Source organism: Leucopleurus acutus (genome assembly GCF_964270905.1).
Source record: "Leucopleurus acutus genome assembly, chromosome: 2".
In the NCBI taxonomy this organism is placed as follows: domain Eukaryota; kingdom Metazoa; phylum Chordata; class Mammalia; order Artiodactyla; family Delphinidae; genus Leucopleurus; species Leucopleurus acutus.
The window spans coordinates 144,015,005-144,159,183 of record NC_139143.1 but is presented as its reverse complement, the minus strand read 5'-3'; the positions used below and the strand labels follow the sequence as shown (position 1 = coordinate 144,159,183).

The 144,179-nt window shown below is 40.3% G+C and overlaps 2 protein-coding genes across 6 annotated transcripts; both read right to left on the bottom strand.

Annotated features, from left to right (window-relative positions):
* Positions 1-40,835: 40,835 nt before the first annotated feature.
* OMA1 (OMA1 zinc metallopeptidase) lies at positions 40,836-114,311 on the bottom strand. Of its 5 annotated transcripts, none has more exons than XM_082862029.1 (9): positions 114,282-114,311; positions 107,419-107,937; positions 104,750-104,978; positions 102,007-102,180; positions 101,800-101,907; positions 98,915-99,043; positions 94,845-94,919; positions 67,622-67,771; positions 40,836-41,196 (listed from the first exon to the last, which is right to left on the bottom strand). In XM_082862029.1, the coding sequence occupies exons 2-9, from the start codon at positions 107,916-107,918 to the stop codon at positions 40,987-40,989; spliced, it is 1,575 nt and encodes a 524-aa protein (XP_082718155.1). In that variant the 5' UTR covers positions 107,919-107,937; positions 114,282-114,311; the 3' UTR covers positions 40,836-40,986. The 5 variants fall into 5 exon arrangements, with proteins under 5 accessions (XP_082718155.1, XP_082718154.1, XP_082718156.1 ...); XM_082862028.1 differs by having other exon boundaries at positions 114,273-114,300; XM_082862030.1 differs by lacking the exon at positions 114,282-114,311 and adding an exon at positions 114,240-114,273.
* Positions 114,312-129,240: 14,929 nt separating this feature from the next.
* TACSTD2 (tumor associated calcium signal transducer 2) lies at positions 129,241-130,212 on the bottom strand (the record flags this gene model as incomplete). Its single annotated transcript, XM_082833174.1, has 1 exon — positions 129,241-130,212. The coding sequence occupies one exon, from the start codon at positions 130,210-130,212 to the stop codon at positions 129,241-129,243; it is 972 nt and encodes a 323-aa protein (XP_082689300.1).
* Positions 130,213-144,179: the final 13,967 nt, after the last annotated feature.

Below are 144,179 nucleotides of genomic sequence, written 5' to 3'. Positions count from 1 at the left end.
GGTGTCAGATTGGATGATCTCTATGGAAGTTTCCTGTCTGACAGTCTTTGCTCCTTTCATATGGCTTTTTCACCAAAGTGCAGGGTGCCCTCTGGTAAGCCCAGGTCAGTGGGCTTCTCTGGCTTGACCGTCTCTGTCCCTTCAGACGGCAAGCGCCTGATTAACCAGCACTGACGGTAATTTATGTTCTTACAAAATCCTCCTCATTGGGAACAAGAGAAAATTAAATTGCTCACTGGAGTCGGTAACAGATGGTTGGCTCCATCTTCTTCTGACTGGGACACCCCCCCAGAGAGAGTAATTGAGGGCATCCTGTCATATGAAAGGGACTGAGGGGGTGACGGAGGCTGAAGGATGGTCAGGAGTCCTCTCTTTGGCACATAGTAATTCTGATGTCTCCCCATTTCTAAGTGAAGGACAAAATCAAATACAACCCAGAAGGAACTAAAGCAGTTTGTAGATAGGGCACGCTGGGGTGCCTCCAGCTTTTTAATTCCACTTTATTTGTTTGGTTTTGATGTGTGTACGCACGTGCACATGTGTATATACCCCCAAAGGCAAGTTGGAGGTTTCCCAAGCATCTGGCCCAGGAAACTCAACTTGGCCAGTCCCAGGGGAGCCCCTGGATGGATGCAGAGGCTGACTGGGCCCTGCTCATTCATGCCAGTGCTGGCCACCCTCCCAAAACTCCGAAATGCTAGTTTTAACCAAGAGCTGACACAAGATTCCTTATCATTACCCAACTGAGGAAGAAAGGAAGGAGAGGGTGAAATCATTTTCAAGCAATAGTTTCTACCCAGCAACCCACTGATGACATTCACACACACAATCCTACTGTACCTTCTGAAGCTTCTGTCTCCCTTCCTACAGCAACCCTTCAGGCCTTTTACCCAAATGCCTATCAGAGTAGAAGGGTTCTCCTTTGATGCCAAAGTCCAAAGAGGCTTTTTTGAGAGGATGTCAAACAAGTACAATTTGGAGCATAAAAGACCAATAGTGTCCTACAGATCTAGTTCTGACCCTCACTCTGCCACTGACAATCTGTGTGTCCTTGGGCAAGTCACTTAGCCTCCCTGACCTCACTCTTCTGATCTGTAAGGACATCTTATTTTGAGGATTACAGGAAACAGCGTAGGTAAAGCAGCCAACAAAGGACCTGGCACACTAAAGATACTTAATACATTTTTGTTCGAAGAATCACAGAATCTCAAGCTAAAAGAACCCACAAAAAAACCTCTGGAGTCACTCTCCTAGATTTACTAGGCACCGGTAATGGACCCACAAGGTAAAATTTAAATGCATCCAGCATGTAAATTGATACAGCCACTATGGAGAACAGTATGGAGGTTCCTTAAAAAACTACAAATAGAACTACCATACGACCCAGTAATCCCACTACTGGGCATATATCCTGAGAAAACCATAATTCAAAAAGAGTTATGTACCACAATGTTCATTACAGCTCTATTTACAATAGCCAGGACATGGAAGCAACCTAAGTGTCCATCAACAGATGAATGGATAAAGATGTGGCACATATATACAATGGAATATTAATCAGCCATAAAACAAATGAAATTGAGTTATTTGTAGTGAGGTGCGTGGACCTAGAGACTGTCATACAGGGTGAAGTAAGTCAGAAAGAGAAAAACAAATACCGTATGCTAACACATATATATGGAATCTGAAAAAAAAAAAAAAGGTTCTGAAGAGCCTAGGGGCAGGACAGGAATAAAGATGCAGACCTACAGAATGGACTTGAGCACATGGGGAGGCAGAAAGGTAAGCTGGGACTAAATGAGAGAGTGGCATGGACTTATATTTACTACCAAATGTAAAATAGCTAGTGGGAAGCAGCCGCATAGCACAGGGAGATCAGCTTGGTGCTTTGTGACCACCTAGAGGGGTGGGATAGGGAGGGTGGGAGGGAGATGCAAGAGGGAGGAGATATGGGGATATATGTATATGTATAGCTGATTCACTTTGTTATACAGCAGAAACTAACACACCATTGTAAAGCAATTATACTCCAATAAAGATGTTAAATAAATAAATAAATAAATGCATCCAGCCCCTCCATCTTCCTGTCCCCTCCTTGTGACAATGGTGGTGGCTCAGTCGCCCATCACCTGCCTCTCCCACAGCACACACATACATGCTTCTCCTTTACCTCATGGGGCCAGTAGATAATTTAAGGACTTTTCCAATCCATAACCTGGTTTGTGCTCAACAGTGCCAAATGCCCACAGTCCAGGAGCCTTCCTGTAATAACATTTCCCATAAAGTTCATGTAACAAGGGTGTTAAAGTTTGAACACAGAAAAAAAAAAAATCACCTATAATTCTACTGCCCTAATATCAAATCCTGATTCCATTAACAAACAATCATTTCTAAGGCTTTTCTTCACTTAAAATTCAGTAAGCCCTAGATTGGATCCTACAATCGACATATAACTTTCGTGGAAAAACTGATGGAATCTGAAAACAAGTCTGGAGTTTAGTTAATAGTAGTGTACCAATAGTTTTGACAAATGTACCACAGTAAAGTAAGATGTTAAAATTAGGCAAAGCTAGTTGAAGGGTGTGTGGGAACTCTCTGCACTGTCTTCGCAAGCTTTCTTTAAAGTTATTCTGAAATGAAGAATTCATTTTTTAAAAGGCAAGGTATAGAATAGGAGATGTCGTGTGTTACGCTGTGTAAATAAATGAACAAACATGTTTGCTCTCCTACAAAAACCTTAGTAACCAACACTTTTCATTGTTTAAACATAGTAATCATACTTGATTTTTGTTGCTAAATAACAGTTCACCTCAAAATATCTCATTTCTATTTTTTTCTGACTCTTGCCACCACTCTGTAGTTGTGAAACTTTTTTTTCACCTCTCCTGCCTCTATTTCCACAACTGTAAAATCGGGATTATGGTAATTTCCAGATGTTATTATGAAGACTGAATGGGATAATGCAGTGCCTGGCAAATGGTAAGTACTGATTAGTGTTATCATTCCCCCATATTGGCTCTTAATCCAAATCCAGCATTAAAGCCCCATGTGACACTGAACAAACTATTAAATATCTCAGGACTTAGTTTCCTCATCTGTTGCTCAAAACCGTTCTTTTGGAGGCAACATAAATGTCCATTGACAGATGAATGGATAAAGATGTGGGACACATACACACTGGAATATTACTCAGCAATAAAAAAGAATGAAATAATGCCATTTTATATATAGTAGTGCCATTTGCAGCAACATAGATGGAACTAGAGATTGTCATACTAAGTGAAGTAAGCCAGACAGAAAAAGACAAATATCATATGATATCATTTATATGTAGAATCTAAAAAAAAAAAGGCACAAATGAACTTATTTCCAAAACAGATAGAAACTCAGAGACATAGAAAACAAACTTATGGTTACCAGAGGAGAAAGAGGGTGGGGGGGGGGGAAATAAATTAGGAGTTTGGGATTAATATATACACACTACTACATATAAAATAGATAACCAACAAGGACCTACTGTAGAGCACAGGGAACGATACTCAATATTTTGTAATAACCTATAAGGGAAAAGACTCTGAAAAAGAATATATATATATATGTGTGTGTGGGTATACACACACCCACACAAACACACACACACACACACATAACTGAATCACTGAGCTGTACACCTGAAACTAACACAATATTGTAAATCAACTATACCTCAATTTAAAAAAAGCCAAAAGAAAAAAAAGAAGAAATCTAAGTGATGATCACTTAAAATACCATCAGCTAAATACACCAGAGTTATCGTATTAAAAAAAAATCATCTGTGACAGCATTAGCGCCATTGGTATGGGTTGTCATTACTATCCTAGAGGTAGAGTAAAGCAGGAGAAATAAAAATAGCCAACCAGAGAGCTTACCATCTGCCAAACTGTTATAAGAGCCTTACATGTATTACTCCTTTAATCCTCACATCAGCCCTGTGAGGTAGGGAATTTCCCTTTTAAAGATACCAAGACTCAGAGAAGTTAAGTAAGTACCCAGGGTTATTCCTGGTTGAGTTGGGCTTGAACCAGGTCATCTGGCTCTAGATTTGGTCCTCTCAGCCTTGCTGAGCAAGGACAGCTCTGAGCTCTGTCCAACTCTCTCAGCAGCTGGGGGGTGAGTGCACCAGCCAGCCAAAGGGATCTGGGAGAGGCATCTCCAGCATCCACTGTAGGGAAGATGGAGAACTGCACGCAGATTCTCACCTGTTTCTGCCCTGAAGTGACACCTATCAGTTCCAATCACATGCCATTGGTCAAAACAAGTCCTTTGGTCATGCCTAACATCAAAGATTCTGCACCCAGAAGGAAGAAAACTACAAATATTGCTGAGTAGCACAAATGTCTGCTGAGCATTATTAAAATAAAGGGGTTTTCTTAAAAGGCTAGAAGCACTTGGTTTATATTGAAAAGGAAGCTGATTTAATAATGATTATTACTATATATTATTATTATTTAAAAATATAATTATATCAAATTTTTGTTGTTATAATTTTTGTTAACAGTTTAACAAATAATCGTCTTCCTCAAATATTTACAAGCTCACCACTTACGAATTATGTGACCTTCTAACATGACCAACCACTCCAGGCTGTCTGGGACTGAGGGTTTCCAAAAACACGGGACTTTCAGTGCTAAAATCAGAATAGTCCCGGGCAAATCAGGACAGTTGGTCACCCTACCTTTGACAAGTATTTAACCTCTCTAAACCCATTTTTTACATTTGTAACATGAAAGATAATAATAAAATCTACTTTTCTGTGGGGATTAAATGTATATGTAAACACAACACAACTCCATGCGCATGGTAAATTCATTACATTCTGACTATATCGTAAATATCTTTTCCACTTTATAGATGAAAAGCCTGAAACCCCAGCAGGTGATGAGAATCACCCAATGTACACGCGTCCATGTGCAAGGTTGTTCTTTGGGCTATAGAGACCAGGCACTGCCCTCGGCCTGGCCCTGCACAGTGCCACTGGGCTCTGGCCCCTCTCGGGCCCGGGGAAAATTGTTACCCTATAGCATCCAGATGGCTTCCCGCTCCGTGATTTATGCCTCCTGTGGTGAGCTTGCACATGCACTCCTGTCCTTGCATCTGTGGAAAATGTCTCTTGCTGTTGGATTTAGAAACTCAGCTGTATGGTTAGTGACGCTCTCAGAAGATCCTCTCCTGGATGAATGGGGACTTTCCTTCAGGGAGTGATGAATTACAGTTCCCCTGCAGGAATAGTAATTCCTGGCACTTAGGACGCACGTTATACCTGGCAAAGGTCTTCCCCAGCAATCATCCCACTTGCCATTCCAGCAACCTGTGAGAAAGCAGAAGAGCCATCACCCCCTTCATTGCTCAGATAGGGAAAGGCAGGCCCAGGGCGGTGAAGCAGCTCCAGAAGACAGCTCTCCACCCTACCAGAGTTCTCTCTACCACAGTAAGATCCTCAGATAGAACCTCGGAAGTCACGTTCTGCTAAGGTGACCAACCGTCCTGGTTTGCCTGACACGGTCCCAATTTTAGCTGTTAAGGTCACCCATCACAGGACACTCCTAGTCCTGGGGAAACCAGGCTGGTTGGTGCATGGCCTCCCCGATTGCCTTCCAAACCGCCTCCCTTATCCTGTTGTATAAATTTATATGCACCCTACACTGCTCTTCTGTAGCGCCCATCACAGCTGTAATTTAGCAGTCAGTTGTGAATGTGTTATTTAATTTTGTCTCGTCCACTAGACTATAGCTTTCAGCAGGCAATGATCAAATCTGCATCCTTTGCTCCTAGCCCATTACATTATGCAGAGTAGTCTCTCAATAGCTCTTTCTCAACTAAATGAATAATTACGTGAATGAATGAATGAATGAATGAATGAATTGCTCAGTAAATGTTTGTGGTACGAGAATACGTAGCAACCACCTTTGCTCATACTGGCATTTCCCAAAATGTCTTCCTTCCGGGAGTCATTAATACATTAGTTACAAAAATTAAGTGTTTCCTTGGTGAAATAAGCACCAGAGCTCTGTGTTAAACAAAGTCCATCAGGTTTCTTTATTTTTCAGGGAACTTTGTGTTTACTGAGTGAAGTATAACTATGTTTTCCAAACAGTTTCGCCATGAGCTCTTTTAGCAAAGAGCATCTGGGGGACTTATGCTCTGAAAAGCATCTTTTGAGAAATGCTGGGCTGGATAATGTGTGTGCTTGCTGCCAACGCCATTTCCAGTCTCCTCTGAGGCTGTAGTTATTACTGCTGTTATTGATGCCATCATTGTTGCTCCTTGTCTATGGATAAGAGAAAGCTGAGGACGAGCTCTGCCTCTCACAACAAGCCCTGACTCTCCAAACTCCCATACCTCCACCTTCCAAGGCAAACTAACGCTTCATGAAAATAAATCACCATGATATGCCGGCTTGTTTCTCTGAAATATTCCAGAGGGATGACAAGACTGTTTCAGCTCTTCTTCCCAAAGCCCCCATATCCCCCTGCAATCGTGGGCCCCATGGCTATTACTGGAGAGTAAAAGACAGCTCTTTGGACATCTCGTAAGATTGGAGTTGGTGACAAAACTTCCTTCATTTCATTAGCTAAGAGCTGAGGGCTCAATGGTGAGGTAGCTAGACTCCTACATCGCTTAGCAACCTCCCTGGTCATTATTCACGGGTAATGACTGATCAGTCTCCTAGAGCCTGCAGAAGAAGAAAAATCAAAGAAGGGGTTTGCTTAGCTGTCATGAATGCTAAAGAACAGAAGCGAGAGGGGTGTGGGGAGGAATAAATAGCACCTGCTCCTGAGGGGATGAAATAATGGTGCATTTCAAAGTAAATGTAAAACTGTTTTGAAACCTATCAGCCAATGGTGGGGTACAAAGTCATTTGTCAAGATGAAAAATAAGGAGAGAGTTGATCAACTTTTCAGTCTCAGAAAGGGCATGAAGGTAGACTTTCCTGCCAATGCCAGCTCTTTTCTAAATATGTTCATGCATTAATTTATTCTTTCATTCAACAAAGATTTATTGAGGGTCGATGAGCTGTTGGATGGACACTGCTAGTAGCCATGGGAGACACAAAGGTCAGCAAAAGGAACACCACCTTTGCCTTCAAAGAGCCTAGAGGTCAGTGAGAGAGGGTGTAAATAATCAGGGAGGCAAACTGTGACAAGTGCGATGAAAGAAAAGAAGGAAAGTTACATTGTGCTAGTGACTGATGCATGACAGGATGATATGACCTACTATGAGCAATCAGGGGAGGCTTCCTTGAGGAGGTGACATTTGGGCTGAGCTCTAAAGGATGAGCAGAAAGTCTCACTTGAACTTTGTGAGACAGGCATTATAATGCCACATATCAGGATGTTTTTGGCTGTGAGTGGGAGCAAACTCAACTAAAAATGATGGAAGTGAAAGGAAATTTATCTTGCATAACAAAAAGACCAGAGGAAGCACAGCTTCTGGGTTGCTCAATTAAGTGGCTTAACAATGTCATCCAGAACTAGGTTTTTCCATCTTTCTTCCCTTTGTCTTCTTCAGGCTGTGGGCTTGTGCTTTTGGGCTGCACTGTGCAGCCTCATGCAATGGCTGTCGTAACTCCAGGCATCACACAAAGGACGGAATTATGAGGCAGAAGGGTGAATGCTTCCTCCCCTGAGACTTTTTCCATTGAAGAAATCCTTTCCCAAAGCCCCCAGCAGACATCCGCCTCATGCCTCATTGACCAGAATTTCATCCCATGTCCTTTCCTAAACCAATCACTGGTAAGAAGAAAGGAATTACCACCACAATCAGCTTAGCTCAAGACTTCAACTCCCAGCCCCCAGAAGTCTGTGACTGCTTAATAGCCAAACAAAGACAGGGTTTTATTAGCAACGTAGAAGGTAAGAATTTTGCTCACAATCAATTTTACAATTAGAGAATTGATATCAGAGAGTTAAACAACTTATCTCCTGCAACTTTAGATTGCAGCATGGACGAATCTGATACCGATTTCATGTTCTCTTCTTCATCCAAGCATGCAATGAGGAATGGACCAGATCCAGGGAGGCTTCATGCTGTAACTCAAGATCTGGAGCTGGTCCTGCTGTTGAGTCTGCAGGTGAAGGAGCCCCCATTGTGGGAAGAGACAACATGCTAAGAGCAGAGAGGGCCCAACATTTTGTGAGCAGAAGAAACTACTGTGAGCAGAAGAAACTACTGTAACTAGAGATCCCATCAGGGTCTCAGAAATGAGGCAAAAATCACAGCTATTAGAACTGAAGCACTAGCAGCTGGGCTCAGTGATGGAGTAAAACCCTTGTGAGCTCCCCCCATCTCAGCACTGGATTGCACAGCTGCCTCAGCTGGGAGGACAAGAGGGCCAGAGGAGGATGGGGCAGGGAAGACTTCAAGAACAGTTCAAAGGTGAGCCATCCACACTTGTAAAGAAGAGAAAGAAAGGGAGTCCATCAGAAGAGACAGGAAAAAATGGTCAGAGAGGTAGAAAAGAAATGGGAATGGTGTAGAAGGCAGAAGAAGATGTCCACAGAAGGGGAGAGTCAAACAAGGTCTGGCATAGAGTGTGAGTGGAATACACTTGGATGTATATGTGCATGCATGAATGAATTCATGAATGATTGAATACAAAAGCAAATATAGGGAAAATGGCAGATCAGATGCAGGTACTGTATATATCAGGGGATGAATGAGCTCCCAGGGATTGGGATCCAGGACAGAAGTGGAAGATGGAAGGTTATTGAAGATGACTGAGAAATCTCAGGACTTGGCACCTCTTGGATCTGAACATCAGTAGGAGTCAGGTTACACCCCCCCCCCCCCCCACACACACACACGTATTTCCTAGATGCAGCTGCAAAAGCAGGCTCTGTTGCTTCCCTCCTGTTTACGGATGACAGACCGGATGGGCTCCTTGGAGCAATGCGTACATTTTTGCTTTGACAGAATACCAAGTAGATGGAACCCACCAGGATGGGTAGGAATAGGAAAGGAGAGACCACCAAATACCAATTTTCTAAACTCAAGGATTATCTTGGAGGAGTCCTTATGTTCTGCTCTAGGATTATTTTCAGTCACACCCCTGTCCTAGGAATGCCAAGGTCAAAGACAAGAGACATTACTTCTTCAAACACGCCCCCCTGATTTCCCAATCTCATGCTTTATGTTCATGCTGTCCTTTCAAAGTGAAACGCCTTCTTACCGCAAATTTACACGTCTCCAAGAGACAACTTCCAGAAGCTAGGCTGCCTTCTCATGGATCCCTTCATTTAAGGCAGTTGATTGCTCTCACACTATCACAGTTTCATTCCACTATATTTATATTTATCTGATAATTAATCTCCTTTTTCTCTAGCCCAAATTATTTTGAGACAGGAACTGTATCTATTTCATGTCTGTATCTCCAGTGAGTAACATAGCACCTGATCAATAGTAAGGGCTCCAAGCAGGTATACTGATTAAAATACATATGACTTCTGAGCAAATAAGTAATAATAAATAAAAGAATTCACAAATGAAGGATGAATGAGTGAATGTGAGTGAGTGAAAAAATTAGTGAATACAAAGTGAATGAGTGTTTTCTGGTTCTAGTCAGGATGGAGTCAAGACACTCTCCACTCTGTCTCTCTCCCACTGAAAGCAACTAAAAACTCCAGAAAGAAAGCATGGGGCAGCTCTCTGAGGACTCTGAAAAGAAAATGGTAGCAAAAGAAACAGAACTTCAAGTGAAGCCAAACTACTGGTGAGGTTCCCATTGATTTTTTTTCTCTAGTATTTCCCAGCCTGGACTCGAAGGCAGCCTGAAATCTAGACTATGCATTGGATGAGGATGAAGCTCCTTTTAATTCTGGTTCGAGGAGCTACATGGCTCCAATTTTACACATGGCAAAGAAGACATACGGGGTCTCTTTTGTTAGGGCATGAATCTCATTCATGAGTGGAAATGCAAAATGGTACGGCCACTCCGTAAAACAGTCTGCAGTTTCTTATAAAGTTAAACCTACACTTATCACATGATCCAGCAGTCCCACTCCTAGGCATTTACGTGGAGAAACAAAAATATCTTCATACGGAGCCCTGTACAAAAATGTTATAGCAGCTCTATTCATAGTTACCAAAAATAGGAAACCATGTGGATTGGATAAACAAAGTATGATACATCCATACAATGGGATACTACCCAGCAATCAATAACAGCAAATAACAACAGCTATGAATGTCAAAGGCACTATGCTAAGTGAAACAAGATGGTCTCAAAAGGTTACGTACTGGGCTTCCCTCGTGGTGGAGTGGTTGGGAGTCCGCCTGCCGATACAGGGGACACGGGTTCGTGCCCCGGTCCGGGAAGATCCCACATGCCGCGGAGCGGCTGGGCCCGTGAGCCATGGCCGCTGAGCCTGCGCGTCTGGAGCCTGTGCTCCGCAACGGGAGACGCCACAACAGTGAGAGGCCCGTGTAACGCAAAAAAAGAAAAAAAAAAAAAAAAAAGGTTACATACTATATGATTCAATTTATATGACATTCTGGAAAAGGCAAAAGTGCAATGACAGAGAAGTGGTTGCCAGGGGTTGGAGGTGGGAGGACGGTTTGACCACAAAGGGGCACAAGGGTGTTTCTGAGGTGCTGAGCTGTCTGTGTTCTGGTTGTGATGACGATTATATAAATCTCTACGTGTATTAAAACTCCTAGAACTGTACACCCAGAAAAAGAAAGTCAATTTGACTGTATGTAAATTTATGTAATAATAATTAATAATAATAGGGAATGAATATATTCATAGTCCCATGTCTTTGCTCACACCGCCCCCATCCGCAAAGGATTTTTTTCCGTCCGCTCAGCCTATGTGAATCTCTGGCCACCTCCACTAATTACCTGGAATCCCACCTCTCGAGATGCCTCTCCTATTGCATCTCAGGGGTCCCTTGTAGCCCGAGGCATGCTGCCATGAAGACCTGGTGCAATAAGGCACTCTGGGGTCAGCTTCTCTAGTATGCTGGTGGGAGTCCGCCGCACCTCCCTCAGGCTGCCCTCCAGGGCTGCTACATGTTGCAGCAGCAGCTACCCTTGGGTTCTGTTTCCTTTAAGACTCTTGACTGTGTGGAAGAGAAACCCACCTGAGCTAGCCTGGGGGAAAGGCATTAACCGTAGGGCTTCTTAGAGGTCTTGAGAACCTATGAGAGACAATTAAGCAGAGCCAGTCCCAGGGGGTCTGACACCTGGCCTCTCTTTTTTTTGTTTGTTTGTTTTTTGCGGTACGCGGGCCTCTCACCTCTGTGGCCTCTCCCGTTGTGGAGCACAGGCTCCGTCTGCGCAGGCTTAGCGGCCATGGCTCACGGGGCCAGCCGCTCTGCGGCATGTGGGATCTTCCTGGACCGGGGCATGAACCCGTGTGCCCTGCATCGGCAGGCGGACTCTCAACCACTGCGCCACCAGGGAAGCCCCTGGCTTCTCTCTTGCAGGGCCTGCGGCTCTCTGCTTCTCTCCATGGGCCTGCTCCATCCTCTGGACTCGCCCTGCTCTCTTCTGTTCGCACACCAGCTTGTACATGGCCCCCCAGTTCCTCCGGCTCCTGGTCCACGCAACCTTCCTGCCCCAGGGCCCACCACATGCTGGCAGCAGTCTCTTACACTTCCAATTCCAAAGTTTGGGAAAGAAATCAATTGGCTCAGCCCAACTGTTTGTCTGCCACATAATTCCAGGCTTGGGTTATGTGTCCACCTCTGACCCAGTGAGCAGCTGAGTGAAGTACAGGATCAAATGCCCTACAAGCTGCTCCTTCCAGGAGCCGTGACAAGGGCAGGCACTTCTAAAAGTGCTGTGAAAAACCAGAATGGAAAAGAATATGAAAAGGAATGCATATATATGTGCAACTGAATCACTTTGCTGTTCAGCAGAAATTAAAAACATTGTAAATCAACTCTACTTCAATAAAGCAAATTTTTAAAGAAGTGCCGCTCAAATGAATGCACTGGTATGTCAGGCTATAAAAACACAACTCCCCCACCGCACAAAGTCAATGCCACGCGTCCAGCTACAGGGGCGACTGCAGTTTGGGGAGAGCCAATGGAGGAGCCTCAGTGTTAAGACACATTGTCCAGCCGCTGCCTGGTGACCAGAAATTCCTTTCAGACAAGCCAGAGCACGAGGACTCAGAGAGAGTGAGGTCAGAAGGCCGGCTGGCTCAGGAGGCCTGGAGCAGTCGATGACCCAGACTCAAAGTTCACCTTGAGCAGAGGCCACGCAGAACAGCTCTGCCGACAGACGAAGGGGCTGGGAAGGGGAGGGTGCAGGAGGTGGGCCTGTGAAGGGCAGGCAGATGCCAGGGCACTGGGGGACGAGAGGAGAGGCAATGGGCGTCCTAGGGGCACACGCCCTTGTTTTCTGCGTGTCAGCCTCCTCCTTGCCTCTACCTCGGGCCCCTCACTCCTCACCTAGGTCTTGATGGACAGCCTACCGTCTGTCACTTCTGTTCACACCTGTCTGAGACTTCCTCAGCACCGCTTGTTCCCAGACACGATCCTCCAGACCCAGTCGGTGACAGTACGGTGCTGTCCTCCTTTCCTAGGAAAGGAGATATTTTGTCATACACTCTTCCTGCTTTTCAGTATTTATTTATTCTATAAAACTCCAATACCTCTCCTTCCCTACCACCTCAAAAGCAGAGCTGAGGGCTTCCCTGGTGGCGCAATGGTTGAGAGTCCGCCTGCCGATGCAGGGGACACGGGTTCGTGCCCCGGTCCGGGAAGATCCCACATGCCGCGGAGCGGCTGGGCCTGTGAGTCATGGCCACTGAGCCTGCGCGTCCGGAGCCCGTGCTCTGCAACGGGAGAGGCCACGGCAGTGAGAGACCCGCGTACCGCAAAAAAAAAAAAAAAAAAAAGCAGAGCTGACCCGGCCTGCTCTTGGTGCCTCTGGGCCACACCTCAACAGTGACTTGTAGCATCCTGACCTGAGCTGTGTTTGTGTTCCTTCTTCTCCCTCCATGGTTCGTGAGCTCCTCAAAGATAGTGCATCTTTCTTGTGTGTTTCTCCACCGCCTAGCGCAATTCTGAAGAGCGTCTGCATCTGGGTTCCTGCAGAAGCGATTCTGAGATATGGATTTGAGGGCGAGTATCTCATTTGGGAGGGGATCCCAGGAAACATCTGTGGGGCTTGGGAGAGTAATAGAGGGAAGGAAGGGAAGGCAGCCAATCGATGGGTCCATTAAAACTCAGCTACTACTGGGGACAGGTGAGGCTTAATCCTCCTGGGAGAACTCTGGCAGGGAAGCATATGCATCTCAGAGCTACCCCACCAGAGGCGTGAGGCAGCTGGCTGTTATAAACCAACACGTATCAGTCATCAGGCCAGGGCTGCTTCTAGGGGGCCTTAATTCCCTGGGATTACAGCCCACCAAAGCAGGACAGGCAAAGCAGGCTTTGGCAGTCAGAAAAAGCCCTCAGGGCTTCCCTGGTGGCGCAGTGGTTGAGAATCTGCCTGCTAATGCAGGGGACACGGGTTCGAGCCTTGGTCTGGGAGGATCCCACATGCCGCGGAGCAACTAGGCCCGTGAGCCACAACTACTGAGCCTGCGCATCTGAAGCCTGTGCTCCGCAACAAGAGAGGCCGCACTAGTGAGAGGCCCGCGCACCGCGATGAAGAGTGGCCCTCGCTTGCCACAGCTAGAGAAGGCCCTCGCACAGAAATGAAGACCCAACACAGCAAAAATAAATAAATAAGTTAATAAACTCCTACCAAAAAAAAAAAAAGCCCTCATCAGAGACAGGCAGGCACTGGGCAGTGGAACTCGGCACAACTGAAAAGGAAGTCGTAAGGAGGTGGGGATAGGGTGAGGTGTGTGTTAAACATCTACCGCACTATGCTCAATTAAGTTCACTCAGAGCTCTTCGGGAATTAACTTCTGTATTACTACGGAGTGATGTACAGAAGAAGGAATCAATGTTATTATATTTAATTCTTGCCAAGGGATCACAGTATGGTTACTCAAGTATTCTATTTCCTCTTAGCTGTCCTTCTGCTGTACATCTGAAACTAACACAACATTGTACATCAATTATACTTCAATGAAAAAAAATTTTTAAATAAAAAAAGTTTTTTTTAAAAAAGCCACAAATAGGGCTTCCCTGGTGGCGCAGTGGTTGAGAGTCCGCCTGCCGATGCGGAGGACACGGGTTCGTGCCCCGGTCCGGGAGGATCCCACGTGCCGCGGAGTGGCTGGGCCCGTGGGCCATGGCTGCTGAGCCTGCGCGTCCGGAGCCTGTGCTCCTCAGCGGGAGAGGCCACAGCCGGGAGAGGCCCGTGTACCACAAAAAAAAAAAAAAAAAAAAAAAAAGCCACAAATATATCTTCTAATTTGATATATGTCACCCAATGGGCAGTTGTTTCAGAAACTGTGGTTGAGCATCTATGGGTGGGTGTCTCCTTCTTCCCCATCTCCATACCCCCCAGCATCCCTCCCAGAGCTGTGAGGTCAAATCAGATAAACGTCCCCAAAGAGGTGGCCTTTCTCCCATCAGAAACACACAGCACAGACTCTGGAGTCAGACAGGCTTGGGCAGGACCCTGGCTCTGCCTCTACTCACTGCATGATTTTGGTTAAACAACTTTTCTGTGCCTTGTTTTTGTCGTCTAATAAACGAGCATATCTTTCTCGCTTACTTTTGTGGGAATGAAATGACATAGGTATGGAAAATATTCAACACTGTGTCAGTACTTTATTTCTCAATTCTCTTTCATTCCCCTACTACAAGGTAACCCTGTTAGAAGGTCTAATGGCGGGGAGCAACTGATTTCAAAGATTGCGATCTTTGGGATCCTCAGTAAACAGATGAGGTTACTGAGCACAGAGAAGTTAAGAAAAACATTCAAAGTCACACAGCTAATAAATGGCTCAGCTGGGATTAGAGCCCAGACAATCTGGCTCCAGAGTCTATGCTCATATGCTCACGATATTTTACTGATTCATCTGAGAATGAATACTGGAAGCAGAAAGATAATAGGCTACTGAAAGCATCCCAAAGTGCAATAATGCTTGGTGGTCCAGAGCAGAGCAGGGGAAAGGAGGCATGGAGAGGAGCGTCATGGCAATGGAGGAGTACGAGGTCTAGGAAAAGGAGGAACCAATGGGTATATGTATTTTGCAAACCCGGGGCTCCGGGTAACTTGGCTCCGGTAACTTAGGGCTAGAGAGCCAGGTTTCGGAAAAGAGGATGACACAGATGACCTTAAAAAAATCCACCGAGTCACCAAATACTCATTAAGCTTCTGCTAAATATGAAACCCCCCACCAAGCCTTAAACATGACTTAGAAGCACCTGAGAAGTTCATTTTTAAAATCTTAGTGCTTAGACCTCAACACAGACAATTAAGTCAGTATCTCTGAGGCTGAAGCTGTAGGCATCCGTATTTTTAAAAAGTATCCCAGGTGATTCTAATATGCAGCCAGGGCTGAGACCACCGGAATTCATTATCTCATTTAATCCTCACAGCATCCCTATGAAGTTCTATCATTATTGTCTCAGAGAGGTTGAGTCACAGCCAAGAAAGAGCAGAGCCAGGGTTCAAACTTTATGTAATTGCAAAGTCCATACTTCCAGCCACTCTGCAAGTTTAGAGGCTTAACGAGGTCTTAAAGATTGTCGTGTCCAGTCCCATTTCATAGAATAGAAAATGGAGGTCCAGGGAGGGGAAGTGAATTGCCAGAGGTCCCCCACACCAGTTGTGTCAGAGTCCAGACTCCTACCTGGATCCCCAGACCCCCAGCCCAGAACTCACTGCTCCTAGCCATGCCATGTTCTGTTTCAGACTAGAATATTGATGCAGAGAAGGAGTAGCGAGGAAAACCACCCGAATGCTGGGTCAGAGTGTCAGAGGGCGCTCCCTCACTCTCACGTCTGGGAAGGCAGACTCCGTATTACAGGGAGGAAGAGAGAAAGGGAGCCCTAGCACTCTGTCCCCTCCCCACATCTACACAGTAGCTCCTGCTCAGTGACAGCCAGAACCCTTATTAAGCGTCCTGTGCCATCTCATCTCCTGCCCCTGCTGAACTTACACCATGCGTGCGGTAAGGATTAGGGGGAAAAAAATCCCTCCACCCCGAGGCAGAACAATAACAACATGGACGTTGACTGGGAAGGCAGTTCTTCGTGTGGGCTTGAGAAATAACGAAGGTGACATTTAGGGGGTCCGCTCTGGCCTCCCTGTCACCGAGTCTCATCATTAATTTAACCATCTCTGTTATAGACAAACTTTCTAGTCAGCCTTGGAGGGGGCTTCCTGTCCTCTGTGGCCCATTAGAGATGCAGGGGGCTGCTTTTCCTCCTCCCCCAGTCACCTGAAATCCAGCCTCTGTCCAATTCTTGGCTCAAATGACATTTCTGCAGGAGAGCATAATTGGCTGCTGTGGATGAGGGGAGAAAAGGCAAGAAGCGCACAGGCAGGAGGGGTCCGAGAAACATCAATGCTCTGCCGCCTGATAGAAGCTATTTATCGAAGGCCCACAATGGGCCACTCGTTCATGTATATATTCATCCATGCAACAATTAATTACAGGTAGCTCTTTGGTCTCAGGCACTGTGCTAAGTGCTGACTATATGCTGGCGAGCCAAAGGGGCACAGCCCCTGCCTTCCTGGAGCTTCTGGTTTAGTTCTGTGCTATCTAGTATGGTGGCCTCTAGCCACAGGTGGCTACTTAAGTTTAAATTAAATGCAATACAAAGATTCAGTCCCTCCTTTGTACTAGCCATATTTAAGGTACTCAGTAGCCACATGTGGCTAAGTGGCGACCATATTGGATAGACAGGATACATTTCCATCTTCATAAAAAGTTCAGTTGGACAGCACTGGTCTAGTGGGACAGGCAGGCACTTCCTGTGTATTCTTTCAGCTCTCTCTCACAGAATCTTTTTTTTTTTTTTGCGGTACGCAGGCCTCTCACTGTTGTGGCCTCTCCTGTTGTGGAGCACAGGCTCCGGACGCGCAGGCTCAGCGGCCATGGCTCACGGGCCCAGACGCTCCGCGGCATGTGGGATCTTCCCGGACCGGGGCACGATCCCGCGTCCCCTGCATCGGCAGGTGGACTCTCAACCACTGCACCGCCAGGGAAGCCCCCTCACAGAATCTTTGAAGTAAGTACAGTATCCCCTATTTTAGAGAGGAGGGAACAGTGATCACCTGATCAGTTGTGGAGCCAGGGTTTGAACCCAGGTTTCTCCTACACCAAAACTTTTAAGTAAGTGAAAGGAAATAGGATCAAAGCCACAGGTAGAATGGCAAAGTGGCTTAGAGCACGCGGCTTGCAGTATGACCTACTAAATTTTAAGTATCAACTTGAGCCAGGATTTTTTAACCTTTCTGAGCCTCAGTTATTCATCACGTGGGGATAATCATAGGGTCACTTCATATTCTGGTAGAGATGAGTGGTAAGAAAATGTATGTGTGCACATCCCTGGTATGGGATAAATGCTCAGTGTATGGTAGCAATTGTTGGTTTTGATGAGGAAGTTGAGCTCCAAATAACAGAAGTCACAATAGTGATTAAAAACCAGAAATAAAAGGGACACTCAGAAACGATTTGTCTTGGAAAACTCAAGAAAGGAAAAATTAAAATCAGTGAGGAAGGTAAGCCCAGGATTTTGAGCATTATATCATTTGTCTGTATAACAAATTACCCAAACAGTCAATGCCTTAAAACAACAAGCATTCACTATTTCATAGTTTCTGAGGGCCACGCATCTGTAAGCAGTTTGTCTGGGTGGCTCTGGCACAGGGTCTCTTCCGAGGCTGCGGTGAAGCTTCTGGCTGGGGCTGCATCATCTGGAGGCTGGACTGGGGCAGAAGAATCAACTTGCAAGAGGATTTTGTCACAAGGCTGTTGGCAAGGGGTCTGGGTTTCACTCCAGCTCTGTTTGATCACCTTGGATCTTCACCATATGGGCCTCTACACAAGGCCCCGTGAGCATTCTCAAGACGTGGAAGCTGGCTTTCCCCAGAGCAACTGACCCAAGGTGGACAGAGAATCCATAGGCTTTTTACAATGTAATCTCAAAAATAACACACTACCATTTTGCCATATTCTATTCATTAGAAGCAAGTTACTAAATCCAGCCCACATTGGACTGAGAGAGGAATTAAGCTCCACATCTTCTAAGGAGGAGCATCAAAGAATTTGTGGACATGTGTTACAACTACCACAAGCATGAACTGGGCTGAGTGCCCAGGGCTCCCTTTCAGCAGAGTACAGGATAGCAAAAGGCCTTATCAGATGAAGTTGGCATCAGTGGGACATATCAGGAATATATATGCATATATGTGGGGCAGGGAAAGAAGGGCACATCATCTGTGTTATAATAGGATATAAACTTATTATACATAAATCCTTTCTCCTAATTGGGGCATTGTGTTTGCAGAGGGAGGCACCAGAAACACTTCCAAATTTGCATTGTTTTATTTCTGGCCAGAGCATCTTCCCTGAATCCGTCTCCTTTCCTTCACTTGGCCTCAGGCTGAGCAGCAGAGAAGAGGACAGAAGGAATTAATATTTATTGAACACTTACTATGCCATTTTATTTATTTCGCACAACTATCCTATCAGATAGGTGTCAGAGACAGATTATTAAAATATGGTGTCCTCCCACTTGTGTATGTAGCTGTCCATAGTCCTGAATCTCACTGTTCTCTGAGTGGTCTGCAAAATGAGGTTGACCTACCCAGACGGCACGCATAATGATGTATGGGAGCTGTGGAAGAAAACATACTAGCCCTCTATTTATATGCTTAAACTTAAAATAAGTAAAATATTAATGTTTACTAAGATGTAATATACAGATGGGCCCTGATGCCCTTACTAAATCTATTTGTCATCTACTCTCCCTGAGGGCTCCTGAGGAAAGTGTAAGTGTCCCACAATGCAGAAGGGCTACCCACAGAGTCCTCATTCAGTTTTTGGTTTCCAACATTTCATGGTTTACTGTAGTGGACATGTGCACAGTTAAGTGGCTTTACGGATTATATTATCTGAAATACTAGAGTTGGGTGAAGATGATGAAAATCTTCTATACCAAAGAGAGGCTCACTAGTTATCCCAGAGCTGGGTACTTAAAGGGGTTGTCTAGAATAAAGCTGAGATATAAAATTGTTTTTCAAAAAGACAAAGGTTTGCAATTTACTGACATTTTCTGTGATGAAACCAGCTGTTGGCACTCCCTTACAGCTAAGACAATGATTAAATTCAAACTCTCATATAAATTAAACTTTGGGCCAAACTTTTAAATAACTATTTCAGAAAGTATTAAAACAAGGTTTTCAAAATCATAATATTTTAGTGCATTTCTGTCTCATTAATAAATTATTTTAAAATTATTGTTCATTTTAATCTCATGCTTAAAAAAAAGTCCCCATCTTAAAAATCTCCATTTGTGGATATCTTTCACACAAAATATTAGTACATATGTAACTGTACCGTTTGTAAACAAAGAAATGTGCCTACATTTATACTGGATGCTCAAAGTTTCCAATGCCAACAGAGGCTCATGGTCAAAAGGATTGATCTAGAGCCCAGTTATTTGTCTTAATGTGGTTGAGACTCGTACTCATTCTCTTGAAACATTTCTAAATAAGGAAAAGGCAGGATGGACAAGAAAGGAGAGAGCAAAGATGAAGACACACAAGAGGTTGAAGCTTTAGGGAGTCAGAGCTACGCAGGGATTGCCAAGGAGAAAGCAAGATTTGTTCCTTCTGAAGTTGATTTCATATAAGCACAGTAACCAAGGACAAAATCACAACTGACCCCAGCTAAACTACTAAAGAGCTTTAAAAAAAAAAAAAGGTCAAAAGGTGTACATTAATGGATACAGAGGCAGCCAAGCATCGAGATGAACAATGGTAGTCCCGTGGGTGCCCCAACACAGCACCCATGAAGAGAATGAGCTTTCTCTGTGGCTGAGTTATTCCAAAGGGCTTATGATTTTTCTCTGTTTTTATTTACTATCTTGATGAGAAATGTGATGATTTCCACCCTGTCTCAGGACAAATAGAATTTTGACACATAGTTCACAATTTACATAACTTATTTCATGTACTTCTGCTGGCTGTATTGTGTTTCTGACCATTACAACTACTTCTTTCCTTATTCGGTGGTGTTGTGGGTTATCCATGATCACCTTGCTGTGCCTTGATGCTCCAGTTATGGGTGCTATTTTTTCCATCTGACACCACAGGGAAGCAAACTGAGGCTCAGAGAGGCGCGTTACTGGACCAAGGACATATAAGGGGTAAATGGCAAATCCAGGATTTGGACCCAGATCAATAAAGGAGGTACCTTAATTAAATTCTCTTCCACATCTTAAGTGTCTCCAGCCTGAATTTTCTCAATCCCAAGGCATCTCTGTCAGTAGAAATGTTTCAGAGGTTCAGCGTACCCCAAGCTATTCTCAAAACTTCAAAAAGTCTCTTGAAATGGCATAAGACAGGCTATTTCTTAATAAATACAGGGCTTGTACTGGATAAACTCTTTCAAGGGTGGTAGATGTATGAAAATCATATATGTGGTTATTGATGGTCAGAAGAAGGAGAAGTCATTGCTTTAGATTTTTACCCGAAAGACATATCCGGGGACTTCCCTGGTGGTCCAGTGGTTAAGAATCCATCTTGCAATACAGGGAACACCGGTTCGGTCCCTGGTCAGGGAACTAAGATCCCACATGCCATGGGGCAACTAAGCCCATGCATCACTACTACTAAGCCTGTGCACCACAACTAGAGAGAAGCCCGTGCACCCCCAACGAAAGATCCCATGTGCCACAACTAAGACCTGATGCATCCAAAAAAATAATAAATAAAGTAAATATTTAAAAACAAACAAACAGGGCTTCCCTGGTGGCACAGTGGTTGAGAGTCCGCCTGCCGATGCAGGGGACACAGGTTCGTGCCCCGGTCCGGGAAGATCCCACATGCCGCGGGGCGGCTGGGCCCGTGAGCTATGGCCGCTAAGCCTGCGCGTCCGGAGCCTGTGCTCCGCAACGGGAGAGGCCACAGCAGTAAGAGGCCCGCTTACCGCAAAAACAAACAAACAAAAGACAAATACCTTGCGTCAAGTCCCTTCAACTTCATATAGCATCTGGTGAAGCCAGAAAGGTTGCTCATTAAGTAACCTCAGGCTGTGAATAACACTTTATTTTGTTCAGTTTCCTCAACTATAAAGTATGGGTGAAGACAGACCTACCTCTGTGTTGTGGTAGGAATTTTTAAAAATCAAAACATGCAAAGTACTTAGACCAGTGCCTGACATGTAGCTGGAAATGAGTGACAGTTATTGTTGTTTTAGCCTCAGTTTCCCCATCAGTAAAATGAGCGGATTCATATACTACCTACTACCCACAGGCTTATTGTGAGACTCAAATGAAATGGTACAAAAGTGCCTTACAAGCTACAGCATGCTTTGAAGATGAGAAAATATGCTGTACTTTTCACTCTTCTGACTCACACATGAAACAAGTCTAAGAACAGCACATTCCAGCCGGGAAATTAAAAGCTTTGATCCTTTGGAGTAAGAGTATGTCCCTGTACAGATCAATGTTGCTGAAGTGAAAAGAGAGATTTAATTACCTCCAGCCTCCGTTCCTTCCCTGCTGAGAGCAGCAAGCTCCTGGTGGGAGGGGAGTCTACGTGTGGAGGTGACAGGCCGGGTGTGTGCACCTGGGGAATCCCAGACCAGAAGCCCTGGCTCTGTTCCCACGGCCAGACAGCTTGACACAGGCAGAGCTGACCCCAAAGAGGTGTGAACCTGTGTCTTTGAAAAGGTCACGAGCTGCGATGGAATCCTGCAGCCTTAGGAGGTGGCTAAGCTTCTGTCCCTTGCCTCTGCATGTCTGTGCGTGTCTCCATGGAAGGGCACACAGCAGTGAGTTTGCATACACTGCTATCTGCGTACTGAGGGGTGTGAACACCACAGACTCGGTCTCAAATGCATAAGGTCACATGCACACAGGAGAGTGTGTGTGTGCATGTACCTGTGCATCTGGGCACACTTTGCATGTGAAACACGTGTGGGTTTGCATGCGGGCCCTGGGTCTGCCCCCATGGACATAAATGCATGTCTGTGTCTCTGGTTTTGGCCCAGTGGACGTGGATCCGTGTGGCCAGGTGGACCCATATGTGTAAGTTCCTGGCATCACAGGCACATACGAATTTGTACAGCTCTTGCCATGCATCTCAGTAGTGCCTGGGATCTGAGACAGGGCAGGCTGTGGGCTGCTGCCCACAGGATGTCTGTGGAGCTGGGTCTGTGAGACTCTGGGTGAATGCCCCCAAACTAGGAAAAGGCAGGAAGGTGTGGTTGGGAGAAGCTGAGCTCACAGCAAGAGGGGTCAAGGAAGAGTGGATCTAAATGACAGGAGATGTGGAGCCTGGGCTGTGGGGAGGAGAGGACAGGGAAGGACATGGTGCAGAGACGGGGAAGCAGAGCATCTGGCTGACAAATCCACCGCCACAGGCACAGGCAGAAGAGCATCTTATTTTTTAACCAGAGATGTCTTCTTAAATGTGCCACACCAGCTGCCCCGAGTGCACACATAGGAAGTACCAGTTTGAGGGCTGTCATGCATACACGGGGTCTGTATCTACACGGGGCTTCTCTGGGGGTTGACGTATGATGCGACTGCATCTCAAGCATGTTGGCTTTTACTCAGGCAGGATTTAGACAGCACCTATTGTATACATGAGGTGTTTGGGTGGGGCTAGAATGAAGTGGAATCACATCCCCTGAGCCTGAGGCTCTAAACGGAAGAATGAAACACAATGTAGATAAAGATTATAAGCAACCTAAAGAAAGTGCATAGGCATTCTACTTTCTAGATTTGTGTTCAAGTCTGAGCTCCGCCTTTTACTACTAGCTCTGTGGTCTTGGGCAAACTTTTAACCTCTCTGAGTTTCATTTCCCTCATCTATAAAATGAGATAATAATACCAATATGACTAGGTCATTGTGAGCATTAAAGGAAGTAAGATATATGAAGTCACCTAATAAAGTATAAATTATGCAGCATATGTGGTGGATGGGGGCCTGGTCCAGCAGACTCCTGGGAGGAGGAGGAGAGGCTGACCAGGCGAGGGGCTAAGAGGATGTGCGGGATCCAGACCTCCACGTGAGTCAGCGCTTGTCCTCAGACCTTAGCAAGATCCAAACAGCCGGCTCCCTCAAGCCCTTGAACGTCAGGGCAGTGGAGGACCTTCGAGGAACACGAACCCAAGCTCTCATATTACAGAGGCAGAAAGAGACTCAAAAGGATGCATGCAAGACTTTCCAGAAGTTTCTAGAAGGAGGCGCTAACACAGTATGAGGCACCATGCCATGCTTTTGCACACATTCTAAGCCCCACTAATTGGCAGAGCTGCTGTTAGCTGGCAGCACCTTTTCCAAATAAGAAAAGGACCCTCCTCTGGGCAGGTGCAGCCCCGTGGGGCCCAGCTTGGTGATCTGTCACCTAAGGGAGTGAATGCAGATTAGAGCACCGTACCTCCTCCAGGCAGACACATCGCCTCTCAGCACATAGCCTGGAGTCCAGAGCACGGGCGAGAGTGCAGCCCCTGCCCCTCTCGAGCAGATGCCCTGCAAGATGGTATAAAGTGGACCTGTGTCTGAGCCTTGCTAGGGTAGCAACCAGCCAGCATGCCAGGCTCTGAAGGTGCAGCAGTGAGGCAGACACTGTCCCCACCCCTCAGGAACTCTCAGTTTAGTGGACAACAATGACAAAATTGCAACCCATCATTGTGGAAAGTTCCATGGGCGAGGGAGACTGCAGGATCAGAGGAGGACCCCAAACTGAGCCTCCGGGTCAGGAGAAGCTTTGCAAAAGATGGGCAGAGTGGGGCTGGGTGTATCTGTCACATCAGTGGTAGGGCATGGCGTTTTGCATTCGATGCAGCCCTATCAAAGTGATGCTTCGAAACAGCCTCCGAACGAAAATGGCTCCATTAAGGTCATAGTGGATAACATTTACTGAGCACTCGTCATGTGTTTTAATTCATTTAATCCTACAACAGCCCTATGACATAGTGTTAGTATCCATATTTTCAGATGAGAAAACTGGGGTGTTAAGTAGCTTGACTAAAGTACGCAGCTGGTAAGTGTCCGAGCGGGGGGGATGGCCCCAAGCTGTACCCTTGTACTACCTCTGGTCAGACGTGTTTCCCCCATTAGAACTCAGGACTTGAGGCCAAGGGAGAAGCTGGACTTTGGGGATGAACAAACGTAGGGCAGTGTGGTGGCTATAAGAACATGCCTCTCAGGTGTCCAACCTCAGGGAGTGTAACTGACCAGCGGTCCCACCCACTGCGCTCTGGAGTCCAGCACCGCCTTTGTACCACGCTGGTCCCTGGCTGCTCCCAGCCAGTGGCAGAGCCCAGCAGGGACACTCAGGCAGAGCCATTCCTGGAAGACTCGGGTCTCCTCTCCCAGGCAACTTGGGCTCAAGGACTCCCAGACAGCCTTGCCAAACGTAGGGTTCTCTAAGACCCCTCTACCCAACCCTTCTGCCTTGCCTCTGTCCCTTACTCAGGGTCACATCAACTCCACACACTGTAACGTCTCCTGGCTTCCCCTTCATTTTCTCTCCTGTTTCAGATTTCCTGCATGTTTAATCCTGTCTCGGTTTCTGGTTTCTACTTTCTCTAAGGACCTGGACTAATACAAATCAGGTAAGTGTGAGCAGAAGCAATGTGGGTGCCCAGCCGAAGTCCCTGGAGCACTGAATTCTGAACCTGGAAGGCAGAGGAAAGGGAGGACGTCCAAGTGGTATCACATGAAGCCCTGTCACTTTACTCTCCCTTCTTCAGGCATCAGAGAAGCAGTTCCTTCTTGAAGAAACAACCTCCCTCCCCTGCCACACGCCCGCCCCTCTTCCTTTCACCGGCTCCACCGGGGTCTCCTCTGGAGGTCACTTCCTCCAGGCACCCGGGACAACGACACTGGGTGATGTGCCACTTTTTGTGCTGCCACTGCCCATTGACCTTCACCTATCATGGAACTCATCCCACTGCACAGGCACCTGTCTGTGTCTCTGGGTCCCCTGCTAGACGGTCAGTGGGTCTGAGTCTGTGCTATGTGGTCTGGGGCCTGGGACGCAGGAGTGGTAAATGAATAACCGAACACATTATTACCTGGATGACTGGCCTCATAGCAAACACATCACTTGACTTGTGTAAAACAGACACAGGACCCAGGGGCAGAGCCCCACAGTGGACCACTGGGACCAGAAAGCCCTTTGTGTGACCTGGCTCTGCTCATGAGCAGCTGGGTGGCTCCAGCTGTTCTCAAATTTGCTGAGCCTCAGTGTTCTCATCTGTAAAAAGGGGTTGTGATGCCTAACTCTCCAAGTTGTGAAGACTGAAAATAAAACACACGAAGCATTTAACAAAGTGGCTGGCACAGTGCTAGGAACTCAGGCATCAGACCCTCTGACCTGGCTACCCTGGTGCCCCACAGCAGACCTATCACCCACACGCAGCGTTGCTCAGACGAAGGTGCCTTCTCGGCTTTTGGAAAAGCTACCTATGCTCTGCCATCTGCTCTACCTGCTCTCTCTCTTCCCAGTACCTCGTTTTATCACCTCCTGATTATTAAAAACATAATAAACACATATTGCTCCCCTGCTACTGTCATAACCACTGGGGATTCAGAAATAAGGAAATGAGAGTCTTCTTAGAACTCATGGTCCAGTGAGGGTCAGGGAGAGAAAGAGAGAAGAAGCATAAAAATAAGGAATTTCTACTCAGTGCAGGAAAAGCCACAGTAGACTAAGACTCAGTTGCTGGCACGTGACAACATAGATCCAGGATTTTCCGAAGCAGAGCCAATTTCAAATCATTTTAATATATTTTCAAAAGAGGCGAAGCACAGGGAGATCAGCTCGGTGCTTTGTGACCGCCTGGAGCGGGGGGATAGGGAGGGTGGGAGGGAGGGAGACGCAAGAGGGAAGAGATATGGGAACATATGTATATGTATAACTGATTCAGTTTGTTATACAGCAGAAACTAACACACCATTGTAAAGCAACTATACTCCAATAACGATGTAAAAACAAAAAAGAGGCGATTTGTTGGGTGTGAATTAATATATACTAATTTTTTTTCATGACATACTTTAGGCAGATAAAAAGCACAGGTACAATGAGCAACCATGTACCAACCTCCCAGCTTAAAATAGAAAACCTGGCTGCATTCTCCTTTCTTTCTCTCCCCGGTGGCAGCCTCACTCCTGAAGTTGGAGCTTATTACTACCTAGTGTGTTTTTATACTTTGATTACATATGTACATATCTACAAATGATGTACTTCTTTGTTCTGCATGTTTTAAAACTTTATATACATATTACATCCTGCATCTATCACTCGCAACTTTTTTTTTGTTTTTGCTCAATATTGTATTTTTGAGATGTATCCATGTTGAGGCCTTTATCTCTGAGTCATTCATTTTCACTGCTCGATAGCATTCCACTGCATGTCAATATCATCATATTGATCTGTTTTCCTGGTGATAGACATTTGGGTTGGGGAAATAGAATCACTATGTTTGTCTACTAGAGTCTTCCAAGAAGCAGACACCAAGACGGGATTAGATGTGCAAGAGATGTATTGGAGAAATGTAGGTGAATGATGTGTGGAGGGGAGTAGGCAGGGAGAGCCTGCAGACCGTGATGAGGTCTGACGCGTAGGAAGGGAGAGTGGGAAGGAAGGAGGACTGAGTCGGGAGGACTTCTGACTAGTGCCATTGTAAGAAAGTCTCAGCTAGACCAACAGGGAGTCCCCAAGCAAAGGTTGTCTATTACAGGTGCCTCCTGTGAGGCAGGAATGGCCCAGCCCTGAGCTAGCACCCCTGCTGTGCCCAGTCACTGGCTGGGAGCCATCCAGGTGAAACTTACGATCACCAGTAAGCTAAGCTCCCCACAGCAGGTTCTCTTGAAGGGGGTGCTGAGGGGGTCCACACCCTCCGTGGCTGCCATACTGTGCATGAGCAGAGAGGAGGCAGAGTCCTACTCATCCATTCATTCATTCATTCTCTATCTTATGAAAACATGTGAGATGTTTGAGAAGGTCATCACAGAACAGTGCCATGAAAGCTGGCTCCTAGAGGACTGTTTCAGACATCATTGCTGGGGCCAGCAGTCTCAGAAAACCACTTCCAGTTTTGTCTTGGTGACTACATGGAACTCTGCTGCCAGGGATCTACAGTCAAGGTCCTGAGAGGCCCCGTGGTAAGATTTTGCAGTCATACAGACCTGCATTTTATTCTCATCTCTGCCACTTGGTCATTTGTACAAGGCATTTCCCTGCTCTAGGTCTCAAAAATGAGGGTAACCAGACCTATCTCATGGAGTTGTTATGGGGATTAAAACAGATGATGTAAACATAGCGTCTGGCACACATAGTAGGTACTTAAAAAAAACATTAGTTCCTTCCCCTGTCCTTCTAGGCCATTGTTAGGGGTATAGAAGAATTCTGGTTGCAATAATTTTTCTCAAACAGAAATGTTAAAAACTTAGAGTCCTAGTTCTGCAAACTCCAGCTATCTATAGCAATCGGGGTAAATCGAAATGATCTCTACTGACCCTTCTTATTCACACCCATCACTCTTTCTAAAGAAGCATTTGTGATTAATCTCACTCTAGGGCTAAATTGGTCCCAAGCGCTTCCAAGGCACTTGATAAAGAAGCTCTCTGATTTATAGCAAACACCATTATTGAGCGGTGGCAGAGAGAGGCCACTGGGGGAATTGTATTGCTGGAAACTCTGTCTGTTGGAGCCATTTCTTCTATTTTCCTGGATAAGAGCTCAATTTCTTTCAAAATAGATAAATGGGGTCCTTGTTTTATTCCCTTGGTGGGGTGGGAAGGAGAGAAGAGTTGGACAGTTTTTTAAAATAAAGAATAATACTTAACATTTTAAATTTGGGGAACCCTTTACAGCTGACACAGACATCAGGATTCAGCAGAAGGCTAGGCACATAGTAGGTCCTCGATAAATCTTTGTGGACATGTACAATTATCTTATTTAATCCTCACAGTGGCCCTGCGAAGTATACCAAGTGCATTCTTCCCATTTGACAAAGGGGGAAGCTGAGGTTCACAGGTAAGAAATGGAAGAGCTAGAACCCTGATGTAGACTCAGACCTGACCTTTATGGGTCACCACATCATTGCCCTTGGTGGTCCAGAAGCAGAGCCATCATACCTGTTCCTTGAGCACAGATGACTGAGATGCTGTCTCAGACTGAAACCCTGGTTAGCCAGGGCTGCAACTTCTTTTTACCTAGTCTTTGGATCCACTTGGTTCTATTCCAGAACACATTCACAGAACATTTGCCTCTCACTCACAGTCCCACTTCCTCACTTGTCCCTACTCAGAGCCAGACTCTCCTTTCCAACAAACCTTACGGATGGTAGTCTTGTCTTTGCTTGACTATTTCCAGTAACCTAGAGCTCCCTCCCTGTTGAAACTGTCTACTGTTGAGAGTTCTTCTTATTTGGTTGGGCCAGCATAGTGCCCTTGGAATGTAATTCCCCTGGACCTTAGACTTGGCCCCAGGCAGAATAGCAGCAGTGAAAAGTTCAGGCCCAGACAGACCTGGCTTGAAACGTATTTACTCGCTGGGTGACACTGGGAGAGTTAACTAATTTGCAAAATGGAACCAAAAATGTTTTATCAGTAGGACTTCTTTCAGGTGCAAGTAAGAGAATACTTAATTAGCAGTGGCATAAACAATACAGACGTTTAATTATCTCATTTCATAAAAGGTTTCAAGGGAGGCAGTGCCAGCATTGGCTCAGCAATACAGAGATGTTGGCATTCTAGGTTGGTATCTTCATGGTTCTCTTGGCCTGTTCATTAAAAGGCCACAGCAGCAACAGACATCATATCTTAACACAAAACTTGCAAAGCAGGGATAGAAGACACAGGTTTATAAAAAAACCAAAATAGATGAACAACAAGGTCCTACTGTATAGCACAGAGAACTATATTCAATATCCTGAGATAAACCATAATGGAAAAGAATATATATATATGTATGTATGTATAACTGAATCACTTTGCTGTACAGCAGAAATTAACAGAACATTGTAAATCAACTATACTTCAATTAAAAATGTAAAATAAAATAAACAAATAACAACAACCAGCGTTTTCTGTGGCCTCTCTCGTCTTTCTCGGGCGGGGAAAATATTTGCCATCCTGGAAAATATTAGACTTTTCTCTATTTCTCATTGACCAGATCTGGTCACATACCTACTCCTAGACCAATCACTGGCTTAGGGAGACAGCATTGCTATGAGTGACTTAGATGATCATGATTTACCTCCTTGGGCAGGGCACACTGCCATTTAAACAAAATAAAGCTTTGCTGGAAGGGAAGGGGAAGAACAGCTGTTGGCAACAATATTATACTTGAGGGTAAAATGGGATAATATATGCAAGTGCTTAGTAGAATTTCTGACAAGTTTTACTCCTTAAGTGTTAACTATTACTATTGCCTACTGTGATTATAAACATTAATAAAGGCATCCAGGTTCTCTCTGACCATCTCTTCTTCCACCTAGAACTTCAGTTCACCCTTAATTATGTTCTACCTTGATGATCATTCTCCTTGACAGAAAGGATGAAAGCATCATAGGTAGGGCTGCCTTGTTGCATAACTTTACCAGGTGTTGTTCACAGTGTAGTTTGGGTGGATGGCGCCCTTTGGAGGTGTGCAGTGTATAACTTGTGTGACCATTAGCCTCAGTCCTATGAGTAGTAAACCAGCTCTTTCTGTGCTGTCCACCTTCACCATACCATCTTCTCCAGGAAGTGGCCCTCTCCTGTTTGTGACATATTTGGCCCTAAGAAAACTTTAGTTTTAATTTTTGTTTTATTTTGATCATGATTACTTTTCATAAGTCTCATGTAGAAACTTAGCCTAGTTCAACATCTTGAGTAAAAACAGGGAGAGGCAGTCGCCTTTAAGGAAGAGAGTCAGTGACCAGTTGTGGTCATTGAACTTGACCATGGGACCTCTGTCTGCCATTCACATGTCAGCGAGGCTGGGGGTAAGGAAGGCTCTCCAGCTCTGCTGCCACCTTTGAAATAGTTCAAAGAGAGAGAGCTCACTGGCAGAGGGCAGAGAAACCAGGGAAGGTATTGCCTGAATATTACTGAATGTTACCTTGAGAAGAAAACAAAAGACCTCATTGAAAAACCCTCCTTGTATTTGTCTCTTGACATTCTCTGCCTTACAAAAGAATCTCTTAAATCATTTGAGGCCTGGCAAGAAGTGAATCTCCTCTTAGATTTTGGCCCCAAACTTTCCTTTGCAAATCATCTTTGGAAGTAACTGGACTATAAGCCGTAAGTTTGAAAGGGAAAGAGAAACGTCAAGTGGTGATTGGTCACCACGTGCCAGGCACATACATGCATAAATTCACTACCTTCTCATGGCTGCTCTGTGAAGAAGATATCGCTGAATATTTGGTAGGGGTGAAATTAGTCCTGGGAAAGTGAGGGAATTTGTCTAAGGTCTGTCTGATTCAGAAGACACTTCTCCACATCACACTGTATTTTTGTGCATTATAAACAAGCCAAACGGCTAACCCACCCTCATCTAATGGCATCAGATGGCCTTAAATCTGGGGCCCACGAGCTTGGAGGATGGGGACAGTCCACACTGTGACTCTGGGTCACGTCACCCAAGCTCTCTAGGCTCTGATTTCTGCATTCATCTATAAAGTGAGACGGTCACATCCACTTCACAGAATGGTTGCAGGAATCAAAGCAGCTCTCGCACGTCAAGTGCTTTCGGGGCCTGGCCCGTAAGAGGTGATTCATTATTCGTCCACTCACGAATGGTGGCTCTCGTTATTGCTCTGGTTACTGGTCTTATTGTCAGTGACTCAGGACCTTGCTGAGCCCTAGTGGCCGCATTTCCAGAACAATCCAACCTGAACGTCTCCTGCAGAGTAAGTTGGAGCGCTTCTGAGCAGGATTCCCCCAAACTGGTTTGTCTTCCCAGCCTGCGTTTCCTTCACATTTCGACCCCCGACAGATTTCTGCGTTCTGGACAAGGCCTTTGAGTGTTACTCCGCAATCTCTTCCGGCTGTTAAATAAACTTCTCCTGCCCCCAGGCGGGCTGTCGCGTGTGTGTAAAAACCACTTTATGCCTGGACTACGATTTCCAGGTCAAAACTCCCACTGCAGGGGCGGCTATTAGGGTCACTCCACGTCCAGAGTCTGTGAATCACAGGTAACACGTTCAAACTCTGAGGCTGCTCTGGGGACTGATTACGGGGCCTGAATGAGGAATGATTAGCTATTGCACTTGGGCATTAGAGGATCACTTTCCGTGTCACCATCATTAGAACACGTGGCATTATGAAGGGACAATAAACAACTCGTGGCCAATACTACAGTTTATGAAGCCCATTTATACTTGAGAGTTGACTCATTACTTCCTCATAACAACCCTGAGAGGTAAGGATTATTAGAACTATGTGCTGCGTAACCATGGGCCAGTTCCCACCTCTCTGAACCTCAGTTTTGTCATCTGTTAAGTGGGATTGTTATGGGGACTCAATAATCATGTTTGATAGCTAACTTCCCAGTTTGGGTCCCCCCAAAAGCAGGCCCTGAGACAGGCACCAGGGAAAGTAGGTAGGCACCAGGTCGTTTATCTGGCCTTGCTCTCAGGAAGCTCACATAAGGAAGTGGACAAACAGAGTGGGGAGGGAGAAAGCCAATGCAGGATGCGTTAATGAGCGGGTGAAAGCTGTGGGCGACTGGGACTCAGTCCCACAGGGGACCCTATGATAGGCTGGGGAACACCACCTAGAATCACCCCAGAGGATGAGACATTTATCCACTGACTCTGATGCCCCACTGTTTGGGGGATACCCCGGGGAGCTCCCCTCACCCTGCACTTGTGGGTTGCCCCTGCTTGAGGCTGAGCGAAATCCTGCAGTGCCTGAGAAATGCCTCAGGAGAGAAGGAAGCAGGAGGGTGAGGAGAGCAGTGGAAAAGAAACTCTCCACTGCTGCTGCAGGCCAGCCCAGGGGGCTGAGGGCACACGGGTGTGGCCTCACCTGTGACGCTGACACTCACTGCTGGCGCTGACTTCTTCATGTCAGGAAACGGCCCAGCACTGGACACACATGTGGTCCTCACACCGACCCCCAGGAAGCATCGACTCCATCTTCCAGAAGAAGCAAATTGAGCCTTACCGAGTAAAGTCAGTCACCTAGAATGAGCCACCTTCAGATCCGGGTCTGTCTGGCTGCAGAGGCTGGACTATGGTGGGATGTGGCGGGATTTGTCCATCCCCTGCCATGGAGTGTTTGTGGTGGAGCCAAGGCTTACACAACCCTAGGGCTGGGACGGGGTGAAGTAGAAACACCCCTGTGCGCAAACGTTAGGGCAAACCTAAAAGGAAGATTAGCCTGTTCCCCAGAAAGACGGAGACTCCATTGTGAGGAATTTGCCAGACAACATTAAAGAGTTAATACTAGTACATATAAAATAGGTAATAAACAAGGACCTACTGTGTAGCACAGGGAACTATACTCAATATCTTGTAATAAACGATAATGGAAAAGAATCTGAAAAAGTGTGTGTGTGTGTGTGTGTGTGTATAACTGATCGCTTTGCTATACACTTGAAACTAACACAACTTTGTAAATGAACTAGACTTCAATAAATAAAAAAGGTAATGCTAGTTACTATTCTTTATACTGATTTAGGAAACAGGTATTGAGCAGACCTTTGGCTCGAGGATAAAAAAGAAGGCTGTGACGGAGCCCCTGCCCTCGAGGAGGACCCGGGCACGGGGCGGGCTTGCAGTGCCATGAGGCAGGGGCAGTGGCAAAGCTCTCTCCAGCCTCACAATGTACAGTGAGGATGAACTGAGGCCCAAAGGTGCAGAGTGACCCGAGCCGTCACACAGTGGTGAGGAAGGCAGGATCTGAACCCGCATCTTCAGCCCTTGAATCGTCAGTGTTTCCTGAACCAGTTCCCTTGGGAGGAGGAGTTAGCTACTTGTGATCAGCTCAGATCAAACCTGGTGACCCCAATGACCTTGGGTAGCCATAGAGTCAAAGAGGTCTATCACTTCTGATGGAGAGAAGTCCTATGAAGACACATGAAGCAGAGCAGAGGGTGAGTGAGATATTAGAGCACGCAGAACTGGCGGGATTCGTCCATCCCCTGCCATGGAGAGTTTGTGGGAGAGCCGAGGCTTACACGACCCGGGGGCTGGGAAGGGGTGAAGTAGAAACACCCCTGTGCGCATGCGTGAGACGTTCCAAATCTTCACTATATTATAAATAAAGCTCACCCCCAAACTGTCTCAGCATTAAAATGACTCATAGCTTGCTTGTTTGGATTCATTTATACATCCCTCCAGTCACTCATTCTTTCAGTCCTTGGACTTGAATTCACTGAGCACTTACTATGGGCCAGTTTGTGTTCCCAAGGGCTGCTGGGCTTTTGTCGTGAACACCCTTCAGTTAGCTGGTTGGCTCCTGGCAAGAGATGAGTGTTGAGAGGTGAGATCATGGGAAGTTTCAGAGCTTATGGAGCACGAGAAAAGCCCTGGGTGCAAGAATGAAGGGCTCCGAATACATGTTCCCCATGTTGCCCTGGCAACTGCTCTCATTTTCTGTGTGAGAGACAGCATGTGAAAGGCAGTAAAGTCTTGTGAGTCTCACAAACCCAGTTAAACTCCTGGACTATCTGTGTGACCTTGGCCCAGTTACCCAGCCCTGGGAGCCTCCGTTTCCTTATACGCAGGTGGGGAGAATACCCTGTGCCTTGAGAGCTGCTGCCAGAATTAAAAGGAGGAAAAGTTGTGGCATCTTGTCCTCAGTAGTACTCAGCAAATATTAGTCCCCATCCTCCCAACCCATCATCTGGAGAATGGGCTGGCCCTTCCAGAATACATCGATCTCAGTTCTCCCCAATCCATCATCTGGAGAATGGGCTGGCCCTTCCAGAATACATCGATCTCAGTTCTCCCCAATCCATCATCTGGAGAATGGGCTGGCCCTTCCAGAATACATCGATCTCAGTTCTCCCCAATCCATCATCTGGAGAATGGGCTGGCCCTTCCAGAATACATCGATCTCAGTTCTCCCCAATCCATCATCTGGAGAATGGGCTGGCCCTTCCAGAATACATCGATCTCAGTTCTCCTCAATCCATCATCTGGAGAATGGGCTGGCCCTTCCAGAATACATTGATCTCAGTTCTCCCCAATCCATCATCTGGAGAATGGGCTGGCCCTTCCAGAATACATTGATCTCAGTTCTCTAGATTTAGGCATCAGAATGTTGCAATTGACGGAAATCAGGGACACTGATTAATCATTAATCATAATAGGATTAATAGAATAACTAAGTTAAACACACACACACATGCACACTCCTAAATGACTAAGCCAAAACATGCTACAAATGTTTCCCCTTTTCTCACCCTTGGATAAGAACAGATCATCGTCAATTCTGGGTTGTATCGCATCAGGCAAACGGCCATCCTTTTGGAAATGGCCTATCCTAAATAATAATCTTATCACCTAGGCTAAGACAACGCTAGAATCAACCCGGGCACAGCATTCTGGATGTTGTACAAAGCAGATACACATTATTTTACTTAAAACCCCTAATAACCCTAGGAAGCAGGCAGGGAAAATGTTACCATCCCATTTTCCCAAATTAAAAATAAGACTAGTCATGTTGCCCTTGCTTTTTCTCAAGGTATTCTAACATGAGAGGGGAAGAGTTGTGGAAAAAATTAAATTCCACTTGTTTCTCTGCAAAAATAATACTTTAAAAAATCCTTAAATACGGAACAACAGAATCCTTGAGTAGACCATCCATCATCACTAACCCACAAAGATATGGTTATAATTTGATATATTGGTCAAAATTAATACATGTTAATTTTACTTTCTTTTATATTCTGGAGAGAAAAAAGCAAATCTGATTGGAAACCCACACTGCCCAGGAAGAAGTCCCAGGCCCCTTGGGGCCTGTGAAGTTGTTATTGGAATCTGCCAGTTATGCTTAATATTTCAAAGAACCTAACTAAAAATGTTATATTTTCTCTCATATAATTAGGCCACTCAGACTAATTAAAATCACCAATCTTGCTTTTGGTTGGAATTTGGTAGCACCAGAGATCACGTGATGATCAGCGGTCCTGATTGGTCTTTGATGACATCATAGCAACTCTGAGACCTGGAAGCAGGACCACACTGTGACTTATGTGCCCCATGCCCAAGGATCTCAGCTCCTAAACAGCCAGTGCAGCAAGAGGCCCTGGTCATGTGTCTAGACCCTCCAACCCTTCAAGATAGAGAGAACTTGTTTGCACAAGTCCATGCACGTACAGCCAGGTCATATAAAAGGAGTTCTTTGTCATTAAAAAGCTAGAGTCACTGGTCTACCTTTGAAGGCTATTGGTTTTACGATGGAAGTTAGGGAGTAAGGTGCAAAGGGGAAGCGCACTGATGGTGTTTTCTTTCCACAATGAAATGAGAGATATTTCTTACCAGATTAAGGAACTCTCTAGGTCTCAAATAAAAACACGTTATACAAATGCTGGAGAGGGTGCAGAGAAAAGGGAACTCTCCTACACTGTCGGTGGGAATGTAAGTTGGTGCAGCCACTATGGAAAGCAGTACGGAGGTTCCTCAGAAAACTAAAAATAGAATTACCATATGATCCAGCAATCCGACTCCTGGGCATACATCCAGACAAAACTCTAATTTGAAAAGATACCTGCACTCCAATGTTCACAGCAGCACTATTAGCGATAGCCAAGACATGGAAACAACCTAAATGTCCATCAGCAGATGAATGGATAGAGAAGATGTGGTGTGTACACACACACACACACACACACACACACACACACACACACACACACTGGAATATTACTCAGCCATAAAAAAGAATGAAATAATGCCATTTGCAGCAACATGGATGCAACTAGAGATTATCATACTAAGTGAAGTAAGTCTGAAAGAGAAAGACAAATACCATATGATGTCAATTATATGTGGAAACTAAAATATGACACAAATGAACCTATCTACGAAACAGAAACAGACTCACAGACAAAGAGAACAGACTTGTGGTTGCCAAGAGGGAGGGGGAAGAGGGAGGGATGGACTAGGAGTTTGGGGTTAACAGATGTACATGTTAACAGATTACACGTAGGGCTTCCCTGGTGGCACAGTGGTTGACAGTCCACCTGCCGATGCAGGGGACATGGGTTCGTGCCCCAGTCCAGGAAGATCCCACATGCCGCGGAGCGGCTGGGCCCATGAGCCATGGCCGCTGAGCCTGCGCGTCCAGAGCCTGTGCTCTGCAGCGGGAGAGGCCACAAAAGTGAGAGGCCCGCGTACCGCAAAAAACAAAAACAAAAACAAAAAAAACCATAATGGCAAAGAATATAAAAAAGAATGTATATATGTATAACTGAGTCTCTTTGCTGTACAGCAGAAATTAACACAACATTGTAAATCAACTATACTTCAATTAAAAAAAAAACGTTATAGGACAATTACCAGGAATTTTATCTCCATGTATTGGAATATACTTAAAATAGATAATTTTTAGCACCTGCCATAGAGTATTACGATGAGTGCTTCTAAGTGAGGGAAGAGAGGTTATTGCCCCACTGTTCACAGGCTAGGGGTAAAGGGAAAGAAACCCTTTGAATTCCCACTTCTTTTATGAGATTTGCCAACTGAAGTAGTAAATGGATGAGCACAGACTCTGGAGTCAGAAGATGAGGGTTTGAATCTCAATTCTGCTGTTACTTGCTGAGTAGTGCTGGGCACACAGTTGCTTAATATCTTTGAGCTTCGGTTTCCAGATAAAAAATGGAGGTAATGCCTCTCTCCAAAGAATGTGGTATTGCTGAATGAGCACAAGATTACAAACCAGTGAATCCTTTCCTTCCAATCCCAGTTCAGCCATTTACTTGGAGTGCATACTTGGGTAATTTGCCTAATTACTCCAAGCTTTAGTTTTCTCCCCTGTTGAGTAAATGCCACTTGTCCTTCCAATCTCATAGGTTGGGGTTGAGGATATAATTCAGGTCAGAAAAAAATACCTTGTCAATAGTAAAGCAAATGTGTCAATGCAAATCCACTATCATATCAATGTAAAATTTTGCTACACTGTTTTTGTTCAGATTAAATATACTTTCAGACCAATATTCAAAGGATCATCTTGTTACTTTTTTTGCTCAAAGAGGACAAAGGTAACAGGTTTTTATTCATTACTTACAGACCTCGTGGTTGCATGTCCCTCACCATGTGGTAGAGCTCTGTTTAGGTACTGTTGACTGTGCCCATCCTTGGCTCCAGCCAGCTAGGACAATCCCATCCCCTGCCATGGTGATTGCTTCTGGGATGCTCTATAGAGGCTGCAGTTAGTGTTGAAGGCTTTGTTTCAAGAGTTGCAAGATGGGTCACTCTTTCCATCTAGATGTGAAGTAAACCTGGCAGCTGCCTACAGCCATGTTGGTATCATCAGGGGAGAGAAGCCAGAGCTGAGAAAAATCACAGGGAGAGAGCCATTGCTCTGATGATACCGTGATCCTCTGGACCAAATTGTGTCCAAAGCTAGTGCACTTGGGGGCTTTTCTGTTAGGTGAGGCAATAACTTTTCTTGATTGAGTTGTTTTTTCTGTTCTTGCAAGTAAAATAATCTTAAGAAATATACTATGCAACCTTGAGCAAGTTTCATTAACCCCCTAAACTTCAGTTTCCTGATCTATAACGGGGGATCATATAATACCCATCATCTATCATCTATTACTGCAACCGCAGTGAGGTGCAATAGTGCTTGAAAAATGCACAGCACAGTGCCTAGTACAAAGTAAGAATTCAATAAATTGGAGCTATTTTTATTATGTTTGGAGCTCTAGACACTGTGCTAAATGCTTTCAGTACATCATTTCCCTTAATCATCACGTCAACCTATAAGGTAGGATTTATTATCCCCATTTTACAAATGAAGAAATGAGGGTTAGAGGGTTTAAGTGACTTTCCCATGCTACCAAGAGGCAGAGATTTCACCAGGTATGATTATTTCTTTTTTTAAAAATCTTTTGACCAGATGATGTTGAGTGTACATTATCAGTAAAACGCTACATATGCCAAAAATGGTTAGGTATTAGGGACATAGCAGTAAATATGCATATTTTCTTTGAGTTTAGTTTTAGAGGATACGGTCTTACAACTATCTGGATTATAAGAGATTAGATTGAATTTGTGCCTTGGATTTACTAGCATCATGTTTCTTACAACTAAGCTAACCAGCCAATAACATCTAAATCTTACAGGCACGTAAAAAGCACTAAAAGTAAGTTATGCAACTAAATGCAGGACATACAGAGGTCGTTTCCATGTACAACTTAAAGCATACATACACATATTACATTCCAATTGTTATTTAATTTCTCCTAAAACCCTGAGCTGAAATGTAACATTTCTCTTACATTTGATTTCACGGGTTAAAAAAAGTCTTTTTCATATGTACTATAAAGGTATTATCTCTATATTTTCTCTGCTCTTTCTGACATGATGTGAACTTGTATGTGGTTCTAGGAAGTCTGAACAATTAGATGTGATAATGGAAGAAAAAAAATAGACTTAGGATCTCCACTACACTATTTTCTTAGGAAACCTACAGGGAAATCTAATGGTGTGTTTTACTGTTTACCTGTAGGTGACATTCTCCAGATGTCTTTACATGTCATGGAGTGCCCGTGACAGAACATCAGTCACTAGGGAGAGGAAAGAACAACTGTATGGAGAACAGTTAACCTGAACCTCTGCCTTACAAGTGTCGTCTTGCGGGCAGATCAGGAAATTCCTTACAAGCAATCTATAGTAAGCCCCGAGAAACATAAATAGGCTCTGGACTTGTCTTCTTAACAACTAGGTCAATATTTTGTCTAAGAAAATGTAATTGTGTCAGGACACACCCCCAATGAGAAGTCACAGGCTTTCATCCTGCCTCACTCCAGGCTTTCAATGTGAAGTCAGATGGAAGGGTCTGAGAGGAGGACCTGGAAAATCGTCCTAGAGATAATATAAGCGATCCTTGATTTTGTACTGAGGAGATTTTTACCTGTATCGAAGTCATACATGAGGAAGCTAACAAACAACTGAAAAGAGTTTGTTCTTTTTCTTTTGATAGCTTAGTTTTTAGATACCGAGAGTGTGGAAGTGGACAGATTTGTAGTCAGACAGATCTAGCTTTGCTCTTTCTACATGAGAGACTTTGAGTATATCATTTAACCTCTCCAAGCCTAATTCTCATCGTAAAATGAAAATATAGGCATACGTTGTTTTATTGTGCTTCACTTTATTGCACTTCACAGATATGTTTTTTACAAATTGAAGATTTGTGGCAATCCTGAGTCACAGTTTCCCAACAGCATTACGTTTTTAAGTAAGGTATGTACATTGTTTTTTAGATATAATGCTATTGCACACTTAACAGACTACAGTATAGTATAAACATAACTTTTGTATGCACTGGGAAGCCAAAATATCTGCGACTCACTTGGTTGCGATATTCGCTTTCCTTCAGTGGTCTGGAACCCAACCCACAGTATCTCTGGGGTATGCCTGTAATAAAACCTGCTTCACAGGGTTGTGTAATACATGGGCACAGCTCATAGTAGAAACTCAATAAAAGGTAGTTTATTTCCCTTTGATTCTAAGCAATGATTTATCTGATTTAATGTCTTATAAGAAAAATGTCTGTCTTAGAAATATAACCTCAACATCACTGGACTTCACCAGCATGGGAGTACTAATAATACATAAATACTAATACATTTTTAAAACCTATTTCCACATTTAACTAATACAGTAATTCCTGGGTATCACTAGGGATGTGTCTTGTGCGTCTCTCATCTTCATTCAGCTCTTTGCTGCTGTCTGCTGCCCAGGAAGATCAACTTGGGGGCCGTGCCTTGCCCCTGCGTCTCCTGGTGATCCTCAATGAGAATACGCTGGTTGTGTTTTCTCTGAGAACCCTAGAGATACCCAAACTAATACCGTCAAGAGGCCAAGATGACATGACTTCCTGTTAAGACTTCAGTGCAACACAAGCACACTATGTATGCAGAGATGATTTTCTCCCTTGGCCACTTGGACCACAAACAGCACTACTTGTGCCTCCCTATGAAAAAGCTTCTTCAGCTTCTTCTTAATCTCTCATCGGCCATAAGCAAGGACCAGGAATCTCTCTATCTCAAGGTCCCCTATTCCATATAATCCCACCCTAAGGCAAACCAATTTCTGCATATTTCAGACTGTCAGTTTCCCAGTTCATCATAACCATCCAGACTCTGAAATGCAGTTTAGGCTCAGTTGGAACCCTCTCGACAGTAACAATTACTGCACATTCTGATATTCTGATTCTTCACCCACTAGAGTTCTGCCCTCCAAATCAAAAGTATACAACAGGGGGCTTCCCTGGTGGCGCAGTGGTTGAGAGTCCGCCTGCCGATACAGGGGACACGGGTTCATGCCCCGGTCCGGGAAGATCCCACATGCCGAGGAGCGGCTGGGCCCGTGAGCCATGGCCGCTGAGCCTGCGCATCCGGAGCCTGTGCTCCACAACGGGAGAGGCCACGGAGGTGAGAGGCCCGCGTACCGCAAAAAAAAAAAAAAAAAAAAAAAAGTATACAACAGAGTAAAATGTGTAATATAAATTTATTCTGTGACACTTTCCTCATTGAAGATATTTTAAAATATATCAATATTTTATGAAAAATAAATACCTAGTATAAGAATTTAGATAATACCTGTAATATACATGATTTGACCCTGAGTATCCTCTTTTTTTTTCATTTCAAACAATATTTTTTAAAAAGTAACATGAAAACAATAAGGATTACTGCATTCTTCATGTATCTGGTGTCTCATAAATTTTAATTCAACTGCCAGTTCTTTTCTCAACTATACACGTTAATGCTATTTGCTTCTCGTTTTGAATGGGGAGAGTATCCATTTTCGGTTTAACAGTGATATTTAGGTCTTCTTTCTCTGCTTCTTCAAGAAAATTCTTCATGCTGAGTTTGAACAGTAATCGAGGGTCTGGTTCAGAAAGTGGTGGGCAATTACAGATCTCTCTAATTTTGAGTGCCTACAAAGAAAGAATACAACACAGAATATATACACATATATAAATTAATTAAGGTTATTCCAGTAATTCCTAATATGCTCTATGTGAAACAATGAAATATAAGAATACATTCTGTATTTTTGCAATAAAAGGTATCTTAATTACAACATATGAAAGAGAACCATATATAAATTCATAGTAAATAGTTATATCTACATGATTTGTTTATATAATAAGATATCTGCAAAAAACAACTGTATTTGCAATGACTGCCCACTGTCCTATTGGGGATAAATAAGCCTTCTTGGAAGTATCTCTATGATTTGTCAAACTCGAGCCAATCCTGAGAACATTATTCAGATTAGAGAATATCTGAAGACGCAGAGAGATTTTTTTTCAAGAGAGAGAAAACAACAGAAAATAGATGTGAACATACTGAAAGAAGATATACATGACTGGGACAGTCTGGGGTGGAAATGATGCTAATAGCCTACAAAAGAAAGCAAATCAAAATCATGGCAACTTTTAACTCCAGGAAAAATAAAATGATGCAGGGAAAAGTAAGCACAGTATACGACATGGCTCAGCTGTGATTAGTGTTTACAGTTTTTAAAAACTGCATCTTTATCTAACCAAAATCACAACTTAACCATATTGGGAAGGGGGAGAGCTGGATACATGTGTGTGTATGCACAGGGTGTGACAGTGGTAAGGGAGAACTTAATTCTCATCCTCTATGGGGGAAAAGAAATAGATAATACCTAAAACCGAAAAGTTAGGAAGTAGCAATATAAGCACGTTATACAGATAAGGTGGGAAGTACCAAAAGAATCATTTAATAGAGTTGCAAATGGTTACCCTTGAAACTGAAGGCAGGATAGGGAGACTGCCGCTTTAAGTACTAACCTTAGAGAACTATGTGCTTCTTCAAAGCGGGTACACGAACGACTTTAAGACATGAAAACTAAAATAGCAATTTTTTTAAGGGAAAAAAGTCTTAATACCTAAGAGGTTTTAAAAGAAAGATGTTTAAGGGGAAAAGCTAGTTTAGGTTTTTACTCCTTCTAAATGTTTGATAGTGATGCATGTTAAGGGAGGAAAAGCAGGGGAGGGGAGAGTCAGTGCTTGGGGAGTAGGAAAGTTTTAAAAATATAAGTTCTCACTGATAAAATAATGACTTGGAGCAGTGGGGAGAAGACCTAAAGGACAAGGACCTGAGGGAAGAGGTCGCATGAGTACCTAGAAGAAGAGAATTCCAAGAAGCAGCAGTGAGTGCCAGAACGCGAGAAGGGAGCATGGCTGGAATGCTGTGGAGGAAGCCAGGGCAGCTGCAGCAGAGGCGGGAAGGAGGCAGGAGCAGACTGCGGGATCTCACAGGTCACGCTGCGGATTTTAGCTTTTCCTCTGAGTGGGCCTGCTCCTGATACTTGTGGGGTCCATGGCCAGAATGCAAACGGAGGCTCAGATACCATATATTTAAACATCTAAAATGACTACATAAAAAAATGTTCTATTCTACTTTGAGGAACAGACAATCAAAATGACTCTGACGGGGACGTTCCTGGTGGTCCAGTGGTTGAGAATCCACGTTCCAATGCAGGGGACGCGGGTTCAATCCCTGGTTGGGGAACTAAGATCCCACATGCCGCGGGGTCAACTAAGCCTGCGCACCACAACTACAGAGCCCATGCCCCACCTAGAGAGAAGCCCGCGCACCACAACAAAAGATCCCGTGTGCTGCAACTAAGACGCAATGCAGCCAGAAATAAATTAATTAATTAATATTAAAAAAAAAAAGTAGCTGTACCTTTTTAAAAAAAAATGACTCGGACAGCCAAGTACAAAATTAGAATTCTTTAATTTCACATGTAAGGTTGCAGGGAGCCTACCCCAGCTGCTGCCACTGGCCTGCTGTCCACTCCCTTCTCCTCCCACCCCTGGCCTACCTGGCACAGTAAGGGACCTTGTGTGCGTGCGTCCAAAGGAAGAGGTCCATGCAGGCCCTGAAAGCGGGCTCCAAAGTGTTTGGGTGAGGAATTCCACTATCCCAAATACCAGAGTGCCATGTGGTGAGGGACTACTCCCTTAGCTCCCATGGGAGAGGGGGCATGCGACCAGAGGCAAGCCAGAAAAGGGTCTTTTTAAATGGTCGAGGCCAGGGCAAGAGCTTGGGTCTAGGAGACCTTTGATCCTGAATGAGGCTATAAGTTACCAAAATAAACTGAAGAGGAAAAAGCATTAAAGTGAAATTCTTTGGTGATAGGGGCCTTGTCTGAAATTTCTTTGTATCTCACAATACAGTAGATTTAGTATGTATTGAGTGTTAAATAAATGTTAAAGTAAATTGAACTGAAAAAAGGAAGAAAATGTTTCCCAGCTATAGCACTAAAGTAAAAAGAAATTCAGACCCTCAGCTAAATGGTGACCTACTGTCCAAACAAGGATACCTTTGGGAGTGAAAGGAAATGCTATTAAAATAAGATTTACACTGAGACATCAGGCATAAACTGAGACTGTCCTGTCAAAACTGGGACGTACAGTTTACTCTTGCTTTAACTCCTTTACAACCATGTTGATGTTCTTTTCCAAGTGAGAAGCCAACCTGTCACGGCTGCTACATCCCATGCCTAAGGCCTTCACTGGTATCAGTAAAGGGCCAGGTGTGGAGTTCAGCAGGTAGTAGCTGGCACAGCTGAATTTAGCAATGAGAGATGCAAAGCAGCAAACAAAGAGAAGAGTGCCATATCCTACAACCTTTTATGTTCAGTAAAAGCTCTTCTCTTTCCCTTAAATGATTTTATTCAGGACTTTCACATTCAACAAATATTTAGAACGTCACACTGAGTAAGGTGCTAGGTACACATTGATCAGAACGAAGTCATGATCCCTGTCCTCATGCAATTTACTTTGCGTTTCCCCACGACTGGGCATTTGAATTGTTTCCATAGTTTTGTTTTATGTGGGTTTTATAAATTACCCCGCTATGAAAACCTTTGTTTAAAAAAAAGATGTTATTTTTCTAACCTCCATTTGGGTTTACTTGAGGGAGACCCCCTAAAATAGAATGATCTAATCAAAGAGTAAGAATAGAGTATAATTTTTGTTATATAGGACCAGACTGCTTTCACCAGAAAGGCTTTACCACCTTATAATGTCATCCGCGTACATACATACCTGAGTTATCCATAATCAACAGAACATAAGATTTTATGATTTCTATCTAGATAACCACATAATTTCAAACCTCAGAATCCTTAGAAATCATCAGTTAAATTTTACAGAGAAGAAATTGAGCCCTAGAGGTTAAGTGACTGGTAGGAAACAAAAAACTGCTTAGCGTTTGTTTATTCACTTGTAATTGCCAAAATTGGAAGCAACCAGGATGTCCTTTAGTAAGTTACTGCATACCTGTGATGCGAGCAGACAATGAAATATTATTCAGCACTAATAAGAAATAGTGCTGGCTACTTTTATGGCTTTTATCAAGTCATAAAAAGACATGGAAGAACCTTAAATGTATGTTTTTAAGTGAAAAAACAAAAGCTAATCTGCAAAGGCTACATAGTGTATGACCCTAGTTACATAAATGACATTCTGGAAAAGGCAAAACTATGGAGACACTAAAAAGATCCATGGTTGTCAGGGGCTGGGGGGAAGACAGGGAGGAACAGGCAGAGCAGAGAGCATTTTTAGGGCAATGAAACTACTCTATGTGGTACTATAATGATAAACACATGTCATTATACATTTGTCAAAACCCATCGAATGTACAACACTAAGAGTGAACCCTAATGTAAACTATGGACTTTGGGTCATAATAATGGGGCAATGTAGGTTCAACTAGTGTAACAAATGTAGCACTCTGGTGCAGGATTTTGATAGTGGGGGGAGCCTGTTTCCATATGGAAGCAGGAGGTAGATGGGAAATCTCTACCTTCCACTCAATTTTGCTATGAATCTAAAATTGCTCTTAAAAATAAAGTCTGTTTTTTAAAAAGCTGGCATGGAAGTACTGATAAAAAGGCTTAGAAAAAAGGGATTAGAACACACTTTTGTTGTTTTTAATACTTTTGCATTCCATGTACTAATGGGTTTTTTTGGTTTTTGGTTTTTTTCTTTTTTTGCACCACATTATATGTTTCTTGAGTAAATCTTTTACTGAATAAAATGCACTTTGGAGATGTCTGAGCTACATTTCCTTAATTGCTAGAAAAACTATACATACTTTATAAAGGTTTTCTGTTACTATTTGTTCATCTGTGAACTGTTTTTCTCCTCTACCCGTCAAGCAGAATACTGTTACAGACCACACATATTGCCATCAAATCTTCACCTGCTTTGCATAGTAAGATTTTATTGCATATGTTGGTAAACTATTCTTTTCTCACTTTCATTTCCACATTAATTTTATTACATTTTGCCGTGTCAACATCTTTTATTTTTTTATAAATTCAAATCTTAGTAAATATGCCTTCATCTCTTTTAAAGTAAGCAATGTTTTCCCACTCTACAGCTAGCCTTTCTATTTCCTTTGTTTTCTGTGTTTAACTTCATGCACTGCACATAATAGGTACTTAATAAATGCAGGCTGAATTTTAAACAAACATTTATAGAACACAAGCTATGAATAAATGGTTATGATAAATGTCATAAGAAAAACACTCTTAAGAGTTTACATTCTAAGAGAAAACAGGAACACACTCTCATAATAAGAATATACAGTTCTAAGAATCCCATGTAGGGCTTCCCTGGCAGCGCAGTGGTTGAGAATCTGCCTGCCAATGCAGGGGACATAGGTTCGAGCCCTGGTCTGGGAAGATCCCACATGCTGCAGAGCAACTGGGCCCGTGAGCCACAACTACTGAGCCTGCGCAGCTGGAGCCTGTGCTCCGCAACAAGAGAGGCCACAATAGTGAGAGGTCCGCGCACCGCGATGAAGAGTGGCCCCCGCTTGCCGCAACTAGAGAAAGCCCTTGCACAGAAACGAAGACCCAACACAGCCAAAAATAAACATACAAATAAATTAATTAATTAAAAAAAAAAGAATCCCATGTAAGATCTAGAGTTAAACATGGGATTATGGGATTAGCCAGACTAAAGATTCCAACTAGGAGTAAAAGGAACTAACATTTACTGTTCATTTTCTATGTACCTTGCACTGTGCCAGGCATTTTACCTGTTATCTAAATTGGTATTATGATATGAATCACTTTTGAAATCTTGGGCTCAGTGTTGAATACTTATCATTAAAGTGTCTTATAAGGGAGAGAGGGAGGGAAGGAGGCAGGACCTTACCCCACAAACATACAAGTACATACATAAAACATCCAGGACTTATTGCTATCCTAATATTACAGATGAAGAAAGCTGAATGTTAGATTAGGTAGCTACCTCAAAGTTAGGTGAGTGGGTCAGATTAAAACCCCAGACTCCTTAGACCACTGCTATTTTTTCACTACTTCCTATAAGCATTCTTTTCCCATCATGGACTATTAATCTGCTGCATGCTAAACTTCTGAGAGAATGTAACTGTTATTCAACTGCATTGCCCAATTTTTCTATTTTTAACACAATATTTTATTACTTACCTTTCCTATTATTACCATCATGCAATAATTTAACAAATATTCGCTAAGTATCTCAGAAACGGTCTCAGGCACTATGGATATAGCAGTGAAAAGGGGCCTTACATTCTGGGGGAGGAGACAGATAATAAGTAAACAAGGGAACTTTAGTTAAGTACACGAAGAAATTAAACAGTAAACTGCGTTACAGAATGACTGCACGGAAGAGAGGCTATTGGAGATGGGGGGATCAGGAAAAGCCTCCCTAGGCACATAACATTTGTGTAAAGAGCTGAGGGAAGAATGTTCCAGGCTGAGAAATTGGCAAGTAGAGGGGTTGTAAGGAGGAAAGAGTCTCCACGTGAAATAGCTGGAATCAAGGAAAACCTGGGGAAAGTGGCACGTGAAAAAGCTGGAGAGGCAGGCAGTGGCCAAATTACATGATTTAAAGACCAAGTAAGGAGTTTGGATTTTTATTCAAAGTTAAATGAGAAACCACTGAAAGCATGGGAGTGACATTAAAAAGAGCATTCTGGCTACTGTATTGAAAATACGTTGTTAGGGATTGAGGTGAAAAGTGGAACAAGAAGATTAAAATAGGAGATGGCTGCAGGTAACCTAGGGAAGAGATGATGGTGACTTTTACTAGGGCAGTATCAATGCTGATGGAGAAGGGAATACATCCCTAATGCCTTGTGGAGGCTGTCGACAAAATTTTCTAGTTGGCAAGATACAGAGAGGAAGGGAAGAGAGAAATTAAAGATGAGTCCTAGATTTCCTCCTCTGTGTTAATAGCTTCTTTTATTATGCTGCCCATGCATCTGAGGATAGTTTACTTGCTCACTGTAAATCATTATTGTTAAGCAGTACTGTATGATTGGCTGGTTAATGACACCACTCCATAAATTCTTTTAAAGGTGTTGTTCTTACCAAATTGTCAAAACAAAATCTTTTTACTCACAAAACGATTAACATTTTGCTCATCAAATAATTAACAATGCCCCTTTCTATATTTTGAAGCTAGAATTAATTATTCACCGAACATTTGTTCTTTGAACTTTTAAAAAAATTCTCCAAAGTTAATCCCCATCAGGGCTAGGTGTCCTTTTCTCTACTTATTTGTTATGACTCTTTGGGTTTCTAATACAGTTGTTTTTATTTATTTGATTTAATTACACCTTACCACTTTCCTCAAAATTTAACTTGAGGAGGTTCATTCTAGTTATAATTTCTACTTCTAGCTGCATCCATTTTGGCAATACTCACAAACACACACACACTCATGCATGCACACACTTTATTTCTGATTTTGACCTGGCCCATTAACTAATATCCAACTAAAAATAACATTCTTCGAAGTATTTTTGGTTCTCCTGTGTGTTAATTATTGTAGCTCCTCTCCTGATCATATTTACATTTCATTCTTTGTCTAACTAACCAATGATTTGCACTTTGACTAAATTTTCCAAAGAAACAACTATTGTAATTTTGCTTATTTCTGCTTAATTTTATTAGTGGTATCCTCCCTATCTGGGACACATTACTCTATTTCTTTTCTCTTCTTCTGTCTTATTAATATAGATATTTAAATCGATAAAATTTCCTTTACAAATCAGTTTGACAGCAACCCATGAAAACATAGCTATATCACTGCTCTTATTGTTTATGGATTTCTCTCTTGCCTTATACACAATTTTATTTTAACTTTCACCCATCTTTTATTTTTTGTTATGCTAATTTTAATGTACTGTGTTCTGACAATTTGAACCATAACATTTTTTATATTACATACACTTATTTTTTGTCCAAAAAAGTTGTATGACCAATATTGCTATAAAAGATTTATGCACATTTAAGAAGAAAATATACATCTATTTCCAAGCATTTAGTGTCTAATGTCAGTTAAATCTTATTTTTGTCCTATTCAACTCATTTCTTTGTTAATTCCTTTACATGATCTGTGGTTTTCTAAGAACAGCAGGGTGCAAGCTATAATCACAATCATATATAAACAAACTAAACTATATATTTTATCTAATTCTCGAGAGTCAGTGGATTCTGTAAAGAGCACTACTGCTACTGAGCACTTCACTGACATATTGTTTTATGTGTTTCATTTATTAAGGGATCTTCCACCTTAAAAGAAAGAAAAGTTGGTTTGGCTGGATACCATAGCAAAGTGTATTAGCTCCACTGGTTTCTGTTTGGTTGGTTGGTTTTGTTTCTTTCCCCCTTAAACCCTTACAGTTCTCCAAAGTCTGAAAAGTAAGATCCAAAGTCATTCTTACTACTGTTTTTAAATTTTCTCTTTATACCTTGGCATCTTGAAGAGCCTATCTTTGCAATGACGATTAAACACTTGATAAATTTAACTATATAGGGATGTTCATATCAGGCTTCTCATGCATGATGCTCTGGGATTCTTCTAAAAACCTATCTTTAGAAATGTTATCTAAATCAAAAAATGGATATAGAAACCAAAGCCAAAGAAATAAAGACATGAATGAATCCTTACCACTGTTAATGCAGTTTGGATTTCCTTGTGTCTTCAGTATGCTTCCATTGTTTGGACACTTTAGCTTTGGGTGTTTTAATTTGGTTGTGCTATGTTCCTCTATCTCCAAGCATCAATGAGTCGTTGCTCTGGAGCATCAAATCTTCTCTTTACAACCTCCAATGAAAGTTTTACAAGCTTCTCTGCTGTATGCACAAGTTCAGCAAGTTTTTGAAATGGATGTATCTTACATTTGTAAAGTCATTCTTCTTCTGTCACTTTCAACGTAGTTAAGTCAGCCTTATCATGCCAGCTTCACGTGGGGCTGCTTCTGTAGTTTTCATCACCTAGGCTGTCCTCTCCAATGAAGTAACATTTTTAAATTAGACTGAGATTTGAGATTTGGTTTTGTTTTTAAGATTTTTCTACTCTTTGAAGCTTATCTTACTGGGGAAAAAATGGGCATTTCAGGGGCTTTGTTTTTTGGTCGTTATTGTTGGATTTAGTTTAGACGAGGGTCTTTGTGGTGGTATTAGTTAAGGACACTCAGACACTACCTAGTCTTTTAAATACAATTACCTATGATAAATTTTCCTTTCTTGCCAAATCTTATGCACTCATCATCATTCTGATTTTTTTAAAAAATCTGCCTTACCTACATCTTTTTTTTTTTTTTTGCGGTATGCGGGCCTCTCACTGTTGTGGCCTCTCCCGTTGCGGAGCACAGGCTCCAGATGCGCAGGCTCAGCGGCCATGGCTCACGGGCCCAGCCGCTCCGCGGCATGTGGGATCTTCCCAGAATGGGGCACGAACCCGTGTCCCCTGCATCGGCAGGTGGACTCTCAACCACTGCGCCACCAGGGAAGCCCTTAAATCTACTCTTAAATCCACTCTTGAGCAGGAGAAAAATGTGGCTGCAACATTTTTTATTCCGTTAGAGTTGACTTGGCTGGTCTGAGTTCCTTCTTCACTGTTCTAATTCCTCCTGAAGACACACATTTAGCTAAGCCTTTAGAGACAGAGGAGGATGATATTTCCTTAATCAAAACACTTCTCAAGTTGCTAAAGAACTGGATCTTTTGCAGAGTGCCAAATCACCACTCCACAATCACTTGCTGGTCATAAGGGGGAAAACCACATTTCCAAAGGAGGCGTTAAGGCCATCACCATCCAACGCCCCTGATCAAACGTGACATCACTAAACATGGAGCAGCCAGATTAAGAGAATCCTGATGTGAAGCAATATGAAGCACAGTTGCACAACCTATAAAATATTCTTGCCGAAAACGTAACTTTCACTTATAGGTATACAGAGAAACAAGTTGGTCAAAATCACCAAGAAGCAATCAGATAAACCTAGAGTGTGGGGCTAGATCTATTCAACACGCCAACATGTTTAAAAACAAACAAGCCAGAGGGGAGGGGCACTGTTCTAAAGTCAGACTTAAGGGACACAGCAACCAGATGCTGTGTATGGATACTGATGGATTATGATTTGAACAAAACAATCAGAAAACTATGTTTTGAGACAGAGAAATTTGAATATGCACAGGATACTTAACTGTGTTGAGGAGAATTACTTGATTTTCTTAGCTATGATAATGGTATGATTATGAAAGAAAATGATACTACTTTCTAAAATACATACTGAAGTAATTAGAAGGGAAAGCCCTCATGTCTAGGATTTGCATTAAAATACTTCTGGGGAAAGAATTAAGAGAAGAGGCAGATGAAGCAAGTGTATAAAAAGGTTGCTACTACTGAATGTAAGTGAAAAACGGGGGTTTATTAAATTATTCAAATTATTCTCTATCTTTACATATGTTTTTAAATTTTTATTATCAAAAGGTAAACTAAAAAATTTTTCTTTAGAACAAAACTTTTTCCTCTGTAGCTTCCCTTTTCCTCTGTCATTTTTGCATTTCTATAACTTCATTCTTGATTTTACATCTACATCTTCAGTTCTAAATGGCTCATGAGAGGTTTAAATGTTTCTTCTGAAAAACGAAAGCAGTCTCTTTACACCCTCTCAATCTCCAACTCTTTCCCTTGATTTCTGAAGGTTAAGCATATACTTTTCAAAAGATCTGAAATTTTAGCATCAATAATCTCAATGCAAAAACTCACTAGAAACAAATTTAACAGAAAATAATGAGAATAGTAGGTTACCACTTTAAGAGACAGAAAAGACAAGGATAATGTCTATGTGGCTACTTAAAAATAACAAGACAAAACTTCTGTTTATTATTAGTCTGACGGGATGATTCGATTTGGTATCAACTTGAAAGGCTACTGGAAGACAACAGGAAATAAAAACAGAGAAAACTGTGAAAGAATGTGAAATGGGCCTTAGAAGATCATTTGGTACCCTGTCAAGTGCATCCTTTGGTATTATCCCAGCCTCTCATGGCTTTAGAGAGATTTTACCACTCTGTAAGTTGTAGAAAACTTAAAACAATGTAAATGATACTTGTCCACAGAAAAGGAAATGAACTATGTCTGGTGAAATGCAACTGATTATTGCCTTATGAATGCATCAGTTTTGCACCTACTTGTACAGTCATCTGAACTGGCTGTAAGATATTACTGGCTCCCTCATTAATAATAAGTTAAATAAAATCTCAGATGTGGTTCATTTTATATTTGTGTAAGTCATGATTTTACCTTAAAATTTTTTTTTTCTCCTCTAACTCATTTCCTTTCATAAACTGCAATGGAAATTGGAGTCTGACTAATTTTTTAAGTGGTCTAATTAAGTATAAATAACTAAAACTTTGAATAGATATTAAAAATTAAGGCCACCTTGACACGGGTCAATTATCCTCTGGAATGATAAAATAATAATGGAAAAGTTTTCAAATAAAATTTTATGATCAACCACTCTTAACATATGAGAATCAGGTATTAAGAAATGGCTGTATTTATTCCCAGTAATAATAGAAATATTTATAAAACAACTGCTGGTACATATCAGGATTCTTCTAGGTACTATATATCAAGTAAAACAGCAATTATTTATGCATAAAAATATAAACTATAATAATTAAGTTCAAAAAAGGAAAAAAGACAGGAAAAAAAATTAAAGCCAAAGAAGCCTCATAATTAGATTAAAAGCTTCCTTTGAAAATAGAAACCAAGACGTTTCAAGGAAAAAAAATCACCTCAAATTTTAAACATATTTTTCTAAAAATATCATTACTTTTCTCCCCTTTCCCTATAAAAGCAAGTTTTTTCTAATAGCCCATTCATTTCAGCCTCAAGTAGATACACATCACATGCACCATAATATTTTTTTAAGGTTTTAGACAATGTTACTGTCAGGCTTCCTGGCTTTATATGATTCAGAGGCCAATTCAATTACAGTAGCTGCTATGATATTTGCCTTTTCCTCAACACTCTTCTTGTCAGACAAAATGAAATTCTGCAAGGTGAACAGTGTATGTTTGTGTACATTGGCCAACAACGACATTTCACTTCAATGTTAAACACACTCGTATTTTCTACTTATGAGATGTATAATAATGATTTATGCATTTACTTTGTCCAATTATAAATGTGTAAGAATGATTTACACATGAGTTAAAATCCCCAGCTTCCTGAAAGTTTAAAGAATTTGAAATAAAATGAGATTAAAATGAATGCATTTGTAGTCTGCCACTGATTCTCATGTCTAAATATTAAATGTAGTAACGTTGAAACTCAAGATTTAAAAAAATAGTTTACAAATAAAGCTGACATTGCAAGTTCTAAGAACGTTAAAAAATAAATCCTATTCAAAATTATGACTACAATAACATAACCCAGACAACTAGTAAGTCCAAATTAATCGTTTTTCCTACATATTCTATTATTCTCCATCCCCTTCCCCCTCACCAAGGAAAGGATGGCATAGAGTTGGTGAGAGAAGAAATAATACAAAATTCAGTATAAATGCTTTCAGTTGTAAAATAAATCTTTCAAGTAAATTTCTACCCTGGGTTATCATACAGTTTCTCTTATTCACACCTATTCATATTGTATAATGATACTTACAGAAGGAAAATTAAATAAGGTCTTTCGAGGACAACGTATGGTATATACATATAAATTTAAAATCTGAACATTGTAACTATAATTTCAAAACTGTCATACTATTAAACATCAACAGGTTGATATAACATCTGTTCTTCAGTTTTTCTCCCAAGTTGTTATGGGAACCGAATATGTGGAACATGTGTTTCCTAAATTTAACCGATTATTTCAAGTAAATAAAATTATAACATATATTATTAACTACAAATAATATTATTACTATAACCCTATTTTTATCCTTTTTAAATGCTAGTGGATCACAGGATTATATTTAACTAGGCATTTACACATGCTTTATCTCAGAATTCACATTTTAAAAAAAAAAGGGCATTTTTTTTTTCTAATTTGGGGGCGTTTTCTTGATTTAGAAACAAAACAATAAAGGAACTAGTCTATTTTCTGAACAATATACTATACTAAAATATTCCAAAATTATATGATTGTACTGCTTTGTAGGAGCCGTAGATCACATTCTTTTCAAACATAATTCAGATCCTGTTACTCCTCTAGTCCTCAGCTCAAAACCCTCCAGTGGTGTTCCATCTCTGACAAAAGCCAGTCCTTTTTTTTTTGGCAGGGCTGTAGAGCCTTGCACCCTCCACCTTCCCTTGCTTACCCCATCCAATTACACTGATTTCCTTGCTGGTCGTCAAATACCAGGCTCACTACTGCCTCAGGGACTTGTACTTACTATTCCCTCTGCCTGCAAGGTTCTTCCTCCTGGGAAGCTACATGGCTCACTCACTTATTTCAAGTCTTCATTCAAATACCATCTTCCTAGTGAAACCTCCTCTGACCCAACCCCATTTCTTTTTTTCTTTTTTTAACATCTTTATTGGAGTATAATTGCTTTACAATGGTGTGTTAGTTTCTGCTGTATAACAAAGTGAATCAGCTATACATATATCCCCATATCTCCTCCCTCTGCATCTCCCTCCCACCCTCCCTCTCCAACCCCTCCAGGTGGTCACAAACCACCGAGCTGATCTCCCTGTGCTATGCAGCCGCTTCCCACTAGCTATCTACTTTACATTTGCTAGTGTATATATGTCCCTGCCACTCTCTCACTTCGTCCCAGCTTACCCTTCCCACTCCCCATGTCCTCAAGTCCATTCTCTATGTCTGCGTTCTTTGTTTTTTTTTCCTGTTTTTTTTTAACATCTTTATTGCAGTATAATTGCTTTACAATGGTTTGTTAGTTTCTGCTTTATAACAAAGTGAATCAGTTATATATATATATATATACATATGTTCCCATATCTCTTCCCTCTTGCGTCTCCCTCCCTCCCACCCTCCCTATCCCACCCCTCTAGGTGATCACAAAGCACCGAGCTGAAAAAAAAAAAAAAAAGGTCATGAAGAACCTAGGGGTAAGACGGGAATAAAGACACGTCTGCGTTTTTATTCCTGTCCTGCCCCTATGTTCTTTAGAACCTTTTTTTTCTTTTAGATTCCATATATATGTGTTAGCATACGGTATTTGTTTTTCTCTTTCTGACTTACTTCACTCTGTATGACAGACTCTAGGTCCATCCACCTCACTACAAATAACTCAATTTCGTTTCTTTTTATGGCTGAGTAATATTCCACTGCATATATGTACCACATCTTCTTTATCCATTCATCTGTCGATGGACACCTAGGTTGCTTCCATGTCCTAGTTATTGTAAATAGAGCTGCAATGAACATTGTGGTACATGACTCTTTTTGAATTATGGTTTTCTCAGGGTATGCCCAGTAGTGGGATTGCTGGGTCTTATGGCAGTTCTATTTTTAGTTTTTTAAGGAACCTCCATACTGTTCTCCATAGTGGCTGTATTAATTTACATTCCTACCAACAGGGCAAGAGGGTTTCCTTTTCTCCACACCCTCTCCAGCATTTGTTTGTAGATTTTTTGATGATGGCCATTCTGACCAGTGTGAGGTGATACCTCATTGTGGTTTTGATTTGCATTTCTCTAATGATTAGTGATGTTGAGCATCCTTTCATGTGTTTGTTGGCAATCTGTGTACCTTTCATGTGTTTGTTGGCAATCTGTGTATCTTCCTTGGAGAAATGTCTGTTTAGGTCTTTGGCCCATTTTTGGATTGGGTTGTTTGTTTTTTGGATATTGAGCTGCATGAACTGCTCGTAAATCTTGGAGATTAATCCTTTGTCAGTTGCTTTATTTGCAAATATTTTCTCCCATTCTGAGGGTTGCCTTTTTGTCTTGTTTATGGTTTCCTTTGCTGTGCAAAAGCTTTGAAGTTTCATTAGGTCCCATTTGTTTATTTTTGTTTTTATTTCCATTTCTCTAGGAGGTGGGTCAAAAAGGATCTTGCTGTGATTCATGTCACAGAGTGTTCTGCCTATGTTTTCCTCTAAGAGTTCTACAGTGTCTAGCCTTACATTTAGGTCTTTAATCCATTTTGAGTTTATTCTTGTGTAAGGTGTTAGGGAGTGTCCTAATTTCATTCTTTTACATGTCACTGTCCAGTTTTCCCAGCAGCACTCATTGAAGAGGCTGTCTTTTCTCCATTGTATATTCTTGCCTCCTTTATCAAAGATAAGGTGACCATATGTGCGTGGGTTTATCTCTGGGCTTTCTATCTTGTTTCTTTGATCTATATTTCTGTTTTTGTGCTAGTATCATACTGTCTTGATCACTGTAGCTCTGTAGTATGGTCTGAAGTCAGGGAGCCTGATTCCTCCAGCTCTGTTTTTCCCAACCCCATTTCAAACAGCTATTCCAGCACCATGATCACCTCTGCTCACACATTACCTATCTTCTATGGAATGTACTGTGTCCTCCCCAAATTCATATGTTGAAGCTCTAATTCCCAATGTGATAGTATTTATAGAGATGGGGTCTTTGGGAGGTAATGTTTAGATGAGGTCATGAGGGTGTGGCCCTCATGATGGAATAGTGCCCTTATAAAAAGAAAAGACACTACTGCAATCACTGTCTTCACCAAGTGGGACATAGGGAGAAGGCAGCTAGCTGTCTGAAAGCCAGGAAGAGAGACCTCACCAGAAACCGAACCGGCCATAACCTTATTATTGGACTTCCAGCCCTCATAATTGAGAAAAAGTGAATTTCTGTTGCTTAAGCCAGAGCCCTGACCTTGTACTTCTAGCCTTCAAGCCTGTGAAGAAATGAATTTCTGTTGCTTAAGCTACCCAGTCTATGGTATTTTGTTATGGCAGCCCAAGATAATACACTATTCCTCCTCCTTTATTTTCCTCCCTAACACTTATTACTGACTAACATACAATATATTGGTGATTTATTCTGTACAGTACTAGTTTATTCTATTCATTGTCTGTCACCCTTTACTACAGAATAAGCTTCCTTAAGGCAGGGTTTTTTGTCTATTTTGTCACTGAACCTACAATTCCTACAATCTGGCACATAACAAGTAATCAATAAATATTTGTTGAATGCATAAAATACAGATTTAAAACATCTTAAATGTTGATATGGTACGGTAAGAAATAATACACTTCTGTGATGATATTCAAGGAAAACATTAAAAAAATTAAAATATGCAATCTTTAATAAGTTAAATTAAAAAAAAATCAAAGTTACCAAGATTTGTATTCTCAGAGGACCAAAGAATCTTTCCTAATTTTCTTGATCTTTTCTCCTCCTATGGACCTCATCTACTACAGGCTCTGTCTTCCTCTTACCAATTAAATGTGGAATCCACCTAATACTGCTAACTGTCTAGGATTATTTTCTTTGCTTATTTCCTAAGTGAACTCGCTCTCACTGCTTCAACTATCACCTTTTTTTGGTGACTTTGAAATCCTCATCTCTGGCCTAGACACCTCTGTACTATGGTGCTAGATTCCCAACTGCCTTAGAGGTATACATTACTTCAGGCATACTGTCAGGAATGTCAAAGGACATGAGCTTTAGGTAGAATATAACATTGTCCTCACTTAAGTAGGAAAAAACCTTAAATAAAATCTAACCCAAAATAGGAAGTCTTTAGTAGTATACAGACTCACATAATTCTATATATTGCCTGAGGAATCACTTTCTTCCATTACAGAAATTAGACCTATGATAGTAGGGAATTCCAATCTCTGAATTATGACTATGTGTTCTAATTAACAATATACTCACGCCTTAACTATCAGTTTCACTTCAACCACTGAATTATTCCCAATATTGTAGTAGAGCTTTATTACTTTCAAATTGAATTTTATCACTTGGGGGGAAAATACAAGAAATTATATGAGTTTTTCAAATTAAGTTTCTGAACTAACATAGTTTATTTTTAGAAGAAAAATATCTCTCAGTTTTTTTCTTTGCCATTGGCTTCCAAATAACATATCAGTTTCTCCAACCATTTTTCTTCATACTCACTAATCAATTCATTATTATTTTAAAGACTTTTCAAAGCACATTTATTACTTCTTTAAAGATCCTTAGTTATCTGATAATGAAATGAAAACCTGGAATTGAGGACAGGCATCAGATAAAAGTTGGGTAGAACTTATTATCCATTTTAAGTGAACCATATATTTTTAGAATTTCACTAAGCAAAAATAAAAAAGAAAGGAAATTCTAAGAGAAAACCATGTGGTTATTACGGCTTTAGAGATAGGTTAAGCCTCCCAGGGTAGTATGAGGTCCCTGGGTGTTGGATGGCACTAAGAAGACTCTCAGAGTCAGTGCTCTTCAATACAAACCAGTTACTAACGAAACATGTATTGTCCCAGTCCTATGTTGTCTTTTAAGACGAATAATTACTACACATTATATCAAGTAAATTTCACTGCTGTTTCTTTCTCACATATTTTTTCTTCAAATTAAGAGTATAAATGAAATATATTTAGCATAGGTCTCAAGAAGATATGTCTGGCTGTCCCCAGTGTTCATAAAAGGCACAAAGTATGCTCAAAGTATCAACAAATCTTGTCATCATTCCTTTCAAAATAAATCCAAAATCTGACCACTTCTCTCCCTCTCTTCTGCCTCCATAATCTCTTACCAGGATTATTTCAAGAGCCTATTAAATAGTCTTCCTGATTCCATCCTTGCCCCACTACAGCCCACACAGGAGCTCCAGCTATCACTATAAAACACTTGAGTCAGATCAAGTCCCTCCTCTGCTCAAAACCCTCTCTTAGCGTCCCATATCACTTGAAAAAAGAGTCAAGTTCTTACAATGGTTTAGACGACCCTTTACCGCCTGGCCCCCGTACACCTCAATCATTCTCCCCTCCCTTACTACGTTCAGCCCCAATGTCTTCCTTGCTATTCCCTGAACACACCAAGCATACTTTCACTTCAGGTCCTGTGATTTGCTGCTTCCTCAGCCTAAAAGATTCTCCTTCCACATACCCACAGGACTTCCTCCCCTGCTTCTTTCCAGATTCTGCTGAGTGAGGTCTTCCTTGACAAACGAACAATGACTAGTACACATTCTCTGCTTCCCAGCCTTCTCTCCTACCTTTAACCTGCTTTGTTTCTCTGCAATGTGCTTATCGCTGCTTGACATACTGTATGTATGTCTGTTTGCTTGTTTATTGTTTGCATTACCTAACTAGAAAGTTAGCTCCAAGAAAACAGAGACTGTTTTGCTCCTTGCTCATCCCCCAGCAACAGAACACAGAATGGTAGATTAGCAATGGACATGAATAAATATTCACGGATGAATTAATGCACCTTATGGTAATTTCTTATCCCAAATGAGATGCAGGCTATTCTTCCTTCAAAATGTATACCACTGTATTTCTACTTTTCTTAGGATAATTCATATTCTTTAATATATTAAGAATCATTTTGTACTTACCTTAGCATCTGCAAATATCAAGACCACGTATTATTTCTTTTGTATCTTTCCTATAATAGGTAGTCAATGTTTGTTCATCTGAATTTGAAGACATACTTAAAGATAGTTTTATAATACATCTGTATCTGTTGTGTTATCCTTTAGCAAATAAGCCCAAAACCAATTCTTTAATTGGTAAAGAATATTCTGCTTTTATAACCAACCAGCAAATTTAATGCCAGTGAGACAGAAGGGAGCATGTAGCCTGGCTTAAAGATGTCTGACATTCATTTTGTACCTATGTGGAAAGCACAGAAAACATTCCGACTGATGTTAAATCAAAAGGTTTTTAGAAGATAGTGAATACTAGTCGGGAGAAAGCTGCTTCAGCTTGACGCATTAATGAATTCTACAAAAATAAAAGAGAAAAAGAAGAGCACATGGCACATGCTTGATTCTATCTTAAAAGAAATAACCAGAAAGCAAACTAATAATGAAGGATTTTTTTTTTCCCTAAGAAAACAAATTCCAGTGTCACTACTGGAATTAAGACCCAGTTGACCCAAAATTTTTGTACAACTCATTAACTGGTGTGTTTAATGATAAGCTTAAATCACTAAGAAAAGATTATGATCAGTATGATGAAAAATACACCTTGAGTTTTAGACTTTCACCAAATTTTTTAAAATTAAAAAGTATGAACCTAAAAAGAGTAAAGCTTCACCATCAAGAAAAGTCAACTAGGGGAGAGGGGGAAGATGGCGGAAGAGTAAGATGCGGAGATCACCTGCCTCCCCACAGATATACCAGAAATACATCTACACGTGGAACAACTCCTACAGAACACCTACTGAACGCCGGCAGAAGACCTCAGACCTCCCAAAAGGCAAGAAACCCCCCACGTACCTGGGTAGGGCAAAAGGAAAAAGAATAAACAGAGACAAAAGGATAGGGATGGGACCTGCACCAGTGGGAGGGAGTTGTGAAGGAGGAAAGGTTTCCACACACTAGGAAGCCCCTTCGTGGGCGAAGATTGCTGGTGGCGGAGGGGGAAGCTTCAGAGCCGCGGTGGAGAGCACAGCAACAGGGGTGCTGGGGGCAAAGCAGAGAGATTCCCGCACAGAGGATCGGTGCCGACCGGCATTCACCAGCCCGAGAGGCTTGTCTGCTCACCTGTCGGGGCGGGCGGGGCTGGGAGCTGAGGCTCGGGCTTCCGTCGGAGAGCAGGGAGAGGACTGGGGTTGGCGGCGAGAACACAGCCTGCAGGGGGTTAGTGCACCACGGCTAGCCGGGAGGGAGTCCGGGGAAAAGTCTGGACCTGCCGAAAAGGCAAGAGACTTTTTCTTCCCTCTTTTTTTCCTGGTGTGAGAGGAGAGGGGATTAAAAGCGCTGCTTAAAGGAGCTCCAGAGATGGGCGCGAGCCGCGGCTAAAAGCGCACACCTCAGAGACGGGCATGAGACGCTAAGGTTGCTGCTGCCGCCACCAAGAAGCCTATGTGCGAGCACAGGTCACTATCCACCCCTCCCCTCCCGGGAGCCTGTTCAGCCCGCCACTGCCAGGGTCCCGTGATCCAGGGACAAGTTCCCCGGGAGAACGCACGGCGCGCCTCCGGCTGGTGCAACGTCATGCCGGCCTCTGCAGCCACAGGCTCGCCCTGCATCCATACCCCTCCCTCCCCCCAGCCTGAGTGAGCCAGAGCCCCCGTATAGGCTGCTCCTTTAACGCCCTCCTGTCTGAGCGAAGAACAGACGCCCTCTGGCAACCTACACCCAGAGGCGGGGCCAAATCCAAAGCTGAACCCCGGGAGCTGTGAGAACAAAGAAGAGAAAGGGAAATCTCTCCCAGCAGCCTCAGGAGCAGCGGATTAAATCTCCACAATCAACTTGATGTACCCTGCATCGGTGGAATACCTGAAGAGACAACCAATCATCCCAAACTGAGGAGGTGAGGTGGACTTTGAGAGCAATATATATTATTTTTTCCCCTTTTCCTCTTTTTGTGAGTGTGTATGTGTACGCTTCTGTGTGAGATTTTGTCTGTAGAGCTTTGCTTTCACCATTTGTCCTAGAGTTCTGTCCGTCCACTTTTTTTGTTTCTTTTTCTTTTTTTCTTAAAAAAATTTTTTTTCTTAATAATTATTTTTTTATTTCAATAACCTTCTTTTATTTTATTTTATCCTTTCTTTCTTCCTTCCTTCCTTTCTTTCTTTTTCTTTCTTTCTCTCTTCCTTCCTTCCTTCCTTCTTTCTTCCCTCCTTCCTTTTTCTTTCTTCTTTCTTTCTTCCTTTCTTCCTTCCTTCCTCCCTCCTTTCTTTCCTCCTTCCTTCCTCTTTCTTTCTTCCTTCCTTCCTCTTTCTTTCTTTCTTTCTCTCTTCCTTCCTCCCTCCCTCCCTCCCTCTATCTCTTCCTTCCTCCCTTCCTTCCTTTCTTTCTTTCTTCCTTCCTTCCTTCCTTTCTTCTTTTTCTCCCTTTTCTTCTGAGCCATGTGGATGAATTGCTCTTGGTGCTGCAGCCAGGAGTCAGTGCTGTGCTTCTGAGGTGAGAGAGCCAACCTCAGGACACTGGTCCACAAGAGACCTCCCAGCTGCACATAATATCAAATGGTGAAAATCTCTCAGAGATCTCCATCTCAACACCAACACCCAGCTCCTCTCAACGACCAGCAAGCTACAGTGCTGGACACCCTATTCCAAACAACTGGTAAGACAGGAACACAACCCCACCCATTAGCAGAGAGGCTGCCTAAAATCATAATAAGGCCACAGACACCACAAAACACACCACCAGACGTGGACCTGACCACCAGAAGACAAGATTCAGCCTCATCCACCAGAACACAAGCACTAGTCCCCTCCACCAGGAAGCCTACACAACCCACTGAACCAACTTTAGCCACTGGGGACAGACACCTAAAACAACGGGAACTACGAACCTGCAGCCTGCAAAAAGGATTTTTGCAGTAAGATAAGCAAAATGAGAAGACAGAAAAACACACAGCAGATGAAGGAGCAAGATAAAAACCCAACAGACCTAACAAATGAAGAGGAAATAGGCAGTCTACATGAAAAAGAATTCAGAATAAATGATAGTAAAGATGATCCAAAATCTTGGAAATAGAATAGACAAAATGCAAGAAACATTTAACAAGGACCTACAAGAACTAAAGAGGAAAGAAGCAATGATGAACAACACAATAAATGAAATTAAAAATACTCTAGAAGGGATCAATAGCAGAACAACTGAGGCAGAAGAATGGATAAGTGACCTGGAAGATAAAATACTGGAAATAACTACTGCAGAGCAGAATAAAGAAAAAAGAATGAAAAGAATTGAGGACAGTCTCAGAGACCTCTGGGACAACATAAAACTCAACAACATTCAAGTTATAGGGGTCCCAGAAGAAGAAGAGAAAAAGAAAGGGACTGAGAAAATATCTGAAGAGATTATAGTTGAAAACTTCCCTAATATGGGAAAGGAAATAGTTACTCAAGTCCAGGAAGCACAGAGAGTCCCATACAGGATAAATCCAAGGAGAAACACACCAGGACACATATTAATCAAACTATCAAAAATTAAATACAAAGAAAACATACAAAAGCAGCAAGGGAAAAACAAGAAATAACACACAAGGGAATCCCGATAAGGTTAACAGCTGATCTTTCAGCAGAAACTCTGCAAGCCAGAAGGGACTGGCAGGACATATTTAAAGTGATGAAGGAGAAAAACCTACACCCAAGATTACTCTACCCAGCAAGGATCTCATTCAGATTTGATGGAGAAATTAAAACCCTTACAGACAAACAAAAGCTGAGAGAGTTCAGCACCACCAAACCAGCTTTAAAACAAATGGTAAAGGAACTTCTCTAGGCAAGAAACACAAGAGAAGGAAAAGACCTACGATAACAAACCCAAAACAATTAAGAAAATGGGAATAGGAACAAACATATCGATAATTACCTTAAATGTAAATGGATTAAAAGCTCCCACCAAAAGACACAGATTGACTGAATGGATACAAAAACAAGACCCATATATATTATGTCGACAAGAGACCCACTTCAGACCTAGAGACACATACAGACTGAAAGTGAGGGGATGGAAAATGATATTCCATGCAAATGGAAATCAGAAGAAAGCTGGAGTAGCAATTCTCATATCAGACAAAATAGACTTTAAAATAAAGACTATTTCAAGAGACAAAGAAGGACACTACATAATGATCAAGGGATCAATCCAAGAAGAAGATATAACAATTGTAAATATTTACACACCCAACACAGGAGCACCTCAATACATAAGGCAAATACTAACAGCCATAAAAGGGGAAATCTACAGTAACAGATTCATAGTAGGGGAATTTAACACCCCACTTTCACCAATGGACAGATCATCCAAAATGAAAATAAATAAGGAAACACAAGCTTTAAATGATACATTAAACAAGATGGACTTAATTGATATTTATAGGACATTCCATCCAAAAACAACAGAATACACATTTTTCTCAAGTGCTCATGGGACATTCTCCAGGATAGATCATATCTTGGGTCACAAATCAAGCCTTGGTAAATTTAAGAAAATCGAAATTGTATCAAGTATCTTTTCCGACCACAACACTATGAGACTAGATATCAAATACAGGAAAAGATCTGTAAAAAATACAAACACATGGAGGCTAAACAATACACTACTTAGTAACGAAGTGATCACTGTAGAAATCAAAGAGGAAATCAAAAAATACCTAGAAACAAATGAAAATGGAGACACGATGACCCAAAACCTATGGGATGCAGCAAAAGCAGTTTTAAGAAGGAAGTTTATAGCAATACAATCCTACCTTAAGAAACAGGAAATATCTCAAATAAACAACCTAACATTGCACCTAAAGCAATTAGAGAAAGAAGACCAAAAAAACCACCAAAGTTAGCAGAAGGAAAGAAATCATAAAGATCAGATCAGAAATAAATGAAAAAGAAATGAAGGAAACGATAGCAAAGATCAATCAAACTAAAAGCTGGTTCTCTGAGAAGATAACCAAAATTAACAATCCATTAGCCAGACTCATCAAGGAAAAAAAGGAGAAGACTCAAATCAATAGAATTAGAAATGAAAAAGGAGAAGTGACAACTTTCACTGCAGAAATACAAAAGATCATGAGAGATTACTACAAGCAACTCTATACCAATAAAAATGGACAACCTGGAAGAAATGGACAAATTCTTAGAAATGCACAACCTGCCAAGACTGAATCAGGAAGAAATAGAAAATATGAACAGACCAATCACAAGTACTGAAATTGAGACTGTGATTAAAAATCTTCCAACAAACAAAAGCCCAGGACCAGATGGCTTCACAGGCGAATTCTATCAAACATTTAGAGAAGAGTTAACACCTATACTTCTCAAACTCTTCCAAAATATAGCAGAGGGAGGAACACTCGCTCCCAAGCTCATTCTACAAGGCCATCATCACCCTGATACCAAAACAAGACAAAGATGTCACAAAGAAAGAAAACTACAGGCCAATATCACTGATGAACGTAGATGCGAAAATCCTCAACAAAATACTTGCAAACAGAATCCAACAGCACATTAAAAGGATCATACACTATGATCAAGTGGGGTTTATTCCAGGAATACAAGGATTCTTCAATATATGCAAATCAGTCAACGTGATACACCATATTAACAAATTGAAGGAGAAAAACCCTATGATCATCTCAATAGATGCAGAGAAACCTTTCGACAAAATTCAACACCTATTTATGATAAAAACCCTGCAGAAAGTAGGCAGGCCATATATGACAAACCCACAGCCAACATCGTCCTCAATGGTGAAAAACTGAAACGATTTCCACTCAGATCAGGAAGAAGACAAGGTTGCCCACTCTCACCACTCTTATTCAACATAGTTTTGGAAGTTTCAGCCACAGAAATCAGAGAAGAAAAAGAAATAAAAGGAATCCAAATCGGAAAAGAAGAAGTAAAGCTGTCACTGTTTGCAGATGACATGATACTATACATAGAGAATCCCAAAGATGCTACCAGAAAACTATTAGAGCTAATCAATGAATTTGGTAAAGTAGCAGGATACAAAATTAATGCACAGAAATCTCTGGCATTCCTATACACTAATGATAAAAAATCTGAAAATGAAATTAAGAAAACACTCCATTTACCATTGCAACAAAAAGAATAAAATATCTAGGAATAAACCTACCTAAGGAGACAAAAGACCTGTATGCAGAAAATTATAAGACACTGATGAAAGAAATTAAAGATGATACAAATAATGGAGAGATATACGATGTTCTTGGATTGGAAGAATCAACATTGTGAAAATGACTCTACTACCCAAAGCAATCTACAGATTTAATGCACTCCATATCAAACTACCACTGGCATTTTTCACAGAACTAGCACACAAAATTTCACAATTTGTATGGAAACACAAAAGACCCCGAATAGCCAAAGCAATCTTGAGAAAGAAACATGGACCTGGAGGAATCAGGCTCCCTGACTTCAGACTCTACTACAAAGCTACAGTGATCAAGACAGTATGATACTAGCACAAAAACAGAAATATAGATCAAGGGAACAGGATAGAAAGCCCAGAGATAAACCCACGCACATATGGTCACCTTATCTTTGATAAAGGAGGCAAAAATATACAGTGGAGAAGACAGCCTCTTCAATAAGTGGTGCTGGGAAAACTGAACAGGTACATGTAAAAGTATGAAATTAGAACACTCCCTAACACCATACACAAAAATAAGCTCAAAATGGACTAAAGTTCTAAATGTAAGGCCAGAAACAATCAAACTCTTAGAGGAAAACATAGGCAGAACACTCTATGACATAAATCACAGCAAGATCCTTTTTGACCCACCTCCTAGAGAAATGGAAATAAAAATAAACAAATGGGACCTAACGAAGCTTCAAAGCTTTTGCACAGCAAAGGAAACCATAAACAAGACCAAAAGACAACCCTCAGAATGGGAGAAAATATTTGCAAATGAAGCAACTGACAAAGGATTAATCTCCAAAATTTACAAGCAGCTCATGCAGCTGAATAACAAAAAAACAAACAACCCAATCCAAAAATGGGCCGAAGACCTAAACAGACATTTCTCCAAAGAAGATATACAGATTGCCAACAAACACATGAAAGAATGGTCTACATCATTAATCATTAGAGAAATGTAAATCAAAACTACAATGAGGTATCATCTCTTACCAGTCAGAAGGGCCATCGTGAAAAAATCTAGAAACAATAAATGCTGGAGAGGGTGTGGAGAAAAGGGAACACTCTTGCACTGCTGGTGGGAATGTAAATTGATACAGCCACTATGGAAATCAGTATGGAGGTTCCTTAAAAAACTACAAATAGAACTACCATGTGACCCAGCAATCCCACTATTGGGCATATATCCTGAGAAAACCATAATTCAAAAAGAGTCATAAACCAAAATGTTCATTGCAGCTCTATTTACAATAGCCAGGAGATGGAAGCAACCTAAGTGTCCATCATCGGATGAATGGATAAAGAAGATGTGGCACATATATATAATGGAATACTACTCAGCCATGAAAAGAAACGAAATTGAGTTGTTTGTAGTGAGGTGATGGACCTAGAGTCTGTCATACAGAGTGAAGTAAGTCAGAAAGAGAAAAACAAATACCGTATGCTAACACGTATATATGGAATCTAAGGAAAAAAAAAAATGGTCATGAAGAACCTAGGGGTAAGATGGGAATAAAGACAGACCTACTAGAGAATGGACTTGAGGATATAGGGAGGGGGAAGGGTAAGCTGTGACAAAGTGAGAGAGTGGCATGGACATATATACACTACCAAACATAAGGTAGATAGCTAGTGGGAAGCAGCCGCATAGCACAGGGAGATCAGCTCGGTGCTTTGTGACCGCCTGGAGGGGTGGGATAGGGAGGGTGGGAGGGAGGGAGATGCAAGAGGGAAGAGATATGCGAACATATGTATATGTATAAATGTTTCACTTTATTATAAAGCAGAAACTAGGGCTTCCCTGGTGGCGCAGCAGTTGAGAGTCCGCCTGCTGGAAGTCGTGTCCCGGTCTGGGAAGATCACACATGCCACGGAACGGCTGGGCCCGTGAGCCATGGCCGCTGAGCCTGCACGTCCGCAGCCTGTGCTCCGCAACGGGAGAGGCCGCAACAGTGAGAGGCCCGTGTACCGCAAAAAAAAAAAAAAGCAGAAACTAACACACCATTGTAAAGGAATATACTCCAATAAAGATGTAAAAAAAAAAGAAAAGAAAAGTCAACTATACACACCAATTTATTCACTAAGACTTGCGGACTAGCAGGATTTTACTTTTCAGTCAAATCCTTTGAAAACTGATGGTAATCAAAATAGGTGATTATTTATTCTATGTTTTTAGCAGAATTAGCAGAAAGCAAACTAATACAAAGGATTTCTTTTCTAGTGCTCTTTTTCTAAGCACAAGAAGTAAACTATTAAAAATAAATGATACAATAAAAATAATGTCTTGCCTTACGCAGTGTTAGCTTACCTGAGGTATGAGTCTATCCAAGTGCTCAGCTCGATTTCCATGAGAAGGGTGTGTAGATAACCATTCTGGCAACTTGGGAAGACCATGGAGGCTTTCTGCAAATTCCATCTGTTGCCAAAACACTGAACTGGCTCTGACGTCCACACAAGCCTAAAATCAAAATTAATAAAAGCACAAAGTAAGTTTAGTTATGAGGACATTATTTTAAATTTACCTTTATGTCATTACATGTTTTAAAATTAAAAATATTTTCCATTATCATTTTAGTAAAAGTAGAATATGCTCATTGGTTTAAAAAAAACTCAAAAAAAACTTCATATAAAGATTTTGAAATCTAATCTGCTATTAAACTGTACTAAAGAAACTTTACTCTTCATCTATACCACTAGAATAATTAGGAAAAGACCTCAAATAAATATAAAGAAAGACAGTTTTGCCCATTTTTGAATCAGGATTTTGTTGTTGTTGAGTTTTAGAAGTTCTCTATATATTCAGATATTAATCCCTTATCAGATATATGATTTGCAAATATTTCCTCCCATTCTGTGAGTTGTCTCTTTTTACTCTATGGATGGTGTCTTTTGATGCAAATTTTTTTCTTTTTTCATGAAGTCCAATTTGTCCATTTTTTCTTCAGTCAACTGCACCTTAGGAGTCACAGCTAAGAAATCATTACCAAAACCAATGTTGTGAAGCTTCTGCCCTATGCTTTTCTCTAACAGCCTTATTGTTTTGGGTCTTACACTCAGGTCCTTAAAAAATTTTGAGTTATTTTCTGTATATGGTGTTATGTAAGGGTCCATATTCTCTCTTTTGTATGTGGATATCCTGCTTTCCCAAGCACTATTTCCTGAAAAGATTGTCCTTTACCCATTTTCCACCCTCGACAAAAAAATGATTTGACCATATGTGTGAGGGTTTATTTCTGGGCTACCTATTCTATTCTATTAGTCTATATGCCTTTCATGCTAATACCACATTGTTTTGATTACTACAAATTTGTAGTTAGTTTTGAAATCAGGACGTGTGAGCCTTCTAAGTTTTGTTCTTTGAAAAAGATTGTTTTGGCTATTCAGGTCCCTTAAGATTGCATATGAACTTTAGGATGGGTTTTGCTATTTCTGCAAAAAAGAAGTCATTGGAATTTTGATAGGGATTACAATTGAATTTGTAGATTGTTTTGGGTACTGACATTTTAACAATATTAAGTTTACAATCCATAAACACAGGATGTTTTTCCATTCATTTATGTCTTCTGTAAGTTGTTTCAGAAATGTTTTGTAGTTTTCACCATACGAGCCTGTCACCTCCTTGGTTAATTCCCAAGTCTTTTATTCTTGTGGACGCTACTGTAAATGGAATTATTTTTGTTGTTTCCTTTTCAGATTGTTCACTGTTCATGTATAGAAATACAACTGATTTTTGTGTGCTGACTTTATATTCCGCTACTTTGCTAAATTTGTTTATTAGTTTAAACAACTTTTTTGGTAGAGTCTTTAGGATTTTCTACATACATGATCATATCATCTCCAAAGAGAGATAATTTTACTTCTTCTTTTAAAATTTGGATGCTTTTTATTTCTTTTTCTTGCTGACTAGAAACTTCCAGTACTTTGTTGAATAGAAGTGAAAGTGCGCATCCTTGCCTTGTTCACTATCTTAAAGGAAAAGCTTTCAGTCTTTGCTGCTGTGGGCTTTTCATATATGGTTTTTATTGCAGTGATGGAGTTTTCTTCTTACCTCTATTTTGTTGCATGTTCCTCACCATGAAAGGGTGTTGAATTTTGCCAAATGCTTTTTCTGTATCAATTAAGATAATCATGTGGCTTTCTTCCTTCATTTTGTTGATACAGCATATCACCTTAATTTTTATATGTTGAACCATTCTTGCGTTCCAGGGATAAATCTCATTTGGCCATGGTGTATAATCCTTTCAATAGGCTGCTGAATTATATTTGCTAGTATTCTGTTGAGAGTTTTTACATCAATGTTCTTAAGGGATATTGGTCAGTAGCTTTCTTTTCTTGTAGTGTCTTTGTCTGGATTTGGTATTAGAATTATACTGGTTTCACAGAATGAGTTAGGAAGTGTTCCCTCCTCTTCAGTCTTATGGGAAAGTTTGAGAAGGACTGGTATTAATTCTTCTTTAAATGCTTGGTAGAATTCACCGGTGATGCTGTCAGATCCAGGACTTTGCTCTGCTGGAAGATTTTGATTACTGATTCTCAATCTAATTACTAGTCACCCTTACTACTGCTTTTACTGTGTCCTATAACTTTTGGTATATTATGTTTTCATTTTCATTCATCTCTAGTATTTATTAACTTCCCTTGGGATTTCTTCTTTGAATTCATTGGTTGTTTAAAAGTATATTGTTTAGTGGAGGCTAAATAATATGCTACTAAACGGCCAATGGATCACTGAAGAAATCAAAGAGGAAATAAAAAAATACCTGGAGACAAATGAAAATGAAAACACGATGATCCAAAACCTATGGGACACAGCAAAAGCAGCTCTAAAAGGGAAGTTTATAGTGATACACTCTTACCTCAGGAAACAAGAAAAGTCTCAAACAACCTAACCTTACACCTAAAGAAACTAGAGAAAGAAGAATAAACAAAACCCAAAGTTAATGGAAAACTGATGAATTCATAAAAGTGCTAACAGAAGATCAAGATGAAAAAAATTAATTACATGGGATTGAGTGAACTGATGAGGATGATTATAATTTTTGTGACTTTCTGTTTGGGAAAAAAAAAAGACTGCCAAACGTTAAATAAATAAATAAATTTGAATTCTTAAAAAAAAAAAAACCCAAAGTTAGTAGAAGGGAAGAAATCATAAACATCAGAGCAGAAATAAATAAAATAGAGACGAAAAATAAAACATAGAAAAGATCAATGAAACTAAGAACTGGTTCTTTGAAAAGATAAACAAAATTGATAAACCTTTAGCCAGACTCATCAAGAAAAAAAGGGAGAGGACTCAAATCAATAAAATTACAATGAAAAAGGAGAAATTTACAACTGACACCACAGAAATACAAGGGATCATAAGAGACTAGTACAAGCAACTATATGCCAATAAAATGGACAACCTGGAAGAAATGGACAAATTCTTGGAAAGGTACAACTTTCCAAGACTGAACCAAGAAGAATGAGAAAATATAAACAGACCAATCACAAGTAATGAAATTGAAACTGTAATTAAAGATCTTCCAACAAACAAAAGTGCAAGACCAGATGGCTTCACAGGTGAATTCTATCAAACATTTACAGAAGAGCTAACACCTATCCTTCTCAAATTCTTCCAAAGAATTGCAGAGGGAGGAGCACTCCTAAGCTCATTATACAAGGCCACCACACCCTGATACCAAAACCAAAGATATCAAAAAGAAAGAAAATTACAGATGAATATCACTGATGAACACAGACACAAAAATCCTCAACAGAATACTAGCAAACTGAACTCAACAATACATTAAAAGTATCATACACCATGATCAAGTAGGATTTATCCCAGGGATGCAAGGATTTTTCAATATCCACACATCAGTCAATGTCATACACCACATCAACAAATTGTGGAGAATAAAAACCATATGATCCCAACAGACACATGAAAGAATGCTCAACATCATTAATCATTAGAGAAATGCAAATCAAAACCACAATGAGATACCATCTCACACTGTTCAGAATGGCCATCATCAAAAAATCTACAAATAATAAATGCTGGAGACGGTGTGGGGAAAAAGGAACCCTCTTGCACTGTTGGTGGGAATGTAAATTAATACAGCCACTATGGAGAACAGTATGGAGGTTCCTTAAAAAACTAAAAATAGAACTACCATACGACCCAGCAATCCCACTACTGGGCATATACCCTGAGAAAACCATAATTCAAAAAGAGTCATGTACCAAAATGTTCATTGCAGCTCTATTTACAACAGCCAGGACATGGAAGAAACCGAAGTGTCCATCAACAGATGAATGGATAAAGAAGATGTGGCACACATATATAATGGAATATTACTCAGCCATAAAAAGGAACGAAGTTGGGTCATTTGTAGAGACATGGATGGATCTAGACACTGTCATAGAGAGTGAAGTTAGTCAGAAAGAGAAAAACAAATATCGTGTATTAACGCATAATATATGTGGAACCTAGAAAAATGGTACAGATGAACCAGTTTGCAGGGCAGAAATAGAGACACAGATGTAGAGAACAAACGTATGGACACCAAGGCGGGAAAGCACGGGGGATAGAGCGGGGTGGGGGGATGAATTGCGAGATTGGGATTGACATATATACATAAATATGTATAAAATAGATAACTAATAAGAACCTGCTGTATTAAAAATGAAATTAAAAAAAAACAGTAAGTGAAATAAACCAGTCACAGAAGGACAAATACTACACAATTCCACTTATATGAATGAGGTATTTAAAACAGTCAAACTCACAGAAGCAGAGGGTAGATGGTGGTTGCCAGGAGCTAGGGGTAAGGAGAAATGGGAAGTTGCTATTCAACAGGCATAAATTTTCAGTTATGCAAGATAAATAAATTCTACAGTCTGCTGTACAACATCATGGCTATAGTTAACAGTAATGTATTATATACTTAAAAATTTGTTAGGAGGGTAGAGCTCATGTTAAATGTTCTTACCACAATAAAAAAAAAAGAAGTGATAATTATAGATCAAAATACAAATATTTTAAAAATAAATATTTAGCCCATCACAAGCATAACTCGCTTGCCTCAGTAAAAATTATGGTAAAGTAAGGAATTTGTGTTTATCAAGTGTCTGTAAGTACATAAAGATAGAAAGAATGAGACTCTCTAGACAACATTTCCTTTTTAAAAGAGAACTAGTAATGGCCACAGCTGTTCAAAGGAAACATAAAGTATGTTTTAGTAAAATACATTGGTCCTGGAATACTTTTTGAGACATTATGCTGGGGTAATGGGAAGAGACTGGGTGTTAGAACCAGAAAGACTGGGTTCAAAATACCAGTTATTTATTTTATTTAAATAATAATCACTTACATGATACTATGTTACAGATATTAACTCATTATATTAACTCATTTAATCGTAACAACCTCATGCAGTAAATCCTATAATTATGCTCATTTTATAGATCAAAGAAACCAAGGCCCACAGAGGTCAAATAATTTGCTAAGGTAACACAGCCAGTAAGTGACAGAGCTACAATTTGAACCCAAGGAGACCAATTCCAGAGTGTGTGAACTTGGGCCAATAATTTAGTCTGCAGGAGTCTCAAATTTATCTGTAAAAATGAAATTAAAGCAGTGGATCATTGGGATTAAATGTGGTAACTCTTGTAAAGTACCAAGCCCAGAATCTAGAACACAGTAGACACTATTTTTACTCTTCTTTTCCCCTGGTGAGCAACCACAGGCCTATGGTTATTGCAGGATCCTCAATACGATCATAAGTGATTATGTCATGAATTTACAACTAAAGAAGGATTTAGTTTATTTAGCCTATAATATCAATATGCAAGAATGTGCATTAGGGGATATATTATAATTGACAAGTTGCTACTATTCAACTAAAAACTCATATTCATAAGAGTACAATAGTATAAGAGCTATTCTTATAATCTGAACACTTCCCAAGGTCAAAACAATATCAGAGAGAAATATATGATTAGACCTAGATCTAGTACACCCTACCTGTAGCCAAAATTTTCATTAGAAGTACAAAGAAGAAAAGTATCTCTGAATTGTGCTCTATTCACCTAGACTCTCCAACCAAACTCACGCCAGCCATGACCCTCTCCAAGAGGTAAATTCTGACACTAGCAGTTCTGAATTTTTTTTGGAATGGCATTAACACCCTACACTTGTCCCAGTCATTGTGGCATTCTCTCCTCTATTCCATGTAGACATGTGGTAAATAAAATAGCCATCTGAAATAATACTACAAAGGACTGTGGGAGAAAGGTAACTGGACTCCTAGATGTAGAAGAATACTCTGAGGCTATTTTAAAATTAGACTTAAAGGAACTAAAACAGATAGAGAAATGGTCATCTTAGGGGCAATGCTGCAGATGGCCAGAATTGTTCCTAGCAGGTTAAAGTATGATAAAAAGTTTCATTTCAGAAATAGAAGGGGAAAACTTTACTATATGTGAGCCCTTTGACAAGTTACTTGCTTTCTCTATCCCGCAGTTTCATACGTAAAAACGAACCTAAACTTCACAGGGTTGCTATGAAGATTAAAAGAGTTAGCACATTTAAAACACTCAGAACATGTGCAGCACATGAAGAAATGATAACTATTATCACTGTTGTCAAAATCATCATCAGTGTTATCAGCACTACTGTTATCACTGTCATCATCATCTACCAGGGAACTAGTTTATTTCAGTCTCTCACTTTAACAGGTTCATTTTCCCAATACTGCTGATAGATGACATTGCCTGTTAAAGCTCACTTTACTTAATAACCCACTTCTTGTCTAAACAATATTTTTCTAGTCAATAATTTAAAAAAGCTCTTTTCCAACTAAATGTGATATAGTCTTGGGATGGTTACAGCTAAACCATTCTCAATATATGCCAATCTCTCTTATTTAAAAAGAAAGAAAAAACTTTGACTTATCAAAACTATTTTATGTACCCTAACAAAGAGGAAAAATGAGACTGTCATTATTTTATAATTCATTTCATTTTAAAATTTTCTGCATCTTTTGATTTCCAACATGTCAGTTCACCATCAACATAATTTTAATAAATTTCATGTATTTATTTTTTTTCTCTATCCTGAAGTTTTATCATAAGATTCAATACTAGTGCTGAAATCACAGCAACTAAAAAAATTAAACACAAAAGCTTGTCTCATTTCTCTAGGTGGAACAATTAGGTTCAAAATGAGATGTAATGCATAATATTTGCATTATGAAAGTTTACTTCATAACACACCTAGTAAGTGAAATGTTCTCATTTATTATTTTTTCTTTCTTAAATGAATCACTGAAAAAGAACCTAAGATATTAACCCAAATAGAACACAAAGATAGTTTGCTATGAAGAAGGCTCAGATTACTAACCTGGAAAACTCGGAGACCTGAATTCTAGCCCTGGCTTTTGCTACTAACTAGCTGTATGTTATCAGACAACACTGCAACTCTTTGGAACCTAATTTCCTAATCTGTAAAAGGAGAAGGTGGATCAGATGATCTCCAATTTTCCTTCCTGCTCTAAAAGTCTGTGATTCTATAACCTATTATTTTACAGAAAATTTAGAATGTTGAATTTTCTCTTATTCCTATGATGAAAGTAGATTTTGCTTATTACCTATTTCTCTCACTAGATGGTGCTACCTGCATAGCTATTCAGGTTACTTGAAGAAATAACCCAGCTATGTATCTCAAGAGGGGCACTTACAAGCTTTTGGGGCTAGACTCCTCTCTCTGGAGAGCTCTCCAGGCCACCATAGTATATTTAATATCCCTGCCCCCTCTATGTCCATTAAACACCAGTAATCCTACCTCCCAGTCACTGTGACAATCAATAACAATCATATACAGTGCCCTAAGAGCCTGTCCTCTAGCGTAGGACCACTAAAAGAAAATTAGTTTTCTTTCTCATCTTTAAGAAACAGATATTCAAAATTATAGTTTTCTGTGAAATCAAATCAACAAAAGTCATTTCTGTAAATGACTGTAAAGTGTCAAATTCTCCTTACAGTGACAAATGAATACACACACAACAAAATCAAATACTTCACGGGACACCTTTTTGTCAGCTGATAACTGGACAGCTAGCTGTTACTCTGCACTTGGGACACCTCAGTCCTACCAGTTTTTATAACTATATTTTTTATTCTGATTATTTATGTAATGATAAAATATCTCATAAATGAAAATTTAAAACTACAACTATAAAAATGTAAAGATACAAAATAAACTCACAGCCAACAGCAGAGCAGATATAGAGTATCACTAGAGGAGGCAAGCTGTATATTTTGAAAGAGGCCTCAGAGTAACTTGATTTTAATGAATTTTCCATATTGTTTAGCTCTTGGCCTTAAAATCTCATAAACCAGTGGGACAGCACATGACCAATAGATCCATCTCTCAGGAACAGTTCCCCTTAATCAAGCTCACAAGATTGACATAAAATAAGAATGCCAACTTACTAGTTTACAGCAGTAACTATAACTGCCCAAACTACAAGGGCACAGGGCATTTGTGTCCTCAAGTCAGCATGTTCTCTCCCTCGTAGGCATGGTACAAAGGAAGCCAGACTATAATCAGAAGGTTGCCTAATAAGGATAGAATTAGGAATAAGAGAATTATGTGATCTGAATATTAAATGGCAGGAAGTCAAAAGAGTCTGATGCACCAGTGTCCAAAAAGAGGACACAAGCCACAAATAAGAATCAAATTCAGGATGTTCAAATTTACCTTTGAGGTAAATGCGATCATTATTGCTATTTTTCAGAGTAGAAAATAGACTTGAAGAGGTTAAAGGATTTACCTACTCATGTCGAGGAGACAAGAGCTCCAACCACAGGTCTGACTCTGGGGTCCAAGGTCCCGACCGTCATGCTGGATAAGGTATAAAATCCTAAAATTGCTAACGAGAAGTCTCTACCTACTTTTCAGTTTTATCTCTTGACACTGGTGCTCTTGAATACAACCTACATTTTAGCCATACAGAATTTTCAACCCCTGGACTAGACCATCATTTCTGTTGCCTTTGAACATGCTGCCTGCCATGCCAAAAACACACCCGTCAACATCTTCACCAGGCTAATTACCACTTGTGTAACTATTGTGTATCCCTACATTGTAGTAAATGATAGGTACACACTAAATATGTTGATCTAATAAATGAAAATTAACCCAATAGGTCAGAGAAAAGCTATGTACATCACTTAAAGAGAGTGACATCTGGGCCTCAAAGATCTGTCTTCTACTTGCTTATATTAACAAATAGGAAAGAGAATGTGCCAGTCAGAAGTAGGAGGTTATTCAGCCCAGAAACTGAAGAATCTGGTGGAAATGCTGGCCAATGACCATCTAAGTCTTACCTTGAGAAAGTGAGCATCCTAGCTCATTCAACCTGCCTCTTATTTGTGGCATGGGGGAGAACAGAATGCAGGTGAGTATGATTGGAGTCAATGAAAGCTATAAGGAGGCTGTGCAGACGCTGACAGCGGAAATGGAAACATAGTAAGATATACTTTATAGAGAGAACAACCAGGACTTGGTGAAAGATTACATGCAAATGATAAAGAAGAGGGAAGTACTAAGGAGGACTCCAGATTTTTTCCAAAAGCAACTGAATAGAAGGTGGTATAATCTGGGGGAAAGGAAGACTAGAAGAGAAATAGGTGTGAGGAGAAATCAAGGATTTAACATTGAATATATCAGGTTTGAGATACTTGTGAAATAGAAAGAGGAAATAACAGCAGACATTTGAATATAAATAATTAGAAGATTCACGCTCTTAGGACCTTAACTGTATTAACTCTGTGATCTAGGTCCTATTATTGTTCCTTTCATACTGATAAGGAAAACTGAAGTACAGAAGGGGAAGATAACTTGCCCAAGATCACAGAGCTAGTACTGTCTCTGGCAAAGCAGACTCTCAAGCTTAGGAATTCTGGCCCCAGAGCTCACTCATTATCACTAGGCTATTATTGCTTCCACGGCAGCTGACCAACAGCCCCACGCTGCAGGAACTCCAGAACGGTTCAGCACTTGGCATCCAGGAGAGAAGGGTTGACATAAAAAGACTCAAGTAGAGAATTAAGTAAAAGTCTCCACAGTGAACGAGAAAACGCCCACCTCCCCTCCCGGCTCAACCCCTAAACAATTTATAAGATTCTTCTGCAAAGACACCTGAATAGCCACAGAGAAAAGACATATATATATATATATAAATTCCATATGGAAATTCCCAAAGAAAGAGCTATAACCTTACAGTGAAGTCCACTATCCCAACTTTTGCATACAGAGCTTCTGAAAAGTTTAATGCCTTCTTATAAAATATGGACAGAAAATCACGAATCACAAATGTGGGGATTTACACTTCCATCCACCAAAGTAACTAGTACTGGACCTGTCCTCCCAAAATGAATAACTATAAAATGGAATGAATCTAAAAGGCACACGTTTTCAAGTAATAGACAACAGACAGGACAAGACTATGATCCTTGAGAGAAGAGAAAAACATGAGTGATTCCAAGATTTACCCCTGTTCTCTGCCTAGGGGCAGTTTCCTGACCACACCACAGGGAGGTAGAACCCAAGCAGAGAATGGTGAGCTTGACTGAGCTAAGGTATTAGAAGACAGGAGTTTAAAGCTGCAGAAGTTGCAGGAATCTGTGGGGCAAGCTGTCAGAAAGAGTTTGCCTCAGAAACTGGTGTGGAGTTTACTTGGAGATTCCTTAAACTGGATTTCATCAAAATTAAAAATGCTTGCTCTACAAAAAAAAAAAAAAAAAAAAAAAAAAAATCCGTTAAGAAAAGATGACCCACAGATGAAAAAAAACAATTTTCAAATCACATATCCAACAAACGACTGTATCCAGAATATGTAAAGAACACTCTAAAGTCAATAGTAAGAAAACAATCAGACTAAATCTTTTACAACAAGAAACTAATCATGTCTAAACTTAATGAGTCAAGAAATTACAAAATAAACTCATTATGTAGAAATATAGAGGTAAATAGCAAAAAGAAGTTAAGGTGATTTTCACCTCTGGGGTATAAGGCAGGGGGCAGTGAAGGCTGTTATTTCCCATTATGAGTTTATAACACTAAATTACTTTCTATGCTATAATGAAATGTGGGCTACACAAATAGATACATATATTTTTTAAAGGGGAGTACGGTTAATAGTATCAAATGCTACTAAGGAGAAGAACATGATAAATGTGGCAAAGTAAGCACGGGATACAACAATATACAGGTAGACAAGCAGACCTTGAGAAGTGTAACTGTGGTAGAGGGATAGCAAACTGGAGCATGGACTTTGAAATCAAACACACTCAAGTTTGAATCATGGCTTTACCATTTTGTACCTGAGAACAAGAAAGTAACATATCTGGGCTTCAGTTCCTTTATCTACACAATAGAGGTAATGATAACAACTACTTCATGGAGTTACTGTAAGGCTTAAATTAGGCAATGCATATAAAATACTAAGCAAAGTACTGGAACATAGTAAGTATTAAACGGCAGATGACAGTGTTATTATCTAAAAAGGTGACAGAGTAAGCGGTAGTACAAATATAATATTTCAGGTTTTCATACTATTTCTCCCTTTGGCAGGAAAGAAATACTTGTATTCAGAGATTGCATTTTTATATCCTAAGTGCTCCATAACAAAGATGTTAACTTATCAATATAAGATAATATCTTATATTGAAGATGTTGAATTGAATATATATATTCATGACTTTACATCTGTAGCAATATCATATTCTCCTTTGAACTAAATAAACTGTAATACCAAAAGGTCCATAACACAATATTTAGTGTGCTTTAGAACATAAGATCATAGTTTCATCTATCAAGATATACTTTAAAAAAAAATATATGGCTTGCATTTATAAATAATCAAAGGAATATCAATATTTCTTTAATAACTTCTCTAATTTCATTCCTCTTTTTTTTAATAAAACAGGAAATTTACCAAGTCACCTCAAAACACAAAACAGGCATTTGATTACTCAAAGTTGTAATTTCCAAATCTGCCTGGATATCAGAATCACTTGGCAGCTCCTAAACATTTTCAGATTCAGACCTTCATCATCTAGCTACTGAATCAGAACTGCCAACGGGGAGCCTAGAATATGTATTTTTAAAATATACTAATCAAAACATAATAAAAGGCCATCTGCAAAAGAAGAAATAAAGGAGCCAATGAAAATGAAGCATTATGTTCAACCTGACTGCTAAGCAAGAAAATTTAAGTCTTAAAAGCAATGAGATTTCATTTTTTATCCAAATTAACAAAAAGAGATTGAAAACAGTACTGAAGTGGGTATTAAAAAAAGGCATCCTGAGTTGTCACTGGTAAGATTTGCTATTAACATTTTGAAATAATTGGGAGTATCTTTTAAAATAAAAATTGAAATGCCAGTAATCCCACCCTATAGCTATTAAAGCCCAAGAAGCAGAAGGATATGTGTATAAGGTTGATGATTTCAGAATTATTTGCAATAAAAACAACCAAAAAAAAAAAAAGACCAATAAATAACCCAAAAGTTCATTAACAGATACCTAATTAAATGAGTTATCCAAATTACACAATATTAGGTAGCTATTCAAAAGACTAAGTTAGGGACTTCCTCTCCTAACAGTGATGGAGTCAAGTAGCTTATTATAGCAGACTGACGTTCCCGTCAGAAAAGATTAGAAAATCTGGATAAAATATAAATAATATTTGTTCAAAGGTATTGAAGAGTTACCAAGCCAACCAAGACTAGAAAAGACAAAATCCCAGAAAGAAGGAAAACTCACTGAGGTGAGTCTGATCTTCTGTTTCACAATGTCATCCAGCAAATCTATTCAATTTTAAGCAGTGAAGAGCAAGAAACTGAGAATACAAGCAGAAATCAAACAGAAATCAAATGAAATCCAAGCAGAAGCAGAAGGAGGTGACTAAGAGCTTTTGACTGTCTATCAGGGTTAGAGAGCCAAAATTTAGAAGTCAAGATTGACAAGGCAGCCAAATTTGAGAAGTCAATATTTGAAAGTATGAAGACAGAGGCAACACTTGATGCCAGTTTACCAAAGTAGCTGCACAGGGCACTTTTTAAAACAAAAAGTAGATGAAAAACTGAGTAAAGATTTCAACTGTCTTATGGCGCCATGAGAACAAAAACTGAAGTTCAGGAACCACTACAGAGAAGGAACTCAGTATATACTCCAAGCCTTCAATAGGCTTTGCTAGACAGTAATACCCTTATGAATGACGGTGAACTAGAGGTAAATTGAAACTTATAAAGACTCAGCTCAGGCTCTGACTGACTGAAGTGATCGGCTCTATTCTAGTTGTCCACCAGACTACAAGGAGAATCCCCGATGACAGAAGAAATCACCACTCAGAGTCAACAGCACTGTTTATATAAAATGCCCAGTATTTAATAAAAAATAAGCAAGCATTAATTTCCAAAATACACAGCTTATACAGCTCAATATCAAAAAAACACACAACCCAACCAAAAAATAGGCAGAAGATCTAAATAGACATTTCTCCAAAGAAGACATACAGATGGCCAAAATGCACATGAAAAGATGCTCAACATTGCTAATTATTAGAGAAATGCAAATCAAAACCACAGTAAGGTACCACCTCACACTGGTCAGAATGTCCATCATCAAAAATTCCACAAATAATAAATGCTGGAGAGGGTGTGGAGAAAAGGGAACCCTCCTACACTGTTGGTGGGAATGTAAAGTGGTGCAGTCACTATGGAGAACAGTATGGAGGTTCCTTTAAAACTATGAGTTACTATATGATTCAACAATCCCACTCCTGGGTATATATCCAGAGATAACTATAATTTGAAAAGATACATGCACCCCAATGTTCATAGCAGCACTATTTACAATAGCCAAGACATGGAAGCAACCTAAATGCCCACCAGCAGATGAATGGATAAAGAAGATGTGGTGTATACACACACACACACACACACACACACACGAATATTACTCAGCCGTAAAAAAGAATGAAATAATGCCATTTGCAGCAACATGGATGGACCTATAGATTATCATACACAGTGAAGTCAGACCAAGAAAGACAAATATCATAGGATATCACTTATATATGGAATCTAAAAAAATGATAAAAATGAACTTATTTACAAAACAGAAACAGACTCACCGACACAAACTTATGGTTACCAAAGGGGAGGGGGAGGGATAAATTAGGGATTTGGGATTAACAGACACACATTACTATACATATAATAGATAAGCAACAAGGATCTACTGTATAGCACGGGGAACTATACTCAGTACCTTGTAATAATTTATAATGGAAAAGAATCTGAAAAAGAATACATATATTCCATAAATATACTTCATTAAAAAAAGACTTAATATAAAGTCATAATTTAAAAAAAGTAAGCAAGCATACCAAGAACAAGACCAAAGGCAAAAACACGCAACAGAAACAGATTCAGAGATAATAAAAATAAGTTAACAAACATGAATGTTTAAAGAAAACTGTGATTAACATATTCAAGAAAATATAAAGAAAATTATGACAAAATGGAGACTTTTACCAGATAATTGAAATTTATAAAAGAGAATCAAATTAAAACTCTAGATGGAAAAATATAACTGAAATTTAAAACTCAAAAATGAGTTTAATGGCAGAATGAACACAGCTGAAAATAAGATCAGTGAACCACAAGACAGGAGTGGAAAACATACATTCTGAAATGTAGAGAGATAAGGACAGAAAATTTAAAAAAAATTTGAGAGACAAATGAAACTATAAAAATCCCAAAGCTACAGGGGAAAAGAGAAAAATATTGCTAAAACAATATGTTAAAAAATAATGCCTGAGAATTTCCCAAACTAGTGAAACATTATAAGCCACAGCAAGCACAATAAATACAAAGAAAAGCACACCTAGACACACAAACGATAAAAAAGCAAAGACAAACAGAGAATTTTAGCAGTCATGGAAGAAAAAGACCCACTGCCTTCAAAGGAACAGAAAAAGACTGACAGCTGAAACCTGAACAGGAACAATAAGCTAGAGAAAATTGAAATGTCATCATTAACATACTCTAAGAAAATAACTGCCAATTAAAAATTTTATGCCCTGCAAAAATATTATTTTAGGAAAGGTGAAATTTTGACTAACGCAAGAAAAGGGAAGCAAACATGTGAACCTTCCAGCAGATAACAATTATAAAAAGGTGATTTAAAATAACTATTTAAAGATAATGGAAACTGTACAAAAACAGAAGCCAGAAGAGAATTTAATCTTGAAAAACTTCAACAGAAGAGATAAGACAAGAATTCTTGCTTTCTGGCCTGAAGGTGCTGCCCAGCTTCCACTGACAAAGCTACAGAAAATGGCAACAGGCTCATCAGCCAAAGTGCCAGAGATCATAGTTCAGGGATGTTAAAGCAGAGAGAAACCTAAAGGGGGAATTCTGACAATGAGGGAACTACAAAAGGAATGAGAAACTCTGTGTCAACTCCACCCAAATCCCTGACTGGCATCTAAACTACATTTAAGGCAGGGAGATACAAGGAGGGTGGGTGGGAGTTGTAGAAAAGCAAGCAAAGACCAGACACAAAGGGACTCTTGAAAAATAAAACCGTGGGGGCAAAATCTATAAGTCTGCTGCCTTTGATCTTTCTTTCTTTCTTTTTTTTAAACTCAGTGTACTCCTCAACCATGAGCAATTAGGATGACAAAAACCTGAAGCCTTATGGGCTTCAAGTCATTAACAAAACTGGAAGCGAGGGCTTCCCTGGTGGCGCAGTGGTTGAGGGTCCACCTGACGATACAGGGGACACGGGTTCGTGGAGCGGCTGGGCCCGAGAGCCGTGGCCGCTGAGCCTGCATATCCGGAGCTTGTGCTCCACAACGGGAGAGGCCACAGCAGTGAGAGGTTCGCATAACACACACACACACACACAAAAAAACTGGAAGCGAGTAGCACAAATGGAAATTAAGAGGAAATCCTCAGAATCAAGAAAACAACATGAAGGGTGAACTACATCTTGGCTTAAATACATGATGACTGACAAATACACTATTGCAAAGTTTGTACATTTTGCCAGAAATTACTCACTATCAACCTGAAGTAGAGAGACGGCAGACAGCAGAAGCAAGAAGAACTACAATCCTGCAGCCTGTGGAACAAAAACCACATTCACAGAAAGACAGACAAGATGAAAAGGCAGAGGGCTATGTATCAGATGAAGGAACAAGATAAAACCCCAGAAAACAACTAAATGAAGTGGAGATAGGCAACTTTCCAGAAAAAGAATTCAGAATAATGATAGTGAAGATGACCCAGGATCTCGGAAAAAGAACGGAGACAAAGATCGAGAAGATGCAAGAAATGTTTAACAAAGACCTAGAAGAATTAAAGAACAAACAAACAGACATGAACAAAACAATAACTGAAATGAAAAATACACTAGAAGGAATCAATAGCAGAATAACTGAGGCAGAAGAAGGGATAAGTGACATGGAAGACAGAATGGTGGAATTCACTGCTGCGGAACAGAATAAAGAAAAAAGAAAGAAAAGACATGAAGACAGCCTAAGAGACCTCTGGGACAACATTAAATGCAACAACATTCACATTGTAGGGGTCCCAGAAGGAGAAGAGAGAGAGAAAGGACCCGAGAAAATATTTGAAGAGATTATACTCGAAAATTTCCGTAACATGGGAAAGGAAATAGCCACCCAAGTCCAGGAAGCGCAGTGAGTCCCATACAGGATAAACCCTAGGTGAAACACGCTGGGACACATAGCAATCAAATTGGCAAAAATTAAAGACAAAGAAAAATTATTGAAAGCAGCAAGGGAAAAACGACAAATAACATACAAGGGAACTCCCATAAGGTTAACAGCTGATTTCTCAGCAGAAACTCTACAAGCCAGAAGGGAGTGGCATGATATACTTAAAGTGATGGAAGGGAAGAACCTATAACCAAGATTACTCTACCCAACAAGGATCTCACTCAGATTCCATGGAGAAATCAAAAGCTTTACAGACAAGCAAAAGCTAAGAGACTTCAGCACCACCGAACCAGCTCTACAACAAATGCAAAAGGAACTTCTCTAAGTGGGAAACACAAGACAAGAAAAGGACCTACAAAAACAAACCCAAAACAATTAAGAAAATAGTCACAGGAACATACATACCAACAATTACCTTAAATGTGAACGGATTAAATGAACCAACCAAAAGACACAGGCTCACTGAATGGATACAAAAACAAGACCCCTATATATGCTGTGTACAAGAGACCCACTTCAGACCCAGGGACACATACAGACTGAAAATGAGGGGATGGAAAAAGATATTCCATGCAAATGGAAATCAAAAGAAAGCAGGAGTAGCAATATTCATATCAGATAAAATAGACTTTAAAATAAAGAATGTTAAGAGACAAGGAAGGACACTACATAATGATCAAGGGTTTAATCCAAGAAGAAGATATAACAATTATAAATATATATGCACCCAACATAGGAGCACCTCAATACATAAAGCAACTGCTAACAGCTGTAAAAGAGGAAATCGACAGTAACACAATAAGAGTGGGGGACGTTAACACCTCACTTACACCAATGGACAGATCATCCAAAGTAAAAATAAATACGGAAACAGTAGCTTTAAATGACACAGTAGACCACATAGATTTAAGCGATACTTATAGGACATTCCATCCAAAAACAGCAGATTACACTTTCTTCTCAAGTGCGCACAGACATTCTCCAGGATAGATCACATCTTGGGTCACAAATCAAGCCTCAGTAAATTTAACAAAATTGAAATCATATCAAGCATCTTTTCTAACCACAATGCTATGAGATTAGAAATCAATTACAGGGGAAAAAATGTAAAAAACACAAACACATGGATGCTAAACAATATGTTACTAAATAACCAAGAGATCACTGAGGAAATCAAGGAGGAAATCAAAAAATACCTAGAGACAGATGACAATGAAAACACGATGATCCAAAACCTAGGGGATGCAGGAAAAGCAGCTCTAAGAGGGAAGTTTACAGCTATACAAGCCTACCTCAAGAAACAAGAAAAATCTCAAACAATCTAGCCTTACACCTAAAGGAACTAGAGAAAGAAGAACAAGCAAAACCCAAAGTTAGCAGAAGGAAAGAAATCATAAAGATCAGAGCAGAAATAAATGAAATAGAAACAAAGAAAACAGTGGCAAAGATCAATAAAACTAAAAGCTGGTTCCTTGAGAAGATAAATGAAATTGATAAACCATTAGCCAGACTCATCAAGAAAAAGAGGAAGAGGACTCAAATCAATAAAATTAGAAATGAAAAAGGAGAACTTAGAACAGACACCACAGAAATACAAAGCATCCTAAGAGACTACTACAAGCAACTCTATGCCAATAAAATGGACAAACTGGAAGAAATGGACAAATTCTTCGAAAGGTATAACCTTCCAAGACTGAACCAGGAAGAAATAGAAAATATGAACACACCAATCACAAGTAATGAAATTGAAACTGTGATTAAAAATCTTCCAACAAACAAAAGTCCAGGACCAAATGGCTTCACAGGTGAATTCTATCAAACATTTACAGAAGAACTAACACCCATCCTTCTAAAACTCTTCCAAAAAATTGCAGAGTAAGGAACACTCCCAAACCCATTCTATGAGGCCACCATCACCCTGATACCAAAACAAGACAAAGATACTACAAAAAAGGAAAACTACAGGCCAATATCACTGATGAATATAGATGCAAAACTCCTCAACAAAACACTAGCAAGCAGAATCCAACAACACATTTAAAGGATCATATACCATGATCAAGTGGGATTTATCCCAGGGATGCAAGGATTCTTCAATATACACAAATCAATCAATGTGATACACCATATTAACAACTGAAGAATAAAAACCATACGATCATCTCAATAGATTCAGAAAAAGCTTTTGACAAAATTCAACACCCATTTATGATAAAAACTCTCCAGAAAGTGGGCATAGAGGGAACCTACCTCAACATAATAAAGGCCATATATGACAAACCCACAGCAAACATCATTCTCAACGGTGAAAAACTGAAAGCTTTTCATCTAAGATCAGGAACAAGACATGGATGTCCACTCTCACGCTATTATTCAACATAGTTTTGGAAGTCTTAGTCTCAGCAATCAGAGAAGAAAAAGAAATAAAAGGAATACAAATTGGAAAAGAAGAAGTGAAATGGTCACTGTTTGCAGATGACATGATACTATACACAGAGAATCCTAAAAATGCCACCAGAAAACTACTAGAGCTAATCAATGAATTTGGTAAACTTGCAGGATACAAAATTAATGCACAGAAATCTCTTGCATTCCTATACACTAATGATGAAAAATGTGAAACAGAAATTAAGGAAACACTCCCATTTACCATTGCAACAAAAAGAATAAAATACCTAGGAATAAACCTACCTAGGGAGACAAAAGACCTGTATGCAGAAAACTATAAGACACTGATGAAAGAAATTAAAGATGATACCAACAGATGGAGAGATATACCATGTTCTTGGACTGGAAGAATCAATATTGTGAAAATGACTATACTACCCAAAGCATTCTACATATTCAATGCAATCCCTATCAAATTACCAATGGCATTTTTTACAGAACTAGAACAAAAAATCTTAAAATTTGTATGGAGACACAAAAGACCCTGAATAGCCAAAGTGGTCTTTAGGGAAAAAAATGGAGCTGGAGGAATCAGACTCCCTGACTTCAGACTATACTACAAAGCTACAGGAATCAAGACAATATGGTACTGGCACAAAAATAGAAACACAGATCAATGGAACAAGATAGAAAGCCCAGAGGTAAACCCACGCACCTATGGTCAACTAATCTATGACAAAGGAGGCAAGGATATACAATGGAGAAAAGAAAGTCTCTTCAATAAGTGGTACTGGGAAAACTGGACAGCTACATGTAAAAGAATGAAATTAGAACACTCCCTAACACCATACACAGAAAGAAACTCAAAATGGATTAGGGACCTAAATGTAAGACTGGACACTATAAAACTCTTAGAGGAAAACAAAGGAAGTACACTCTGACATAAATTACAGCAAGATCTTTTTTGATCCACCTCCTAGAGTAATAGAAATAAAAATAAATGAATGGGACCTAATGAAACTTCAAAGCTTTTGCACAGCAAAGGAAACCATAAACAAGATGAAAAGACAACCCTCAGAATAGGAGAAAATATTTGCCAACGAATCAACGGACAAAGGATTAATCTCCAAAATATATAAACAGCTCATGCAGCTCAATATTAAAAGAACAAACAACCCAATACAAAAATGGGCAGAAGACCTAAATAGACATTTCTCCAAAGAAGACATACAGATGGCCAATAATCACATGAAAAGCTGCTCAATATCACTAATTATTAGAGAAATGCAAATCAAAACTACAATGAGGTATAACCTAACAGCAGTTAGAATGGGCTTCATCAGAAAATCTACAAACAAATGCTGGAAAGGATGTGGAGAAAAGGGAAACCTCTTGCACTGTTGGTGGGAATGTAAACTGACACAGCCACTATGGAGAACGGTATGCAGCTTCCTTAAAAAACTAAAAATAGAATTACCATATGATCCAGCAACCCCACTACTGGGCATATACCCAGAGAAACCACATTCAAAAAGACACATGCACCCCAATGTTCACTACAGCACTATTTACAATAGCCAGGTCATGGAAGCAACCTAAATGCCCATCGACAGAAGAATGCATAAAGAAGATGTGGTACATATATACAATGGAATATTACTCAACCATAAAAAGGAACAAAATTGGGTCATTTGTTGAGACATTGATGGATCTAGAGACTGTTATACAGAGTGAAGTAAGTCAGAAAGAGAAAAACAAATATCGTATATTAACACATATATGTGGAACCAGAAAAACGGTACAGATGAACCGGTTTGCAGGGCAGAAATTGAGACACAGATGTAGAGAACAAATGTATGGACACCAAGGGGGGAAAGCTGCAGGGGGTCGGGTGGTGTGATGAATTGGGCAATTGGGATTGACATGTATTCACTGATGTGTATAAAATTGATGACTAATAAGAACCTGCTGTATATAAAAAAAAAACAAAACCTGAAGTAGATTTCAAAAGGTTAAAGATGCATATTGTAATCCCACAAGGAACCATTAAAAATAATGCAAAGTGTTATATCTAAAAAGCCAATGAAGAAGATATACTAAAAAGTATGATTAACTCAAAGAAGGAATAAAAGGAGGAACAGAGCAACCAAAAAAATAGATAAAAGAAATAGCAGTATGGCAGACCTAAATACAAGCATATCAATAATTACATTAAATATAAATTGACTATACACTTCAAACTAAAGGCATAGATTGTCAAACAACAAAAACGCAAGAACCTAGTTTATGCCATCTGTAAGAGATGCATTTTAAATACAAAAACTGAAAGAGTTTGAAAACAAATGGGCAGAAAAAGATATTCCAAGTGAACAATAACACCTAAGAAAGCTGGAGGGTCTATATTAATGTCAAGCAAAATAATGTCAAACAAAATTAATTCCAGGATATATGCCCAGGAGTAGGATTGCTGAATCATATGGTAATTCTATTTTTAGTTTTCTGAGGAACCTCAATACTGTTTTCCACACTGGCTGCACCAACTTACATTCCCACCAACAGTGTAGGAGGGTTCCTTTTTCTCCACACCCTCCCCAGCATGTATTATTTGTAGACTTTTTAACAATGGCCATTCTGACCAGCGTGAGGTGGTACCTCACTCTAGTTTTGATTTGTATTTCTCTAATAATTAGCAATGTTGAGCATCTTTTCATGTGCCTATTGGCCATCTGTATGTCTTCTTTGGAGAAATGTCTCTTTAAGTCTTCTGAGCATTTTTCGATTGGGGCATATATCTAGACAAAACTATAATTCAAAAACATACATGCACCCCTATGTTCATAGCAGCACTATTCACAATAGCCAAGACATGGAAACAACCTAAATGTCCATTGACAGATGACTGGATAAAGAAGATGTGGTACATATATACAATGGAATAGTACTCAGCCATAAAAAAAGAATGAAATAATGCCATTTGCAGCAACATGAATGCAACTAGAGGTTATCATACTAAGTGAAGTAAGTCAGAAAGAGAAAGACAAATACCATATGATTTCAATTATATGTGGAATCTAAAATGCGACACAAACCTATCTATGAAACAGAAACAGAAAAAGGGACATAGAGATTAGACTAGTGGTTGCCAAGGGGGAGGGAGATGGGAGAGGGATTGTGAGTTTGGGATTAGCAGATGCAAATTGGTATGTACAGAATGGATAAACAACAGGGTCCTACTGTGTAGCACAGGGAACTATATTCAATATCCTGTGATAAACCATAATGGAAAAGAACATGAAAAATAAGGGACTTCCCTGGTGGTGCAGTGGTTAAGACTGCACGTTGCCAATGCAGGGGGCCTGGGTTCGATCTCTGGTCAGGGAAGTAGATCCCACATGCATGCCACAACTAAGAGTTCGCATGCCACAACTAAGTAGCCCATGTGCCGCAAATAAGGAGCCTGCAGGTCACAACTAAGAGCCAGCACAACCAAATAAATTAATTAAAAAAAAGAATATGGAAAAGAATGCATATATATGTATAACTGAGTCACTGCTGTACGGCAGTAATTAACACAACATTGTAATTCAACTATACTTCAATAAAAAATAAATTTAAAAAAATTAATGCCAAACAAAAAATACTTCAGAGTATTGCTAGAGACAAATAAAAAAATACTTCACAATAATCAACCAGTTCAATATGAGGATAAAATAATCCCACATGTGTATGCACCTAATAGAGAGCTTCAAAATTCAGGAAGCAGAAACTAACAGAACTGAAAGAAAAAATAGACAAATCCACAGTCACGGTTAAAGATTTCAAAACTCCTTACTCAACAGCAAGTAGACAAAAAAATCAGAAGATATAGAAGATTTAATGACTCTATAAACTACCTTAACTTAATTGATATTTATAGAGTATATACTCAGCAAATACTGAATACACATTTTTTCAAGTGATGGAACAGTCACCAAAATAGACCAAATGATACACCATAAAACAAGTCCCAACAGAGTTGAAAAAATTAAATTCTCACAGAGTATATTCTCTGACCATGAAATAATTAATTAGAAATAAACGTTTAGACAAACTCCAAATACCTGGATATTAAATGACTCACTGCTGAACAACACATGGATGAAAGAAGAAATCACAATGGAAATTTTAGAAAATATTCTGACTTAACAGAAAATAAAAATACAACATATCAAAATCTGTGTAACTGAAAATAAAAATACAACATATCAAAATCTGTGTCTAGCTAAAACAATGCATAGTGGGAAATTTAGAGCTTTAAATGCTATTCTAAATAAGAAGAAAGTCTAAACCAATGATCTAAGCACCTACATTATAAAACTAGAGAAAGAGTAAATTAAACACAAAGTAGAAAAATTAGATTTCATAAAAATTTTAAACTTTTATTGTTCAAAACACACTATAAAAAAATAAAGCAAGTCACAGAATAAGAGAAAATATTTGCACAAATATTTGACAAAGGACTTATATCCAGCATATGTATAAAGAACTCTTACAATGTAAGAATAAGAAGACAACTCAATTTAAAACTGAGTAAAATATCTAAAAAGACAGTTAACAAAAGAAGGTACATGAATGGCCAGTACACACATAAACATATCCTCCACAGCATTAGTCATTAAGAAATACAAATTAAAAATATAAACAGACTAAAAACATCCAAAGTACGGCAAGGACGAGAAAATAACTATGTGTTACTTATAAGAGGCACACACATAAGAACACAGAAAACTTGAAAATAAAAGAATGGAGTAAGATATGACAGGCAAGCACTAACCAAAAGAAAGCTGTCACGACAATACTAATAAAGGAAAAAGAGAACTTCAGGCGAGAAGCATTACTAGAGCCAAAGAGGGATTACATATTGATAAAAGGATCAAGCTACCAGTAAACTCTAACAATCCTATATGAGTATGCTAAAAATAGTATTAAAATATAAAAAGTAAAAATTAATAGGACTAAAAGGAAAAACAGAAAAATTCAGAATCACGAGACTAACCTCTCCTGTTAACTAGAAAAAAAAAAGCAGAGAAAAAAATTCAGCAAGGATATAGATGATCTGAAACAACAGATTTAACAAACTTGACAAAATGGACATACGTAGAACACTGCACCCACAATGGCAGAATCCACTTTCAAGTGCATACCTTTTTAACAAACTTGGTAACATGCTGAGCCATAAAGCAAAACTGAACAAATTTTAAAGAATTCACCATTCAGTATATTCTCCCATCAGACTGTAATTAAGCTAGACATCAAAAACAAAAGGTAAATGTTTAGAAATCAAGGAATGTTTAGAAACTAAGGAAACCAACAAATGTTTAGAAACTAAGGAATATACTTCTAAACGACCCATGGGTCAAAGAAGAAATTACAATGAAAACAAGAATATATTTTAAACTGAAAAAAACAAAAACATATCAACACTTGCAATATGACGAGATATTCTGAAAAGAAAACGGCTAGGCATAAATGTATACATTAGAAAAGAAAATGACAAATCAATGACTTAAGTATCTATCTAAAGAAGTCAGGAAGAACAGCAGATAAAGCTCAGAGCAGAAGGAAATAATAAAGATAACAACAGTAACTGAAACAATAGAAAACAAACATAGAATACAGAAAATAAGCAAAGCCAAAACATCTTTTTGAAAAGATTAATGAATGTAATAAAATCTAGCAAAGAGACAAAGCATGTATCACCAATACTAGGAACAAAGGGGACATTTTAAAACTATATCTGTAGAATGCAGGAATCCTTGAGACATTAAAGATATAAGAAGAGTATATCAAAACAACTTTATACCAATAATACTGAAAGTTTAAACAAAACCTAAGTTCCTAGAAAAACAAAACTTATGAAAACTGATATAAAAATCTGAATAGTTTTACATCTATTAAAGAGTAGTTACACATCTATTGAATCCATAATTAAATACCCTTCCACAAAGAAATGTGTAGGCCCATATGGCTTTATCCAAACATTGAAAAAATAAATATCACTATTCTTACACAAACTCTTACAAAGAAGAAGGAACACCACCCAACGCATTTTATGAGACCAGCATAATGTTGATACCAAAACCTGCAAGACATTACAAGAAAATTCCAAGCTACTACCTCCTATGAACACAGAAACATTCTGAACTAAACATTAGCAGACCAACTCCAGCAATACATTAAAAGGTTAATATAATTGACAAAATTGGTCTATTTCAAAAATAAAAAATTGTCATTTTTTAAACAAAAAAAATTATTGTAATTTGCCACATTAACAGATTAAAGGAGAAAAACTATAAAATCATCAATAAGTGCAGAAACGCCATTTGAAAAACTTAATATTCATAATTTTTAAAAATCTCTTAGCATATTAGAAATAGATGGGAAACTCCTATCTGACAAAAGTCAGGTTTAAAAAAAGCTTACAACAAACATCAGAATTAATGGTGAAATATTGAATACTTTTCCACTAAGATCATGAAGAAACAAAGGTGTCCACCATCAACACTGTGCTGAAGTTTCTGGCCATTGCAATTAGGTAAAAAAAAAAAAGGAAGTATACAGAATGGAAAGGAAGCAATAAAGCTGTTATTATTCCCAGACAACATAACTATGTATATGTAAAAATCTAAAAGAATCTACACACTATTAGAATTAAGTGAATTTATTTAACAAGGTTGCTGGATACAAAGTCAATGATAAAAACAAACTGTATTTCTATATATAGGCAAATTTGTTTTTTCAATGACATTGTTTATAACATCAAAAATGTCAAACACTAAGCAATAAATCTAACAAAAGATGTATAAGTCCTACACACACAAAAAAATTTCAAAGCATCACTGAAAGAAATTAAAGAACATCTAAACAAATGGACAAATACACCATCCATGGATTGGAAGACTCAATACTGTTGACACTAGTCAGCTGTCCCCATATTGATCTATATTTGAGGCACACAATTCCCATCAAAATCCCAGGCATGGTTTTGTACAGGTATGTGATTTAACAAGCTGATTCTGAAATTTATATGAAAAAGCAAAGGACCAAGAATAGCCAAGTCAATATTGCAGAACAACATTGGAGGACAGAAATCAAGACATCAAGATATCAGATATCGAGACTTATTACACAGCTACAATGACAATGTGGTATTGGCTCAAAGATAAATAACAGGCCAATGGAATACAACAGGGAGTCCAGAAACAGACTTACATACAGCCTCCCACATAAATGACAAAGAGACACTGAAGTATAGTGGAGAAAAGATAAACTCTTCAATAAATAGTGCTGAGTCTATTAGATATCCACATGAGAAAAAAATTATCTTGACCTCCTCCTTATATTTAACAAAACAATAAAACTTCTTGGAAATAAAACAGGAACAATTTACTGAAAAAAGCAAAGATTTCTTAATCAGAACACAGAATGCACTTACCTAGAGGGAAAATTTCAGACTGTAGTACATTAAAATTAGGAAATTCTTGATAGAGCCAATCTGTGGCCCATCATTTGGGAACCTCTTAATCTATGCAGTCTGATAATTCACTTAATTCTACTTATGTAACATTCAAAGAACACTGCTTTTGTGAATGACTAATATCTTGATTTATGAAATTAAATCCACAAAACTCATAATGAGAAATTCAGATAATAGTAATTTTCAATAGTTAGGACTTTTAATAACTACTGAAAACTCAACAAAGAGTCAAATACAATTTGAATTTAATATGTGAAGTGGCACTGTTTTCATTCATTTTTAAAAATACAGTTTTACTTTTAATGCTAAATCCTACTAATAATATGCAGTTATCACAGGTGATTAAAAACAGCAGCCAGGCATGAAGTGACCTGTTAGGTAGATATGAACAAAGCCAACGTAAACCAGAGTAAAGGCCCAGAGCTGCTCTCTGTGGCTAGCAAAAATAAGCCATCTGTTGCAACAAAAATAGTCTGAAAGATACAGAGTAATAAGCCTGCTCTTCTATCGTTTATTTAAATGGTGAAAATTCAGGTTGCTTAGCCAGGAATACAGCTACAGTAAGGTAAACCTTTCTCCAAGTGGGGAAAAACAGCTACACATCATCTTACTTACTCAAAAAGCCTCCTTAGATCAGCAAACTAAGGGAAAGGAATAAAATAAAGATAGCAAAGAGGGCACAGACTTAAAAAGGTATTAATGAAAAATTATATATAGCCCAACTTTCATTCTATGCCCATGCCAAACCTCATTAAGATGATACACATTTATCTTTTACTATGTGAAGGACACTGTGTATTCTCAACTACTAAATATTTTACCTTTGCAGCAAGTTGTAGTCCAATTTTGTCAGCTTCAGCCTCCAGTGTTCTACTATATGGTCTATCAAACATAAACTAAGAAGAAATAAGAAAGAAAAGTTCCATTAAGGCTATTTCATAACAAAAGGAGCAAAAAATGAGATTTTAAAAATTAATTTCATGAAGTACCTAGGATATAGCTTTTATGCTCTCCATGATAAACATTTAAAGAACACCATGGTATAAAACAAAGTGCAGCCTTTATTTCCTCCATCAGAGATTTTTTTTTTTTTTTTTTTTTTTTGCGGTATGCGGGCCTCTCACCATTGTGGCCTCTCCCGTTGCGGAGCACAGGCTCCAGACGCGCAGGCTCAGCGGCCATGGCTCACGGGCCCAGCCGCTCCGCGGCATGTGGGATCTTCCCGGACCGGGGCACGAACCCGTGTCCCCTGCATCGGCAGGCGGACTCTCAACCACTGCGCCACCAGGGATGCCCAGAGATTAATATTTTTAAAACATGGGAAGAATAGGAAAAAACCATGCCTGCAAACTTTTGGAGAGTCCACAGTATCATACAGTGGACTTGTATTTTTCCAATTATAATCTCTACTTACTATGTAGAGGATTCCCTAGGAAAGCTTATTGATGCAGGATTTTTAATATGACCAAGGAACATTGTGATCTTGCAGTTTTAAAAGAAAATTGAAAAACTATAGCTATATAATAGCCAGTGACACTACTAGAGGATTTATTTCAGTTAGAAAATTAACCATATAGCAGAATGTTCTTTCTTTGACATATTATCTTAATTTCCTCTTTGTTTTCTGAGTATCGATTAGTTAGGAAAATGAACTTTTCTTCCAACTTCAATAAAAGAATACAAATAGATATTATAACTGTAATTTTCCTAATTACTTGTATTTATGTGAATGCTTTCCAGTTAAATACTAATTTTCAGTAAGTACTAAAACTTTGTAGAAGATGGATCAATAGGCAGGATTTTTGAGAGAAGAGCTATTAATTGGGGAAGCAATTTTTCAGAGGTAGCTGCATGTCAGTAATGGCTAGAAATAGTAAAATCAATCTAATCCATTGTATATGACCATTAGATATGACTTGCTTCCTTCTCGATCATGTCTGTTTTAGGTTGCTGAACTATATTATATAGTGTCTGCACTTTCCATAAGCAGTCTGCAGGTGTCCCAACGAATCTGCCGGTAGTATAACCAATTAAAAACATTGGCTTTAAAAGGAAAGAAACGTGTTCAAGCCCAAATGCTGATGTGTATTAACTATTAGTTCTGGGCTAATTTTTTAACGCCTCTAAGTCCAATAGCATCATATGTAAAATGGAGCAGTAACAGTACCAAACTCCTAGAGTTGCAGAGAGAATAAAATGAGCAAATAATAATTAATAATAATAACTCCCATTTGTTGAGTCCTTACTTGGTACCAGGTACTGTGCTAAATGCTTTCAATCAGTGGTTCTCAACTGGACGTGATACTGTCCCTCAGGGACATTTGGAAATGTCTGGAGATATTTTTGATTGTCACAACTGGGGCTGGGAAGAGAGGGGGGAGTGCTACTGGCATCTAGTGGGTAGAGGCCAGATGTGTAGAGGCATCTAGACGTGTAGAAGCCACTGAACATTCTGCAATGCAGAGGACAATTCCCCACAACAAAGAATTATCTTGTCAATTCTTTGTCCATTCAAAATGTCAATAGTGCCTATATTGAGAAATGCTGCTTTAAATGTATAATTAAACCCGCAATAATGTTTGAGTTAGCCACTACTATTATCCAAACTTACAGATAAAGAAACTGAAACCTATAATAAGTGAAGTAACCTGCTGAAGTTCTATAAAATTTAGGTCTAATAGAGATTAAATTCAAACACAGATCCATCTGATCAGAGCCTGTATTCTTTTTTTTTTTTTTAAACATCTTTATTGGAGTATAATTGCTTTACAATGGTATGTTAGTTTCAGCTTCACAACAAAATGAATCAGTTATATATATACATATGTTCCCATATCTCTTCCCGCTTGCGTCTCCCTCCCTCCCACCCTCCCTATCCCACCCCTCCAGGCGGTCACAAAGCACCGAGCTGATCTCCCTGTGCTATGCGGCTGCTTCCCACTAGCTATCTACCTTACGTTTGGTAGTGTATATATTCTTAACCCCTGTACAAAATTAATCTACAGTGTTTATCCTAGTGCCTACAATACAGTAAGTACTCAATAAATGTTAGCTACTATAATCATTATTAATAGCTCTCAAAACCCTACCTGGTAGCGCTCTATGAGGGCTGCTACATTGTACCCAGACAGTTAAGTGAGGGCCCCCTACTTCTTCCTTCCTCTCTTCCTTTCTCTGACCAAACAATGTCAGCAATTCCCCCTCAAGAACTTCACTATCAGCATTCATTCCCCTCTGCTCTCCAATGACAATGAGCAAGCTTCCAGAGAAAGGAATATTTCCTTGTCACCAAAATTACTGGGAGGGGGTCCTGATTTAGGGAAAAAGAGTTCAAACAGAAGTAATCCTTACTTCGTTTTCAGTTTAATTATTAAAGAATTATACTCAAATAGCAGGATCATCAAGTATTTCAAGGGAGAAACAGCTTCCAGTTATCTTTCTTATGACTTAATCTCCTGATTCCATTACAGAAAAAGCTATTTATTGATAAATGGGGGGAAAACTACATTACCTTCTCTGACTTCCCAGCACATCAATGATAAAAATAAAATTCAAAATATGAGATTCTATAATCTAAGCAATAACCATTCTTTCTTTTTCCGTTTAAGAACCTTTATTTCAATATAAATGAAACCAAATGATATGCTAACACTGAATAAAAGACTTAGTTATTCAATTTCTAAAGCAATTTGTCTCAAAGAATTTTACACATTGGATTTAAACGGCACCCAGATGGCACTCTGATGGGTGCTCCACAAATCACTGAATAAACAAATAACAGATTGTTCCTAAATAACCAAACCTCCCAGGACAAGAAGAAATATCTGATGAATGACATAAAATAAAATAGCTAATCATAGTTAAACAAAGCAGATATTAAGATTGCAAGACCTCCTTTCAGTAGTGTACTGTTTTGAACAAGATGGAGGACTCAAAAAATTTTATCAGATGACTATCATTATGCATAAGTACTAAAAACAAAAGTTAACAAACACCTATTAAGACTGTCCTTTCAGTATTTTCCAGGCAACATTAATTTAACTGGGAGTGAGGAGATGAAGGTAGTCAAGCAGCTTCTGCCAACCCTGCACCCATAAAAGTTTACAGGTTTTATGAGTTCTCCATTAAAATGCAAATATTTGGGGGAAGGGAGAGTCATCCAGTGAGTACACCACTGTTACTAGGAGACAAAAGGGGAACGTCTGAAGGTAAAGCAACAGAAGGAAAGAAACGGTTGTGACTGGGTTTCTCTCTGTAAGAACAATAACTATGCAAAAAAAAAAAAAAAAAAAAAAAAGCTAGCCAAAAGTTGCCAAGCCCTTCTAATCCATCTATCTCCATCATAAAAGAGATGTAATATTTTCTAATTTGAATGCTCACTATTAAGAATATCCCCTAAGGGCTTCCCTGGTGGCGCAGTGGTTAACAATCTGCCTGCCAATGCAGGGGACACGGGTTCAAGCCCTGGTCCGGGAAGATCCCACGTGCCGCGGAGCAGCTAAGCCCGTGCGCCACAACTACTGAGACTGCACTCTAGAGCCCGCGAGCCACAACTACTGAAGCCCGCGCGCCTAGAGCCCGTAGTCCACAACAAGAGAAGCCACCACAATGAGAAGCCCACGCACCGCAATGAAGGGTAGCCTCCACTCGCCGCAACCAGAGAAAAGCCTGTGCACAGCAACAAAGACCCAATGCAGCCAGAAACAATAAATAAAAAATAAAAAAAGAATATCCCCTAAAAATAAGAAGACGTAAGACGCCAAAAATTAGCACCCGTTTTTCGTGGCAAGACTCATGATAAGGTATGAAAACATTTCTGGTACTTTTTCCTTTACAGTAAAATGTCCTCACCACAGGCCATTGCAAATTCAACTTATTGTTTCAGACTTACCTCCTGCAATTTAGACTGAATCCACTGGCCCAGAAGTGCCAAACTATCTCGAGGACAAATGGCCCAAATCATTGTGAGAAAAATCAGACCTAGGAAATCCAGGAAATGAACCAAGCTAGCCTTTTCTGCCTGAGAAAAATCAAAATAATGAAAATTACACTTAATAAATTCAGATAGTACATGCTAACATTTTCTAGTTCATCATGTGTAATCACATTAAATAATTACATGTGTTTAACTGAACTTCACCACGTAAGACTGCAAATTCGTTTTCTTCTGTGCGCTTTATCCTTTCCCAGTCTGTTTTTCCCATCTCTTGTGTACATACTTATGCATTCATTTATTCATTCAACTAATATCTACTTGAGCCACTACCACCATTCAGATACAATGACAGGTTCATTAACCTACAGTGTCTTATATTAACAAGCATAACAATCTTGTAAAATAGGTACAATTGTTCCCTATTTTATAGATAAACTAAGATGAAGAGCGATTAAAAGAGTTGCCCAAATTCAAAAAGCAATTAGTAAAAGAACAAGGAATCAAACCCAGGAAGTTATAGTTTCTAATACAGTCACTAAATCTTTTTAAAAAAATCAAATAAATATGTTTATTATGCTTATACTTTTAGACAGAGACCAAACACTACCTAACATATGAAGCAGTTAAAACAAGGAACAATTCAGGAAAATATTAGAAATTTATTTTTTAAATAAAAGTCTTTTGACTTCATGACCTAATACGTGAAGAGTCATGCAAGTCTGCAACTTTATCAGCCTGGTATTTCCCACCAGGAAATTTAGTTATATGATTTTTTGTATTTACTTATAGCAGTAACCAAAAAATGTTTTACTTAAAATAGTTGTTTGGAGTAGTAATATCTAAATATAAGTTTAATGCACTGGACTGTTCATTGTTCCTCACTAAAGTTGCTGAATAACTGTTATTGTAGTGCTGATACTGATAATATAGGAATCATTACTTGAATGTATGAAACATGGCTAACAACTAAAAATAATCACCTAGAATACTTCTGAATATAATCTGGCTTCACAAAGCATTCTTTGCTTCATTATAAGACTCATGAAAAACAATTATGGAATTATTTTAGCACTAAATGATGCAGTCATTATAGAAGAGAAAATCCTTGTAATTAATTATTAAAGAATATAATTGTTATTACATAATCTTAGAAAACTAAACATTTTTTTAAATTTGTATTTGTGAAATAATGAAAACAACATAAAATGGAGACTCCTAAAAGAGAAAACATAGTATTGACAGTGTCTAAGACCTCTAACAAAGAAATATTAATAACTATTTCCTATTTTTAAGACCATTTGCTTTTTATGTCTCGTCTAATTATTGCTCTTGCACCGATAGAGATGACAACATTATGCTGAACAAGGCACTGACCCAGATGCCAGAAAAATTAATGTGCTGAAATGAACACCTTTTAAAAACTAAAAATGGCCCAAATTGATTGATTTTGCAGTTATAAAGCCATTTCTAGAAAGATATAACGTATCTCAACTGCTTAGATTTATTCTTGTATGTATCCGTTTAAGGAAGAAATTTTTTTTCTATTTTCCTGTAACTCAGAAGAAATAAAAGAGATAATTACTATTTGCGCTCTAGAATAGCACAACTTTGGCCCACCTCATCTTATTGATACTCTAAGGAAAAGACAGAATTTGAGATGACATTTAGAGGGATTAATAACATTATCATTTCCACTTGCATTTCTGATATATTCACAATCCTTCCACTATTTACCTTTGTGTTTTCAATTAAAAAATACACCTCTCTCTAATCATGTAAACAAGTGAGCCATGCACAATTTTTAATGAATAAAAATAAAAATATGAGTAAACAAATATATTATTTTTCTAGATTCACACTAAGTCAAACAGATGTATATTCACAAGGGTATATAAATCTACCTGAATTCTATGATCTATGAGAAAAGTGCTGCCAACAGCCGGGTAACTGTGGGAAGAGGAAGCGGTGCCAGACTTGCAAACAGAAAACCTTGATTAAAGTTCCAATTCCGCCAGTTTGTCACGTTAGTCATGTTTTTAAACATTAGAGACCTCGTATATAATATAGCAGCAGTCCCCAACCTTTTTGGCACCAGGGACCAGTTTCATGAAAAACAATTTTTCCACGGACAGGGTGGGGGGATGGTTCAGGGGGTAATGCGAGCGATGGGGAGCGGCAGATGAAGCTTCGCTCATCCGCCTGCCGCTCACCTCCTGCTGTGCAGCCCAGTACCAGTCGACGGCCCGGGGTTTGAGGACCCCTGTAATATAGGGATATTAAATACCTACCTCATGAGGATAGTATTAAAATTATGAATGAGAAGGTATTAAAAAACTCAGTAAACTGTAAAATGGCAAGGTATCATTATTACTACTCTGCATTAATTATACATGGCATATCATTCTAGACATTTTCAAAGATGCTCTAAGCTATCCTCTGAGAATGAATAAAAAAGTAAGAAAACATTTACCACTTGAATAGTAATATCACTTTCCTACAGTTGATTTGCTGACTAGATTCTAAGTATGTTAATAATTATGGAAAGTTTAAAATCTAATTTGAAATAATTACAGGTTGAGAATAATCACTTCTTAGCAAAAAAGACAGATGATAAAAATAGTATTTAACAGAAACACTAATTATTCAGTATCAAACACTAAAGATGATAAAAATTCTCAAAATTAGCCAATCATACTTTCTCAGGTAACAGAATAAGTCAATTATTAAAAACTAAAATTCCATCATAAAAAATAACTGAAAAGATTCAGTTTTCTAAAAGATTTAACTTGCTAATTTCAAAGGAGCGTTTCAACAACTGAACATTCATTTTAGGTACTTACGGCATGTTCAAGTATTGCATGTGCTATTTCATGGCCCAGAAGGAAGGACAGCTGATGAATATCAGTCACACTATTTAAAAGCCCAGTGAAGATAAACACTTGTCCGTTCTGCACCATAATGAAAATAATGTAAGGAATTAGAACAACAGAAAAAACAAGGACGTTAAATTTAACAATTAAAAATTAGGCTGGGTAACATTTACGTACTGGAAGCACAAAGGCATTTATATCTGGGGAATCAACCACGTGAATTATCCAATTGATCTCAGAGATCCCTGGAATATCTTTATTGCATTCAATTAAATGATGAACCACTTCTTTAACAGCCATGTATCGGGTGTCTTTCTCAGTTAGCATATCATTTTTAAATTCTTCCATCCACTGAAAGATTAAAAAGAAAAGTAGTCTCTAAGAGAGTGCTAGCTCTACAAAATGTTTATGTTGCTTTAAGGAGTGCTATATGGCACTTACTGTTGAACACTTCAATTTCTAAATATGTAAAAATATGCACATATTAAATACTCAAAAAATTTCAAATTTGAATTATTTATGCAAAGGCAATCTGGTTTCTCACAAAGAGAATAAATTCTAATAACTAACATTTTTCAGATAAATTGGTTGAAATAAAAATTCACTCATCTTTTCTATTAGCCTATAAACAAATAAAATGCTTAAATATTATTTCTAACTTCCTAAATATTTTAGAAAACAAAACATTGCCTAGAGAACAGAAAGATTTCATATAAGAAAGTAAAATACAAAAGAAAATTACTTTCATAACATACTGAATAGAAAAACACCCTATACTTATTAAGAAAGTTAAACTTCTGCCAAAAGAGGACACTTCATTAATTTTAAAGCGCTTTAGCCAGATAGACTGAAATTACTAAACTTTTAGAACTAATGGGCATATCATTTTCTCTATATTATGCTAATTAAGACTAACCACCATATGAAGACACTTTTTCTGAGGCTATATTCATGAGACTCTTTCAAGTGTACTTCGAAAAGTGAGGATGTTCTTAAAATATTAAATTTCCATAAAATGTATAATTTCTTTCATATATGAATCAAGAAGTCCGTAACCTTCCTCCTTGAGATGCATTAAAAACATGATTTTATAGAATATGAATGTGAAAGTCTTTATATAGCATTTTTTAAAAGCACAAGTCACCAGTGTAAACTGTCTGAAACAAAGAAAAACACTGAAGTAGATACAACAAACAAAATTATATGTAATTACAGTACTTTATAATAATCCCATAAGAGCATGTGTTTGAATTTTCATAACAAACAGGTATTACATTTGTAGGCTAAAAAATAAGAAAAAAATATATATACATGTATATAATTTTTTAAAGCTTCTTAGTGATATAAATGGTAGAAGATAACACTAATTTAACACTAGGCCTTTCTCAATCTTAACAGAACACTTTCCTCAAACTTGCTTCTAACTAGACTATTCTAAGAAACATCTCAAATCTCTGTATAAACTGTATAGAAGAGATTGGTCCTATCTTTATTAAGAACAATCTTTTTAGTGAAAAACCATTGTTATTTCCTTTTTTATGGTAACTTTCCATTAACAAACTCAGAAGCTCAATTGAAATAAAAATCTAACCATGACAAAGCTGTCAAGTGAGGTTATAAATTCCACAAATATTAATTGAGCATATACAGGCGACCTCAGAGACACTGTGGGTTCAATTCCAGTTCTCGATATCTTTAATGAGATATTCACCACAAAGTGAATATCTTAGTAAAGTGAGTCACAGGAATTTTTGGTTTCCCAGTGCATGTCGTGTGCAACAGCATTATGCCTAAAAAAAACAATGCACATACCTTAAAGAACACCTTATAGCTAAAAAATGCTAACCATCATCTAAGCCTTGAGCAAGTCATAATCTTTTTTGCCTAACAAATGTAATAATAATGAAAAGGCTTGAAATATTGCAAGAATTACCGAAAAGTGACCTAGAGATACGAAGTAAGCAAATGCTGTTGGAAAAATGGCGCCGATAGACTTGCTTGACACAGGGTTGCCACAAACCTCCAATTTTTAAAAATGCAACATCTGCAAAGTGTAATAAAGCAAAGAACAATAAGATGAGGTTTGTCTATACTGTTTATGTGCCAAGCACGAGAGATAGAAAGATGATCCGTCCTCAAGGAACTCACTAGTGGTATAAAATGTTTAACTACTTGAGTGACTATACTTTCCAAGGAGGTTAAGACTTCTGAATTCCAACTTTATTTTGCATTCAAAAAATATAATAAAAGCCAAAATTGACGTGTGGGAGGGGGAGAGAATATCTTATTCTACTTTATTTTCAAGGTACAAAAATTCAAATTACAGATCTATTTATTCAAAAAATATATACTAAGCACTACCTTGTACACTGTGCCAGTACTTAAGATGAAATGATAAACAGAATAGACAGGGTCTCTGACCCCCTGGAGCTAGTCTAGAAAGGGAGACAGATCAACAGATAAATAATTATGCAAATAATTATGGTGTTACCCTCACGATAAGTGTTTTAAAAGAAAAGGACAGTATGCAAAGAGAAAAGTAGGAGACCTAGCCCCAATATAGCCAAGCACAGAGCATAGCTACAAATGACTAATTCATAACGCAGTCTGTATGAAGGATACGCCCTAGAGCCTAACGTAGCCACCCTGCCTAACCCAGTCAGGATAATCAAGGAAGGCTTTCCTAAGAAAGTGACATTTAAGGTGGCATGTGATGAACAGGAGTTAGCTGGGTGATACAAGGAAAGGCAATGTAGGCAGTAGGAATACTAAGCATGAAAGGTCTGAGGCCTTTTGGAAAAAATGCTAATTTGCTATCGGAGATTAAATTAAAAACTAGTGCATCTTTCATATTTAAGAAACCTTCCTCCTTTGAGTATTACATCAAGCAATGTAGTTAAAAACAATTCTTTCTACTTACTGCTTCATATTCCAGTTCTGATAAAAGTCTGAAATGTTCTTTCCCCAGTAATAGAAGCTTGCTCCTTCCTGTGACTGGACTCACTTCCAGGTGTGTAAAATAAAATAATACAAAAAGCAATCCAAAACTACTCAAACCAAGGAATAACTTCCATTTATTCTTCCTTACACTTTCTTTAAATAGTTCCTTCTTGTTAGGAGGAAGTGCCTGCCACCATTTCCTTATGCCCCTGGAGCAAAGAGAAAAATTCAAAGTTCTGATAATAGAATCAGTACATATCACCAAAACTTAATGCTTATGCTAAAATTCTGTCATCAAGTACTCGAATTTTTGTATTTTTCTGTATAGATGGTTTTTTTCAATTTTTAAAAATTCTTAGCTAAATGATGAAAATGTAATCAATTATATGGAGCTATAGTTAAAAATTCTAATGCTCATTTGAATTTTCTTCAGTTATTTTAAAGGTAAACGCTAAATGAGAAGCTGTTTTACTATAACTACCATTAACATTTATTGACTGTTCAGCACATTCAAGGTACTCTTCTAATGCTATACATATATCACCTCATTTAATCTTCATAATAATCCTGTTACAGAAGAGAAAATTGAGACTTAAGAGAAGTTAAACAATTTATACAAGGTTGTAGAGTTAATAAGAGGAAAATGAGGCAAGGAAGGCAATATAATAGGGATGAATTGCCCAGATAAACATCTGAAGGCCTTATGGTACAACAAATCTATACCTTTAACCACCACTGCCCCCAATGCTCGTCAGACATCTGACACAATGTGCCAGTACTTCAGTAAGGTACAAGGGAAACTATCTCAGCACTGATTTTAGAAACTAATATTGCTCAGTAGCAGAAACTCTACTAACCCCTCAAGAACATGACAAAGGAGAGGTAATAAAAAGAGCATAAGCACTGTAAATACGGAAATGAGAGATTTTATAGATAACATCTGGGGAGGTCCAATTCTACGAGGCAACAATAGACTCTCTGCTGCTTATTAGGGTTCATGGACATTTTGACAACCAGTAATGTTTTCAGCGCTGGAACAGAACTTTTTCCCTATGAGTTCATCTGTGAAATTACAACAAGAATTTAAAATATATACATCATTCTCTTGACAAAATTTATTTTATAAAATAACTTCTTTGAGTTATCTTAATCTTGTTAAGTGACACACCTAAAATGCCTTTAAAGTGTTTCAACCTAAAAAGATTCAGATCAAACTATGAAGTATACTTATTTCCAATTTAAAAGTTTATGACATTATCATTTAAAATGTATGAAAACATATCCTAAAATAAAATTTTAGGTGATTTACAACAGTAATATCAACAAAAGGTTAAAAATAAATAAATAATTTAAAAGGATGAAAAAGAGTTATTGGCCCAAGAACTTGGGCTGAGTTGTGACAAAGATTCTCTCCTACCCTGAACTCTACTCAGACTCCCCTGAACTCTTTTTCAAATAGGCCTTGTCTTTTGGACTACTGTGTTCATCTCTGCATTGTCCAATTTTAGCAAGAATCCTGCTAGGTCAATTAAGTCAGAATCCCTCATCCTCCATATCGCATCACAATACCCTATCTGTCCTTACCATTCATCATCCCCCAGGTGATATCTGATCACCCTCACCTGCCTTCAGCAATAACTCTAGTAGGTCAGTTCGGGTGGAATCCCCCCTTGCTCCTGATGTTTCCTCTCTGTAGTTTTCCATCTACCAACCCCCACCCTGCCCACATAGCCCATGGTGTATTCAGAGCTGACTCTGGTTCTATGCAGAAGTTTTCTCCTACTGCAGAAGTTCTGAATAAAATCTGTTTTTACTTCTTTAACTATTGTCTAGCTCTGGCTTTCTTTGATAGTCGTTACTTAAATCGAGAGCTAAATTAGCTGAATATTTTCTGAGTGCCAAAGCCTAGTCATAAAGAACACAATAAATTACAGAGTACAGGTCCTTGATTTTTGATAAAAAGAAAACTGGGTTGGTTAGTATGGAAGTAAGAAGGCTAGAAGGCACTTCATAGTTATCAAACATAAGAAAAGTTTATAACGAGACAATACTTAACTTTACCTTTCTTCAATCTTCATGGAGCAAATAAGAGAAAACAGAATTATGAGGGGGAGTTTTAAATTAAATATGAAGTATTACTTAGCTGAAAAAAAACATTAAGTATTATAAAGGATCACAAAGAAAATAAAGATTTGTCGGAAACAGAATAGAAAAATAAATAAATAAAAAATACTAATTAAGAGTTAACGTGGCTAGGAATGAGCCCTTTCTTAAGTAAGCAAAGTTCTTCAGTTTCATGCTCCATTGTCTCAAATTCCATGAACTAAAAAGGAACGCTTGTCAGTACAGTTCTTATACGTGAGTTGTAACAAACATTTCTGATTCTTGTAATCATAAATATAAGACCTTTTAAATAGTGTCTATATAAAATATACAAGAATAATTTTTAAAGATCACATTTCTGTACTATAATATGCAATAGATGATTTTAAGATTATTAAGGCATACATAAAAAAACTGAGTAGAACCAACTGTTTAGAAACTGAATTCTGAGCTAATTATGGGAAGGAAATCTATCAAGTTTTCTTTAAAAGTGAGTTTTACAGATACTTTTTAATATAAGAGTTTATATTTTAAAGGGCATTTTACCTGCCCACAATGATAGCCAGTAGCTTCTGCACTGGTTTAAGAATCATCAACAAGAGAGGAACCGGAGCAGCTTGAAACCGTGGAGAAGTATGGAAACTCCTGATGTCTCTTGTGGGTAAACAGTTTAGAGGATGCACCACTGAAAGCGCAGGAACTACTAGAACGTCTTTCATCAGTAGCTGTCTTGAGAAAGAGTTATTCCACGCAGTACATTTTTGGGGAATCATCCAAGTTTCCTTACTTTTGGTGCTCAAGAGGAAGCCTGTTCTTTTGTTATTAAAAGTCCTACAGAAATGAACGTTTTCAGGCAAAAATGTCCATCTATCACCCTGATTTACTCCCAGGCCCAGAGACTTATTTACTATATTGTTAATTTTCACTTGATGACAGTCCAGTGAGGTTACAGCTTGTGTGTTACATTTTCTCCAGCTGGTCAGTAAATTAAATCGGAAGAAAACACAGTTTCTAGCAGCAAACTGCAGTCCACAGATGAAGCTCATCTTTGTTTTGCTTGATTATCTGGAACACAAAATATAAACTATAAATATCTAAGCAAAATACTTATTACGAAACTGGGAATATAACACTTATGAAAAAGGTGTTCTTCCTTTAACATATCTCTGACTAAATTACCTTGGGTTTCAACTCACTGCCCCCTGCAGCAACTCCTCTTAACAATAAAAACCAAAGAGGTTTTACTAACTTTTAACTCAACAACATGTACTTTCAAAATCTGGATTTTTTTCTTCATTTCATTTTTTAATTTTAGTTGGGGGAGTCTATTTTTATTTTAACAGCTAAATTAGTTGGGGAATAAGAAATGGATTAAACAAAAACAGCATGAAGTTTCAGCAATTGGCAGTAATGGGGGGAAAGAGTATTTAATGGAATAGTAAAGTCTAACATAAAATGCATTTTTAAAAATACAGATTTGTGGGACTTCCCTGGTGGTCCAGTGGTAAAGAATCCGCCTTACTATGCAGGGGAAGCAGGTTCGATCCCTGCTCCAGGAACTAAGATCCCACATGCCTTGGGGTAACTAAGCCCGCACGCCACAACTACTGAGCTAGTGTATCTCAACTAGAGCCCACTGTGCCACAATTACAGAGCCCACGTGCCCTGGAGCCCAAGCACCACAACTAGAGAGAGAAAACCCACACGCCACAACTAGAGAAGCCCACACACTGCAACAAAAGATCCTGCACACCTCAACAAAGACCCTGTATGCCGCAACTAAGACCTGACGCAACCAAAAAAATAAATTAAATAAATAAATATTTTTTTAAAAACCTAAAAAAAAAATATGCAAAAATAAATAAATAAAATACAAATTTGTTCCTTTCAAATATAATACTGGCACTTCTGATTCAGGTCAATACAGAGTAAAAGGGACTTATCCTGTCACTGAAAATAACTAAAAGAACAGAAAGAATATGTAGACCTAAATAGACATTTTTCCAAAGAAGGCACACAGATGGCCAACAGGCACATGAAAAGATGCTTGACATTGCTAATTATTACAGAAATGCAAATCAAAACCACATCCAGCATCACCTCACACTGGTCAGAAGGGCCATCACCAAAAAGTCTACAAACAATAAATGCTGGAGAGGGCGTGGAGAAAAGGGAACCCTCCTACACTGTTGGTGGGAATGTAAATTGATACAGCCACTATGGGAAACAGTATGGAGCTTCCTTAAACTAACAGAGCTACCATATGATCCAGCAATCCCACTCCTTGGTACATATTCATAAAAGACGAAAGCCCTAATTCAAAAAGCTACATGCACCCCAATGTTCATAGCAGCACTATTTGCAACAGCCAAGCCATGGAAACAACCCAAGTGCCCATCAACACAATGGAATATTACTCAGCCATAAAACAGAAGGAAATACTGCCATTTGCAGCAAGATGGATGGACCCAGAGAATATTATACTTAGTGAAATAAGTCAAATATTATATAATATCATGTATATTTAGAATCCAAAAAAATAATACAAATGAGTCTATATACGAAACAGAAACAAATTCACAGACATAGGAAACAAACTTATGGTTGTTGGGGAAAGGGAGGGGGGAGGGATAAATTAGGAGTATGGGATTAACAGTTACAAACAGCCATACATGAAACAGATAAGCAACAAGGACTTTCTGTATAGCGCAAGGAATTATATTCAACATCTTGAAATAACCTAAAACGGAAAATAATCTGAAATATATACACACACACAAACTGAATCACTTTGCTGTACACCTAAAACTAACACAATATTGTAAATCAACTATACTTCAATTTAAAAAAAAACAGAGACAATAAGTAAAACAATGGTTTCAACATACTGAACATCAGGCAATGAAGAACAGTCATCCCTGAGAAATGGGAAACAAATTAGGCGAGCCCTACAACTGCCCCAGCCTTCTGCCTGGAGAGAGTTTCTAGGCCACCATGCAAAGAGGGGAAACCTAGCGCAGCCCAATGGTCCTCCTAAATTAAAGAGATGAAGCTGGGAATTCAAGGATATTAAACTAGTTATACATATTGCATATGTTTAAGAAGTTAAAGGAAAGTTTGGACATGTTATGTAGAGACATGGAATATATTTTTTCAAAAGATGGACACTGAATTTCTATATTTGAAAACTATTATGTCTTAGATAAAAATTACACTGGATGAGACTAACACCAAATTAGACATTGTATAAATAAAGACTTATGAACTGACGTTATCAATAAAAAACTATCCAAAATGAAATGCAGAGAGAAAACAGACTTTAAGAAATGCATATAGCATCACTGAGGTGTGGGATAACTCAAGTGACCTGATATATGTGTAAATGGAGACCCTGAAAAGTGGAGAGGGATAGTAGACAGAAAAAAAAAATAATAAAACTTGAAAAAATAATGACCAAAATTTTCCAAATTTGATGAAAACTGTAAACCCACAAATCCAAGAAGTTTAACAAACCACACACACAGGAAACACAAAAGAAACTACTTCAAGGTATATCAAATTTCTTAAAACCAATGAAAGAGAAAATCTTAAATTTGACACCTTGGATTAAATGGATACATTCATTGAAAAATACAAACTACCAGAGCTCACTCAAGAAGAAATAAACAACCTGAAGAGCCCTATACCCAATTTTTAAATTGAATTTATAGTTAAAAACCTTCCCACGAAGAAAGCTCCAGAACCAAAAGGCTTCACTGGGGAATTCTACCAAACATTTAAAGAAGAAATAATAATAATTCTATATAAACTCTTCCAAGAAATTAAAAAGGAATAGTTTGCAACTCCTTCCATAAGACCAGCACTACCCTGATACCAAAGACAGAAAAAAAATTACAAGAAGACTATAGAATAATATCCCTCATGAACATAGATACAAAAATTCTTAATAATATTCAGGAAATCTAATTCAAAAATATATTAAAAAGATAATACCTCATGACCAAGTGAGGTTTGTCTCAGGAATGCAAGGTTGAATAAAAATTCAAAAATCAATCAATGTAATTCACCCTAACTGAAGAAAGAAACACTACATGATCATCTCAAAAGACACAGAAAAAGCAATGGATAAAATCCAAGAACCAACCCTGATAAAAACTCAGTAACTAGGACAGCTACAGGAACCTATAGGCAACAGTACGTTTACTGGTGAAAGATTATACTTTCCTCCTCAGATCAGGAGCAAGGCAAAGATGTATGCTCCCACCACTTCTACTCAACATTATACTGGAGATGCTAGGCAGTGCAACAGAATTAAATAAATAGATACATAACTAACTAAATAAATGGCATCCAGATAATAAAGAAGTAAAATGATCTTTATTCCTAGATAACATGAGTGTCTATCCAGGAAATCCAAAGAAATCTACAAAAAAAACCTATTAGAATGAGTTTAAGGTGGCAGAATACAAGAGCAATACACAAAAACACTAGCAAGTGAGAGAAGCCAGACTCATACACAGGAAAAAACATACACAGGAAAGGACACTACTCTCTCCAAAAATCATGCGCTACGATTTCAGCTTTATAATATAAACTGAAGTTTATATATATATAAACTCACTATATATAACAATATATAGTTAGCAGACTAATTTATACTTATAGAGAAATCAGAGGATGGAAACGTAAAGAGGGGCAAGAGGAGGGATTACAAAGTTTGGGGGGGGCAACTAAAATGTTCACTATTGTGGTTGTGTTGTTGGTTTCATAGATATACACGTAAGTCAAAACATGCACGGTTTAAATATGTCCAACTTATTGTATATCAACTATACATTAAGCTATTTTTTTAAAAGGTACTAAAAAGAGACAACCAAATGCAATGTGTGAACTCTGATTAGATCCTAATTTGAAAGAAAAAAATTTGTTTTAGAAGACAACTGGAACTATTGGGGTAATTTGAATATGAATTTGCTTTTAGGTTATTTTAGATAAGTACTGCTTATTTTCTTAGGTGATAAAGATGTGGTTATGTAGGTGGATATCTTATACCTGAAATGTTTGCTCAACTCTCTTTTCATGATGAATAAAACTTTCAAATTTTATAATAAAAATACATTCAGACATACACACAGGACATAAAGGCAATACAGAAAAATACTAACAACCTTTGTATCTAAGTGGTGGTTATGTATGTGCTCATTAAATTTTTTTTCAGTTTTTTTTTAGTGTTTCAAATCTTCATAATAAAAGTTGCAGGGAAAAATACATAAATCTAACTCAGTCTAGGCTAATACAATATTATCTGGAAAGATGCTTCAGAACATCAATTTTCATAAATAGTATTATCTATACATCAAATTATTTGAAAATTACTCAAATTTTTTACATACTCAGTAATGCTTAAAACACACTAGTATATACAAATATAAGTAAATCTAAAGGAATACACACCAAACCATTCACAGTGGTTATTTGGGGTGGCAGGATGATGGTTGTAAGGGATTCAGTATTTCCATCTCATATATTTCCGCGCTGTTTAAACTTTTACAGGATATGTTATTACTTTTGTAAGCCCCAAATCAATAAAGGCAACTATATTTGTAATTACCATTGATTTCCATGGGCTTCAATAAACTGCATATTGCAGACCAAGCCCCTCATAATACCACCTCCCACTGTTTCTCCAGGCACCTTCCCTACCCCTCCTTCACCCATTCCGAAGCTCCAGACCCACTGATTTACTTACACCTCTCAGAAAAGAAAAGCTCTCATCTGTCTGTGCAGGTCTATTTACACTGCTTAGCTCTGTTCACATGTCAAGCAAACTCCTGCTCACAGCTCACAACTAACGTGAAATTTAAAGTATTCTACTGACACAGAAGTTAGCAAAATCCCCAAACACTGTATGTAGTACATATATAAGCAAAAACGCTATCATTTATATCACCTACAAGTGTCACTTGAAACAGAAATAGTGCCTGATATTTTGTAATCCCTGCTGTATCCTTAAGAAAGGGTAAAGAATGGGAGAAGAAAACTATACATTTTCAAAGATCCAATCACTAGACTACACAGAGCAGAAGAAAGAATCAGGGCTGACACATCCTCTTCAAAGAACTGTAGCAGGTCAACATAGCTGGCAGACTTCCAGGATTACTAAATTAACGATGTGAGAAAACTAAACGATTTGGACTGTTAGCCTCTACGAACATTTCAGAGCCTTAATTCTTTAAGTACCATCTCACAATGAGCAAGTACAGCGCTCACTGGCACTCACAGCTGAAGCCTGGAAGACAGTTTTAACAACTCTTCTGAAAGTGACTATTTCTTCCCTAGTTTCTATGGAAACAGCTGTCAGATTGGCAAAAATAGCACATGTACTTTAAAATAATCATTCAAGCAAAGTACACACATGATGGAAGGCTTAAAAAAATAATAATAAATTAGAAGGCAACAGAGTTGGTTCTTAAGCTTCCAAATGCCAGACTGCACCCCTTCACCACAGCTGAGAATGATGGATATGAACCCAAATCCTTTTCGTGAGGGTTACATGGCATTGGTCACAGAGTCACCATAGTTGTTCAATCCCTGAATTCCCAATGAAGTATTTTCATCTCCCTGGACTAAAATTTCTCATTGAGCAACACAACTGTTGTTCCACTTTACACAGGCAAGTGACATTATTTAAGGAGCACAAAAAGTGAATTTGTAGACAAGTTCATGAAGAAATTATTCAAATACCCTACAACTGTCGAGACAGGTAATTTCCTATTTTTCACTGCGGGGTTTGGGTAGGAAAACTTTTACTTTCTCTGCTTTAAGAGGGACACGTAAAAGAGATGGTTTGAGTCTCAAGATGCCAAAAGCGGCTGGAAGAGGTCTTCTACGGGTGAAGGTGTCACTGTGACGCATACGATACTGCGGTAAAAAGAACCACAACTTTTATAAAAGCGCCGCTAATGAGAGGGCTGGGAGGAGAGGGAGCTTATCTTCCCGGAAAAATGCAGCCACCTGCCTATTTGCAACTCCCGCGATGCCAGGGTAACACCCTGGGGTCCCCGCAGTTCAACACCAGGACGGGATCAGGCGGGAAAAGGAGACTTTACTGCCACGTCCTCCTTTCCCACTCGCCCTCTCCCCCGACTCCACACGCCGCCCTCGTGCTTCACTCCAGCCCGTCTCCCGGTCGTCCCTCCTCCACCCCAGGCCTCGCCACCCCAACCCAACCGAGCCCCCAAGTGTCCCCACTTCTAACCCCAGCGCCCCTCCAAGCTCCCTCCACCCCAACTCCCGTACTCTGCCCCCTCCCCTGGGCCCGGCCCACTCTTAATAGCCGTGCAAAGGCGTCCCCAACCAGGACAGACCCTAACAGTGGCGAAAGCGAAGGTTCCTCTGACCCGACCTACGCGCAAGCGTACGCCCCGCCAAAGAAGCCCGGCCTCCTCACTTCCTGCCCTCGCCTCGGACGTGGACGCCTTTGGCTCCGCCCACACCGGGTAGTCAATACACCCGCCCAGAGTCTTCCTCCCAGAGGGCCCCGATCCCTTATGAACTGTGGCGCTCTAGCGCCCCCGCGTGGCCGGAGGAGGGATGTGGCTGCAGGCAGAGCTGCTCGCCTGTTAACATCTTCACTTGCTCAGGTCTTGGAACCTGACTTGGGTCCATCTAATGAGTGATCCAGGCAAGGCTGTGCCCGCTGTAGATTCTAAGGCAGTGCTGACCAAAAGGAAGGAGATTCGAGGGCTGCCAAAAGGCTAAGGTTTCTTGGTTCAGAAGTTGCACTGATAGAAGTAGTCTTTGGGCTGTGAAAACTCTGTTTTCACATGGCACATTCTAAGGAAGATGAAGAATAACCTGAAGCATCTGGAAGATAGTTGAAAACAGCTGGCTACAAAGTGATGTGTATAGTACACTTCATTCATTCCACCAAAAAGTATTTACTGGGCACCAAGTGCCTTCCAAGTGCCAGGGAAACAGAGAGCAAGACAGACCCTACTTTCATGGAGCTTATATCATAGTGAAGAATGAGACAACAAGCAAGTAAACAAGTAAATAAATAAGATATCAGATATTGACATGATCCCATAATTTCAAAGTCTGTTTGTTATATTTATATTCTATGCACAATGAAGAACATCCTAAAGGATGTAAACACTATTTTTAGGTATCACTTTTAGAGCGTTTTGAAGTAATTTTTTCTTTTATCTTGCTTGTCTATATTGTGTAATTTGCCTTTTGCTTTAAAGGAACTACGTTGGCATATCTATGACCACTGGTTCCCTAAAAACTGAAGGGGCAGTTCCTTGAATCTTCATGGGCTTATCTCCCACCCTCTGAAGTGCATGTTTCTTACCAAGGTTTCCAATATACTAGCCACCTCTTCCTCATCCTGCCTGATTAGCATGATGTCATCAATGAAACAGGTGTGACATTCTGTGGGTTGACCAGGTGGTCCAGATCCTGTACTATGATGGATCACAGAGCTGACACAACAGCTGTGATCAGGGCTATTACATGATTAGGTCTGCAGTAGTTTGTAAGCCATCCTCCTGGTTTCTGAAGGGGCCAGACAGGCAAACTAAATGGAAATATGACAGGGACGACCATCCTTTGGGTTGTTCATGGGCATTAACTCCACCATCATCCCCGCTTCCCCTTGGATGAAATACAGGTTTTGATTTACTATATCGACTTGATAGGGAGGGGACAGTTTCAGAGGCTTTCACTTGGTCTTCCCCACATGAGAACTCAAGGCCAAGGACCTAATGTGGGGCTTCCTTCAGCTTCCCAATATATATACTCCCAGTTATGCACTCAGAGTCTGGGGAAATGACCAATGGGTGGGTCTATAGGCCCAGGGACCCACTGTAAGCTGGATGTTATCCAGGACTCCGCTTATTACCTGACCCCTAGAAGTCCCCAGTCTTAGAGAGAGGACTTGATAACACTTGGATTTCTGAGTAACAAGATCCTTTCAGATCCTGGGAAATGTCTGGGTATTCCTCTTTCCCCAATATATAGTTAGCTGAGAAAATGGTCATAGGCCATGGAGCAATCATTACTGTAAATACTTGTTTCAGTGTTTTAGGGTTCTTCTTCCTAGGCACCCAGCCACCTCTTTGGTCAATGGGTTCCATGGTCTGGGTCTGAAAATTGACTCAGATGTGAGAATTAAGCAAAGAACATGACTTTTTATTGGGGTAACAACTCTGAGCCTCCTGTTCCTCCATTCTTTTCTTTTTTTAATTTAATTTAATTTAATTTAATTGGCTGTGTTGGGTCTTTGTTGCTGTGCGCGGGCTTTCTCTGGTTGTGGCGAGCGGGGGCTACTCTTCCTTGTGATGTGCGGGCTTCTCACTGCAGTGGCTTCTCTTGTTGCAGAGTACGGGTTCTAGCCGCGTGGACTTCAGTAGTTGTGGCACGTGGGCTCAGTAGTTGTGGCACGCGAGCTCTAGAGCGCTGGCTCAGTAATTGTGGTGCACAGACTTAGTTGCTCCACGGCATGTGGGATCTTCCCGGGCCAGGGCTCGAACCCATGTCCCCTGCGTTGGCAGGTGGATTCTTAACCACTGCACCACCAGAGAAGCCCTGTTCCTCCATTCCTGTGTCTTTCTGGTCATAGATGTTAAGCAGAACCAGTTGGCGGCCCATCTATATTTTCCCCTAGGGACACCTTGTATTATTAAATACCTTCACAACCTCTGTGGATCAAGCCCCCTAAGGCTGCTCCCTTGACCTTGCCAGCTGTTATAGTAATCACAGCCCCCAGACTTCTGGTGGTTAAAGCCACCACCTGGCTTCTATTACTTCAGGATGCTATCATCCTCCTGGATATTATCAAGCCCAGCCCTGTGATTGCTTCTCTTACCATCATCCCTAGCTGGTACTCCTCTCATCAGTGCCTTCCTTGCTGTCTTTGTATACTATCTGTCTTTTGGGCCTCCAATGGAACATAATCCTCTGTCTGATCTTCTGGCTCCACAAAATAAATCATTCCAGCAAGCCCACTTCCCTTGGGCTTTTCTTTCCTTCTTCTAGAGTCTGCCAGAGCAATTCAGATGGCTTCCTCTCTGGAGATTTCCCTTGGATGAAGACACCTGCCTCATCCAAGAATATGCCTTCTCTCCAGGGACAGTGCACATCCAATGACTGGTTAATCTGGGGGGACAAAGGCCTGACCCTTGGATTTTAATTGAGGACAACCCTGCAGGGCCATCCCAGGTCTCCATGGGACTGGCGGAGAAGCCCCACTTCTTCTGCCCAATCCTCTTTCCCTTCCTCTCCAGCAACTCTGCACACAAAGAATTCTTTCAGAATCTGTTTCTGGGGAACCCAACCGAAGGCAACTCAGTTTTCTCCAGAAGTAGAAGCTGCTTTGATACAGAAAGACTTTCAATCTCATCTCCCAAAGGAAGTACTGGAAACTGAATACTGAATTAAAGAAGAGACTAACTCTGAAGAATTATGAGGGATGAATTGTTTTAGCACCAGGCATAGACAAAAGCTCAACAGACAAGAGGACTCTGCTGATCTAGATTCGGGCTGACAGCCAGGTGAGATGAGCACAGGATTTGATGAGGGTCACATATTTGATTGTCTGCAAGGCACGGGCAGTCTTGACTTAAAGTGGCCTTTCCTTTTTCTTGAATACGTGCTAGGCCTGACTGTTCCAGATGTTGGAGATGGCTGGCTCTGCATCTGAAATGCCCCCCCACATAGACAGTTGCCGCATCTTCATTTGCATATTCCACTCCAACAAAAATTAGCTTAGTATTTTCTCCATCCACATTTGACTTTTTAACTTTCCTCTCCTTTTTTACCTTCTTCTTCTCATACAGCATGAACAGGCAGGCCATTTCATTTTTTAAATTTATAACTTATAATTTTTTCTTTCTTTTTTTTTTTGGCCGCGATGTGTGGCATACAGGATCCTAGTTCCCCAAGCAGGGATTGAACCTGTGCCCCCTGCAGTGGAAGCAGGGAGTCTTACCACTGGACCACCAGCGAAGTCCCTTTTCTTTTTCTTTCTTTCTTTTTCTTTTGCCCAAATAGAATTGTCACACCACATTCCAGTGTGTTATTTTTATAAATTGCCACATGGATTGTCATTGCACTAGCTTGCTGACTGCTCTCCCTACCTCTGTCTCATTCCCCTTGTATAAACAGCAGCCAACCAGACCCACTTCCTGAAGTTGGGGGCCAAGAGGGTTCAGTATGGCTCAGCAAGCTCCAGGCTGGGCCCAAGAGGAAGCCACAGCTTGGACACGTCCTTGCTTACTCTCCAGAGGTTAGTTCTCCAGAGATCCCAGCTGAGCACTTTTCTAAGAGTCAGTGCAAACTACTATTTCTTTACTGCACAAGTAAAGTAACACCACAGAAAAGCAAAAAAAGTACCCTTAACCCCACTACCCAGAGATAATCACTGTTAACATTTTGATACGTAACCTTCTTGAAAAGCAAAATTAAAATTACTTTAGGACTTCCCTGTTGGTGCAGTGGTTAGGAATCCACCTGCCAATGCAGGGGACGTGGGTTCAAACCCCGGTCCGGGAAGATCCCACATGCCACAGAGCAACTGAGACCGTGAGCCACAAGTACTGAGCCTGTGCCCTGGAGCCCGCGAGCCACTACTGAAGCCCACGTGCCTAGAGCCCGTGCTCCGCAACAAGAGAAGCCACCATGATGAGAAGTCCGCGCACTGCAACGAAGAGTAGCCCCCTCTCACCACAACTAGAGGAAGCCCGTGTGCAGCCAAAAATTGATAAATAAATAAAATAATTTTAAAAAAAGAAGCAATGTTTAAAAACAAACAGAATTTAAAAAATAAAATAAAATTACTTTAAATACTTAAAACTTTGATAGGATAAAACATTTCTTACTGTTGTTTTAATGTGCATTCCTTTGATTCCTAACAATGTAAGCAATTTTTTATGCTTATCTGCTCTTTCGATTTCTTCTTTAGCAAATTGTCTGTTCATGCCTTAACCCGTTTTTCTATAAAAACATTCATTTTTATCTTATCGACTGGTAAAAATATTTTATATATTTAAGAATTGGCTGTCCTTCACGTAGCAAACATTTACCCTGCTTGACAGTTGCCTTTCAATTTTAATTCATGTCTGCATATATAAATAATTTTTAAAATTGTGGTATAGACAAATCTATCCATCTTTTCATTTTGGTTTTTGCCTTTGAGGTCATATTTATAGTCTGCCTTAATCCCAAAATTATGCATTTACCAATATTTTCCTCTAGTATCAATATTTAATGACTTTGTTCTTAAATCTTTAGTCTACTAGGAATTTATTTTGGTGCAAAGTAGAATAGAAAAATATAACCTAAAATATTTTCTGAATGATTAGGCCAGTGGAGCTTTTCCAAAGGACACATGCATATGCCCTTCCCATGGTGAGGACACCAAGGTAACTACTGTCCCAACAATTTATTGAACAGCCCATCCTTTCCTGACTCAGTTGAAGTGTTGCTTTTGTTACATACTAAATTCTCATAAATACCCACATCTTTTCCTTTGTCTGTCTGTTCTGGCACTAGTACAAGATTCTAATTATTCTAACTTCACAATATAGATTTTATTTTCAAATATTTTCTGGCTCTTCTTATACATTTCACCTTTAAGATGAACTTTAGAAATTTTTTCAAGTCCTCCCCCACCAAAAATGCATTCAGACTTTGATTTTGTTATTTCTGTTGTTTTTAAACTTAGATTAATTTTGAAGAAATTTATATCTTTGCAATGTTGACTCTATCAGTCCAGGAAGCTGGCACGTGTCTCCATTTATCCAGGTTTTCTTTTATGTCCCTCCATAAAGTTTTACAGTTTTCTTATATGAGTCAAAGCAGTATACTTTCTAAAGGAACTATAAACTTTGACTTGTCATCTTAAAATTACAGAATATCAGAACTGGAAGGGACTTAAAAATCATCTCAGCATCCCACTCAATCTGTAGCTGAGTTTGCCTCTCAAACAAGCAAAGATATGGGGTGTATTTTGGTGAGGTTTTTTGACATGATGACATCATATTATATGTATTTTCTGTGACTTCAGTTTATCGCTTGAACAGCAAGTCTTGGAGAAATTTATATATCAATGTATAGAGATAACTTAATTCATTTTAATCACTGCCTAGTGTTCTATGGAAATGATATTGCATCACTTAACTTATTATTCCCCTGTTGTGGACATTTAAACTATTTCTGTTGTTTTGTTCTTACAAAGAACTCAGCTTACAACCTTGCACCCTAACTAAAAGTTCTCAAAATTCTATAGCACACAACCAGTGCCTGCAAAGGCCCCCTCCTCCAGGTGGCACAATGCCTGTTCAAAGAAAGGCTTTCCTTTGGCTTTCCAGTGTCCTTCAGTTCTGTTCAATAAACATTTAATGAATGGGTGTTGTAGAGTGAGCCCTGGAGTTTTGTAATACCCCAATTTCAACACAATACAATTCATTACTTCAAAAAAATACTTGCTGAGTGCACGCTATTCACCAGGCACTGTGTAGGTGTGAGGGCTCCAGGGAAAATTAACAATCCCCAGCCATTCTTCCGGACTCCAACAATTCCCAAAATAAAAGAGGGATCATTACAACATGGTACCCATTTATTTCTAAGCCCTGGATAATTATTTACCCATTAGACCAGGAGACCAGGCAGCAGATTCTCAAATAATTTGGATAATCCCTTAAATGTGTTGTGAGATGTCCATGCTTATATTCCTATGCTCTTGCACATGCTGTCTTTTCTATGTGGAATGTTGTCTAATTTGGGTTTCCCTCAGAAGGATACCCTGAGACAAGGAATCAAATGTAAGTAATTGATCTGGGAGATGATCCCAGGAAGCACCAGCTGAGGAGCAGAGAAGTGAGACAGGAAAAGGAAACAAGCCAATACATGATGCGTTAACCGACTAGTTACAGACGGGGTCAAAGGGAGTGGAGTCTCTCTGAAGAGTGTGGGGAGACTATGTAACACACAGAGTTTTCCTAACTGGAGGAGAAAGTCGCCTGGCTATTTATCTACCAACTCCAGCCAGTCATTGGTTGAGTGCTGTCCTGGGGGTGATTAATTCTCTGCACTTGCGGCATCTTGCATATGCTTCTGAGGGATCCAAAAGCCTCAAGAAGAGGGATGCAGATGCTGGCTGTTGCAAGTAGAACCAGCGTGTGCAGCGTTATGGGCCAGACACCAACATCCAGGGAGATATGTGTGGGCACCACTGGCATCTACTACAAATGCCTTTTCTACTGTCACCTGGCTAATGCATTCTTCAAAACACAGGGCAGAAATCACACCCTCCGGCGAGTCCTGCACGCATCTGCAGCAGGCCTGGTGAGTTGCCCCACTTTTCTGTGTACCAACAGCAGTCCATGCTTATGTTTTTCCTACTAAGAGATTGTAAGTGGTGGCTCTGAGACCCAAGCTGGCTCCTGACTCCAAATCCCAGAATGAAACCACTAACACGCTCCCGTACAGGTGAGCCCCTTGACTTGGAGATGCATAACTCCAGTCTCTGCCTCTGTCTTTTTTTTTTTTTTTGGAAATTTAGAATTTTATTTATTTTTTTATACAGCAGGTTCTTATTATCTGCCTCTGTCTTCATATCACCATCTTCTCTGTGTTTCTGTGTCCTCTCTTCTTATAAGGACACCAGTTATTGGATTTAGGCCCCATCCTAAGTCAGGATGATCTCCTCTCAAGATCCTTAGCTTAGTTAAGATCTACAAAAACTATTTCCAATGGGAATTTGAAGGAGAAAAAGTTCTTCTGTGTGGTTCTTAAATTAATAAAATACTTGACTGGAGCTGCTGGTGGCCCTATTGCCCTAGATGAGGAGGAAGTTGGCCTAGAAAATGAAAGCCAAGCCATAAGCAGAATAAAGATATAAAGAGAGAAACAGAAACCTGACATTATCTGAGCCCTTGGACCCAGCCATGCCTAAAGCTAATACCTGTCCTTCACTTTCCAGTTACATGAGTCAACAAATTCCTTTTGCTTAACTGGTTTGAGTTTAGCTGCTAACAAACACTTGCACCTGAAATAGTTCTTAATAATACAATCAAGTATTACATACCTGCTTTCCTCCTTGATTGATCCATTTCCCCTTCTCTTCTTATACCTGACAAATTCCTACTTATCCTCAGGTCTCAGTTTAAACTTTCTCAAGTAGACCTTCCCTAAACTGATCCCCACCTCCACCCCAGATTACATCAGTTTTACCTGATGGATGTTCTCATAGCCCAGCATTCCCTTATCACAACAGTTATCTCACATGATTGTACTTGCCTGTTTAGTTTATTCCCCTATCCCAACACTACCTCTGTGCTGAAATGTAAGATCTTTGAGAACAGAAAAAAATTCTGTTTATTGTTCTATTCTGGTTTCTAGCATAGTGATGAAAAGTAGTAGATGTCAAATGTCTGTTCATTCACAACTTTGAATCTTCATTTGTTTTTCAAAGTGTGGTAAAGTAGGCTATGACCAAATATAAGTTATGGCTGCTGTATGTGTGTGTGTGTGTGTGTGTGTGTGTGTGTGTGTGTGTGTGTGTGTGTGTGTGTGTGTGTGTGGCTACTGGACAATTGTAATATGTCCTGATTAATTTTTAGTAGAGACACTGGTAATTACTTTTACCTAGGGATTTCTTAATAAAACTATAATAATAATTTTTTGAAAACACACAGGCTGATCAAAGGGAATAATTTGAAGAGGATAATTATACTCATGGAGGATGAAGATTATTGCTTTAATAGTATTAAGTGGTCTGATGAGACTAAAGAAAGGAAGAACTCAGTTTGCCAGCTCCTTAGGAAGATCTTAGGAAGATTTTCTGAAGATCTGGATTTAAATCTAAATAATACATCACCTTGAATTGTTCTCCTTTTAAATAACGTTTTTCCCCCTGATTATTGAAGCAAATTATAAGCATCATAGAAAATTTGGAAAATATGTAAAAGTATATTTGGAGAAAATGGAAAGCCCCAGTATCCCCACTGATGAATCTTTGTGTTTTATTTTGTGTGTATCTGTAATCAGGTGTCAGTTCAGATCCTGGCTCTTGCCCCCAGGGACACTCCTGGCTTTACCTTCTCAGGGTCCCTCCTCCGGGATTCCTGATTTCACTTACACGGGTGTCCCCTTATTATCCCACAGAAACAAAGAGATGCCTTTTCCTTGATTTCCACACTTGCGTAGCTGACTTATCCTGAAAATCTGGGGGTAAAGACAAGGAGGAAATTTACATCGCAGTTCCGTATTCATCGTTCATTCATTCATTCGGCAGGCATTGCCTTTAAAAGAAATGAAATATTAGAATTTCCTTTGCTTAGTCAAATCACACACTAGTGGTCTGGATGGAGTTGAATAGTATCCCCCCAAAATATATGCCCACCTGGAACCTATAAATGTGATCTTATTTGGAAATAAGTTCTTCTCCGATGCAATCAAGTTAAGATGAGGTCATACTAAACTACAGTGCAGCCCAATCCAATGACTGGTGTCTTATAAGAAGAGGGAAATTTGGACATAGACACACACAGAGGAAAGACAGCCGTAGGAAGGAGAGACTGAAACTTTCTGCCACAGGCCAAGGAGCGCCAAGAAGCTAGAGGATACAAGGAATGATGCTTCCTTAGAGCCTCAGAGAGCATGTGGCCCTGCTCACACCTTGATTTTAGACTTTTAGCCCCTAGAACTGTGAGGAATTACTTTCTACTATTTTTCAGCCACTACATTTGTTGTGCATAGTTATGGCAGCGCCACGAAACTAATACAGGGGTCAACCCCATGCTGAATGATCTCTCCTCCTTGCCTCTCCATCCTCTCCTCACCCTCATCCCCCAGCTTCTACCCAACTCCAAAAAAATATCCTCCCACTTCTTAATACAAATCAGTCTGGGTTCTTTCTCCTGCTCCCCAAGCGAGGGGCCTCCCTTTGTAAATCCAAAGGCTTATCCTTTGCTTCACCAAATGGGCGGTGGCCAAGGAGGGATTCCCTTTCTCCCATCCCAGTAGACTGTTCAAAGAAAACCAAGTGGAATGATGATTGATTTCTACACTGATAAAAATTATACCATCGCACTTGAAGATTAAAAACAGAAAGAAGAGAAAAAGAGGAAAACAAAAGCAGTTATGGTCAGTTTGGATTTAAAACAGCCAATTTTGCATTTAAATTACAAATGTGTTCCCATTTTTCTTTTTAAAAATGGAGCGGGGTCATTGTGTCACTTTGGTACTATTCCCCCTGCCCTTCACTTAACAATATATTGTGAGCACTTTCCCATATTAAAAAGTCCTCAAAAATTAAACCATAATTTATACAGATCCACAATCACTTATCCACAAATTCAGAATGCTCTGAAACCTGAAAGCTGTTTTGAAAGTTTGGTGCCAACCCATTTGATGACAAAACTGACCTGAAGTGGCCTACAGCTATCTATGGTCTATTTATACCAATTAGTGTGGCTACTAATAAGTTTCATGGCAGAAATCTGGATGTGTTGATGACGTTGCTCCAGACCCTATTGAGAGTGCTAAATAATACACGCACGATTATGACCAGACCTAGGAGGACCGCTGCAAAGGATCCCAGCACCAAGAAGTTTGCAACAACCAGCCATATGCTCTTCCCTTTTAGTATAAAAGAAGCCTGAATTCTAACTCAGCCGTGTGGCTGACAGGGTCTTTGTGCTCTGCCGGGTATCTGGCCTGTGCCTCTGAGATGGGAGAGCCGAATTCAGGACACTGGACCACCAGAGACCTCCTGGCCCCACGTAATATCAAATGGCAAAAGCTCTCCCAGAGATCTCCATCTCAATGCTAAGACCCAGCTCCACTCAATGACCCGCAAGCTAGAGTACTGGACACCCTATGCCAAACAACTAGCAAGACAGGAACACAACCCCACCAATTAGCAGAGAGGCTGCCTAAAATCATAATAAGGTCACAGACACCCCAAAACACACCACCAGATGCAGTCATGCCCACCAGAAAGACAAGATCCAGCCTCATCCACCAGAACACAGGCACCAGTCCCCTCCACCAGGAAGCCTACAAAACCCACTGAACCAACCTTAGCCACTGGGGGCAGACACCAAAAACAACGGGAACTATGAACCTGCAGCCTGTGAAAAGGAGACCCCAAACAGTAAGTTAAGGAAAATGAGAAGACAGAGAAACACACAGCAGATGAAGAAGCAAGATAAAAACCCACCAGACGAAACAAATGAAGAGGAAATAGGCAGTCTACCTGAAAAACCATTCAGGGTAATGATAGTAAAGATGACCCAAAATCTTGGAAATAGAATTGAGAACATACAAGAAACATTTAACAAGGACCTAGAACAACTAAAGAGCAAACAAACAATGATGAGCAACACAATAAATGAAATTTAAAGATCTCTAGAAGGAATCAATAGCACAATAACTGAGGCAGAAGAATGGATAAGTGACCTGGAAAATAAATTAGTGGAAATAACTACCGCAGAGCAGAGTAAAAAAAAAAAAGGATGAAAAGAATCGAGGACAGTCTCAGAGACCTCTGGGACAACATTAAATGCACCAACATTCTAATTATAGGGGTCACAGAAAAAGAAGAGAAAAAGAAAGGGACTGAGAAATTATTTGGAGAGATATAGTTGAAAACTTCCCTAATATGGGAAAGGAAACAGTCAATCAAGTCCAGGAAGTGCAGAGAGTCCCACACAGGATAAATCCAAGGAGAAACACGCCAAGGCACATATTAATCAAACTGTCAAAAATTAAATACAAAGAAAAATTATTAAAAGCAGCAAGGGAAAAACAACAAATAACACACAAGGGAATCCCCATAAGGTTAACAGCTGATCTTTCAGCAGAAACTCCCAGAAGGGAGTGGCAGGACATATTTAATTCAGGTTGAAAAGGAAGCTTCAGGTTGAAAATTCAGGTTGGGTAAATCTATTCTCCTCTCTGGGCCTCAGTTTCTTCATCCGTAGAATGGAGTCTTGGACTAAATGATCCTTTTTCCAGCTCTGACATTCTGTGATTCTATTTGAGAAACAGTGAAGCCAAAACTATGTAAGCAGGGAGAAATTACATGATTTAAAGAATTGCTCCAGGAATTCCCTGGCAGTCCAGTGGTTAGGACTTGGTGATCTCACTGCCGAGGGCCTGGGTTCAATCCCTGGTCAGGAAACTAAGATCCCATAAGCTGCAAGGTGTGGCCAAAAAAAAAAAAAAAAAAAAAGAATTGCTCCAATTAAGGAAATAGCAAGAGTGGAGAAAGCCCCTGTGACCCAAACAAGGAAATCAGATGAGCCTCCCACAGGGCTCAGAAGACAAGTTGTGACATGCTAGGTGGGTCACACCTGCTCTTTACATTCCTTCCAAGGGCAGCCCCAGGCCTGTGCCCAAAACAGTAAATGTTAATTTGGGGGGCGGGGCTGGAAATCTGGAGGTGGAGACTAAACCCCTACAGATAGCCGGTTCTGGATAATATAATCCTGTGATTGGCAGACGCAAGCTGAGTTTCAGAACAGAGTATGAGGGGCTCTTCCTTGGAAGAAATGAATAAGAAAGGTGTCTCAACCTGTTTGGTATCTGGGGTAGCAACCTGGGCTAGAAAGCCAAAACAAAGGTTCTAAACTCTGGCTTTGGCACATGGAGGATGTGTGATCATGAGTTACTCAGCCTATTTGGACCTCAGTTTTCTGACATGTGAAATGGATATAATCTATAGGAGAGGGAAAAATTTAAGATATACTGAACTCTAAGTGCCCAGATCATTCTAGGCACTCCTATCAATTACCTTCATTTAATTTTTTTGTAATAGACACAGATTTGTAGTTTTCAACAGATGAGGAAACTCGGGAGAGTTAAGTGACTTATTGTCCAGTAGAGCAGGATTTGAACTCAGGTTTGTCAACACTTGGGTTATTACCAGTAAACCAATGCCTCAGAGGTGATTCATGTGAAAGTGCTTTTAGAACCATGAAGTGCAATAAAGTGCAAGGACTCATAGTCCAGAATTAATGCAGAAATTTAGAAATTATCCAGAAGTGACATTCTGATGAAGGAATGGGCTTTCTCAGGACTTTTTTCCTTTGTTCAGCTGCCCACTCAATCCTTAATCTGTTTATTTTCTGGGCAGTCAAGTGATTGTTTTTTGTTTTTTTTGTTTTGGCCACGTCTTAGTTCCCTGACCAGGGATCGAAGCCATGACCCCTGCACTGGAAGCATGGAGTTTTAACCACTGGACTGCCTGAGAAGTCCCAAGTGATAGTTTTTTGCAGTGACTCTTGAAACAATGGCAGTGTGATGTAAAGAAAAGAATACTGGACGAGGGATCAAGAGACTGTCTAGTTTCAGCTGTGCCACAGAAACATTAATCTTGAGAAGTCACTAACCCTTTCATTTGTAAGATGAGAGGCTAGGTTAGAGGTGATTGCCAAGGTCCCTTTAGCTAAGGAATTCAGTGACCTGGGTGGGAGGTGGGGGGAAGGGGGTTGCCTGAGAGTGGTTTCACTCTGTTAAGTTTCCCATTCTATCCTCAGGCACTTAAGCTGTCCTTTCCACTTTGGGGAAGCCAACCCACATCAGCCTTCTCCCCTTGTTAAGCCCCATTGTAGCCTGAGAGGACGTTTGGAGCCTGATGGGCATTTCTCCCCAGCAGGAATGCTTACAGAGTTAGAGACTCTGGCGATCGTAAGGTATCACTCCACCAGCACACACCAGCCACAGCCCCAAGCTGCCGAGGCAGCAGCTGAGAGCTCCCTCGCCCCAGTTCGTACTGGTGCTTCATTCTTGAGTGGTCGGCATAGACCACCCAGTGGAAGTGGGAGGAGGAACGTGGGATGGATTCCAGGGAAGAAACTGATATCCTGGATCTAGCTTTTTGGGGTTGGATATATCGACCACCCTGTCCTTTGTGCACACCCATTGTTGCAGCAATTTCCCAGGAATTGCAGTCATTTGTTTACCTGTAGGCTACCCCGCAGTGACCTTCTAACACACCCCGCTTCACATAAATGAGTGAAAACAAGGAGATAAATGTGAAGGAGACAAGCTAAAATGAAGTAAAAGTTTTTAAAGCACATTACTAGTAGAATCTTAGGAAAACAGACTGTGTGCACATGCACACACAGCCAGAGCATAAGCCCTCTACAGACTGGCTATGACTATGTGAGAAAGTCATTTAACTCAGAGCCGCAATACTTTGGGATTAAGTCAATTGCCAAGGACTAAATGGGAATAGCACAGCTACTTCCAAGTATGGCAGGGATTCAAAGGAGATACAGCTCCTGAAACAAAGGTAGAGTTGTCCTTCTCCAAGGGAGAATTCTCATTTAGAGATAACCTAAAGTTGGTCCCCTTTCCCAACAACAGCAGCTAGTTCTAGCTTCCTCCCTCAGACCCACCCTCCTGCAGGGGGTTTCCAAACAATCTTATTTAGAAAGACCTGTGTTTACACTTGCCAGTTCAGGGACCTCAGAAACACCAGAGTGGCTATAGGAAATGACCCATCCTGCTAAAAAGTGTTAGAATTTGAAATAAGAAATCTGAGTAGTGGGAAATTAGAGGAGACCAAAGTGATATAAACCTGGAGCAAGTCTTCACAAACTCCATCTTTTGGTTTGTGCCTTTTTTATATTTTATTACATTCTTTTTTTTAATTTTAAAAATCACAACAGCATTATCAAAGACAACCTATATACAAACATTTTACAGAAGAAACATTACTAGTATCAGCTGTAATAAGGGCAAGTTGAAGAACAGATGCTGAGTTTCTGGGCCAAAGTCTGCCGGCAAACAAAGACATCTAAAATGTGTTCAGGCAGCTGAAACAGGCTTCTTTCCCGATGACAAGCATGTGTGGTCGGTAATATCGGTACAAACGATGGTAAATGAGGATACTACACGGGGCCAAGTTGCGAACTCCTCATCAGGAAAGCCACAATACAAGTGGCGCTAATCAAATAACTTAAACCCAAGACAGTAAAAGCGCTGTTTCCCATCTCAACGCATTTAGCCTTCAGCATTGATTTTGCGTCACTTGTAAACGATGCTGAGTTGTCCTACAAACACTTGACCCTTATACATAACCCTATGCCAAACTTCCCTTAACCCTTCGAGTCAGGTTTCTGGTTGGACAGAAAGGGGAGGAATTCTAGAAATGCTTCCTTCAGGACAGAAGTCAGAAAGAGGTGACCCAGAGAACAGGATCTATTAAATTTGGTGGCGGTGGGGGGAGGCAGGAATTTGGGGGGAGAAAGGCCTCCTTGGGGCCAAGAATCAAGAAGCGTGACGCACTTGGGTCTGGGACCTTGCTGAAATCCGATACCCTACCCCACCCCACCCCAGCCCCATCGGTACCTACAAGCTCGGTTCCTTTCTCATCTCCCCCAGTTCCTTGATCTCCACCTTCTTGTACTTCCCCAACTTCCTCCGGTTGGTGATTACCAGGACGGCCACGCCGGCGACCAGGGACACCAGGACCACCACGATGACGGCGATGAGGCCGCCGGTGAGGCGCTTCATGGAGAACTGCGGGGACTTCTCATCCAGGTAGTAGATGAGCGTCCGCTCCAGCAGCAGGGGCTCTCCGCGCACGCGCACGTCGAGGCCGCTGTGGCCCGGGAACAGCGACTCGCCCTTGACGTCTCTCTCGAAGTAGTAGGCGGCGTCGGCGATGTCCACATCGCCGGCGACCTTCTGCGACGTGTTCTGCTGAAGCTCGATCTGGATGGTGGGGTGCTCGTAGTGCACGGCCGCCACGAACTTGGGGTGCAGCAGGTAACGCTCCCAGAAAAGCCGCCGCAGCTCGGCATCCAGGTCTGAGTGGTTGAAGGCGCGGACGGCCGGGGGGCGGCGCAGGTCGATGAGGATGTGGTGGGTGCGCACCAGCTCGTCGCAGCGCAGGCTCAGGTCGCCCTTGTCCGTGCGGCGCACGCCCACCGAGTTCACGCACCAGCACACAGACGTCTGGTTGCACTGGCGCGCCTGGAAGCGGCCCTGCTGGTCGCAGTCCGGGTCGTACAGGCCGTCGTTGTCCACGAGCGCGTACTCGCTCGGCTGCACCAGCGCGCGGCCGCTCTTCTGGGCGCTCATGCGCGCTTTGAACAGCAGGCACTTGGACGTGAGCGTGGAGCAGTCGACCTCCAGGCCCGAGCCGAGCACGCGGCACTGGCAGCGGCCGTCCGGGCCGCTCCGGTTGCACACGGTCATCTTGTTGGTGGGGCACGTGCAGTTGTCCTGCGCGGCCGCGTGGCCGATCACCGCCGCCAGCAGCAGGAGCGGCGGCAGCAGCGACGGCCACGGCAGCGCGAGGCCCGGACCCCGGGCCATGGTGGGGCGGAGGAGCGCGGACGGGGCGCGGGCTGGCGAGGGCTGGGGACTGCGCTGGGTTCCGGCTCCGCCGTCTGAGACGGTCTCCAGGCGTCTGCCGCCCGCCACTCCCTCCCGCTCTTATACTCCACCGGACCTGCCTGGCTGGTTCGGCCGCCGACTCACCCGCTGGTATTTGGGTGATACATCCCGCCGCCCCCCATCCTCGTCTCCGTCCCACGGAAGGCCCAACCCGCCCTGCGCAGCCTGCGGCAGGATCAGGGGAGCGGAGGCTGTCCCGTCTCCTGTGGACCGAAAGCCCGGGAACGGAAAACCGATACTCAACTGAGGGCTGCGAGGACCCGCCCCCGACCCACCCGGCCCCACCTGCGGAGCGACCCGCCCTAGGCGCGGCCTCCAGCCGAGGACCTTGGGCGTCTCGGCCGCTCTCCGGGGCTGGAATTCTCTGAAGTTGTACTGAGAGATATGGCGTGGGACTGTCACTCTTTTGTCCCCCTCCCCCGCTTTTCTCTCCCCCCTTCCCAGCCCTTGTCCCTACTTTTAAGTTCTTTCACTTCCTCGCCTCTTTCCCTACTTCCTGTAATAGCACACATTTATATAGTTTACAGTTTGCAAATATTATCTCACCCTCACATCAGGTCCCGACAGGTATGCACTCTCTATCAGACCCATTTTAAAAGTGGTGTGGTTAAACTTGAAAGTCTCCCAGCCATCAATTTCCTCAGATTCCTCGAAGGCGCGGTTGGGACTCCGCCTGGCTGTTCTGAGACTTTAACAAATGCTTATGGAAACGGAGTGGTGCAAAATCTGAAGAGAGGTTAGGGAGTCTTGCTGTTACCACAGCATGGGTAAAACCCAGGTGGCCTGGTGGCCAATGTATTAGAAGTTCTGTTAAACACCTTCTTCCCCTCTCCTTCACACACGCAAACCCGGAATATTTACGCATGTACTCAGTATAGGGAGATGAAAAGGAACAAATTCTTTCAAAGAATCAGCAAGGCTATAAGGAGTTCTTTGTACAATTTGATTCTAAAAGAGCAAGTCATTGCTTTCTTTCACTGTAACCCATATAAGTAGCTGAACCACTGCAAACAATGAAAGGCTAGAGCCCGTGGGAAATTGCCTCTGTGTGGCTGCTTCCATGGGATGGAGGAGTTGCCATCTCTTTTTGTGACTCATGGAGAAAGTCCAGGGTTTCAAAGCTGTGGTGAAATTAACAATAAATAGCAAGATATAATTATTCCTGGTGAAAGCACATTTTATATGTTCAGCATTTAAAGAACACCAGCAGTGGTTCAAGGGTGTTGTTTCACAGCTGAAAGCCAGCCAGGCCTCTACCCCATTAATTTTCTAGCAATTCCTGAGGCAGGTAGGTGGATATATATCATTCCGCCTTTACAGGCAGAGAAAGCAGAGACACGTGGGGGGCAATTTCTTACCCACAAGCACCAGGCCTTGTGGGAACCCTCCTCTGCTGTCTACCCACACTGTCTCTATTCAGGTTCTTGAACCAGGAGCCTAGTCAGTTTTCCCCTCTCCAACACACAGTCCACCCTGAATGAGAGAAGGACTTCTAAGTCACAAATCTGTGCCCATCTCCTCTCTGCTGAGAACATTTCAGGCACAGAGTCAGAGGGGCCCTTGGCTCTTAGGATAAAATTCATACTTGTTAAGTTAGCACACAAGATCGTATGTGATCTTGGGCATACTTCTTAAGTTATATTACTTAACTTCTCTGTGCCTTAGTTTCCTACCCTCATCTGTAAATAAAATGGGATAATAAAAGTACCTACCTAACAAGGTAGGTGTTAGAATCCATGTAAATGAACCTAAATAAAACGCTTAGAACAGTATCTGCACTTGGTAAGCGTAGATAGGTGTTAACTGTTTTGGTCACCACCATCGTCACCATCTTTATCTGGCTTCATCTTGCCTCTCCAGTCTTCGTCATGTTTTCAAACCTTTGTAAAGTCGTCTACCTGGACTCTCCCCTTCTTCACCTATTTAGTGCATAATTTTGTGCTTTTCACTCAGCTCTTGGGTCACCTCCAGGAAGCCTTCCCTGATTGGTCCTCCTATTGCACTCAGGGCAATGCCCCTTCTCTGTGCTTTCCTAATTCCTATAACACCAGAATGACAACACCAACTTTTCTGGGCTTCTGGCCTCCCCTCTAACATGGAGATAATAGTAATCCTCTATTTCATAAGTCATTCTGAGAATCAAATGTAAATAGATGAGATGGTAGATGGCAAATCTTTGTAAACTGTAAGACACTGTAAAAATAATACGTTGCCTTTTTACTTTTTAAATATCTATCCTATCTTCTCACTCTTCCAGCTACTGACTAGGTAGCCACAATCCTCTATAACTGAGAGCCACCTGCTTGATATTCCAATGGGTCCTAGACTGATGGGGAAGGGGTCTCAGGGATGAGGAACGTATACAGTGGTGTCTACTTAGCTAGGACAGCCCCAGTGCCTAGGCCTTACTTGGGCCTGTGCTCCACGGTCTCCAAACCTCTGGATTTTCTAGCCACATTATGCGTTGGGAAGAAGGGGATAAAAGGAACCCATCCTCAGTATCTTATGTGGAAGATGGAGAGAAGCAAAGATGACCTCCCCTCCCCCCACACACACACTTTCTTGAATTTTGTGGTTCTGGCAGACTTTCTCCAACAGGTACACAAATACCAAGATGAGTTTATTAAGAGCAGCCCCAGCTCTGATTCTCCCTTCTCCCTTTGTCAGTTTCCTGCCTAGGTCTGCAAAATATCACGTGTTTTTGTGGGTTTTTTTTTTTAATTTTTAAATATTTAACAAAAGCATGCCATGAACTCAGGCTTCTCAACTGTATATCAAGGGCAGGAACCACATCTGAGTACTGTAGCCCCAGCACCAGCATATATCATGCATTCAGTAATATTTGTTGGTTTAACATTGAGTTGTGCCCAGAGTGTTGTAGGATCAATATACGCTCCTAGGAATGTTCAAGTTGACCATTTCAATAGTTCCCTTCTAGTGCAATTCTCATCACCTACCCCAGCCACGAACCTCTATCCCCACCATAACCCACCTTTCCAACACCCAGTTTCAAGGAAGGCTGGGTAATGATACATGAGTGTTATTTTTGCTCTTATGCATGATCCTAGATTTTATTAGCTGTAGGGAGGAAGGATGTAGTCTGATGAAGGTTAGAGCAGACAGGGATTCTGGAGGCAAGCAGTGTAGTGTGGCTGACAGAAAATGAGCTTTGGGTCTAGTAATACTTTGCCTCAATTTCTGGTTTTATATCACTTCACTGCCTGTGTGTTACTTCATCGTTCTGAGTCTCAATTTCCTTAATTATAAAATGGGGATAATAAGGCCTACATTTCCCCAGCATCTGTGAAAAGGATGATTTCTCACCTTGTTCTTAAGAACATGCTTTTCTCCCATTGGACTTCATCTATTCTTGTGCTCTGTTTTCTAAACTGGTGTTGATTATCTGATTTTCCTTGGTATCAGACCAATACCATCACATCAGTTTTATATTTAAGGAGGTGATTCACAGAAACAACATGCAAAAATAAAAGTGCATTTGATTAATAAAAATAAAATACTTACCATCCATAATTATTTGAATGATTCAAGATAAAGAATATAAAATACCCAACAGAGTGTTTAGCATATACTAAATGGAATTAATCTTAGCTGTCATCATCAGCCGTCTCAGGAATGTGAGGTTGTTTTGAGATCATAAAAGCACAAAGCCGGTTATTGTGCGGATTGCTGACCATATGGTCCAAGGGGCTGGGTGTTAGGGAGGGTAGCTGCCCAAGAACACTTATCATTCCCCCGCCCCCACTGGATACAGGAATATGGAGACTATCTAGAGGCAGATAGTGGTTTAGCATTTCTACTCCCATTTTCTGTTGGAATACCTACAACACCCTTGGGTGTAGGCAGAGGAGATATTATTATCCCTATTTTACTGATGTGGAAACAGAGACCTGTGGAGGGGAAGAGAAGGACTCGTTCATGGTCACAGGTTTATAAGTGGAGAGGCCAGGCCTAGAATCCAGGTCTCCTGACTGCAGATATACATATAAATTAATTAAGATGGAAGAGGATTGAAGGAATGGAGAGGTGAGACTCTCATCTCATGTTCCTTGGGCTGTCTTTTACTAATTTTCTTTCCCTTAATTGTACAAATGCTTTTTAGAAAGTTCTGGTTCTGTGAAGAGCACAAAATAACTAATTGTGTAAGGTGCACCAGTGAGCTCACATCTGAAAACGCTGGGACTTAACGCCACTAACCACTAGGTCCTCTCACTTTGGAGTGGAAGTAGTCCCTGATGTCTCCGCTTTGCTGAAAAAACAGCCTACATTAGAATTCTGCCTGGCTATGGGCAGGTTCTTCACCTTGGTTTCCTTTTCTGTAGAAGAGGGGTAATGGTTACCTCTTAGGGATGTTGTGGGGGCTTCAGCCGTGTAATGTCTGTGAAGCTGCCTGTGCCATGTTGGGAAGAGCACTCACTCTTCTTTCTGGCCTGGCCGGGGCCAGCTTCAGGCTCTGTAAGGAGCAGCCATTGAGACAGTGGACAGTGCTTGAAGGCTGGTGAGGGTTTCCCTTCTTCCTCAGAGGGAGTTTGGAGCCCTGGAGGAATCAGGTGATCCTTCAGCCAGAAGGTAGAAAATGCAGAGAGAGAAGGTGGCTGTGGTGAGCATTGGCTCGGGATAGAGGACAGAGGCCCCAAGAAACAAACCACAGAAAGAATGGGAAGTCAGCCCAGGGGCTGGAGACAAGGGTGCAGAGAATCAAATAGACAAGAGGTACAGGACTCTGTCTTCAATGTTTCGTTTCTTTAAAAATGTGACTCAAGTATTACAAACTATTAGAATTCAGAAGAGCCAGGCGACAGGAACACTCTCTGTATTTCCTTGTTTGCTATTACGAAAATGTTTATAATAAAAAATTTTAAATCAAGTTAATCCCTCAAATTAAGTTTTAGAGGAAATATGTGGGGTGAAGTTTCTGGTTTTACTTCTACTTTTTTTTTTTTTCCATTACCATAGTTTCTCTTAATACGAACTAGCATTTATTGATCACCAACATTGTGCCGGGCACTTTATAAATACATTCCATATAATCCCCCCAACAATTCTACAAAATAAATATTCTTGTCCCCATTCATCTGATCAGGAAGCTGAGGTTTAAGATCACTCAGTGAGGAATCAGTAGAGGAGGGATTTGAACCCAGGTCTGGTGACACAATCATCTGCACTTTTCCATGGCAGTTTGGTCTCTTGCTGAAAAGTGTTGAATGAGTGAGAGTAGTTTAAAGACGTCGGGATGGCAGACTGGGTGTGTTTTGGGACCTGGCTGCCTAGGGAATGGAAAGTCTGATCTTTTCACTTTTCTGGCAAGACAGCATGTGTCTCTTTGCACCTGCTCATTTTGGTGGGACTTCTGTTTTTAGGGGAGGTTGGCTGTGACGTCTATGGTTGTGCTTGGTTTTTGTAGTTCATCAGACTACGTGAAAGTCTGTGTCATGGTCGTTTCAGTATCTTCTGCCCATGATCTTCTCATCGTGATCTTGTCATGATCTCCTTGCCATGAATTGCAAACCATAAATGGCTCCCCTCTCATTCTGGTCTCTTCCTGTAGGGGTAATTTGCTCCTTTCCCCAGGGCTTTATGACTGGGGAAAAGCTAATAAAATACCCAGTAACTTTGTAATTAATCTCACTGGGTCGGACTTCCCTGGTGGCGCAGTGGTTAAGAATCCGCCTGCCAATGCAGGGGACACGGGTTCTATCCTGGTCCGGGAAGACCCCACATGCCACAGAGCAACTAAGAACACGAGCCACAGCTACTGAGCCTGTGCACCACAACTACTGAAGCCCACATGCTCTAGGGCCCGCGTGCTGCAACTACTAAAGTCCGCGCACCTAGAGCCCGTGCTCTGCAACAAGAGAAGCCACCGCAATGAGAAGCCCGCGCACCTCAATGAAGAGTAGCCCCCGCTCGTGGCGACTAGAGAAAGCCTGCGCGCAGCAACGAAGACCCAATGCAGCCAAAAAAAAAAAAGGTTAAAATAATAATCATCATCATCATCTCACTGGCTCTTGGGCCCATCAGTTTCCAGAGAGATTTGGCAACAAATGAGGAGAGATTGGGAAATCTTATCACAACGTTCCCCAGGCAGCCACATTTCTTGAACCCCATGTTTATGAGTCATGGTGTTTCCTTTCCCTGAGCCGGCCAGGTGATGTGTGATACCCCACAGAGGGGAGTGAAGGTGTGTGCTGTTTCTTAGCACTTCTCGCTGTTTCAAAGGTGAGGGCAGGTGGTGAGAGCACCCCACACTAACCTGCTCCTCTGGGCAGTCCTGGTCCAAGTGATGCTCCTTAGAATTATTGAAAAGGATCTCAGAGGTCATTTATCCCAGTCTCCCACCCAAAGAGAGGAATCTTTTCTCCAAATCCTAAACAGGTGCTTGAGCATTACCTGGGCTGATGAATCATCCATTCTTCACCACAATACAACTCACTCTAGACCTGAACAGCTTTATGAGAAAGTTCATCATAATATTTAGGAAAATTCTGTGCCTCTGTAATTTTTACAAACTGATCCGAATTTCCATTCTTAGAGCACTAAATAGTAAGATTTTCACCCTTCACTCAATGGTTCCCCAGGTATATATTTGAAGCCAGCTCTCCTGTCCCCCAGTTCTCTTCCTGTTTCCTTCTGCCTCTTCCCTTGCCTTTGTCTCGGTGAGACGTCACTATTCCCTCATCCTTCCTCCTGTGCCGACCTCACACCCTGGGTTGCGGTGTTTCCACCAGTGCCCCTGTTCAGCAAATGATGTGTGTAACCGGGAGGCTGCCAGCAGAGGATCCCCAGGAATCTGTGGAGGAGGGCTTGTTCCTCTTGTCTCACCTCTCTACTCCTTTGCCCAGGAAGGTAGGTGTAATCCAAAGTATCCCTTACCCAGCTACCAATTTCCTCTTTTCTAGAAACACATGGTTTCTGGGCAATGCTTATAATATCTGCAATTTATTGAGAGCCTATTATGGGTCAGCTTCTGAACATGTGTTATCTTTATCCTTGCAACATCTAGGTTCTGTTATTCTCACTTACGAAAACTCAGGAAAAAGGGCACTTGCCCAAGAAGACATAGACAGTAAACAGCAGAGATGGAATTCACATTCATCTTGTCTGGATCTGAGATTCTGCTCTTTCTGTTACACCATGCTGTTACAGACCATGTGAATTTCCCAAACACACAGGTTTTCAACTCCACCACACTTAGTGTACAAGTTCAGACTACATCCAACCTCTTGTTCTTCTATAGTTGCCAAATCGGGGCATCAAAGTCATCTCTCCTCTGTTGTTTGCACTTCTGCTCGTCCCTGCCTCTGTGGCTGTTTGTCTTTTTAAATTTTTTTAATTGACATATAGTTGACATACAATATTATGTTAGTTTCACCTATATTACATAATGATTTTACATTTGCATACATTGTGAAATGATCACCATGATAAGTCTAGTAATCATCTGCCCCCACACAAAGTTATTACAGTATTATTTCTTATACATCCCCATAACTTATTATATAACTAGTGGTTTGTACCTCTTAATCCCATTTACCTATTTCATCCACCTGCCCCCCACCCCCTTTCTGGCAACCATTTGTTTATTCTCTGATTCTATGAGTCTGTTTTCATTTTGTTCTGTGCTTTGTTTTATTTTTTTTAGATTCCAAATATATGTGAGATTATGCAGTATTTGTCTTTGTGTGACTTATTTCACTTCGTATAATACTCTTCAGGTCCATCTATGTTGTTGCACGTGGCAAGATTTCATTCTTTTTTATGGCTGAGTAATATTCTATTATATATATACCCGTATATATATATATATATATATATATATATATAAAACCTATCTTTTTTATCCATTTGTCTATTGATGGACACTTAGGTTGCTTCTATATCTTGGTGATAGGGATAGAATAGGCTAGTTATATAGGTAGTTGTGGAAGTCCCAGTAGGGGACTATAGATGGAGAGGGAATCCTAGGAAACTTTAGGAGACCACTGTAAGTAAATGATCACTCAAGAAAGCTATTGGAACGTCGTGGAATGAAGCAGGCTTGCTTAACTATAAAGCCATAAATAAAAGCACGAGATATGTCCCAGGCCATTAGGTGGAAGAAAAATGTCACCACCCTTCTACTGATTTGAATGAGCTATGATAATCCTAGTTTGATCTCATAGGGTCAGACACTCTCCTGCCTGATAAGAAGAAGGAACTAGTGATGTAAGCCTCATGTCTATTTGAAGAAGACTTTTTTCCCCTCCCCCTTTCCTTTGACTATAAAATTGTAGCCCACTTAATCTTCAGGGCAGAGCTCCCTCGCCTGCCCACTTACATCTCTTACAAGCGTCCTACATTAATAAATCTACTTCTTGCCTATCACTTTGCCTCTCACTGAATTCCTTCTGTGCTGAGACACAAAGAACCTGAGCCTCAGTAAGTCCAGACACCAAGTGAGTGATTCTAATTAAAAGACCATGGAGGGCTTCCCTGGTGGCGCAGTGGTTGAGAGTCCACCTGCCGATGCAGGGGACACGGGTTCGTGCCCCGGTCCCGGAAGATCCCACATGCTGTGGAGCGGCTGGGCCCGTGAGCCACGGCCACTGAGCCCGCGCGTCCGGAGCCTGTGCTCCACAACGGGAGAGGCCACAACGGTGAGAAGCCCGCATACCGCAAAAAAAAAAAAAAAAAAAAAAGACCGTGGGTTCAAGTCCTGATCTGAGGGGCACTGTTTCATTGGCTATTGTAAATAATGCAATGAACATTGGAATACATATATCTTTTTAAATTAGTGTTTTTGTTTTTATGGGTAAATGCCCAGAAGTGAAACTGCTGGATTATCTGGCAGTTCTATTTTTAATTTTTGAGGTAACTCCATACGGCTTTCCATAGTGGCTATACCAATTTATAATCCTACCAACAGTGCACAAGGGTTCTCTTTTCTTCATATCCTTACCAACACTTTTCATCCTTTTAATGACGTCCATTCTGACAGGTGTGAAGTGATATCTCATAGTGGTTTTGATTTGAATTTCCCTGATGTGGAATATCTTTTCATGTGTCTGTTTGCCATCTGTACGTCTTCTTTAGAAAAATGTCTATTCGGGTTCTCTACCCAGTTTTTAATTGCTTTTTCTTTTTTTTTTTGTCCTTTTGATGTTGAGTTGCTTTGTATATTTTGGGTATTAACCTCTTATCAGGGGTTACATCATTTGCAAATATCTTCTCCCAAGTGCCAGGTGTGCTGAGGGGTTTGTGCTCCACTACTGCTCTCAGCAGTTTTTTGTTTGTTTGTTTGTTTTTATTATTTATTTTTTTAATTTTTTGTGGTACGTTGGCCTCTCACTGTTGTGGCCTCTCCCGTTGCGGATGGAGCACAGGCTCCAGACGTGCAGGCCCAGCAGCCATGGCTCACGGGCCCAGCTGCTCCACGGCATGTGGGATCCTCTCGGACCGGGGCAAGAACCCGTGTCCCCTCCATCGGCAGGCAAACTCTCAACCACTGTGCCATCAGGGAAGCCCGTCTCAGCAGTTTTGAGTCATTAGACTCACACTGGGGACAGATGTAGTGGCGAGGAGGAGTGGGACAGAGGAAAAGTTCAGAAGCCTAGGGAGAATGTGCAGGCCAGGCGGGAGAGAGGAGAACTCGTTGTTCTCTAATGTGGGAACAAAGGGCCAGAAAGCCTTCATTGTTCCTATGGCCTGAATAGGATGCAAGAAATTGGACTCATTTCTTTGGATTCATGTGGGAAGTCCTGACTCCATCAGCTAACCTTCAGCCATAACCTTTCAAACCAGGACTGGACTGATGGGAAAATGAGGACTGCCCTCCCATTCTCCCATTAGCTGCCCTCAGCGGCTTCTCCAAGAACACGGAGGCTGCTGATTGGAAGGCAACCAGGAGCCAACAGAACCAACCTGCTCATCACCCTGCACCTCCTTTCCCTACCCACGTGACTAGTCTCCCATACATCCGTTCAGCCAGTCAGCCAGACATCATTAAGTCACTCCAAACCCTTTCTGAGTGCCCACCATGTACCATCACTGTACCAGGCTGAGAGGATGAAAGCCAAATAACACCTAAGCCCTGTCTCTCAGGGGCGCACAGTCCACACAGCAGTGGCTGCCTAGTGGGGTCTCAATACAAATATGTTGGATAAATACCATAGAAACATATGAATAATTACAATAAAGGGTTATAAAGTGCTGTTCCTGTCCTCCCCCACTAATACGGATTATGTACCTAGAGTTGCAGAATACAGCAGTAGAAAAACCTAACTTGCTCTTAAGTGTGTATGTTTTTCTCATTTTTGTCGATGATGAGTATGTAATGCTTTAGGGATGCAGAGGAAACTATAACCCAATAGATAACATTTGCATTAAAAAGGCAACTGAAATATTTGGGCAGAAAAGACAACTGAAGAGATAACATGTGAGGCACAAAGATGACAACCCAACCTAGTAACATCAAAGAATGTTAAAGTTAGAGATGACTTTCCAAGAAAACTAGTCCAGTAGTTCCAATCTATTTTGAGTTATGGCATCCATTTCTGAGGAAAGTGATGGATTCTCTCCTCAAATAAATGCAACTGTACACAAACACTAAACTTTGTAGCTTCCAGTGGAGGTCGTGGAGTCCCTGAAGTTTATCCATCTCAAGGATCCTCCCACTCCCAATTTAGAATCTCTGATAGAGTTCATTCCTTTCACCTCATTTAACAGAGACAGTGGAATGATTTTTTTCAAGGTCACACAGCCAGTTAGTGAAAACATGAGGCAGTTTGGTTTGAAGAAGGAACTTAAAAACCAGCTGTCTGAGTTCAAATCCTGATTTCATCACTTGGAAAGGGAATGTTGCCTGCCATTCCACGAAACAATGAATGTTTGCCCCTGCAGGCCCCTCTCTCGCATCAAGCCACCAGCTACTATGGCCATCCCCCACACACCCACAGTGCACCCTGAGGGGAATTCAGGAAGGAAAAAAATAGGAAGCATTCTGTGCCCTGAATACTGGCCCTAGATAGTTAAGATGCATATCTAAGGAATACTTTCAATGAGCCCAGACTCTTATATCTTCCCATACACAGAAAAGCACTAAAATCATTAACTCGAGGCGTCTGCTTTTTAAAATTATTATTATTATTATTTGGTCACTGTGTGGTATGCAGGATCTTAGTTCCCCGACCGGGGATCAAACCCGTGCCTCCTGCAGTGGAAGCTCAGAGTCCTAACCACTGGACCACCAGGGAATTCCCAGGTGCCTGCTTTTTGTGATTAGAGTAATCTTTTGATGTTCAGCTACATGGTTCTGTGTTTTGTTTTGTTTTGTTTTCAGCAAAAACTGCTATATATCCTGGTTCCTCCCTTTCCTCTTTGAAGCAGTTCCTCAGAGCTATCTGAGAGGCTGTCTCCCAGGCTATAGTCCTCAGTAAGGTCCCTAAATAAAACATAACTCTCAACTTTTAGGTTGAGCATTTATCAGCTATTTGACTTTCAATAAACCACTTAACTTCTCTATGCCTCTGTTTTCTCATCTGTAAAATGGGGATAATAGTACAGTAAGTCCCATACATACAAACGAATTCTGTTCCAAGAGCATGTTCGTAAGTCCAATTTATTCGTAAGTCCAACAAAGTTAGCCTAGGTACCCAACTAACACAATTGGCTATATAGTACTGTACTGTAATAGGTTTATAATACTTTTCACACAAATAATACATAACAAACAAAAAAAACACAAAGAACAAACAGTTTTAATCTTACGGTACAGTACCTTGAAAAGTACAGTAGTACAGTACAACAGCCGGCATACAGGGGCTGGCACTGAGTGAACAGGCAAGAAGAGTCACTGACTGGAGGAGGGAGAAGAGGTGGGACATGGTAGAGCTGAAGGATCATCAGCAGTAGGAGACGGAGGGCAAGCTGCAACTTTATTCACACCTGACGCTGATGGAACACCTGTTCGCACCTTTGAAAGTTTGCAACTTGAAGGTTTGTATGTAGGGGACTTACTGTAACCTACTTCACAAGGTTATTGTGAGGATTGAAAGCTCAACCAGGTTAAAACTTTGAGCAGGGGTTAGCAAACTGTCTTTGTAAAAGGTTAGATGGTATATATTTCAGGCTTTGTGGACTAAGGAGCAAAGTTCAAGGCTATTTTGGAGATATTTATAGAATTATTTAAAAATGTAAAATAAAAAGTTCTTAGCTCATGGACCATACAAAAACAAGCAGTTGCAGTTCGGCCCATGGGTTTATAGTTTGCCAGCCCTTAGCTTAGAGCAGCACCTAGTACAGAGTAAGTGCTCAATAAGTGCTAGCTTTTGCTCTCCCAGGGCTCTTTCAGCTGCCAGGGTCACCTCCACGTAGCATAACTAACAACAGGAAACAAGGTGCTGGCTGACCAACTCAGCCAAGCTGTTTGTCACAAATAAACCCAAGTTACCAGGGTGTGTAGAGGCTCCCTGCTCCTCTCTGGTGCAGAAACCTTCCCATCCATGTCCAACTTAAGTAGGCAAAGTGACCAAAGCTCTATAATTATTCTCAGGGAAGCCGCAAGTCAGATGCCACTATCCTGAGGCAGAGACAGGTGGGAGGAGCTGGAATGGGGACCACAGGCCTTTGTTTCTAAGCAGCTCTGCCAGGTCAGCCACCTTCTTCCCACACCTACCCTACTTTAGTGCAACCTTTCCTGGGGTAGCTCCAGACACAAACTCAATCATAATTTGTGAGTTAGAAGGGACCCCGTCAGCTATTCCCAGATGCTTCATTTTACCGATAGGAAAACTATGGCCCAGATTGGGGAATTGACTTGCCCGAGATCAGATAGCTGGACTGGGATTAGAAACCTTGGCCCCTGCTTTCCAGGTCAGTGGTTTTTCCCTGCCTGCATTAGTGCAGATTTCTGTCTTTGGCACATAATGGAAACTACCAGAGCGGTTGTCGAATCCGGTTTTTTTGGTGCTTATCAAGATGCAGCTGGATTCAACCTGGATCTAGCCCTTTGCAGAGTGCATTCACTTGTTTGTCGACATTTCCTGATCTCCTTCTATGGGAGGCTCTGTGCTGGGTGCAAAAGATGAAAAAAAAGCCAATTTCTGCTTTCAAGGACCTCAGCTCACAATTCATTGTGATTATTGTTACGCATTTGTTGGTTTGTGCATTTGTTCATTCATCCAACAAACATTATTGAATATGCGTGTTGTATCAGGCACTACAGTAGATGCTGGGAATACGGAATTAATAAAGGCTCTACCTTTACAGAAAGTCTAATCTAGTGGAGGAGATAAACAATAAACAAAAATATATACACAGTAGTGTGCTGGTAGATGTTTAACAACAAGTTCTCCAGAAAAAGAAGAAAAAGAGAGAGTACCATCATTTGCAGTATTTGGTGATATTCTTGGTGAAAATACTCTCCCTGTGGCTAATTTCAAGCTACCAATTTGGCATCACTGAATGCTAATTTGGGAGTGATGCACACAGTTGCCTCCTGCAAACTGGTACAAGCCAGCTCCAGCACAGCACTGCATAGACACTGCAACAGATGATAAGTACCTTGAAAGGAAAGAAGCAGATTGAGGAGATGGGGAGGGATGGAGGGCCTGCTCTTTTAGACAGGCTGTTAGGGGCAGGCTTTTCTGAGGAGGTGAGATTTGAGTGGGGACCAGATTGAAATGAGGAAGCCAGGTATTTAGTGAATTTTTAGGAAATGAGAATCCCAGGCAGAGGGAACAGCATGTGCAAAGGCCCTGAGTCAGGAACATGCTTGGCCTGCCTGGGCAATGGCAAGAAGACCAGTTGGCAGTGAGCGCTGGTTTTATGGGAGCTCACAGAAGGGATGCTTAAATCCAACAGGTACATGGGACAGTAGTAGAAGGAAAGAG

Bases quoted from the DNA above. Each gene is read 5' to 3' on its own strand.
- OMA1 (XM_082862029.1), bottom strand. From the start codon at position 107,918: ATGAGCTTCATCTGTGGACTGCAGTTTGCTGCTAGAAACTGTGTTTTC. The intron at 101,908-102,006 runs GTACGTAAATGT...ATTATGGTGCAG, and splicing joins TAAATGCCTTTGTGCTTCCA to AACGGACAAGTGTTTATCTT. The intron at 94,920-98,914 runs GTAAGTCTGAAA...ATTTCTTCTTAG, and splicing joins TTCAGTCTAAATTGCAGGAG to TTTATGTTTGATAGACCATA.